Raw genomic sequence first — 144,179 nt, forward strand, 5'->3', positions numbered from 1 at the left:
AAAGCAAGATGGAAATTAAAAAATTCTTTGAGCTGAATGATAATAATGGTACAATCTATCAAAACCTCTGGGATACAGCAAAGGCGGTGCTAAGAGGAAAGTTCATAGCCCTAAACACCTATATCAAAAAGACTAAAAGAGCACAAACTGACATTCTAAGGTCACACCTCAAACAACTAGAGAAACAAGAACAAACCAAACCCAAATTCAGCAGAAGAAAGGAAATAACCAAGGTCAGAGCAGAAGTAAATGAAATTGAAACAAACAAAAAAATGAAACAAAAAGCTGGTTCTTTGAAAAGATAAACAAGATTGATAGAGCACTGGCAAGATTAACCAAGAAAAGAAGAGAGAAAATCCAAATAACCTCGTTAAGAAACAAAACAGGAGATATTACAACTGACACCACTGAAATATAAAAGATCATTCAAGGCTACTATGAACACCTTTATGCACAGAAACTAGAAAACCTAGAAGAGATGGATAAATTCCTGGAACAATACAACCCTTCAAGCTTAAATCAGGAAGAATTAGATACCCTGAACAGACCAATAACAAGCAGCAAGGTTGAAATGGTAATTTTAAAATTACCAACAAAATAAGTCCAGGATCAGATGGATTCACAGCAGAATTCTACCAGACATTCAAAGAATTGGTACCAGTCCTTTTGACACTATTCCACAAGATAAAGAGGGCACCCTCCCTTATTAATTCTATGAAGGCAGCATCACCCTTATACCAAAATCAGGAAAGGGTATAACCAAAAAAGAAAGCTACAGACCAATATCCTTGATGAACATATATGCTAAAATCCTTAACAAAAATGTTAGTTAACAGAATACAACAACATATCAAAAAGATAATCTACCATGATCAAGTGGGTTTCAAACCAAGGATGCAGGGATGATTTAGGATACACAAGTCAATAAATGTGATACAACACATAAACAGAATTAAAAACAAAGATTACATGATCATCTCAATATATGTGGAAAAAGCATTCAACAAAATCAAACATCCTTTTATGATTAACACTCTCAGCAAAATCAGCATACGAGGGACATACCTCAATGTAATAAAAGTCATCTATGACAAACCCACAGCCAACATAATACTGAATGGGGAAAAGTTGAAAGCATTACCTCTGAAAACCGGAAAAAGACAAGGATCCCCACTCTCACCACTCCTCTTCAGCATGGTCCTGGAAGTCCTAGCCAGAGCAATCAGACAAGAGAAAGAAATAAAGGGCATCCAAATCAGTAAAGACAGAGTCAAACTGTCACTGCTGACAATATGATCATTTAACTCAAAAATCCTAAAGACTCCTCCAGAAAGCTCCTAGAACTGATAAAAGAATTTAGCAAAGTTTCCAGACACAAGATTAACGTACACAAATTGGTAGCTCTTCTATACACCAAGAGTGGCCAAGAGGAGAATCAAATCAAGAACTCAAACCCTTTTACAATAGTTGCAAAAATAAATAAATAAATAAAATACTTACGAATATACCTAACCAAGGAGGCAAAAGACCTCCACAAGAAAACTACAAAACACTGCTGAAAGAAATAATCGATGACACAAATGAATGGATACACATCCCATGCTCATGGATGGGTAGAATCAATACTGTGAAAATAACCATACTTCCAAAAGCAACCTACAAGTTCAACAAAATCCCCATCAAAATATCACTATTATTCTTCACAGAATTAGAAAAAAAAATTCTAAAATTCATATGGAACCAAAAAAGAGCCTGTATAGCCAAAGCAAGATTAAGCAAAAAGAACAAATCTGGAGGCATCACAGTACCTCACACTACTGGTACTAGTATAAAAATAGACACATAGATCAATGAAACAGAACAGAGAACCCAGAAAGAAACTCAAATACTTACAGCCAACTAATCTTTGACAAAGCAAACAAAAACATAAAGTGGGGAAATAACACCCTTTTCAACAAATTGCTGGGATAATTGGCTAATCACATGTAGGAGAATGAAACTGAATCCTCATCCTCACCTTATTCAAAAATCAACTCAAGATGGATTAAGGACTTAAACCTAAAACCTGAAACTAAAAATTCCAGAAGATAACATAGGAAGAACCCTTCTAGACATTGGCTTAGTCCAGGATTTCATGACCAAGAACCCAAAAGAAAATGCAATTTAAAAAAAGATAAATAGGTGGGACTAGTTAAACTAAAGAGCTTTTGCATGACCAAAGGAGCAGTCAGCAGAGTAAACAGACAACCAACAGAGTGGGAGAAAATCTTCACAATCTATACAGCTGACAAAGGACTAATATCCAAAATCTACAATGAACTCAAACAAATAAGTAAGAAAAAAACAAACAATCCCATCAAAAACTGGACTAAGAACATGAATAGACAATTCTCAAAAGAAGATATAAAAATGGTCAACAAACTTATGAAAAAATGCTGAACATCACTAATGATCAGGGACATGCAAATCAAAGCCACAATGTGATACCATCTTACTCCTCCAAGAATGGCCATAATCAAAAAATAAAAAAAAAAACAGTAGATGTCTGCATGGATGCAGTGATTAGGGAACACTTCTACACTGCTGGTGGGAATGTGAACTAGTACAGCCATTATAGAAAACAGTGTGGAGATTCTTTTTTTTTTTTTTGAGACGGAGTCTCGCTGTGTCGCCCAGGCTGGAGTGCAGTGGCCGGCTCTCAGCTCACTGCAAGCTCCGCCTCCCGGGTTTATGCCATTCTCCTACCTCAGCTCCCCGAGTAGCTGGGACTACAGGGGCCTGCCACCTCGCCCAGCTAGTTTTTTTTTTTTTTTTTTTTTTTGTATTTTTTAGTAGAGACGGGGTTTCATCATGTTAGCCAGGATGGTCTCGATCTCTTGACTTCATGATCCGCCCGTCTCGGCCTCCCAAAGTGCTGGAATTACAGGCTTGAGCCACTGCGCCCCGCCGGAGATTCTTTAAAGAACTAAAAGTAGAACTACCATTTGATCCCGCAATCCCACTACTCGATATCTACCCAGAGGAAAGGAAGTCATTATATGAAAAGATACTTGCACACAAATTTATAGCAGCACAATGCGCAATTGCAAAATAGTGGAACCAGCCCAAATGCCCATCAATCAATGAGTGGATAAAGAAACTGATATATACTCAGCCATAAAAATAAATGAATTAATGGCATTTGCAGTGACCTGGATGAGATTGGAGACTATTATTCTAAGTGAAGTAACTCAGGAATGGAAAACCAAACATCATATGTTCTCACTGATGTGTGGGAACTAAGCTAGGAGAATGCAAAGGCATAAGAATCTACAATGGACTTTGAGGACTTGGAGAAGGATGGGGGGCGTGGTGAGGAATAAAAGACTACAAATAGGGTACAGTGTATACTGCTCAGCTGTTGGATGCACCAAAATCTCACAAATCACCGCTGAAGAACTTACTCATGTAACCAAATATGACTTGTACCCCAACAACCTATGGGAAAAAATTGAAAATTTTTAAAAAGACACATGCACATGTATGTTCACTGCAGTCCCATTCACAGTAGCAAAGACATGGAATCAACCTAAATGTCTATCAATGATAGACTGGATAAAGAAAATGTGGTACATATACATTATGAAATACTATGCAGCCCTAAAAAAGAATGAGATCATGTCCTTTGCAGGGACGTGAATGGAGCTATGGGTCATTAACCTTAGCAAACTAATGCAGAAACAGAAAACCAAATACAGCATGTTCTCCCTTATCAGTGGAAGCTAAATGATGAGAACACATGGACACATAAAGAGGAACAACACACACTGGGGTCTATTTGAGGGTGGAGGGTGGGAGGAAGGTGGTGGGAGGAGGGATCAGAAAAAATAACTAATAGATACCTAATACCTTGATGATGAAATAATCTGTACAACAAACTCCTATGACACACATTTACCTATGCAACAAACCTGTACATCCTGCACATGTACCTCTGAACTTAAAATAAAAGTTAAAAAAAACAATGTATTTCTGTAATTTCTCCAACTCAAAAGTATCTCAAGAAAACAATGGAATCTGTGAACTGGATCATTCTTTCTTAATCAAAGACTAATTGTTTGACTTAAACGTATTTACTTGGTGTTATTTAAGACCTGCCATAAAATGTTGAAATACTGTAGTTTGCATGGAGGTTCACCTCAAGAGGTTGGTAGAATTTTCTTCTCAGAATTAGCACCTTGTAATTCAAATGGCTTACAAAAATGTCTATAGCTAATTCTTATCTCTGCTGTGCAGTAACCAGAAGGCTAACATATTTGCAGGGAAACTCTCTTTTAATGTGATGAGACTCACAATGAGTTGGTCTTCCTCCATGAGAAAGGCACAGTAGGGGTCAAGCCATACCCAATTACACCATGGTTCTGTCTGGTATCCCTGAACAGTTACCATAGACACTTTGAAGTATTGAAGTAACAGATGGTAAATTTAAAAGAACAGCTTCTTAAAATTTAAAACAAGTCCAAATGTAAACCTCCCTCATCTTCTCAATTCCATTCTTTGCCAAAAAAAGGGAGAACAACATCACAAGTATGATTCTAAGCTGTTTATTTTTAAAGTATCATTTATCTTAGATTTCAAAATCCATTATAGTTCCTATTAAACAGTGGGATTTTTGGTGGGGAGGAGGGTAAGCCAAGGCTTTATTTTTATAGGCTTTTCCTAGCTGATGACCAGTATGTGGAAACAATAGTCATGAGGCTACAACTTTTAGGAGGCAGTAGCAGAGAGGCAAGCTGCAACCTCTGCCCACTTCATTCTTCCAAATTGGTTCAGGACATCAAACCACTATACCTGAATGAATGTGGAAAAATGTAATCTTTCTTTTATGTGAAAAATGTCTTATGTAATTTATCTTTTTCTTGTTGTATAAGAGGGAGAAGTTTTTTTTTTTTTTTTTTTTTTTTTTTTTTNGGCCTCCCAAAGTGCTGGAATTACAGGCTTGAGACACTGCGCCCCGCCGGAGATTCTTTAAAGAACTAAAAGTAGAACTACCATTTGATCCCGCAATCCCACTACTCGATATCTACCCAGAGGAAAGGAAGTCATTATATGAAAAGATACTTGCACACAAATTTATAGCAGCACAATGCGCAATTGCAAAATAGTGGAACCAGCCCAAATGCCCATCAATCAATGAGTGGATAAAGAAACTGATATATACTCAGCCATAAAATAAATGAATTAATGGCATTTGCAGTGACCTGGATGAGATTGGAGACTATTATTCTAAGTGAAGTAACTCAGGAATGGAAAACCAAACATCATATGTTCTCACTGATGTGTGGGAACTAAGCTAGGAGAATGCAAAGGCATAAGAATCTACAATGGACTTTGAGGACTTGGAGAAGGATGGGGGGCGTGGTGAGGAATAAAAGACTACAAATAGGGTACAGTGTATACTGCTCAGCTGTTGGATGCACCAAAATCTCACAAATCACCGCTGAAGAACTTACTCATGTAACCAAATATGACTTGTACCCCAACAACCTATGGGAAAAAATTGAAAATTTTAAAAGACACATGCACATGTATGTTCACTGCAGTCCCATTCACAGTAGCAAAGACATGGAATCAACCTAAATGTCTATCAATGATAGACTGGATAAAGAAAATGTGGTACATATACATTATGAAATACTATGCAGCCCTAAAAAAGAATGAGATCATGTCCTTTGCAGGGACGTGAATGGAGCTATGGGTCATTAACCTTAGCAAACTAATGCAGAAACAGAAAACCAAATACAGCATGTTCTCCCTTATCAGTGGAAGCTAAATGATGAGAACACATGGACACATAAAGAGGAACAACACACACTGGGGTCTATTTGAGGGTGGAGGGTGGGAGGAAGGTGGTGGGAGGAGGGATCAGAAAAAATAACTAATAGATACCTAATACCTTGATGATGAAATAATCTGTACAACAAACTCCTATGACACACATTTACCTATGCAACAAACCTGTACATCCTGCACATGTACCTCTGAACTTAAAATAAAAGTTAAAAAAAACAATGTATTTCTGTAATTTCTCCAACTCAAAAGTATCTCAAGAAAACAATGGAATCTGTGAACTGGATCATTCTTTCTTAATCAAAGACTAATTGTTTGACTTAAACGTATTTACTTGGTGTTATTTAAGACCTGCCATAAAATGTTGAAATACTGTAGTTTGCATGGAGGTTCACCTCAAGAGGTTGGTAGAATTTTCTTCTCAGAATTAGCACCTTGTAATTCAAATGGCTTACAAAATGTCTATAGCTAATTCTTATCTCTGCTGTGCAGTAACCAGAAGGCTAACATATTTGCAGGGAAACTCTCTTTTAATGTGATGAGACTCACAATGAGTTGGTCTTCCTCCATGAGAAAGGCACAGTAGGGGTCAAGCCATACCCAATTACACCATGGTTCTGTCTGGTATCCCTGAACAGTTACCATAGACACTTTGAAGTATTGAAGTAACAGATGGTAAATTTAAAAGAACAGCTTCTTAAAATTTAAAACAAGTCCAAATGTAAACCTCCCTCATCTTCTCAATTCCATTCTTTGCCAAAAAAAGGGAGAACAACATCACAAGTATGATTCTAAGCTGTTTATTTTAAAGTATCATTTATCTTAGATTTCAAAATCCATTATAGTTCCTATTAAACAGTGGGATTTTGGTGGGGAGGAGGGTAAGCCAAGGCTTTATTTTATAGGCTTTTCCTAGCTGATGACCAGTATGTGGAAACAATAGTCATGAGGCTACAACTTTTAGGAGGCAGTAGCAGAGAGGCAAGCTGCAACCTCTGCCCACTTCATTCTTCCAAATTGGTTCAGGACATCAAACCACTATACCTGAATGAATGTGGAAAATGTAATCTTTCTTTTATGTGAAAATGTCTTATGTAATTTATCTTTTTCTCTGTTGTATAAGAGGGAGAAGTTTTTTTTTTTTTTTTTTTTTTTTTTTTTTTTTTTTTGAGACGGAGTCCTCGCTCTGCCGCCCAGGGCCCCTGGAGTGCAGTGGGCCCGATCTCAGCCTCACCTGGCAAGCTACGCTCCCGGGTTCACGCCATTCTCCCTGCCTCAGCGCTCGCAGGTAGCTGGGAACTCACAGGGCGCCCGCCGCACCCTCGCCCCGGCCTAGTTTTTGTATTCTTAGTAGAGGCGGGGGTTTCACCGTATTTGCCAGGGTGGTCTCGAGCCCTCCTGACCTTGTGATCGCGCCCGTCTCCCTGGCTCAGCGCAAAGTGCTGGGATTAGCCAGCCCTTTACGAGCCACCCCAGCGCCTGGCCATTACAAAATACCTTATCTAAAGCTTCGACCAATAGCTAGACCAGCGTAGGAGAAAGAAAAAGACCAAAGCAGACACAGAACTTGAAGACCAGGTCTTTTGAATTAATCCAGCAAAGAAAAAAAAAAAATAAAACAGAGCTTCGAAAGAATTTTTTTAAAAACCTTCAAAAGTATGAAACTTACAATTCTTTGGTATTCCTGAGGGATTTTACAAAAAAAGCAAAAGTTTAGAAAACTACTTCAGGAAACAATTGATGAAAATTTCCCTAGTCTAGCATGAGATTTAAACATTCAGGTACAGGATGCCCAAAGATCACAAGCAAAATACATTGCAAAACAGACTTTGCCGGGACATACAGACATCAGACTGTCTAAATCAATGTGAAGAAAAAAATTCTAAAATTGCAGAAGTGTCTAGTTAGTCTAGTTACCTACAAAGGAAACCCATCAAACTAACAGCAGATTTCTCATTAGAAACCTTCCAAACCAGAAGAGAATCGTATGCTATTTTCAAAGTGCTAAAAGAAAAAAGATAAACAAAACAAAACTATCAGTCACGAATTTTATATACAGCTAAAACAAGCTTCACAAATGAAGGAGAAAGAAGGTCATTCCCAGATAAGCGAACACTGACAGAATTCATAACCATTAGAGTGGACCTACAAGAAATGCTAATGGAGTCCAATATATTGAAACAAAAAGGTGATATTTGCCATTATAAAAATATGCAAAAGTGAAAACTCTCAGGTCTCATACAACAATTACAAAGCACAGGAGGAAGACAGAGGAATCAAATGGCACCATGACAGAACTCCACCAAACCACTAAGCAAACAGAGAAAAAAAAAAAAAATAGAATTTACCAGACAACTAGATAACAATGAACAATATGACAGGAATAAAACTTCACCTATCAATATTAACATTGAATGCAAATGGATTAAATGCTCCACTTAAAAGATATATATTGGCAGAATGAATTTAAAAAACATGATCTAACTATATACTACTTACAAGAAACTCATCTTATTGGTAAAAATATAGAAACATTGAAAGTAGGGGGATGGAAAAATACATTCAATACATATGGAAACCAAAACTGAGCAGGAGTAACTATACTTATACAGATAAAACAGACTTGCAATCCAAAACAGTAACAAACAAACAAACAAACAAACTATACTTATACAGATAAAACAGACTTTCAATCCAAAACAGTAAAATGCAAACAAACAAAAAAGAAAGTCATTAGAAAATTATGAAGGATATATTAAATAAGAGAATAAAATAATCTTAAATATGTATGCTTCAAACACCATAGCACCCAGATTCATAAAACAAATATTACTAGACCCAAAGAATAAGGTACAATAATAGTGGGGGACTTTAATACCTCACTGACAGCACTAGACAGATCATTGAGACAGAAAATCAACAAACACTCTACTTAAATTAGACTTTTGACCAAATTGACCTAATAGATATATACAGAACATTTTTCCCAACAAGTATAGAATATACATTTTTCTCATTGGCACATGGAACATTCCATATGTTAAGACAGACCATATATTAAGCCACAAAAGTCTCCATAAATTGAAAAAAAATTAAAATCATATCAAGTATCTTCCCAAACAACAGCAGAATAAAACTAGAAATCAATACCAAGCGGAACTCTAGAAACTATATGAATACATGAAAGTTAAGCAACATACTCCTGAAGGAACTTTGTGTCAATGATGAAATTAAGACAGAAATTAAAAAGAAATTTTGAAATGAATGAAAATGGAGACACACAACATATCAATATCTCTAGGATACAGCAAAAGCAGTACTAATATGCAAGTTTATAGTGTCAAATGCCTACATAAAAATAGAAAGATTACAAATTAACAACCTAATGTTGAACTTCAAGGAACTGGAAAACTAACACCAAACCAAACCTAAAGCTAGCAGAAGGAGAGAAATCACAAAGAACAGAGCAGAACTAAGTGAAATTGAGACAAAAATTACAAAGGATAAAAAACCAAAACAGAAGTTTGTTCTTTGAAAAGATAAACAAAATTGATATACCACTAGCTAGACTAACCAAGAGAGAAGATCCAGATTAACATAATCAGAAATGAAAAAAAGAAACGTTACAACTAATACCCCAGAAATACAAAATATTATCAGTGACTACTATGCACAACTACATGCTCATAAACCGGAAAATCTAGAGAAAATGGATAAATTCCTGGAAACATGTAACCTCCCAAGATTGAACCAGGAAATAATACAAATTCTATACAGACCAATAATGAGTAGTGAGATTGAATTAGTAATAAAAAAAAAATCTCCCAACAAAAAAGAAGCCCCGAACCAGGCAGATTCACAATCAAATTATATTACGCATATAAGAAGAACTGGTACCAATCCTGCTGAAATTTTCCCCAAAAAATACATAAGAAGGGAATTTTCTCTAACTCATTCTATGAAGCCAGTATCATCCTGACACCAAAGCCAGGCAAGGATACAACAGAAAACGAAAACTATAGACCAATATCTCCAATGAACACAGATGCAAAAATCCTCAACAAAATACTAGCAAACTGAATCCAACAGCACATCAAAAGATAATACACCATGGTCAGGCATGGTTTATTCCAGGGATGCAAGAATGGTTCGACATACACAAATCAATAAATGTGATTCATCTCATAAACAGAATTAAGGACAAAAAGCATATGATCACCTCAATAGATGCAGAAAAAACATTTGATAAAATTTGGTATCATTTTGACACCAAATTTCATGACTAAACTAGGCATAGAAGGAACATTCCTCAAAATAATAAAGGCCATATATGACAAACCCACAGCTAACATCATAATTAACAGGGAAAGGTTGGAAGCATTCCCCCTAAGAACTGTAACAAGACAAGCATGCCCACTTTTACCACTCCTACTTAACATAGTACTAGAAGTCTGAGCCAGAGCACTCAGGCAAGAGAAAAAAAATAAAAGACATTCAAATAAGAAAAGAGGAAGTGAAATTATCTCTTTTTGCTGATGATATAATCTTATATCTAAAAAATCTTAAGACTTTACTAAAACCTCTTAGATTTGATGTGAATTCAGTAAAGTTTCAGGATAAAAGTCAATGTACAAAATCTATACACATTTTCTACACACCAATAATAAGTAGGATTTCTATACACTAATAATGATCAACCTGAGAAACCAAATGGGCAATTCCATTTTCAATAATTATTAAAAAAAAAAAAAAAAAAAACAAGGAATATATTTAACCAGGGAGGCAAATGATCTCTACAAGGAAATCTACTGATTAAAGAAACTGTGGATGACACAAGCAAATGGAGAAACATCCCATGCTCGTAGATTGGAAGAATTAATATTGTTAAAATATCCAAACTGCAGAGAGCAATCTACAGATTCAATGCAATCCGTGTTAAAATACCAACATAATTTTCACAGAATTACTAAAAGATAGTCTCACATTCATATAGAACCAAAAAAGAGCTTGAATAAAATCAAAGCAATCCTGAGCAAAAAGAACAAAGCTGGAGGCATCACATATCTGACTTAAATTATAGTACATTGTTACAGTAATCAAAATGGCACGGTACGGGTATAAAAACAAACACACGGATTAATGGAACAGAATCAAGAACCTAAAAATAAACGCACATATCTAGAGCCAACTAATCTTTGACAAAGTTGACAAGAATGCACACTGGGAAAAGATACCCTTTTTGATAGATAGTCCTGGGAAAATTGGATTGCTATATGCAGAAGAATGAAACCAGACCTCTATCACCGCACACAAAAATCAACTCAAGATGGATCAAAGGTTCCAACGTGAGACCTGAAACCATAAAAACAATAGAAGAAAACCAAGGAAAGAGTCTTCTGGACATTGGTCTCGGCAAAGAATTTATGACTAAGACCTAAGAAGTACAAGTAACTAAAACAGAAATAGGCAAACTGGACTTAATTAAACTAAAAAGCTTCTGCACAGCAGAATAAATATTCAACAAGTGAACAGACGACCTGTAGAATGGCAGGAAATATTTGCAAATTATGTATCTAACAGGGGACTGTTATCCAGAATTTACAAGGAACCCCCAAAACTCAACAACAACAATAAAAATAACCCCATTAAAAGGTGGACAGAGGACGAGAATAGGCATTTTTCAAAAGAAGACAGAAATGACGAATAAGCATATGAAACAAATGCTTAATATAACTAATCATCAAAGAAATGCTAATTAAAATCACAATGAGATACTATCTTACATCAGTCAGAATGGCTATCATTAAAAAGTCAAAAATAAAAGATATCAGCAAAGATGCAGAGAAAAAAATGCTTATACAAAGCTGGTGGAAATGTAAATTAGTAAAATCTCTACAGAAAACATTTTGGACATTTCTCAGAGAATTAAAAATAGAACTACCATTCAGTCCAGTAATCCTACTAGGTATCTACCCAAAGGAAAGAAATCATTATATGAAAAAGATACCAACCCTCACATGTTTATTGCAGTACTATTCGCACTAGTAAAGATACGGAATCAACCTGAGTGTCCATCAACAGATGATTGGATTAAAATGTGGTGTACAGCTTTCCAACTTGGACCCGGCAGAATGGCTCCTGCAAAGAAAGGTGGCGAGAAGAAAAAGGGCCGTTCTGCCATCAACGAGGTGGTGACCCGAGAATACACCATCAACATTCACAAGCGCATCCATGGAGTGGGCTTCAAGAAGCGTGCCCCTCGGGCACTCAAAGAGATTCGGAAATTTGCCATGAAGGAGATGGGAACTCCAGATGTGCGCATTGATACCAGGCTCAACAAAGCTGTCTGGGCCAAAGGAATAAGGAATGTCCCATACCGAATCCGTGTGCGGCTGTCCAGAAAACGGAATGAGGATGAAGATTCACCAAATAAGCTCTGTACTTTGGTTTCCTATGTACCTGTTACCACTTTCAAAAATCTACAGACAGTCAGTGTGGATGAGAACTAATCGCTGATCGTCAAATACATCAAATAAAGTTGTAAAATTGAAAAAAAAAATGTGTACATATTTCCAATGAAATACTATTTAGTCATAAAAAAGAATGAAATCATATCTTCTGTTGCAACATGGATGGAACCAGAGGCCATTATCTTAAGTGAAGCAACTCAGAAACAAGTGGGAGCTAAATAATGTGTACACATGGACATAGAGTGTGGAATGATAGAAAGTAGAGACTCAGAAGAGCAGGAGGCCAAAAGGGGGAAGGATGATTAAAAATTGCTTAATGGGTACAATGTACATTATTGGTGACATCACCACTGAACAAATATACACATGTAACAAAACTGCACGTATGCCCATTAAATTTACACACATAAAAAATGTATTCCAGATAAATAAAAGTAAATGCATAACTAGATACATTATGGGGAAATAGCAAAACACAGAGATGTTGTTAAAATCTACCAGGGAGAAAATAGAGATTACAATTAAACTTATTATTACCAGTAGATGCCAGAAGAAATAAAATTATGTCTTTAAAATTCTTAGGGAAATACCTATCTATCCAGAATTTCATTTCTAGCTAAAGCACATTCAAGGATGAAGGTAGAATAAATACATTTTCCCACAGACCCTTCCTAAAAAAAACAAACAAACATAAAAATAATGTTTATAATAAGGAAACGGAAACACACCCAGAAGCAAGAAAGAGATAAAAGAAAAAGGCATATATAAATTGATTTTTTAAACTAGTAATTTAACTACTTACTGTTAAAATAACTATTTGTGTGTGTTGAGTTTCACCTCAAAAGAGGTGAAAGTAAAAATCTAGGAAATAATAAGTATACAGAAAAAAAGTGCCAATGAATTCTAAAATCCCTGTTCTATTCATACAAGGAAATAAATTGAAAATTTGTTAGAACATTTTAATTCTTGAACATGATTCTTAAAAAATGAAGGGTAACTACAAATAACAGAAAAAAAATTCATAGCATTTGGATGAGTAGAGGGAAAAAATGAAATATATAAATTTAAAATCCAAGGAAAGGTAGAAAGGGGACAAAGTGTAGTGAAGAGAAACAAAATATTCTGATAAAAGAAGTTCAGAAATTGCAATTATTATAATAAATGTAAATACCTAATAAATAACAGAGACATAAGATTGAATGATAAAATCCAATTATATGCACCTTATGCAAATCACTTCTAAAACAAAGCAACTTAGAAAAAATGCGAAGATTAAAATTACTCCCTGAAAGAAAAGCTGAAGTAGCAACATTAATATTCGTAATATTAGATGGAATATATTTTAAGGTAAAAGTAATTGAACAAGAAACATTACATAAAAACAACTGGGATGCTTCAAAGAATATCTAAATCATGAACATCTATGCATAAAATATATAAAACAACAAATACATATTTTCACATATATGTTACCATAATAGCACATTTAAATACTTTTCTTTCAGTAATTGATAGATAATGAGTAGGACTGCAGAAGATTTGAATAAAGTAAGTAGGTAATTTGATTTCAAACAAATATACATAAGCTATGTATCTATATAAATATACATTTAGATACATATATTTATATTTATATGAATTATATATGTGTGTAGATACCCTGCACCCAACAAATAGAATGTAGACATACTGCTGCTCCAGTACAAATGGAACATTTTCATATATTCATAATCTACTAAGCCACAAAGGAAGTCCCATCAATTTGAAGGAATCAAATTTATACAGACTGCAATCTCTAATTACAATGCAATTAAATTAGGAAACAATAGTAAAAGATTGATTTTTAAAATATGTACACATATTATGCTGAGCCAAACACACAATAACAAAGAACTCATAGCCAAACAACCACATAAAAAAAGTACAAAATTTATGAGAATCATCCAAAATATTTTAGGTGAATCTTAGCCTTCAGTTTATTCCGTAACAAGAAATACTTATGTAAAAGACCTATTGTAGTAGGCAGTGCTATACACAAAATATTTCCAGTTCTTCTGGCCATATGGTACCATAGCATATCCCTGTTCCCTTGAGGTTAGTTGTAACCATGTCATTTGTTTTGGTAAATGAAATGTGAGTGGAGGAAACTTTTGCCACTTTTAGGCAGGAGCTTTATGAGCTACAATACAGTTGGCCAGATCACTTTTTTTTCCCTTAGCACTGTCAGAAGCATGGAGATAGAGCCTCTCTTAGCCTATGCACAGGAGCAAAGATGAACCCTGAGTCTGTATCACCCTTCTGCCTGTCCACATGTGCAGTGTAGCAGCATCAAAGGGACTGATGTCACCACCTCATTTTCAAGTTAGGCTTCCACAGTAATTCTCTGGATTTCTATCTTCTAAAAGCTGAATTAGTTTAGATTTTTTTCTTCCAATAGGCATCTGCCATTTGTTGGCCTAATCACCAAACAAACATGTAAAAATAATTTTTATAAGGAAACAGACCCAGAGGTAAGAGAGATATAAGAAAAAATGCAGGTATAAATTGATTTTAAGCTAGTAATTTAACTATTTACTGATTTTGTTTGTTTGTTTGTTATTTTTTCTGTCTCCAGTCTTCTAGTAGTATCAGAGCTTTCAGACACAGTTTCCATGTACTAATACAAATTACTTATAAATACCATCAAGTAAAGCCCAGAGTCTGAAAACAGAGGCTTTCAGCTGGTTATAAATCTGGAAAACTGTACTCTGTCTTAATTCTCCCTTATCCTACCAATTTGACCATCCCTTAGTTACCAGAACCTTTCATCTTTGAACGTTTTGCATTTTGCTTTGAAGACAACAACAGCTTTCATAAAGTATTCTATGACAATTGACACATATCTTTTTTTCTGAAAATAAACAAAAAACATTCCTGAAGATTAAAAAAAAAAAAATCTGTAATCACAATGACCCAATCCTTCTCTGACAGGATTATAATCATTGTTTCTGTGAAGGATCCAGGATGAGATATTGTAGTTGAAACACAGATCACCCCTCTATAATATCATTGTTACTCTTTTCTGAAAATTCATTATGTACACAGACCATGAATATGCACTAATTGAAGGTTTGTTTTGAATAAACTTGCAGCAATTTCTCTGAAACTGACTTATAACTTTCAGAATGTGAGGATTTGGCGAAGAGAATGGTGTACTATTTTCTGTGGGCTGCCTTCCATTGCAATTTACTTAGATTCCAAGAGTCATGTCCTTGCACCTGTGTCAGATTCTGTTATGAGAACAAAAAGATCCACTATCAGGAGGGCTTGTTGCCCTGCCATGTCACACAGACTTCCAAATGATTTCTAGCTTTTGTTTGTAGCACTTAGATGTGATGGCAATTTTTTTTTTTTCAGAGGAGTTTTATAAAAGCTCTGTAAATTATCAAAGAAAACTAACCATTTTCAATTAAAGAAAAAAAATCGACCACATTGACTTTTATGATGAGAGAAACATTTGAGGAAAATGAGAAAATAAATCCCAATAGTTTCAAAAGCTTTAGAATAGATAGCCAACGTGATGGTAGGATAAATTACTATATTTTTCCAGCTAGATTCAAATTATACCGAATTCATTCTTCTCTGTAAAGTTAAATTTTGAAAATAAAGGTGCTTTTATGTAAGATGTTATTTTCAAAGTTTAAGTAATCTTGGGCACTTATTTTAAGAAAAGCAAATCTTGTTCAAAATGTCTATTTGCTTTAGGTAAAAAAGTTTCAGATTTTAATAAAAGTCCCTGATGGTTGTTTTTTTTTTTTTAATTTTTGAACTTCAAAACATTTCCACAACCAGTATTGGATCTGTTTGGGTTTGATATAGTTCGTGGCATTGTTTCTTTTACGTATTCTTAAAAGTGGTATTGACATTTGAAGAATCCAAATGGCTAGAAATGCAAAATAGGACAGTGATAATTTATGCTGTTTTAGTCATCTGCTCAGAAATGCACACTGAATGAATAGCCATTGTACTGTCAAAAATGTTGTACCAGCACTGGGAACTTTGTTGATCTTGGAAGCTTACTGTTTTCTAATCTGTGCTTGGTGACCTTTAAAGTTCCAGTAATATTTGCCTGTTAATGAATCAGACTTTGTTCAAGGCATTCCATTGACTGATTTTGCATTAGTCAATAGTTTTTATTTAAAAGCCACAAGGACCAGAGCAGAGTACTCTGCTTGGTGCTGCTTAAGACCTAAAAAGAGATACTACAGTTTAGGAGCTTGGACTCTGAAATCAGACTACTTAGCTTCAAAACCTGGCTCTGCCACTTATGGCTGGGTAACTGTGGGCAAATTGACCTCTCTGTGCCTCAGTTTTCTCATTTATAAAATAAGTATCTCAAGGAGTTGTTTGATCATTAAATAACTTAATACATGTAAAGGGTTTAGAGCAATTCTTGGCATTTAGTAAGCACTAGATAGCTTCTAAGATAAATTATAGAAAGTTTCTTTCTAATGGCAGTAGTACATATATGAGCTATTCATAAAAACAAAACAAATTGACCACAGAGGAAAGGATATTGATTAAGAATTAGAGCTGGGTACTATATCCTAGTTTTCATCCCATGCGGACTGATAAATGAATTCACACTTGCCCTGATGCCTTACCTAACAGCTTGATGAGGAGAACCAAATGAGATAATGAATTCTCTTAAATGAGGAGATCCAAATGAGAGAATGGATTCCTTCCTTCCTTCCTTCCTTCCTTCCTTCCTTCCTTCCTTCCTTCCTTCCTTCTTTCTTTTCTTTTTTCCCTCTCTTCCTCCCTTCCTGCCTTTGTTCCTCTCTCTCCTTCTTTTAGAGATAAAGTATCACTATGTTCCCCAAGCTGGCCTTGAATTCCTGGGCTCTAGCAATCCTCCTTTCTCAGCCTCCTGAGTAGCTGGGACTACAGACACATGCCTCCATGCCTGGTTGAAATAATGTTTACTTTCTACTCGAAGCCTTCCCAAAATTTTTAGCCAAATTGCTCCTTCTTGATCCCTCCTTATGCTGTTTATTTATATTTTCATTATGATACATAACACTAGTTTTTGTGTTATAGTTAGTTGTTTATATGCTTCTTTCTCCAACTAGATAAGTTCTTGATGGTGGAGACACTGGTTTCTTACTCACTTCTTAAAACTCATCTAGCATCTGAAAATAATAGACATGTAATGAGTGTTTATTTAAAGGAGCTCTTACAGGTATAGCTTGACAAATCAACAGAGTGATTATTGTTACTATTATTATTATTGTAACTACCACCACATGTGACTTTATAGGGTATAATTATGTGCGTTTGGGCATGAATATGAGTAGTAGAGTTGGGTGGGGTTAGAATGGAGCAACTCACATAGGGATTTTTTAAAAATAAATTCTGACTTCTTGTATTTCTGTTTTCTCTTTCCATAATCTCCCTACATTAAAATATAACACATTAGGTGCAGCAAGTATTTTCCTGGCTATTAATGGGGTCAGATATAAAATAATTGATTATTATGGGATCTGCAAAAAGCCTCTAGTCTTCCCATGTTGTTACCTTATGATAAATGAGGTTTATGGAAATAGCTAATTATGTGTTTGTCTAAATTCCAGCTAGAACTTGGGGATTTATTTGTTGATTCCTTTATCCTTTAACATTTTTTGAGTATTTCTTTGCCATGTGCTAGACACTATGCTAGGCACTGCACATGGGCAATGGGACCTGCAGTGTTCAAGTCTATTCTGTATGTATAAACAGGAATCTCCATGAAGATGCATAAGAATCACTCAAACACCGTGGTTCAAATCGACTTGAAAATGCAGTTGGGGATCTTTGATCTTAGTTTAACACATTAGGTTATTTTCTTTTCTTGCAGTAATTGGATCTATAAACTTGAATTAATGTAGTACTCATATTAGGGTATGTCAGCTGTACTGATCGCAAAATTTAAACATATGAATCTTACTCTAGGAGAAATTTTACTCTGGCCCACTAGCAACTGCAAAGAACCATCATTTTCATGACTGAACTTGGGCAGTAACATAACCTTGTAAGCTCATCTGCAAAACTGGGATAATAACAGGCTGTTTCTCAGTTTCCTTGCAGAATTATTTTTATATACTCAAGAAGAACCTATGGTGCTTTTGTGATTCTGTTGCTTGATCTATTTAATGTTCATAGACACTATTAGAAATATATGTGAAAAATATAAATTAAAATAAGTTCATATTCTCTCTTAAAATTCACTAGAGTGATGGTAGTTCTGAAGTGTAATTAATAGAGAGAAATGTGCATATCTTTATCCAGTTTTGAATGTGTGATATGTGGATGTTTCACATTACCTTATGGTGTATCAAATGTATGCTTAAAGCACAAACTTTTAAATGAGACATGCACTTTCATTTCTCATATCTTCTTTGTAAACCTCTGAAATCACCTACATATTTTATTTAAAATGAAAACACTACAATTGAGCAACTACAGCATGCAATCTCTTTCAGAACACAAAGCTTACTAATTTGCATCAAAATAAAAAATCAAGACTGCTTAATTAAAACCTTGACACCATCAACCTCTTTAATTATATGTTAAAGAGACTGGCAGCCTGGGGACACCAAGTTGAAATCAGTGTGCATTTTGAGTGTCTCTGGTGTGTGTACATGTGCAATTCACAAAAGGGAAAAAAAGAGGGGCATTAAGAGAGAGCAAAAACATTATTTAAATTTTCTTTGGACATAAATAATTTCACACTTTTAAAACAGGTAGGAAAAGGGCAAATTTGTCTTTTCAGAAGAATAATGCAGACTAGAATTGTTAAACAATGTTTCATCTCTTTTCTACGTCTAAATTTCAATGCATGCTTTCTTTTTAAAGAACAAAGATTTTTATGATAATTATTACTTAGAAAACAGGATTCAAAAGCTTGACTACTGCTTGTTGGATGTATATAGACCATATTGGGTAAATGAACGAGGAGAGGGCTGTCTGTTTCTCTCCTTCTTTAGAGTGTATATAAATTGTGCAGTAAAATGACTGCTTTTCTTTACATGTTAATTCTTGTTGTCTTCACTATTATGTGCCTATTCCCAATTTCTTTCGCTAGTATGGGACCCAGCAGCTCTTTGTTCTCATTGTGTCTGTCGTCTCCCTTTCTTTGTGTTGCAGGGATACTGCTACCCGCATCTGCCACTGAGCATGCGGGAAAAATCCTTCAATAGATTCTTTACTCAGGACTTTCAGTAGTATAACTCCACTTTTCCAGGTTTTGGTAATAACCAAAAAAATCGTAAAGATAGACCGAAACTTGGAAAGGTGATGGGTGATACAGGTGGTTAGGTGGTGGGCTAGCAAGCTGGAATACCGGGAAGGCTAAGGGAGTCATCACACGCATTTATCTAATTTAGGGAAGGTCTCACCAAGCATGTTAAATGCAAAACATCCACCCTGCACACAGAAGCTGGAGATGTAGATTAACAATTGAGAAGATACAAGTGTTTCTGAGCAGGAAGACACAAAACCATATCTAAAACCAATAGATACAATGTATTAGCAGTTCCAGAGAAACGAGGTACATTGTCACAAAGATTGGTATGTAAAGTCCCTAGCAAGGACTTTCACTAGATAGTATATCATCTGAGGATGAGAAACAGTGGTGTAGATTTTTCTCATAATATAATCTCAGGTTTTCCTCTGATTGTGTTAAACACTCAGAATGCTAAGTCAGTATTCTTTGAACACAACTCGATAAATTCTTCTGCTTAAAACCTCTTTTAAAAAAGCAGATTTGCTCATGGTTTCCAAGTGGTAAGAAATAGCAGGTTTGCAGGTGAGATTAAAGGGTGTTGGGTAGAAATCTGAGGTTTTCTGCTTTGCAAGACTGACTTTAATAACTCATACATTATTTAACAGAAGGCGCACTAAACAATTTTACTCATATTTCTCTCCATAACCATTTTTGCCTATTGTACTCACTGCCCGCATCACGAGCTCTTAGAATGGTTCCTGGCACAGAGTAGGTGCTCAAAGATCTTTTGTTTGGAGAATGCGTGAATATATATAACATGAAAAAAAAAAAGTAGTTCTTCTTTTATTGTGGCAAACAATGGTGGTAACAGTTCAAATTTGACTATTTTAGAATAAATACTTAAGTAAACACTTGTCTCCTTAGCAGCTGGCCACTCTACCTCTTAGAGAGAGGGCTTTCTTCTCTTTCTTCTCGGCCTCCTGTCTCCCACCATTTTGTTTCTCTATTACCCATGAGTACATGAGTGGCATCGTCCCAAAGCCTTTCTGTTCCCCCTATCCACTTGTCGATTTTCAGAATAAGAATCCCCAGCCTTTAAGTTTTCTATAGGATTCGTTAGTCAGTGACTATTAAACGCTGTCATGGAGCCTAACAGAGAGCTGGGAAGGAAGCAAACCAGCGGGCCCTAGGTGCATTCCTCGAGGGCCAGCACCTGCAGCTGCTTTTTTGGGAACCCCCTGGCCCCCCGCACCTGGCTCAGAGACCCGCGCAGTTCGCTTTCCCCGCAGCGGCAGGAGGTGCCTGTGGCGGGAAAGTTCAGGCCAGGTCCAATCAGGCACCTGGGATTAGGTAGCAAGGGTGGGTGCGGCTCCCCGGCCCCAACCAGGGCTGCCGGCCCCGCCCCCTGGGTGGGCTTCCCCACGGTTCTCCGCCCCCCTTCGCCCCGCCCCCCTCGCCGCTCTCGCCCGCCACCCCCCGGGCCGCGGCTAAAACCCGGAGCCTGCACGCGACGCCCAGGGGACTGGAGGGACGCACTGAGCATGTGCAGATCAGCTCGGTGGTGCTGCCGCGGCCCGGAGCGAGGGCCGGTGCTGATTCAACCCGCCGCTCGGCCCTCAGCCCGCGCGTGGTCGGCCCCCCAGGCTGGGGCGGCAGGGAAGGAGCCGTAGCCTCCCGTGGCCCGAGGAGGCCGGCGCGGCGGCGCCGCACGTCCCCGGCGGCCCGCGGCCCTCCGGGGCCCACCGATTGATGGCGGAGCAGGTGAAATGTGCCTCGGCGGGGGTCAGCTCTGGAGCGGGCTCCGGGCCGGTGGTGACCGAGCTGAGCGGTGAAGAAGCTGCAGGAGCTGGTGCGCAAGCTGGAGAAGCAGAACGAGCGCTGCGGAAGTCGAGCGGCAAGCGCGGCGCCGCCCGCACCTGCTGCTGCTGCCGCCGCCGCCACCCGCCCGCGCCGCCCCCCGCCGCGGGGCCTGGCCAGCCCATTGGGTCCTCGAGCCCCCCGGCCGGCCACGGTCACCGCGCGGCCTCAGGGGGCCTGGGGCTCGGGTTGGCGCTGGGCGGGGGCGGTGGCGGCCGGGCAGCGGCAGTGGCACGGCGGTGCTCCAGTCCCGGCGTTCCCCGGGCACCTTCCTGCTCCTAGCCCCGCGCCCTCCCTGCTTTGCAGCCTGGCGCAGCCACCCGAGGCGCCCTTCCGTCTACTTCCAAGCCGGCAGCGGGCTTCTTCGCGCGGGGCGGTGGCGGGCCGAGCCGGGGGCGCGGGGACGCGCCGGGGGACGCTGCAGCGCCCGCCCCTTGCCGGCCCCCAAGTGCTGGAACGAGGTGGAACTGCCGGATCTGGAGAGCATAGCCGCCTGCCGGGACGAGGACGACTACACCTGGTACTGCCCTGGCTTCCGCTCCCTCCCCGAGACTGGCTCGGGGCTGCCGGGCAACCGGGGAGCTGGGGCGGGGACGGACCGGGGGGTCCCCTGGCGGCAGCCCGGCGTGACTCCTCGCCGCTCCTGGAGGGGCCCGATCCAGCAAGGTTCGAGCCAGGCGGTGACTTTCCCACGATGAGCTTCCTCCACGAAGGCACGAAACTGGTTTTCTAATCCTCCCCCACCGCACCTGCGGATGAACCGCCCCCCACCCCGCCCCGCCCCCCGCCCACCGCCCGCAACTCTGCTTTGCCTGATTGTTGGGCTCCCAAAAGCTCCTGGTTAGCATTAAGTCGCAAAAATCCATGTCATCTTGTCCTTTTGCTAGCTGGCTGGTCTTTTTCCCCATTGCTTTTCGGAGGGATAACGGGGGATGTAGGGGTTGGCCTCTGTCTGCGACTGTACTGGTCTTTCGTTTTAAACGAACCCGATGGACCAGGATTGCGTGCACTATCCTCCTCCAGGTGGCATCGGAAGCCGCGCAAGTGATGATCTCTCTTTACAGAGAGTTCGTTCTACTGTTTGAATTTTGCCAGTCCGTGTGCCCTTTTGCCGCCTGCATTTTCATTGCAAATCTACTTCAGCAGACTGACTTGTTTTTTAAAATGGGGTGACCCCCCACTGGCTTCCCATAAATAGTGCCAATAAAGAGGACTTTCTTGGAGTGGAATGAACAGGTGAGGACTTTTTTTTTTTTTTTTTTTTTTTTTTTTTTTTTTTTTTTTTAAACCCTAGGCACCAAGGAACTGTCTTTAAGTTTTAAAATTAAACTGTAGAAGAAAAGTGAGATTAGAGAAGCCTTATTTTCTTATTTCTTGGAAACTTTTTAGCTTGGTTATCAGAAAACTTGAGGCTGACAGCAATTATTCAGTTGACATCTGGTTAGCACTGTCTACTTTCCACGAATGGGTAACTTTAGGGGGAGGCATCCAATTCCTTTATGATGAATTTTTTCTTGCTGCTTGCTCATGGGGTAATAGTCATTTCAAGACTGACTTCTTTTGGTTGGTTCCCATTTTCTTTGGTCACCAGATATATAGGATATGTTTCAGATAAGATGGAACTTGGGTTCCTGCAAGGAAAATGAGCAGCATTCACCTCTACATTGCAGAGGCATGAAGAAAGTTTTAGTCCTTCTTTACCTTAGGTCCTTTTTATGTAGGACCCTTTCTGTTTTTGCAAGCTGGGTTTTCATTACTTGCTTTGTGTCTCTGTTGCGTGATTGCATGGAAGGGCTTGGGAAATGGAGATCCTTACTGGCTTCCTATTGGGAAGCTTGCCTTACATTCTATCATGTGAGAGCTCTAACTGTAAAGTGCATTAGTTAATTGGTTTGATTCAAGAATCAAAATATATGGAGCTATAGTAAGACTTTCAGAGGTGTATTCATCATCCACCTTAACACTTTTTGGCAGCTGTGCAGGTAGCTCAAGGTGTAAAAAAAAAACAAACAACTCATCACTCTCTGGAACTTTAAGCCATTCTTTCAAAGCTGCACCCTTATTTCCATAAAGCCCGGGGTGTATTATAATCTCAGTTTCAGCCTGAATGTGGTACTAGAAAATGCTCTCATGATGGTCCTTAGATTTCACTAATAACTCTCAGCCCTTATGCCACTTTCAAATTATTTTAGGTTGATTTAGTCCTTATTTAGCCTTTTCTTATGGTATGTATGTAAACAGTGGAAGGAAACTTGTTTGTATTTTTGATGGGGAGATATATGGGATCAGTTTTATGCTTAAAATATTTGCATTTTAAAATTTATTATGATATTGCTTGTATATTAGATTAGTAATCTATTAATAACTTTTCTTCTTTTGAATGGATTTCTGTCATATGTAGTTAGCATCCTTCTATTGCTAGTATTTTGGTACCTAGGCTTTTTTTTTTATAGTTTAATTTTGTCCGAATAGCATCGAAATAACCAACTTTAACAGAAATCACCTACTTAGTGGTATTAGTATATTAACTCTTCAGATGGTTTGAAGCAAATCAAAGTTGAAGCAGGCTCTATTTCATTCAACAAGTATACAGGTGAATAAATCAAAGCCTTGATGCTTTACAAATGTTTCTAGAGACAAATGGCAGAAAATCTTCCTGAAAACAAGCCTGGGATTAGAATTCCAGGTGGAAAAACAAGGAGGGTTCATTAATCTTAGTGGGATGGACTTAAAAATGTTAAAGTTACCTGATTTACATAATTTTATTTTATTAGTACATTTTATGCATCAAGATTTTTTTTTTTTTGCATTGCAAATCTTTTTGATGAAGACAATATCAACAGGGTTTAATTTTAAAAGTTTAACCCACTTGTTAATGCTTGCAAAGCACTCTGAAGTTCCTTTATCACTGTAGACTATAGTGTCCCTGTCGTGTGGTCCCACAAATAGAGTGCTGTTCATTTGGATTCCCTGATATGTTTGCAGGATGGCAACTTACTTTTATTTCCTGTGTTTATTAAGCAACAACTGGAGTGGGTATGTAGTACCTTATTTTAAAAATATTTAAAACTACAAGTTTTACATGTTCATTGTAAAAAAACTAAAACATAGACGTAGGTATAAGGTCACAAAAATTCTCTTTCTTGTCCCCAATTTATTGGGGACAAGAAATTCACCCTGTTAATACTCAGAATTCACCCTGTTAATACTCTGTAGATCCTTCAAGATAAAAAATATAATTACACAAATCAATATACAAACATATACACATCATTTTTTTTTAACGCTTGCCTTTCATTGAACATACCTTGGACATTTGTGTATTCATGTGACTTCACATCTCCCAATAACAATGGCATCATTATTAGAGTAACAATATTAAGGAACAAGTTACTGTTAACTGTATCACCTACAGTTTTTCATGCATTTTCATTATGATTTCATCCTAATGGGTTAAACAAAATTTATTTGCTTATTTATTCAGAGTAGTACTTCCTGCTAAAATGTCATGTGTTCAGGAAAGTTTACAAATGTAGATTAATCACTGAATATTTTAGCTATTCTTTAAGTATATCTTTTCTAATAAAACCTTAGAATACATTACTTTCCTTTTATTAACAACTTGGACAAAATTTGGGTTAAGAGTTATGTGTATAAGGAAAATCGTGACTAACAGAACCAATCTTTTTATGATAGTTCATTAGTTAATGATTAACCAGGTCTTTGAGATCTTTTTTCTGAATAATTATTTAACCTATAAGGAGTATCTTTAAAAAAAGAAAAAAAAAGCTTTAAAGACAATGGCATGTTATGCTTTCCCTTTTGACAAAAAACTTTGATGAGGCAATATTCTGATTTCTTTGAATATTTATCTTAATTGAATTTTAAGTCTTGAATGTTGCCTTAATACTACNGGTCTTTGAGATCTTTTTTCTGAATAATTATTTAACCTATAAGGAGTATCTTTAAAAAAAGAAAAAAAAAGCTTTAAAGACAATGGCATGTTATGCTTTCCCTTTTGACAAAAAACTTTGATGAGGCAATATTCTGATTTCTTTGAATATTTATCTTAATTGAATTTTAAGTCTTGAATGTTGCCTTAATACTACCTGATTATCCTAGCACAGTACTGCTGGAATTAAGTGTCTCAGAAAGTTAAAGATGATGGCAATTCCAGAACCTGATTTCTTAAGTCCTCTTATGGCCCTATAGTAAAACTCTCATCCTGCTATACTGATTCCTCAGTTATCTTACTAATTTGATAGGCTTAGCTCTCTGGAAGGCCATTGGCTAGAAAGGAAAAGGGAAAAGTCTCAATATCAGAAGCAAATAAAAAGCTCAAAGGGACTAAAATATCCATGCATACATGGGACACAGTGTAATTGGATGCTTTTTCTATCTATGGAAGAAATGTTTTTAAGATTCATATTTGTCCCAATGTCACCAGACTGTGAAGCACCAGAGGACAAACAGAGTAAGTTAGAGTGGTCTGAAGTGGCAATGGGAGCCATTAGCTAACTGCATACTAGATCTTCCTATAACCTGTTTCAGCTCTCTTATTTCAGTGTTGAGGGACAGGAGCTCTGAGGCGAAATGGCTTATGTAAGCTCTTCTAGTTACTGATGGAGTTCAGACTAAAATTCAGATTATTTGTCCAGATTCAGAAGTGTTTACATCAATTGAAATATTTTTTCCCCCAGAGCAAGCTGTGTAACTCACTAGTAAATTTATAAAGTCAATTTAGTGGATTGACCAGCATTTTCAAAAAGTGAAGTGCAGTAGAATAGAAAATCAGAGTTTATCATATCTTATAATACAATGCTTGCTTTGATTAAATGTGTTTCAGTTTTACGGATGTGGAAATATTAAATGTATTTTTGCATTATGGTCAAAGTTAGCAAAACTCTCTACTGTTTGAAAGCAAAATGGAGAAAGCAGGTGGAAAAGCACTGAAGATAGTATAGTACTCTGAAGGGAAGTTAGGTCTTGCACACCTCAACCAGGAAGATGGTTCTATATGAGAAAGTGCCACGATGAAAATAAGCCAGCCAATATAAAATACAGCCATGTAAGAAGGCTTTATTTTAGTAGAATGACAATTAGCAGCACATTGAGACTATATAAACAGGATGTGGCAAGGATTTTAAACTTTCCCAACTGGGAAAGACAGTAGAAAAGTTGTTAATTATAAAAGGAAAAATGGTGACTTGTACAAATTAAGGGAAATTTAATGAATGAGATATTCATCTTCCACATGTAATACCAAGACCCCAGACAGCTGGCTAACATCATTGCCAATTTTTCATCAAAGCTGTTGAACACCTTGTAGTATACATATGGCACAGCTAAATTAGACCATCTAAACTGTTTTTTGCATAATTGATTTTCAGTGAAAAGACCAGAGGGTGCTTCCCTTTCTGACAGTGCTAATTGAAAATGTACAGTGTTTTCTAGGAGCAAATGGAATTGACTGAAGTGTATGACGTGTGTTTGAAATACGTAACTTTTAAATGTTGAAGTGAGGTGCTGAAGTAGTTTAGCTCTAACTGGGTAAGTCAGGGTTGGGGGTGGAGGGAAAGTTTGTTATAGGACAGCTTAGTAAGTAAAGCTTGAACTTCATGTATCTTTTTAAGAGACTGTTGGAACTAAGTGTTGTAGCGGCTATCTAGATTGATCCTAGCAGGTGCCAGTGACTCAAACACTGTTAGAGAGAACTAAAGGTTTGTTGATTGTGCTTATTAGTGTTGATGTTTCAGCTTTCCTTAAAATAAAACTTGCAGTGATTGAAGGCTCTTAAAATTATTTGTCTGAAAATTACCACATATTACTTTTCAGTGGCAGGTCTAAATATATATATATGTGTATATATATATATATACACAGACAAACACACATAAATAAAATATATACTTGTATATATGTATGGCTGTACCATTTGTTGTTTGTACTATCTGCAGAAGGATGACTTTGGAACCAAATATGTTGAGAATAACTGAGACTTTGTTTTCTAGACAATTGTCATACTTCATTGGAAACATTCAGGGTTATCATGGGCTTTGTGTTAATTTTGGTCTCCCAGTGTAGAATGTGATGTGTATGGAAAAGGAGGGGTTCTGTGAGAAGGATAGTAGTTTCTGGTGCGTGTGGTTTGGAAGCAATTGAAGAAAAGTTAAAGAAAATTAGAATGACATTCCAAATAGTAGTTTGAAATGTATATTTCAAACATAATTTGAAGAATTCTGAAAATTTAGATCAGGACTTTTCAGATAGTCTTGCCAGAATTCAATATACCCTTAATGAAACTACTGAAGTTGAAAAAATCTTTATAAGTCACTAGAATGTATGATGCACTAATGATGGCAAGATAGGATATTGTAAATGTTACTTGCATTCTAATGACAATGAATAAAGTGATTTTTTAAATGACTCTTTAGAAGGTTAGAACTATATAGGAGAAATGCAGATTTTTTTGTTTTTTTAAGCCTTGCCTATCTAATTTTGGAGCTGTGTTGTACTCAAGGAGTTTTTAGCCACATGATCTCTATAACTAGTTTTTTGTATTATCCGCAAAAAGATGACTTTAGAACCAAATATATTGAGAATAACCGAGACTTTTTTTTTTCTAGACAATTGTCATACTTCATTGGAAACATTCAGGGTTATTGTGGACTTTTTCTGTCTTTAAATCCCACTCTAGGCCAAGTCATAGAAACACTAGGCTCAAAGCTATCCTGCCCACTGGCATTAAGACAGAAGTGAAAATGATCACTTCTGTCTTAATGCCATACATTTGTATAGCACCTCAACAGTTTTATCAAAATAATATAATAAATAACATGTAAGTGGTTTTCAAAACTCCTTTCGTTAGGCTTGTTACAGGAAGCAGTCCTCTACTCCCTTCTCCTGCTGAGTCCTTCACATAGGCATCACTTTATACTCTTCTAGCGGTTTCTTTTTCCTAAACAGTCTTTATACTTTTATGATCTTAGACATCTGTGGACTTATTATGAAAGATGAAAACTTAGCTCTCTTCCTCTTACCCTCGACTACCATATCCATATTATTTTTCCTTCTCATGATGGTTTTTATGGTTTTTCTTTTATATTTAATGTCTGCATTATGATTATAATTTACTAGCTGAGTCCTGTTAATTGCATATTAAACATGTATTTTCTCTGACCCCTTTGTTCCTCCAACAGTTAGTAATGGCCCTTCTTCTCCCCTCTTCACTTTCTTTAATTAAGTGTCAGAAATTATTTCCCTAAACACACTAAAGGAGCCATAAAATCCCTCATTAAGGTCATACACATTTGGCAATTTGTTAAATCTACTTTTTAAAAAATTTATATTGTAGTGCTATCCCCTCTGAAACTCTTAATCTCATTGCTCTAGTTTTTACTGTTTGCCCCTAGGCTGGATGCATACTGCTATTGCCATGGGAACTCTTTCCGTTTCTTGGCTAAGGTGGATTCCCTTCTTCTTAAGTCCTTTTCCTTTGTATTTCAGTTATTCTTTTAGGTGGCGCAGCCTTCAGTAGCTTTCTGAGAAAGGAGACCTGCATGAGAGGCACACTTTGAGATCCCGCATATTTGAAAATGTCATTGTTCTGCCCTTACATAAGATTCATAGTTGGACTGGCTATAAAAGTCTAAGTTAACCTTTCCCTCATGTTTGAAGGCATTTTTCCATTTTGTTCTAGCTTCTGTTATGTTCTAGTTATTGAGTGTACTGTGTTTGGGTATCTAATCCTTTTTGACTTTTTCTTTTGCTTCCTTTATCTCTAGTATTCTAAAATGTCATGTTGTACCTTGGTATGGGTTATTTTATTTGGTATACTGGACATTTGTGCACACTTTCACTCTAGAATTGCATGGCCTGACTTCCACTCTGGATATTTTCTTGCTTTTTTTTTCTCTCTCTCTCTTCAGAATAACTTTCCAGTTTCTTTCTTTTCTTTCTTTTTTTTCTTTCTTTTTTTTTTTTTTGTAGAACTTGTAACAGACAGATGTAGGTCATTCTATCTGGCTTAATCACTTGATTTTCTTACCTGTCTTATCCCATTGCTAATCTGTCTTTATTTTCTTTTCAGGAGACTTCTTCAACTTGATATTCCAAACTCATTTATTGACTCTTTTGTTTTTGCTATGATAGTCTCATTTCCCAAGGATGAATAAACTGTTTTTTTTTTTTAAATATCCATGTGTATGTGTGTGCTTGTGTGTGTGTTTGTGTGTGTGAATATAGCATTTTCTCTTAGATGATATAAATTATACTTGTCTTGAAATTTTCATCTGTTCCCTGCGTTGTTTTTCTCTTTGGTTCTCTTTACCCCCTCTACTTTTAGTCTCAGTGTTTCATGTAAAAGGAATATTTCACATAGTTGGTGTCATTGGTTGTCTGTTCATACCCAAAGGAGATATTGAAGCCGATCTAAAGCTCTCCATGGATGGAGCTCCTTGGTGCAGTTTACTAGTGATTGGATGGGTAGCCAGCCCACATTCAAGTATCTGTAGGTCTTCTCTTGGATTCATCCTTTTCTCTAGGCATAAACCTTCTATACTTCTAGGAGATGTAAGCAAGGCAGTCATTTCTAGGAATATAAAGAGAGAAATGGGACCAGAATTCTAATGAGTCAGCATGTGGACTTCCATTTAATGTTTGGTTAAGTAAGGTACCTCATTTCTCCTTCAGCTAAGTTTGGTGTGTCTGAAGTCAGGGCTTCTCTGGATCAGCTTATTCACATAGCAGTCTCTGGTCTCAGGTTAAGATGAAGAGCCGGGGGTAGGACTGGCTGTATGGAAGGGGATTTGGGATTCCAGTTGCCCCTAGGTAGACGTTCAACTGGATTCACTGCTTTTAGTGTGATGATCATCCCTACCTTCTATGAAATGCAGAGTGGAAATGAGATATAGTACCAGACGATAGGAATTGGACTATGGAGTATGAAAGAGAAATCTCCGTAAGTGAACATGGCATAGTGGGTCACTTAGAAACTGAATGTGCCTGTAGAAATGAGCAGCTTTTGAATATGGTGTGAGGCTATGTGGACAAAGGAAATATTTGTATCACATAGACCCTAAGTAATTGAAGACACCTTACTGTGGTGTTCTCCTACAAACACAAAAAGGATTCTATCAAAAAAAAGTGAATGGGAGTATCTGGAGTCCAGGGTCAAGCTGGTTGGAGGAAGCTTCCTAGCAGCAGAAGAGATCAGCAGTTCTCCCATAGGATACTGGAGGAAACAGGCAGAGCAGTGCTTTAGGTAGCAGCTTCAGTTGGTAGCTGAGAGGGATTTAAAAACAACAGGCACAAGCTCAGACGGAAACATGAATTTTCCCAGCAGAAGTTGACAGACACCTCATACAGGAGAGCTCTGGCTTGGCATCTGGCAGATACCCCTCTGGAACAAAGCTTCCAGAGGAAAGAACAGGCAGCAATCTTTGCTGTTCTGCAGCTGCTGCTGTTGATACCCAGGCATACAGAGTCTGGAGTGGACCTCAGGAAAGCCCCAGCAGACCTGTAGCAGAGGGGCCTGACTGTTAGAAGGAAAACTAACAAACAGAAAGAAATGGCGTCAACATCAACAAAAAGGACGTCCACACAGAAACCCCATCCAAAGGTCACCAATATCAAAGACCAAACGTAGATAAATCCATGAAGATGAGGAATAAATAGTGCAAAAGGGCTGAAAATTCCAAAAATCAGAACACCTCTTCTCCTCCAAAGGATCACAACTTCTCGTCAGCAAGGGAACAAAACTGGACAGTGAATGAATTTGATGAATTGTTAGAAATAGACTTCAGAAGGTGGGTAGTAACAAACTCCTCTGAGCTAAAGGAGCATTTCCTAACACAATGCAAGGAAGCTAAATACCTTGATAAAAGATTGGAGGAATTGCTAACTAGAACAACCAGTTCAGGGAAGAACATAAATGACCTGATGGAGCTGATAAACACAACACAGGAACTTCGTGAAGCATACATAAGTATCAGTAGCCAACTCAGTCAAGCGGAAGAAAGTATATCAGAGATTGAAGATCACCTTAATGAAATAAAGCATGAAGATAATATTAGAGAAAAATGAATGAAAAGGAATTAATAAAGCCTCCAAGAAATATGGGACTATGTGAAAAGACCAAACTTACATTTGATTGGTGTACCTAAAAGTGACTGGGAGAATGGAACCAAGTTGGAAAACACTCTTCAGGATATTATCCAGAAGACCTTTACCAACCTAGCAAGACAGGCCAACATTCAAATGTAGGAAATACAGGGAACACCACAAAGATACTCCTCGAGAAGAGCAACCCCAAGACATATAATCATCAGATTCACCAAGGTGGAAATGAGGGAAAGAATGTTAAGGGCAGCTGAAGAGGGGTTACCCGCAAAGGGAAGCCTGTCAGACTAGCACCGGATCTCTCTGCAGAAACCCTAGAAGCCAGAAAAAAGTGAAGGCCAATATTCAGCATTCTTAAAGAAAAGAATTTTCAACCCAGAATTTCATATCCAGTCAAACTAAGCTTCAAAAGTGAAGGAGAAATAAAATCCTTTACAGACAAGCTAATGCTGAGAGATTTTGTCACCAGCAGGCCTGCCTTACAAGAGCTCCTGAAGAAAGCGCTAAAATGTTGTTGTTGTTGTTGCTGTTGTTTTTGAGACAGAGTCTCGCTCTGTCACCCAGGCTGGAGTGCAATGGTACCATCTCAGTTCACTGCAGTCTCTGCTTCCCAGGTTCAAGTGATTCTCCTGTCTTTGCCTCCTGAGTAGTTGGGATTACAGGCGCCCACTACCACGCCTGGGTAATTTTTGTATTTTTAGTAGAGGTGGGGTTTTGCCATGTTGGTCAGGCTGCTCTTGAACTCCTGACCTCAGGTGATCCACCAGCATCGGCCTCCCAAAGTGCTGGGATTACAGGTGTGAGCCACCACACCTGGTCTTGGAAGCAGTAAATATGGAAAGGAAAAACCGGTACCAGCCACTGCAAAAACATACCAAATTGTAAAGACCATCAACACTATGAAGAAACTGCGTCAACTAATAGGCAAAATAACCAGCTGGCATCATAATGACAGGATCAAATTCACACAGAACAATACCTTAAATGTAAATGGGATAAATGCCCCAATTAAAAGACACAGACTGGCAAATTGGATAAAGAGTCAAGACCCATTGGTGTGCTGTATTCAGGAGACCCATCTCACATGCAAAGACACACATAGGCTCAAAATAAAGGGATGGAGGAATATTTACCAAGCAAATGGAANCAACGAGACAGAAAATTATAAGGATATTCAGGACTTGAACTTAGCTCTGGATCAAGTGGGCCTGATAGATATCTACACAGCTTTCCACCCCAAATCAACAGAATATACTTTATTTTCAGTGCCATGTCACACTCATTCTAAAATTGACCACATAATTGGAAGTAAAATTCAGCAAAGGCAAAAGAGTGGAAATCATAACAAACAATCTCTCAGACCACAGTGCATCAAATTAGAACTCAGGGTTAAGAAACTCACTGAAAACCGCGCAATTGCATGGAAACTAAACAACCTGCTCCTGAATGACTGCTGGGTAAACAATGAAATTAAGGCAGAAATAAATAAGTTCTTTAAACCAATGAGAACAAAGACACAATGTACCAGAATCTATTGGACACAGCTAAAGCAGTGTTCAGAGGGAAATTTATAGCACGAAATGCCCACCAGAGAAAGCAGGAAAGATCTAACATCAACACCCTAATATCACAATTAAAAGAACTAGAGAAGCAAGAGCAAACAAATTCAAAAGCCAGCAGAAGACAAGAAATAACTAAGTTAGAACAGAACTGAAGGAAATAGAGACACGAAAAACCCTTCAAAAAATCAATGAATCCAGGATCTGGGTTTTTGAAAAGATTAACAAAATAGACCACTAGCCAGACTGTTAAAGAAGAGAAGAATCAAACAGACACAATAAAAAATGATAAAGGGGATATCACCACTGATCCCACAGAAATACAAACTACCATCAGGGAATACTATAAATACCTCTACGGAAGTAAACTAGAAAATCTAGAAGAAATGAATAAATTCCTGGACACATACACCCTCCCAAGACTAAACCAGGAAGAAGTCGAGTCCCTGAATAGATCAATAACAAGTTCTGAAATTGAGGCAGTAATTAATAGCCTACTAACCAAAAAAAGCCCAGGAACAGATGGATTCAGAGCCAAATTCTACCAGAGGTACAAAGAGGAGCTGGTACCATTTCTTCTGAAACTATTCCAAACAATAGAAAGACTGGGGCTCCTCCCTAACTCATTTTATGAGGCCAGCATCATCCTGATACCAAAACCTGGCAGAGACACAACAAAAAAAAGAAATCTTTAGGCCATTATACCTGATGAACATCGATGTGAAAATCCTCAGTAAAATACTGGCAAATTGAATCCAGCAGCACATCAAAAAGCTTATCCACCGTGATCAAATCGGCTTCATCCCTGGGATGCAAGGCTGGTTCAACATATGCAGATCAATAAATGTAATCCATCACATAAACAGAACCAATGACAAAACCACATAATTACCTTAATAGATACAGAAAAAGCCTTTGATAAAATTCATCACCCCTTCATGCTAAAAACTCTCAATAAATTAGGTACTGATGGAATGTATCTCAAAATAATAAGAGCTATTTATGACAAACCCACAGCCAATATCATACTGAATTGGCAAAAGCTGTAAGCATTCCCTTTGAAAACTAGCACAAGACCAAGATGCCCTCTCTCACCACTCCTATTCAACATAGTATCGGAAGTTCTGGCCAGGGCAATCAGGCAACAGAAAGAAAGAAACGGTATTCAGATAGGAAGAGAGGAAGTCAAATTGTCTCTGTTTGCAGATGACATGATTGTATATTGAGAAAACCCCATCATCTCAGCCCCAAATCTTAAGCTGATGAGCAACTTTAGCAAAGTCTCAGGATATAAAATCAATGTGCAATAATCGCAAGTATTTCTATATGCTAGTAATAGACAGCCAAATCATGAGTGAACTCCCATTCACAATTGCTACAAAGAGAATAAAATACCTAGAAATACAAGAGATGTGAAAGACCTTTTCAAGGAGAACTGCAAACCACTGCTCAAGGAAATCAGAGAGGACACAAACAAATGGAAGAACATTCCATGTTCATGGATAGGAAGAATCAATATCAAAATGGCCATACTGTCCAAAGTAATGTATAGATTAAATGCTATCCCCATCAAGCTACCATTGACTTTCTTCACAGAATTAGAAAAAACTACTTTAAATTTCATATGGAACCGAAAAAGAGCCCATATAGCCCAGACAATCCTAAGCAAAAATAACAAAGCTGGAGGCATCATGCCACCTGACTTCAAACTATACCACAAGGCTACAGTAACTAAAACAGCATGGTACTGGTACCAAAACAGATATATAGACCAATGGAACAGAACAGAGGCCTCAGAAATAATCCACACATTTACAACCATCTGGTCTTTGACAAATCTGACAAATACAAGTAATGGGGAAAGGATTCCCTATTTAATAAATAGTGCTGGGAAAACTGGCTAACCATATACAGAAAACTGAAACGACCCCTTCCTTACACCTTATACAAAAATTAACTCAAGATGGATTACAGATAGATTAAAGATTTAAATGTAAGACCTGAAACCATAAATAGCCTAAAAGAAAACCTGGACAATACCATTCAGGACATAGGCATGGGCAAAGACTTCATAAGTAAAACACCAAAAGCAATGGCAGCAAAACCCAAAACTGACAAATGGGATCTAATTAAAGAGCTTAGGCAGCCTACTGAATGGGAGAAAATTTTTGCAATCTATCCACCTGACAAAGGGCTAATATTCAGAATCTACGAGGAACTTTAACCAATTTACAAGAAAAAAAAACCCCATCAAAAAGTGGGCGAAGGATATGAACAGACACTTCTCAAAAGAAGATATTTATGTGGCCAAGAAACATGAAAAAAAGCTCATCATCACTGGTCATTAGAGAAATGCAAACCAAAACCACAAGGAGATACCATCTCACACCAGTTAGAATGGTGATCATTAAAAAGTCAGGAAACAACAGATGCTGGAGAGGATGTGGAGAAATAGGAAGGCTTTTACACTGTTGGTGGAAGTGTAAATTAGCTCAACCATTGTAGAAGTCAGTGTGGTGATTCCTCAGGGATCTAGAATCAGAAATACCATTTGACCCAGTAATCCCATTACTGGGGATGTACCCAAAGGATTATGAATTATTCTACTATAGATATACATGCACATGTACGTTTATTGTGGCACTGTTCACAACAGTGAAGACTTGGAACCAACCCAAATGCCCATCAATGATAGACTGGATAAAGAAAAAGTGGCACATATACGCCATGGAATACTATGCAGCCGTAAAAAAAGGATGAGTTCATGTCCTTTGCAGGGACATGGATGAAGCTGAAAACCATCATTCTCAGCAAACTAACACAGGAACAGAAAACCAAACACTGCTTGTTCTCACTCATAAGTAGGAGTTGAACAATGAGAAGACATGGACAGGGAGGGGAACATCACACACCGGGGCCTGTCAAGGGGTTGGGGCTAGGGGAGGGATAGCATTAGGAGAAATACCTAATGTAGACAACAGGTGATGGGTGCAGCAAACCACTATGGCACGTGTATACCTATGTAACAAATCCTGCACGTTCTGCACATATATCCCAGAACTTAAAGTATAGTAATAAAAAAAAAAATAAGGAAAATTGGTGAAAAAAGTATTGAGGTAGGGAAACTCCACAGTTGACTAACTAGTGGCTTATTTCTGTCGAGGCTGTGGTGTTAATGGCTTTTACATACATAGTAGATGGCAGTTATGAGTTTCTCATCTTAAGAACATTGAGGGCTGCTCATGGTAGCTCATGCCTGTAATCCCAACACCTTGAGAGGCTGAAGCAGGAAGATCGCTTGAGCCCAGGATTTTGAGACTAGCCTGGACAACATAGGAAGACCCCATCTCTACAAAAAAACTTAAAAAATAAAATAGCTGGGTGTGGTGGTGCATGCCTGTGGTCCTAGCAACCCAGGAGACTGAGGTGGGAGGATTACTTGAGCTCAGAAGGTCAAAGTTGCAGTGAAGTGTGTTTGTCCCACTGCACTCCAGCCTGGGTGACAGAGCAAGACCATGTCTCAAAACAAAACAAACAAAACCACAAAACAATGATTCTTTATCTTGTGACTTTTAAAAAACTGCTTTATTGGAATATAATTGATATGTAAACTGCACTTAAAATGTACAATTTGATAGACTTTAACATGTATATATGCCCAGGAAATCATGACCACAGTTAATGTGTAGTGAACAGATTTTGACACTTGAGGTTTCCTGTGGCCCCTTGTTTTCCTTATTCTTTCCCTACTGATCCTTGCTACTTCCAACCCAGGCAACCCCTGATCTGTTTTCTGTCAGTTTAGATTAGTCACCCTGACTGGAGTTCAGTGGCTCAATCTCGGCTCACTGCAACCTCTGCCTCTTGGGTTCAAATGGTTCTCTTGCCTCAGCCTCCTAAGTAGCTGGGATTACAGGTGCATGCCACCACGTGCAGCTAATTTTCATATTTTAGTAGAGATGGGATTTCACCCTGTTGGCCAGGATGGTCTCGATCTCCTGACCTCGTGATCTGCCCGCCTTGGTCTCTAAAATTGCTGGGATTACAGGCATGGTACATTTTTTATAATTTTATATCAATAAAGTCACAGAATATGTACTCTTCTATTTGTTTGTTTTGGCTTCTTTCAAGCTAGATAGTTATTTTGAAATTTGTGTTATTACATGAATCAGTAGTTCATTTTATTGTGGGAGCTGTTAGATTTCATCATTGTAACCATGGCTTGTTTATCCAGTCATCTTTTGATGAGCACTTGGGTTGCTTTTAGTTATGACAAATAAAACTGCTGTGGGCATTTATGTTTAAGTCTTCATATGAACATGCTTTCATTTCAGAGAGTAGGTGCAGGTTAACTTTTAAGAAGCTGCCAAACTCTTTTCCAAAGTGGTTTCACCATTTTCATTTCCATCACCAGTGTATGAAGTTTTCAGTGGCACCAAATCTTCTTTAACACTTGCTATGGCTAGTATTTTCATTTTAGCCATTCTAATAGGTATGTGGTAGTATCTCATTGTGGTTTTAGCTATTTTCCTAATGACTAATGATGAACATCTTTTCATATAGCTGTTTGCCGTTAATAGGTCTTCTTTGGTGAAATGTGTAATCGAACCTTTTGTCTATTTTAAAATTGAATTGTTTACTATTTGTAGTTTCATGTTTTCTGCATAAAAGTTCTTTGGTAGAGAGATGATTTGCAAATATGTCTTTCCCAATTTGTGGTTTATCACTCATTGTTTTAGCAATGTCTTTCAAAAGAAAAGTTTTAATTTTGATAAAGTCCAATTGATATTTTTTTCTTTTATGGATCATATTTTCAGCCTTATAAATTGTATCTAAGAAGTATTTGCCAACTCAAGGACACAAATACTTTTACTTTTGGTTTCTTATAAAAGTGTTATAGTTTCAAGTTTTACGTTTGTCTGTGCTGTATTTTGAGTTAGTGTTGGATATTGTTTGTACTGTGGATCAAAGGTTTTTTTTTTTTTTTTTTTTCCCACATATAAAACCCCATTTTTTTCCAGCACCATTTATTTAAAAGACTATCCTTTAAATTGTATTTTACTAAAAATCCTCCATATATGTGTGGTTTCATTTCCAGGCTATTTTTTTGCACTGATCCGTTTATTTTTATGCTACACTAAACTGTTTTCATTATTGTCATGAGCTTCAGTCAGTGGTATAGCTCTCCATTTCTTTTTTAACATTTGTTTGGCTATTCTAAGATCTTTGCATTTCCATATGAATTTTAGATCATCTACATTTCTACAAAAAACGCCTGCTGGAATTTCAATTGAGATTTTGCAAATTATGTGGACCAATTTAAGGAGAATTGACATCTTAATATTTAGTTTTCTTAGGAAAATGGCATGTCTCTCCAGTTATGTCCTCTTTAATTCTCAGAATGTTTTGTAGTCTTCAGCGTTCAGGTCCTACACATCTTTTGTCAGGTTTATCCTTAAGCATCTTATGGTTTTTTTTTAAAAAATGCTATCGTAAATGAAAAGTGAAATTTTAAAAATATGAATTTGTTTGTTGTTAATATATATAAATGTACGATTGACTTTCCTGCATCAATCTAGTATCTTATAATCTTGCTACTAAACTCACTTATGCTATTATCATTTTTGTAGATTCTTCAGATTTTTTTTACATAGATGATCGTGTCATCTGTGAATAAAGACAGATTTACTTCTTTCTTTCCAATGTAAATGTTTTTAATATATTGCCTGATTGCACTGGCTAGGATCTTCAGCAGAGTGTTCAATAGAAGTGATGAGAGCCAATGTCTGTGTCTGTTTTCTGGTATCACAGGCAAAGCATTCAGCCTTTTACTTCACTATGCTGTTTTTGTAGATGCCTTCAATCAGGTTGAGGATGTTTCTTTCTGTTTCTGATTTGATGAGAATTTTTATCAGGAGTGGATGTCAAATGCTTTTTTTTTTCTATTGATATTATATACTTTTTCTATTTTAGTTAATCTGGTAAGTTATATTGATGCTTGAATTTGTACTGACTTTTTATTTCTGATATAAACCCCACTTATTAATGGTGAAGTATGCTAATGGTGAAGTTAGACTCAATTTACTGAAATATTTAGACTTTTTACATCTGTGTTCATGTGTGATACTGGCTGTTAGTTTCTTAATTTGTAGTGTCTGATTTTGGTATCAGGGTAAAACTGCCCTAATAGGATGTGTTAGGATGTATTCCCTCTTCTTCTGTTTTTTTGGAAGAGTTTGTGAAGAACTGATGTTTTCTTTAAATATTTGGTAGAGTTTAGCAGGAAAGTCTTCTGGTCCCAGACTTTTCTTTGTGAGTAGTTTTTTATTTTTATTTTTAATTACTTTTCTAGCTATTTACTTTAACTCATTTGTATGCCCATGTTTAAGGTGCATTTCCCGTAGGAAGCATATAATTGAGTCTTTTGTGACACTCCCCCCTCCCTTTAAATATAAGGAAAAACTTGCCCGCAAGTCCATCAGATGATTTTCCCTCAGTTTCTTTTGGCTAGGATTGTATGTGGGGCTTGGGCCTAAACCAGTCATAGGCAAAGGGGAACAATGAAAATACCGTGATTGGCTTAGCCCAGTGCCTTTCAAGATGTAGTCTCCAGACCAGTAATATTAGCTTTACCTGGAAACTTCTTAGAAATCCAGATTCTTTGACCCTATGCATCAAATTTAAGGGATGTGGTTTAGCAATTTGTCTTAACAAGATGTTTAAGTAATTTTGAGACATGAGACATTGAGAATAACTGGCCTAGACTAGCCTATACTTGTGAGCAGGGAGAAGTAGCCTGTACCCGACAGTTTAGGGTATGTTCCTAGGAAGTGGAAGGGATTATTACCTACATAGGTAAGTGATAATCTTGCCATAGTAGGACTGAGGTGGGGCCCAATAATATGAATTTTTAACTGATGTACTCTTGATGGAGTCACGACTGTGCAACACACTCTAAGGAAAAAAAATCATATATTGGACTTACAATTAAATCCATTGAGATCTATATTTTAGAGTCCTCATCTGTAACTGGAGTGAGCAAACTGTCACAAGAGCAAATCAGAGCTGTTGCATGTTTTGTATGGTGGGTAAGATATGTTTTCATATTTTTAAATGATGAAAAAAAATAAAAAGAATGGAAAACTATGGGAAATTCAACTTTCAGTGTCTATAAATCAATTTTAAAGGAACATAGCCATGTTTATTCGCTTACATATTGTCTAGGATGCCTTTGGACTGGAATGGCAGCGCTGAGTAGTTGTGACAAAAATCATGTGGCTTACAAAGCCTGAAATATTTACTTGCTGGCCCTTTACAGAAAACGTTTGGCAATCCCTGGTCTATAAGAATAATTTACCAAAGAATAGTGCATTCCCCAACCAGCTTGGATAACTGATAGATTAATAGGTGAACGTTTTGTCTAGAACAGTAAAAGTATGAATAATGAAGTATGTTATTTCAAGAATATGTGCATATTAGAATTGTGGTAGCTTTGTTGGAAGGAAGATTACTTTAGATTTATAATTAATGTAAGCTTATAATAGTGAGGTGTCATGTATTAGAGCCAGCAGTTTCAGGGAGGTAATTCACCCTTCCCTCTTTTTTAGTTAACTCTTGCTTATTCCTCAAGATAAACCTTTTCGTGTAGCCCTATCACTGAAAATATTCTAAAATCTACATTAATATGACATATTATTGAGAGAAGCTTTTTTATAACCTGCAGTGCTTCTGGGTAGTTATTTTGCATACTACCCATTACTGTGTAATGGTGTAGGTGCTAAAAGTGAACTCTTCCTAAAACATATCTTTTAAAGCTCTTTGTTTGGCTTTAATGAAAAAGAAGCGTATACCAAGGTTAGTATAGATTTGAGACAGGAGAAATATGTGATTATGTAAGGGTTCAAAGAATCAACTGACTGGCTTTTACGGGTATTTAGACTTATTTTTAAAAAATACACAAGATTTGCCTTATCATATCATGTTTCCCTTCATTAGCCCAAGTTTACAAAAGATTCTGTTGCCAAAGAGAAAGATGAAAATGTTTATTTCTTGACATGTCAGTAGAGATAGTAAGATCATGATAGTGCCTTTTTAGGGCTAGTTTAGTCAAAAAAAAAGGAAAAGCCCTTGATCTCTGATGCTGAAACACACAGTTAGGGGGAAAAATTGTTAGACCTTTTTTTGGAAGTTCTTCTCACCAGGCTACAGGAAGTGTCATCTTCTATTTGGGGATATTTGCCTGTTAAAAACTATTTCTGATACTTTGAAGTGATCAAATATGAGTTGTGTTTCTATGGAAATTGTTAAATACATGTTGCTTTCCCCAGAGAGAGGTACTCTCTGTGTACCTAAATCATACCTATAATGTAGATTTCTTTTTTTAAGGTTATACGTTGGCTCTTCAAAGACGTTCACCTCATCAGAGAAATCCCTGACTCCTTTGCAATGGTGTAGACATGTCCTAGATAACCCAACTCCTGAGATGGAAGCAGCAAGACGTTCCCTGTGCTTTAGACTGGAGCAAGGTAATTGTGAATGTGTGTATTTACATTCTCCAACTCTTGTCACTCTCTGTGCTACTTTTGTTGCTGGTTTTGTAATAAACATTTCAATTGAAAATTCTTACCCTGAGGTGCAGCTGTTGCATGCAATTAGCTTCACATGTATTACACATCAAGCTTTCTCAATGTAGGATGTGTTTAGTTTTGTGCTTATTTTTAGCCATATTTTTAGTTTGCTTTGGTTTATATTGCAGTGTAGGAACACACATTTTATTTTATTTTATTTTATTTTTCTGTTTGCAAATACACCAGTCAATAAAATGGTCAGTTTTCAGTGCTCTGGGGTCAGTAACAAGGTTGTATGGCTGGCTTCTAAGGCAGAAAACAGGGTTTCCTGGGGATCTGAGTACTGACCTTATTGAATGCCTTTAACATTTAGTTGGATGTATAACTGGAAGTGCTAACCTTTAAAAACTAAGAAATCTTCATATTACCTGTAACATTAATTAACTTATGGAGCCTAACAGAAGTTTAAATTTTAAAAAAGGGCAGTTGGAAAAGCAACAAAAATAAGTGAGTGGTACCTTGCTGTTTGATGCAGGGAACTACTTGAAGCTGTAATTATGTAGGCTTTTGACTTGTCTGTTAACCTCTGGGCATCTGTTTCATCCTCTGGGAACACTGTTTCTATTCCATAGACCACCTGCATCCAGATCATACATGAGCTTGAAAGTACAGATTCCAGAGCCTCCAGATTGAAGAATCATATTGTCTGAGGGTAGGGTTGGGGAGTCTGCATTGACAGGTTCACCAGTGTGATTCTCATGTACACTGATACTTGAGAACACTGCCCATGAAGCCCTTCGAGGATAACGAATAACATATTTGGACATAAGAAAAAGTATAATAGATAATGATTCTAGATCTCTTAATTCTGTAACATTCATTACCTTTACATTCTTGACATCCTTCATCTTATTCAGTCTAACTGAACTCAGCTTTAGAGGTGAGAAACACTCAGTTTAGAGAAGTTCGCAGTGTTACAAGGCAGAATGATACTCGGGGATGGAGTCAAAGCCAGGGTCTCTCTGACACCAGAGACTCCATACTTAACCAGTATTCTGTACTGCCGTATTGGCATGGTCATAAGTAAATATCAACAGAAATCTGTTTTAAATAGTTGGAAGGTGGGATGAAATAGTGTATTTTATTAACATTTTAAGTAAAATGAAACGGGTGGCTTAATAATGCAAAGTTGAAGAGCAGTGTAGGGACAAAGGCATGTTAGGGTTAAAACTTTGGTGATAGATGCTTATCTAACAGAGCAACCATCTCAGAGTTGGGGGCTCTAGTATTCATTCTGTTCCCATTTACCTCAGTGATCTAAGAAAACTGATACGGTTTGGCTCTGTGTTCCCAGCCAAATCTCATCTCCATTTGTAATCCTTATATATAGAGGGAAGCACCTGGTGGAAGGTGACTGGATCATGGGGGCACTTTCCCCCATGCTGTTCTCAAGATAGGGAGTTCTCGTGAGAGCTGATGGTATTAAGTGTGGCACTTCCTCACTCTTTCACTTTCTCCCTCTCCTGCCACCATGTAAGGACGTGCCTTGCTTCCCCTTTACCTTCTGCCGTAATTGCAACTTTCCTGAGGCCTCCCCAGCCATGTGGAACTGGGAATCAATTAAGCCTCCTTTCTTTATAAATTACCCAGTCTCAGGTAGTATCTTTATAGCAGTGTGAGAACAGACTAATACACAAACCATTAAATCCCTTTGTACTTAACTCTTTGAAGAGTTATATCGACCATTCCTAAGTCTCCTTACTTAATCCTTGACTCAGTGACTTACATCTATATTTTAATATAAGAATTTGGCTCAATAATTTGAAGTAAAATTCAAATTGAATTCAGAATTACAGCCCTTTATGTCAGGGGTCAACAAACTCTTTTTGAAAGAAGACAGTTAATATTTTAGATTTTGTGGGCTACATAATCTCTGTCATGACTGTTCAACTTAGCCATGCCCAGAAAACAATTATCCATGCAGAAATTAATGAATGAAGATGTGTTCCAATATAACTTTATTTACAGGCACTGACATTTGAATTTTGTGTGGTTTTTCACATGTCACAAAATGTATATGTTTTTCCCAAATATTAAAAAAAAAAACAACCTTTCTTAGCTGGTGAATGATTACAAAAGCAGGAGTGGGCTGGATTTGGGGTACCTTTGGCCTTCCCCACCCCAGCCTTACGTCGTTTGCACACTAGATAGATTTACATATAAGGTTAGATTTTTTTTTCTAAAAATAGAAGAGAAACTTAAGTATAAATAATCCTAATTGGTGGTTGCTGTTGAGATATTAGACTAAGTGCTTCGTTATCCGATTTTCCTTTCACTGTTGTGGAGCTCAGGCAGAATCATGAGGTCATGAGGATGTGAACTGCATACTGCAGTTTTGTTCATGATGTAATTTATTTAAACGTCCTGTAAAAGCTTAGAGAACGAGTTTTTCAAAACCAAAATTAGTCTTTTACTTAATTTGTATATAAACTCAAAACTTCTTTTGCTGTGAGACTAAATGTTTTTATTCCAGAGATCCATAATCCATAATCCTGTTGAGATGAGAAGTAACCAATTAGGTTGTGTACTGGAGAAAATTCTCTTTTTTAAAAAATTCAACGTATATTTTATAAAATATGTCTATAGTTTAAAAAATAGTCTTACAACTGTTATAAGACAAATATCAAATCGCTGCCCTAATCTGTTATGCCCCTTTTATTTCCCAGATGTACTTAAGAAAAGCTCTTTGTTTTGGTTTTACTGTTTACTTCTCTTTTTAAATTCCATGTTTATATGGCTATTGCTTTGAATTTTTCATTTTAAACATTATCCATTGGCTTTTGATTTTAGATGGTGAAGATTTAATTCCTTTACACCTCACTCCTATATTATTTCTCTGCATGTCCTTTCTGTGTAACCTTTTACCAACTTTGGGGGACATCAGTATTTGTTATGATAGAAAGTTATATTCAAGCTATGCAATATTTTATCATTCCTTTTCCATCTAACTTTTTTGTTTTGAGACAGATTCTTGCTCTGTGCCCAGGCTGGAGTGCAGTGGCCCAATTTCAGCACACTGCAACATCTGCCTCCTGGGTTCAAGGGGTTCTCTGGCCTCAACCTCCTGAGTAGCTGGGATTACAGGTACACGCAACCGTTCCTGGCTAATTTTTGTATTTTTAATAGAGATGTGGTTTCCCCATGTTGGCCAGGCTGGTCTTGAATGCCTGATCTCAGGTAATCTACCCACCTCGGCCTCCCAAAGTGCTGAGATTACAGGCGTGAGCCACTGTGCCTAGCCCATCTAGCATTTTTTTAAAAGAATTAATTGGAAAAAGACGCTTAGTTTTGTTGTTGTTGTTGTTGCTGTTATAATTTAGAAGACAAGGTCCTTGTCATTAATTTATCCCCAAACTCTCCTCATGAACCATCCACAGTATGAGACACATAAATCCAAGAATTTTGTTTTGTTACTGTTCCTTCGGGCAGCGCCCTGCTCTCTTACTCTAATTGGAACTAGTCATCTTTAGCCTCTGAAGAGCCATCATGATGGGACTTTACTTTCCTTATCCTGGGAATTCCTCTGGCCCCTCTTCAGTACTATATTACCTGCTTCTGAGATACAAATACTTTCCTTTCTATTCCATTAAAAGAAAGGACTATTTCTGCATTTGCTTTTTTGGGAGAGTAGAGGGAAAAAGGATATGTGGGAGGTAAATTTTGAGAACCTCCTGTGTTTGAAAACATTTTTATTCCTACTTTCACCCTTATGCAGGATTGTTCTTTGGGCTAGGTATAGAATTCTAGGTTAAAAACCATTTCCCACAGAGTTTAGAAGGCATTATTCCATTATATTTTAGCTTCGGGGTTGCTTTTGAAGTCCAGTACCATTCTCATTTCTGATTCTTATTTGTGACCTTTCTGCCTAAAATAACATGAATATTTTAGAATATTGTCTTTTATTCTTGGTATTCTGAAATTTCGTTTATTTTGTGTGTGCTAGAAACTTTAGTTCTGCAAAATTTCTTGCATTATTTCTTCGTATTCATACCCCTCTGCCCTTGTTTTCTCTATTCTTTCCAGATACTCCTGTGGATCAGAGTTGCCTGGATTGATGTTCAAATTTTATATTTTTCTCTCTCGCTTTCTATTCTTGATTTTGTTGTTGTTGTTGCTCTACTTTCTTAGAGATTTAAAAAACACACATCTTCTAAACTCTTCTGCTGCATGTTGAGTGACTTCTATGTACCAGGTACCATTGTAGGTGACCGAGATGCATCAGTGAACAGCACAGACATTAAGTCTCTGCCCTCATTAAGCTTACCTTCTAGTATTCAGATTTTCACTTAGTCCTCCAGATCTGTAAGGTACTTTTATTTGTGTTTGTATCCTTAAATCTAGTGGCTTTCTGTTTCAGTTTATTCAGGTAATGAAGCCTGTCTTTGATAAAAGTAGGAGAGGAGCAGTTGCCTGAGCAGGCAGGGTGGGGAGCTGGAGGGTTTCAGTGCTTTCCTGTAGATTTTCAGTTATCAGGTTTTTTTCACTTCACCACAGAACTCCCTACCCGCTGTGGTACTTCGCACCTGTGATTCCAGAACCTTGCCAGGTCCTTATTAGTTTCTTTTTGCTCTAAGGCCATAGAGCAGAGGATGTCAAAACCCAAGTCTGTTTCCGCTGTTCATTTCTAAGATGTTGTGACCATCCCCGGTGTGATAATTGTCTCCTGTCCCGTTCAGTCTTCCTATGGGCTGACACGAGTTTGAGTTTAACTCTTACTGTAGTGTGGTTTTATAAGAGAATAGGGAGGAATTCATAGTTAATCCCCCATATTGAAGAAGATTTATTGGCTTCCAACTAAGGGGGTCCTTTGTCAATGATGGTTAATTGACAGATACCACCAATTATGGTTTTGACCCACACTATATTCATAACATAGTATAAAGATTTAATTGGAATAATACGAGCTTTCTGTATTTTTGAAATTTCAATAATTCTCTAATAAAGCATTTTTCTTTTGTTTAGACTTAATTTCTCCCTTGGGCAGTCAGCACTTTTGAGTAACAGATATTACTGAGTGTTTTCTTTGAGACTAGGTTGTTTCTTTTCATTTGAATATAAATTGCCCAAGGGAATGGACTTTGTGTTGTTGAGCACCAGTTCTCTAACTCCTGGAAGGGTACCTGACACAAAATAGTTGCTGTTGCTAAAATAAATGAATGTTTTAATTTTTTTTTTTAATCCAATGTCACTATTACTTCTGTTTCAGTTTTGGTTTTGAATAATTAAAATGGGTTGGGGTCCTTGCAACATTTCCTTATTATCCACCTCTGACATTCAGGGCATAGACTAGCATCAGTTGAAGTATCAGCTTGCAGTATTGCTTTCCTATTCACAAGCATGTTTACTTTAAAACAATCAGTTTCTGTTTATCTTACACATTTTGTTCCAAGGTGATTAATTGAAGTCCTTAGGAGTTATACATCTCCCTCTATATACACAGAAATTAAAGACACTTCACTAAGAAATTCACAGTCATGAGTAGGAGTGATGAGAGGTAAACAAAGGATAAAGCTACCCTCTCCTTTTTACCCTCTTCTTCTCTGCCTTGTGCTTTTGTCTCATACTCTTAACTCTTTCATTGACAGATAGGTAGAAGTTCCTTAATATGAGCCTGGAGCTTCAGATGAGATGCTGCTTATGTAATATTTGAGCAAATATTTTTGAAACTTGGTTCCTCTTTTTTGACCTTCATGTTTTGAAAAGAAAATTCTTCAGAAAGTAAGATTAATTCCCTTCTAGGAAATGTGGAGAGGGGCATAGTTGTGAGGAGCCAGAATGTTTCTGGTGGATGGAGCTGGTCTTAAACCCTCTTCTACCTTATTTCCTCTTTACCCTAGGCCATTAGCCCAGGCTGTTTTCTTGGCTGCAAGTTAGCCATGGTGGCAAGTTAGCCGTCCCTCCTTGTTTATGGAGTAAGCATACCCAGGAAGCCATCTGAGTAAGGGTTTGTCAAGGTTGGTTTCTGTAGGTCCATCTGGCTGCGTTTCTCCCAAGATTGTCTCTAACTGCACAATTGCTAATGAGCTCATCTGGATTGTAACTTCTTGCAGGTCCCAGGCCTATTTCTCTTCTTGCTGCTTACCTTTGTGATTTCATAGAGTCCTCAAAATGCTTTCATGATGTATCTGACAACTTTTGACCCTGGATCTAGATAACAAAACTTGCTAAGTTATGAGAGAATGTATGGGACATAGTTAAACCTTGTCTTGAGATTGTGAGAACAAGCTTATTAGAATTCTGCCCTTCGGCAGAAAGTTTTTTTCTGAAGAAAATGAAGGAAAGGGATTTTTATAAGATTTAATTTTGTAGGGAGACAGCACCTACATTATCACTGTTTTTAAAATACTGCTAAAAAATATGTTGTCTTCACATCCACAATTTTGCAAATGGTTAAATATTTTTTAAAAGATACAAGATAGTTATTTTTAGTGTGTATAGTATATTCCTACATATGACTAATGTGTATCTAATGCCCCTAATTCTTATAGGGAATATTAATTGACTTGGATCTAAGAAACTTTTTTTTTTTTTTTTTTGAAACAGGGTTTTATTCTGTTGCCTAGGCTGGAGTGCAGTGGTGCAATCACGGCTCGCTGTAGCCTTGACCTCCCTGGGCTCAGGTGACCCTCCCATCTTAACTTCCCAAGTACCTGGGACTGCAGATGTGTGCCACCATACCTGGCAAATGTTTTGTAGGGGTGGGATTTTGCCATGTTGCCCAGGCTGATATTGAATTCCTAGGCTCAAACAATCTGCCCACTTTGGCCTCTCTGTGCTGGGATTATAGGCATGAGCCACAGTGCTTGGCCCTAAGAAACTTTTTATTATAAATTGCAAAACTTATCATCCTCTTTTCCAAGCTGATCTTTTAATACTCAAATTTTACAATTTATAAAGTCTTATGTATCGTGTAGTCAGCACAGTCAAGTTACTTAAGTTTTCTCAGCCTCTTTTACATTTGTATTTATTTTGTAGTGTTGTTATAAGGAAATAGATATTTGTAAATTAGATTAGATAATGGCTCAAATATTAGGTCTCTCCCCCTTGTATTTGAATAGTGTAAATGGCTTTTTTGGATAATCTACAGAAAGTAATGTTAAAAGTGAAATAACATTGCTAGAAGTTAAATCTCCTGGCATCTCTAAATCTGCAGTCTGCTAGTATAAAGTTAACTAATAAAGTCTAAAATGGAATAATCTCTCTTTTTTTCCCCCCAAAACACTGGCCACTTATTTGAGTATGCAGTCTTCAACAAAGCTCAGTATCTTGGCTGGTTTTCCTCTTTTGAAGATGGTCCTAACGATGTTTGCTTTCCATTTCGAGGCACCTTGTTTTGTGAACGTTTTATTTAGTTGTTAATGTATGTGCCTTTTTCGAAATAGATTAAGCACCTGAAGATGGAGGTCTGTACCTAAAATTGATTTTTGAATCACCAGTGCTTAATACATTTTCAGCATGTTTTAAGTACTGAATTTTTTTTTTTTTTGTAATTGACTAATTTGAGTATGTTTAAATTTTTTAAGTTGGCCAAAACAAAACAAAACAAAAATTTTCATTGAACATTTGGTGTTGTAAATGGCATCCTACTAGCCAAGCCAAAAAAAACCTAAACAAACCAAAACAGAGTGGTATTCATTAAAGTGTTAGTTCTGAGCGTGGGGGTTTCAGTCTGTTTTGTTCATTGCTGTGACCCTTTCTGTGCCTGGAATAACTCCCGTTGCACGGTAGGTGTTGCATGGTAATTGTTGAAGGAGTGAATATGGTGGAAGTTTTCACCTTAATAGTTATGCCTCATCCTTGCTCCACTGTGATTGAGAGGGTGGCCCTTATTTCTAGGGCCTTGCCTAGTAAGTGGGGACATTTAGCAGATTTCACAGGGCTATTTTAGAACGATTTCTGGAAATATTGAATGAGAAATTACTTCAGAAATGTGGAGTACTACATAGATATACAGAAACATTCCTAATGTAAAGATTTTCATTTAGAAATTGAACCTAAAATACAGGGAATCCTCTTTGCCTGGCTACTCATACTTCATAGAAAACGAAGTATTTTTTTTGGCAGAGGGTGAGTATCTGTTTTCTATACGTACAAATAAAGGTTATTTGTTGGGGATCTTACGCTGAGAAGTTTTGTAAGTGTAGTTTATTCAACAATCATAGAAAATCCAAGACAATCTCTTTAGTTGGTTGTTTTTATTTTATTTTTTGTTAGACCTGTATGTATTCCATTTTGAACTGGCCCATCTTTCTACCCCTCTCCACCCATTTAGAATAAAAATAACAAAACTGCATAGAACTTTCATGGGTAGGATTAGCTCACTTGATATCCTAAATTGAAATAAGGCTAGTCTAGGGTCTTTGGTAAGTTCATTCATGAGGCTGGGATGTTAAATAACCAAATAATGATCAAAAGCTTGTCTAAGTAATTTGAAATGCCCAATATGTGGCTTAGTTAATTTGGGGCCAGTTAATAAAAGCTTATCTTGGCTTAACGTACTTGAATGTCTGTAACTATTGAATCAGGGCAGGTCACATTTGAGCAGAGTAGGTGTACTTTTCACAGATAGTGGAGGCCTACATAATTACTATCCTTGGCTCATGTTTCGCTATGACCATCTGTCATTTCCTCTGGGATTATATACTAAGGAAATGTGAAAAGAAATTACCCCATTCATTTTTTCTTTTATCTTCATATGGTACTAGTTCCCAATCTTATTTTAGTTGTTATAAAGGAGTGTTAATGTCCAAAATCAGCCGATGAAGAAGGAAGTTGTAGACTAATCCACAGTTCTGCAAGTGACCCTTTCTTTTGTTAAAATTCACACAGATTGAAGTGAGACATTAAGCTTATCAAATGTCTGTCTTCTGGAATCTGTCCAGTCTCTCCTTGCTTGGTCCAAGATGTTATCTCCACCAGCTCATATTTCTAGTCTCGAGATGCTCTGTCAAACTTGGAACACAAAATTAAAACTTAGTCTGTGGGGTTCATTTTGGGTAAGCTTTGTAAAGAATTTCTTTTCTCACTGGAAGAACAATCTGGAATCATGTTGGAATTTTTGTGCAGAGACAGGGTCTCCTGATATATGCTATCATTCCTGTGTGCTGAAAATGGAAAATGCATTGTCATAGCTTTGGGATTTCATTACATCTTTATGTTGCTTTGCTCTTATGTTCAGAATAGCCCCAATGCATTTACTTCGGTATTGGCAATGATTTAGTACAGTGACAGATAATCAGGGATTGTGCTTCTATGAAATTTGCAGGGTCAGTCCATTATACCCTATAACCTGATATGTGTTTGCCAGATTTCCTTAAATAATCCCTTTTTCTTTTGCTAATTTGTACTTGTGTTTCCATGTGGTTTTTTCTTTGGATTCACTTTGTATTTCTACCATGATTTGAAAAGTGTTTATCAGAATAAACAATAGTGGTTGTTCTGGTGAATTTATTATTGACATGCTATTTTGTTACCTATCTTCACCAAGGAAAAAATAAAACAATGGAGATTCTCCCAAGGTAGTTGTCTGCTGCTTTCATACTACTGTGATGGTTGATTAAATTTGACTTTGACTCTATGGTAGTGAAATTCGTTTTTGTTTTTTTTTTTTTTTTTTGGTAGGTGTTGGTACCTGTTTCTTGGGACCTCTACAGAATAGTCAGGTTTAAAGCAAGACTTTCTAGACTCTTTTTTTCTGAAACACTGGGGCTTGATCAGATGATTACAATACATGAAATGTGTTGAGTACTTACTAGGTACAGTCGTAGTGCTAAATACAGGGTGCAGTTTCAAGCAAGATGAGCTTAGTGCCTGGCCTTGGGAACATGCATTCTGGTGTGAAAAACAGATGACACAGATAGCAGCTCTTTGTTCTTCCTGTCCCATAAAAGAAGCATAATGATGAAGCAAATGGCAGCCTAACCCAGGAGTATGGTCAGAAAATGATTTCCCAAAGACATGAGGCATCAACTGGGACCTGAGAGTCAGTGGGAGTTAAGCCAGTAACTCTTGTGTATGTGTCTGTGTGTGTGTGTGTGTCTGGCTGGCTGTCTCCTTGTGTCCCTCTGTTCGTCCATCCAACAGGAGGAGGGGGTGAGGAAGTGTGTCCCAGACCTTTTCTGTCACTGGGATAAGCCATAACTCAGAGAAGAGTCTTTTACTCTCGGAGACACTGGGGAGGAAGGATAGCAATAGCATGTGGAAAGGCGCTGCAGTGGGACATGACGTGAGGAAATGGCAGGCTGTTGTGGTGGGGGTGTAATGGAGGGAGATGACTCTAAATGAAACTAGAAACTAGACATGTGTGCAGCATCTTCAGGGCAGTTAAGGATTCTGTATTTTATCTTAAAATGGTTGAAAACCATTTGAATAATTTTTATTAAAGGAGTGACATAACCAAACAGGTAAGCTACGGGATATTACCTGAATTATCTCAGAAGGGAGAGCCTTTTTTTGAAATCTGGTGAATTGTGGAGAGTGAAATAGTGGTTTTAGAAATTATTTGGAACATGGGTAGGTTTAGGCTTTGGCATTTTTTTTAAAGGAGAGTCTTAGATAAACTTGAGAATGTTTTCTTCTTTTTCATTAATATCCTGAATTTCTTGTGTGACTACATGTGAGAAATGGTAGTTGAAAATGTGGCCAAGTTCTTGTGACACTTAATTTACTTTGGAAACGTAAGGGTTTGATTTGTTGATATTCTCAGTTATTTATAATATTTGGGAGCTTTAAATTTCTGTATAGTAATAACTTTCATATATTTGAGTTTTGGAGCTCTTTTCAATTTTTGAGTTTAATTTTTTTCTGCTGTCATAGTTGTAAGGTTGTATTTCAAGGAACAGTATATTTAAATGTACTAGTCTTTTGAAATGCGGATTTGCTGTCATTGGGTGTGTCCTGTACTTGTATAAATGTGCATGGATATGCATGCTCAGTCTTGTCCTCCATTTTTATTGTATTTTCAGATAAATGAAGTTAGATCAGTAAAAGGATAGCTGCTGGGCAAACAAACAATTAAATCATAATTGTTTTCGCCATTTTTAATTTCTTAGAAATGCTAAAGGAAGAATGGACAGGGCTAAGAACCAAGCTGCTTCTCTGAAAGTTGGCCAAAGGAATCTACCAAAATGAGATGGAAAATATGAGAGAAGTGAGGGGACAGAAGAAGACGGACCCAGAATCTCTCATATCTTAACAGGAGCTCTAGAAGCAGGAACATACTGAACAAAGGAAATAATTAGTAATTAATAGAAGAAAATTTCTTTGACAGATCCTCAGGATGAACTAAGATAGATGAAAAAAAGCCATGCACCTAGATCTCTTGGTTATTGAATTTCAGATTTTCCAGAATTAAAGATAAACTACTCCTTCGTTTGAACATTATTAGGAATTTATCTATAGTATAACAAACTTCAGATATTTTATAAGTAATATTGGATGCTAGATAAAAATTAATATTATCTTTAAAGTTTTAAGGAAGAAAGTTATTTTCAAACTATAATCCTGTACCAAAGCAAGTAAGTGTAGGAGCAAAAGAAACTTTTGGTTATGCAAAGTCTGGATTTTACCTTAAAATGGTTGAAAGTGTTACCCTTTGTGCACACTGTTTTAACAGTGGGAAAAGTACAAGTATAAAAGATCGCATGAGATCTAGAAAACAGTGACCTCGGAGATGACCTAGGAGAAGCTGAGAAAGATGAAGATGAAATAAGAGTGATTGACTCTCAGGCTTGTAATGTTCTTCACCTGTTGGTTGTGTTCTGGAGCAAAATAATTACTTTCTTTACCTTGGTCCTGTCATATCTAGTGATCACCTTATAGCTATCCCAATCACAGCTATAAAACAGAATGAAAATCCAATAAACCTTGACAATGTAAAAATAGAGCTATCAGATCTGGAGATGGATACAGAGAAGGTGCATATATACTAAATAACATTTCATGGTAGGAAATCAGACACCAACAAGGTGATGATTGGTTTGTCTATTGTCTATTTAAAGTTATATACTAATTATGTAATTGTATTTAAAGTATGAAAAACAGTGGAAAGTGGGCCTGGGTGGGGAAGGAAAAGAGACTCATGTTTTAGGCCTTTAATGTATATTTTAGTGTTGTTTTATGTGCAGGTATTTTAATAAAATCAGGAATGGGTTAGTTTTAGGGCCAAAGATAGTTTTCCCTTGGTCAGAACTCTGAATTCATTTATTTACTTTCTGTCGTCTCTAAAGATTAGTGGGTCAGAGGCCTTTGCTGTTACTGGGATAAGCCATAACTCAGTGAAGAGTCTTTTAGTCTCAGAGACACTGGGGAGGAAGGATTATTCAAATTCTCTCCTCATCACTCTTCCATTCAATAACCGACAGTGCTTTCTAAAAGCCTGCTTTTAGATTTGAATGGGTAAAGTGTGGTGGCTTGGATTTGCCACCACACTTTACCCAGTCATAGGCGTGAAGACTCTTAGTAAAAATCTAGTCTGTCCTTTCAGAGGGAGGGCCCTCTATTTTCAGACATGAGATTATTTAGCCTATTACTTCATATAATTAGATTCTGTAACATATTGCTTACCTTACCTCATAATTGCAGTGTAGAATCTGGAAGTTATTCTAGCTGGTTGTCAGCTTGCATTGTGGCTGTAGTCTAAATTAGAAGCAGCTGTCTGTAATCTGCTTGACAACATCTCATCGTTGACAAATTATTAGATCACTCTTCTTCCTTGTTCTTTTCAGATTAAATTATTACTTTTCCACAAGCCCTCTTCTCACAGTCTGTGTCCATTTTTATTGTCCTTAAGTTTGACTTAAACTATAGCAGACACACAGACCTAAAGAGAAAATGGCTTCTATAAAAGGGAATTTTTAAACATGTCTTTGAAGTATAATTACTACCACTTTTTTTTTTTAAAATCTCCCCTATTAATTGCAGATGGGAAGTTAGAGGATGACTTGTGAAGTTGCAGCGGTCACTCTGGTCCTGGATAATACTGGATTTGGTCTGGTGTGCTTAAAGCTGTTGTCTTATCTTCAGTTTTGACCAGTGATTAAGTGGAAACAAGTTGATAGTTGAGATAACTTCCTGAACTTTCTGACCTTTATTTTTCAGCTCTACTTTGAGACTGTTGTCCTGTTTAGAGAAGTCCCGCAGAAGGATCCAATAGTAGTCGTGAGGGAAGAGCATTAAATGTGCGATTGTGCAGTGGGTTAAGATCTGAGAAGTAGATAAGGTCTAATCCTTTAATTATGATTAGATGCCTTATCCATTGAGATTATGTTTCCTGTTAAAACCTAAGAAACATTTGACCTATTAAACTTAGTGTCAAGAATAATTATAAAACTCTGATTTCTGTGGAATAAATGTTATTCAATAGTACTCCTTTTGCAACATGGTGGAATTTGTAATGCTCATTCAAGAAATATTTATGAAACATTTATGTCCCAATCGTCAGGGGTGTACAACTGCTTTGCTACTTTCAAACTAAATATATTTTAAAGCTTAATCCTAATATCAAAAGTGATTTTCTTCATTAACTCTAGATATTAGTTACATATGAAGTAATGAACTCTTGCATTGGGTATTTCTTAAAGATGGCATATAAATCATGTTTTAAAAATGCTACATTTTGAGTACAATTGGAAATTTAAAGATTGAGTATCTGTAGTGTCCTGGGATCATAGGTACTCATACATATATATGATGGTTAATGATTTTTAAATCATTACATTCATTGTCATAGTTTGAATGAATGGGAACTACAGGAAAAGATACAAAGTAACTTTCTGATAAGTTTTGCTTTGCTAAATTTGAAGACTGTGAGACTTGGGTATAATGACTGACTTACTTTGATTGAATAGTCCCTAAGACTACCAATTAGGTGCATTTAGTAGTTCTTCAACCCTTCTTATGTAAATACACTGACAAATACATTATAGTTGAATTCTCTGTATTTCATGCATGTCTGGGAAAGAGTACTGTGAACATCTGCTTCAAAGTAGTAGGACTTCCTAGACCCCATATGCTTGTTTATCAGGTCGTCAAGCACTGTGGAGAAACTAATGCTACTCAAGTTTACCCAATAAAAAATACTGGATCGGATAAGCTGCAAGCCATATGTTACTGCTCCAGAAGGGTTGCTCAGGTTGGAGCCAAGTCAGCAGCACTTACCTACTGTGAACTTACAGCCTTTCCAGAAAGCTTGTATCGCAGTCTGTGCAGACAGAGTTTGTAAGACTGAACCAGTAAATTGCTGTCTTCACCTTGGTTTTTGAATTCTTTTGTTAAAGTTTAGTGCAAACATTTGAGTGCATCTGTGTGCCAAGAATTTCTATAGGCTCAAGGTATGTAAAGATATAATATCACCTAAGAAGTTTATACCTGGGAGAATGGTTTATGGAAATGGAGATTTTCCTGCCCTGGTGCTTTCTGGGTTTGGGTCAGAATGCTGTGTTCTGGGTAAAACTTCCTGCCAGCTTAAGGGAGAATAAAAATTACTTAGAGGAGCTGATGTTTCCTGTGCCTTCACTGATCTTAGGCCATTCAGTAACTGGTATTTATAAAGGACTAGAAGTTAAATTCCTCTGTTTGGCTTGGAACTGAGGCTTGCATGCCTATTGTATAAAGAAAGAAAAAAGCAAAAGGCTTGAAAGTCTGTTAACCTTGCCTCGCTTACTTTTTCCTTATTTTCCAGAACTCTGGTAATGAACATCATTATTTAAGAGTCAAGATAAATAAGTAAGAACTGTTGACCTATCCTGACCAAGCTTTTGAAGGTCAGACAGTTCAGTTTTGCTTCTGAGGTGGTAACAACTGAGGAAAGACTAAGTCTCCATAGTTATCTAGGTAGATACAGCGTAAGAAGCCGGTGCATTGTTTTGAGAGGACTAGGTTAAACTTCTTTAGAATTAGGAAAAGTGAAAAGTAGAAAATTCCTACAGACTCTTTTCTCCTACCTAGCTTCTAGAACATTTTCTTTCAGAATGTAGAATGTTGGCCAGGCAGTGGCTCACACTTATAATCCCAGCACTTCTGGAGGCTGAGGCAGATGGATCCCCTGAGGTCAGAAGTTTGAGACCAACCTGACCAATATGGTGAAACCCCTCTCTGCTAAAATACATAAAACAGCCAGGTGTGGTGGCACATGTCTTTAGTCCCAGCTACTTAGGAGGCTGAGACAGGAGAACCTGGGAGGCGGAGGTTTCAGTGAGCTGAGATCATGCCATTGCACTCCAGCCTGGGTAACAGAATGAGACTCCATCTCAAAATAAAATAAAAATAACTAATAGATAAATAAGAATGTAGTATGTTTTTGCTACAACTTGCTATAACTTTTCATTAAAAAAGGTATTATTGTTTGTGAATGCTTGCTGCAGGCTTTCATCCTGTACCCATGAAAAGCCTGTTTATTTCTTCCTACAAACATAACTTGTTTTCAAACGAGAACACTGCAACATTTAAGATGTTGTGATTTGCTCCAAATTTCAAAACTAGCATGTGGCAGGATAAAGATTGGAACTCAGGCATTTGGATTCTTACTCAAGTGTCCTTTCAGTCTTTTCTTGGTCTTTATTACAATATGTTATGGAAAACTGTAGTGAAGAGGTATCCTGTCAGCCATCCCTGCTGTGTCTCAGCACCGGATGCTATGGTTACAGCCCTGCACGTTTTTCTGAGTGACCATTATAAAACTGGTAATGTATGTTAGCCCAGGGGTTGGCACACTATAGCCATATCTGGTTTTCTGCCTGTTCCTGTGTGGCCTATGAGCTAAAATGTAAAATGTTAAATGACTTTTATGCTTTCTAGTGGTTGAAAAGAAATCAAGACTATTTCATAACGCATGAATATTAAATTCAACTCTCAGTGTATATAAATTAAGTGTAGCTATGCTTCTGTAAAACCTTTTCATTTCAGTGTTTTCAATGGCTGCTTTCATACCATAATGTCACCATTGAGCTGGTGTGACAGAAACCCTATGGCCAGCAAAATCTATAATACTATCAGCCATCCCTTTACAGAAAATATTTGACCACTGTTAGTCTGTGGCCATGCTCTGATTTTGGATACAGCCTTCCAGACCCCATCTAACTCTTCTTCTCAGGACCTTCCTGGTGGTTTCTAAAATTCCCAGTGGAAGATAATCTTCAGTCACTGGAGTGGTTTTTTTCCTCTTAATTATGGTAAATTCGTTTATTTTGACATCACCGTGAACAATATGGCTCTCACACAGCCACTCTAAACCTGAACCTGTAAGACATAAATACCCTTTACAGAATGATAGAGCAGGCATATGCTAACGTTTTCAATCTCAGCTCTTGTGTTGAGATTAGAATTGTTCCAGAGATATGCTTTTCAGACTCACTCAGGCAGTCACTTTCGTGGTTAACCATTTTCCTTGTTTCCAGTGGTGGCCATCCCAGCATTTTACTACATAAGGTTCTTTATTCTAGCCTCTGGAATAAATTTTCTCGGCATATTTATTGCCTGTAACTTACAGATTAAAAAGCCTTAAACTCACCTTCCTCTCCCTCATTCTCTGTATTCTGGCTGTACCTCCCTGTTTCAGAGGAAGTGAGAACCCTCCCTTTCCAAAGCTGTTCCCCTAGCTCATCTCTGTCCCATTCCTCTGATCTCCAGGAACTTTTTTCTGTGTTTTTTTTTTTTTTCCTTAGACTCTTCTCTATTGTTTCTATTCTCCAGGTTTCCTTGATCCTAAAAGCCATCCTCCCTTGAACCTTATACTCCTCAAGCTACAACCCCCCTCTTAAAAAACAAAACAAAACAAAACATTTATAGCCAAATCTGTCTTCAAAGACTTCTTCCTCACTTTATATCTGCCTGACATGCTAACACTGATTTTTCCTTATGTCTTCTGCTGAATCTACTCTCATCAGTGGTCTGGTTGTTCTAGCCAGTAGGCTCTTTTTAGTCCTCATCCTACAGGCCTTCCCTGAGTAGTTGCCACTATTAACTATTAGCTCCCATGTTGAAACTCTTCTGCATTAGTCTTTTTTTTTTTTTTTTTTAGGTTGGAACTCAATGCATCTTTGAGCCTCCTGAATTCTTCTCCCCAAATGACCTTTTTCAGTTTCCTTTACTCATTCTCCATCTGTCTACTCTAAATTGTTTCTTCCAGTCCCTTTTGTATGTTCTCCTTGGGTGATTTCATTCATGCTTCATCTAACACCTATTTGTTGATGTACCCTGAATCTCTTTTTCTCTTCAGCCCTCTTCCCTGAACTCCAACTCCATACTGGACACAAGCACATAGGCATTTCCAGTAACCATCTTGGGTTCAACTCACTTTTTTTTTTCAATCTAAGCATGATTATCTCATGCTCTCCATCTTAGTGATGGCATCAGTGTCTCAAGAACTATAGCATTAGCTTCAGTCTCCTTTTTTCCCACTCCCTATATTCGTTGGGTCACCAAATAGCTGCACTTTAGCTCAGATGTGGCTCATCGAACCTGTTCTCACCAAATGTTCTGCTTGTGCTTTTGTTCAGGACCTTGTCATGTCTCACCAGGTCTATTTTACGAGCCTCTTAACTGGTCTCCCAGACATCAGTCTCCATGCCCATTTAGTTCATCATTTCTATGGCTACTTAGGTCATCATCATAAAACATGATCTGATTATGTCTTTCACCTTCTCACAGTCAAAACACTAACTGTTTATTAAAGTGTAAACTGTTCATTAAAGTGTATAGATATAAGACAGTGCAAAACCCAAACATGCCAACCTCTCCAGCCCTAACTCTTCTCTTATACCCTATGCTTATTCCAAGTGTTTGCCATGTACAGTGCTCTTTCATGTGTTCATGGTTTCATATGCATTACTTCTATTTAGAATGGTATCATATCCTGTGTGATAAGCTCCTCAGCCTTCAAGGGCCACATTAAACATAATAACTCCTGAAGTATTTGGATTCCTCCAGAAAGTTAATCATTGCATTTACTTTGCTCTGAGTGTACTCCTCATGGTGCTTTTACTGCACTTTATGCACTTTACTTTATTTGATGCACAATATGGCCTTACTTACTTACTACAGATGACCACCTTACTTGCCTGTCATCTGTAGTAGCCGGTCTTTAGAAATTGGAGTGGGAAGGAGAGGAGAAGAGTCACTATATCTTATTCATGTCAGCACCTGGGGCATCTGGTATGCTATAGCCACAATAGTTAGTGCCTACTCAAATGAATAGAGAAATGAATTTTAAAAAGCGGGTGGGAGTCTAGGGGCCAGGCAGACTTCTCAGAATAACTGTGGAGCAGGGAAATGCCACATACTGTATGTATCTGTGGAAGATATTTAGGTAACTGGAGACTGACCTTTGAAGTTTTTTAGTATCTGTTGCCAAATGTTGAATAAAGGAATGACTCTAGATGTTGTGAACGTTGAGCGTCTGAATCATTCTGGAGCACTACACACACCCACACGTGCACACACACACACATATATACATATGCATATACATATACATATACATTTTTTTTCTCAGGTACACGACATTACTTATGAAGATTTAAATAAAAAGTTGGCCAGTTCCACAAAGCAGAACCTGGATTAGGGAATGAGGGAGAATATAAATTTGGCTAGCTGGGAAGAGAGCCATGAGCATGGATATAAAACCATGACTTATTTAGAAAATAGGCTGTGAATTTTAGTAAAACAGACCTGAAGTTTGCTGCTAATGAGTTTTTATTAGGTTTGCTAGGTATTAGGCCTAGGTATTAAGCCCAGGATGCATTAACTATTTTTCCTAATGCTGTCCCTCCCCCTACCATGGATGGAGCTGGAAGCCGTTATCCTCAGCAAACTAACAGAACAGAAAACCAAACACTGCATGTTCTCACTTATAAGTGGGAGCTGAACAGTGAGAAGACATGGACACAGGGGAGGGCTTGTTTTCTAGAGTAACTTCTGCCCAATGAGAAATGTGGCCCTCCTGTTAGAACTCACTAGAAAGAGTGAGGGTCCTGACCTCCACGGCTTCCTCACCTGAAACCAACCCAGATGCCGTGCTATTGACAGTAGAATGTATTGAAATTCTACCATACAGCCCAAATAGAATTGCAGCCATTTTGTAACTCTTTCTTTGATTGTAAGAAGTGGTAGCATTTCCAGATTTCAAAGGCAGCTTTGTTGCCTTCTTGCATGGTTTTCCACCAGTTAGCGTGCTTGGCACAATCCTTCCTTTTAACTGTATGATGCAGTGCTATAGGAACTAACTCATCTTAGTGTCACCTGTTTAACCACTTTTCAGTGTTTGTCACCCCAGGCCACAGATCCTAGGCCTTAGTAATATAACATCCTTTAGTTGGAAACCAGAAGATTGATATAAAATTCAGCAACTTAGTAGTTACTAGGACGTATTAATGAAGTGCTCCTCCAGGTATATTTTTCACTGAGATTTTAGCTGATTTGAAACATCTAATTAGACTATTATTTGTCTTCAGAGTTAACAATTATAATTAAGTTTAAAAAATTGGGCAAAGTAATTTATATGTCAGGATAGGAGTGGTAGAATGGTTTCAGATAAAGAAATATTAGCCAACTTGCCAAAATTTTGACCACATTTAGCATTTATTGAGTGCATACTGTGTTCCAAGTCTTGTATTAGGTACTGAAATGACTGTAGTGAGAAGAGTGAAAAGGATTGTTGCCAGAATATATTACTGTGTTGCTTTATTTTTGAACTCTTTAGTTTAATGCAGCACTGGCCTTTTGAGTCTTCTAAGATATTAAATCAGTTTTTTATTGTATGTGAATTAAGTAATTGCTTTCTTAAATTTGATTTTGATTATGTGTAGAGACATACCTTTTAACAACAACTTAAATACGATCAAGCAATGGTAGGAATGTCATTGTTTCTGGGAACTTTTGTTGGTCACAGAATAATTTTCAGTGTGAAAATGGAAGAAACTTAGGTTGTTTCTTAAACCCGTTTTGTCATCTGCCTTTTTATGATTTTCTTGATTTTATCACTGGAGGATTTATCAAATCTAGTTTTTTTTGGTCATACTTTGCTTAATGGTGTACAAAAATAACTCCACAGATGTGTTATAATTTATCTTTTCAGTCAGGCAACTTTGAAAATGTACAAAACATAATAGACTATTAGTCACATTCAACTTACTTTTTTGCAAAACAATGAGGTATCAGTCTACAATGTAGTACTTTTTCACATTCATTCAGTAGAAGATGATTATCAGACAAGGGAGGTGAAGTAGAAAGTTTAACCAATAAGGGTGCATCCTTTAGGCAGCTTCAGAGACACTGTAGAGATGGGCATGAGATAAATGGCAGTCTGTAAGGATGGTAGTGAAATGAGCTGAAGTACCTTTAAGGTCTTGCATTTGATGGAAAGCCACTGCAGTACTTTAATTGATGAAAGTAACACAGTTAAAGTACAAGATGTTCAGAACAGGTTTGCTCAGGGCAGTGTTGGTGGCTGGAAGGTTGTTGAAGAGCGGGTTGCAGTAATCTGATGAGAGGTGGTGAGTGGTTAAGGAAGTGGCAGTAGAACTACAGAGAGCATACAGAAAGAAGTGTCCTGGGAGGCAGTTTAGCTTAAGGCATTTGGGAAAGAAAACTGTGCCAAGTATCGTACATTGATTCAATGTGTAGTCCTGTTTGGGGCCAATTCGATGCTATTCTAGGGACTGGAATTAAATGAAAACATGCATAGTCCATGACACCTCCAAGTTTGCGACCCTCCTTTTTTTTTTTTTTTTTTTTTTTTTTTTTTTTTTTTTATAAATATAACTTTGGAGTTAGGAGTATAGGAAATTTAACTGTTGTTAAAATGTATCACCCATTTTTTCTCTTTTTTGGGGGGCAAATTGCCATCACTCCTTTCTTTAGAGCTATGTTGCTCATTCACTGAGCCTCTCAAATCATTAACATCATTTTATATACCAAAAATCATGAGATAATTGATTGAAAAAGATAAAATTGCTCCTTTTTTACAAGCTCTTTTTGTGTTGTTTAATTCTTTATAAAAATGCTTCCTGTTACAATTCCTTTAGCTATGTACTGAAGACAAGTAGGATGGGTGATAGCTTCCACTCCCTGTCCGTCCTCCTCCTCCACTGTAACGCTTGGGCCTTAGTGGAGCCATTATTGTTTTGTTAGCTTGCCTCTAACAATAAATTTTCCTAAGCTTTCTGAAGCTTCAATGCTATAACAACAATGTAGACATTCTTTCTTGCCATAGACGCTAATTGTGTGTCTTCGTTGGGATCTTGCTGTCATAGCCACAATAACTGTGTCAATTGTGCGGGGAGCTGGGTCACAGTGGGTTATTGGTGCAGAGTGATTGAATCTGCTTACTTGTGATGTGCCTGCCGCCCGCCATCTGATGGGTGAGAACACGCATTTACTGTATTGCCTGGCAAGTGATCAGACTGGTGTAAATAACATCATCTGTTAAGCAAGATAAGCAGTCACAAAGACTATTGACCCTTTTAAAATATAGAATTTTTTAATGAGAAACTTTGAATAATAGAGATTGAACCAGTGAGAACAGCTACCTATTGTTGTTGCCGTTATTAACCCCTAGTTGTAGGTATTCCCGGAATCAAGTTTGACCTGTATAGAAGAGAAGGAACTGGGAGCTGCATGTCTGTGTTCTGGCTCCGACTGGAAGAGATGCTTAACACTGTAAGTACAGGTTGGATAAGTGACATATATGGTGCAATTGGGAACCAGGCTTCACAGTTTTCACGAAATGTGTGGGATTCCTTGAAAGTGTTGTCATTGCGATGTAGTTTCCTTGCCTGGTTCTTCCATATACTTAATGGGAAAAAGATATTTTTAATGTAATGTTAAATAATGTTGGGTACAAAATGATTCTGAAGTAAAAGGAAATATATAAATATATATATATGTATAATATATATATATTATATCATATTTTTTTTTTTTTTTTTTTTTTTTTTTTTTAAGTAAACTTGATGGTGTTTTGCAAGGATCTGAAAAGTCCCAGTATGGAGCTGAGCTGATTATTTTCTTGACTGTCCACATCCCACAGTTTTTTTTTTTTTTTTTTTTCCCTCTCCATCCCACTGCCCATTAAAGCACTTTTCAGCTGTCTGATTGCTCATTAGCATTGCTCATTAAAAGTGGTCTGGGGGCATACATTTCAAAGCAGTCCTTTTAATACTTGGTTTTTCAAGTTTTGTCAAGTTTCCAGTGAATACAAACCAAGTTATTTCTTGACGTTTAGCCTTGTTTATATTTTTTATATCATTTCTTCTGCTTAGTACATGTCTAAATGATTACTTTTCAGAAAAGTGAATTTTGCCTAGCACATTGATTTGTATCTCATGACAGGAGAGTAAACCATGTTTGGTGTGACTTAAGCTTTTATGATTTGGGATTTGTGTGAGTGTGTGTGTGACCCCAAGAACATGGAGATCCAAGGGGTGGTAATTTTGGAGGGGAGAAGTACATTAATTAGACAAGTGAGGCAATGTAAGAATGAGATCATCTGCCCATGGCTGGTGTGATTCCTTTTTGTTCATTATTTTAATTTAAAACATAGTATTAAAGTAATAACATGTGTATTCTACCTTGAAAAGCTAGTTATATAAATAATATGTATGTTTAATGCAGATAATTTGCAAGATTTTTTTAAAAGAAAAAGTCCAAGTGATCGCGAATAGTCTCTGTACTGGCCACCTAAGTTAGTCGTTGTTAAGTTCTGGTATAGATACCCCTCTGTTACTCTGTACACCGTTTTTCCTTTAAACCTTGTTTTGGTCTCGAGGCCATTCGGAAACACAATAGTCATTCTAAGTCCTCCCATAATCCGATAATGAATTTACATAAAATATTTTTTTATCAACATATTCTGATACTGAGTAGAAAAATACAGAATTACATATAGTTAATATTAACATTTCCCTTAATTCCTAAAGATTAGGAAGATTATACATTTGGGCTTTTCTTTTGACACTAATCCTTTTTTATATTGCAAAACACGAAATCCTTATATGGAAATAGAAAATTGAAAACATTTCTAATGTAGAAACTCAAAATAAATTTTCACTATTATACGGGCATGTTGGCTTTAATCAAAGTAAGATTGACTTACTTTTTTAAAATGGATGTATAAATAGGACCCTAATTCACAAATTGTTTATTTTGTATATATTTTGTATTTAGACAAGTGGAGGTCAGTTAAGATAGTCTTATAAAAAGTTGCTTTGTCTCTCTCTTTTTTTTAAATCTCTTCCCTTTCTCCTTCTGACAAGTCAACATCTGCTTGCATATAGCTAACTGCTGCTATTTTCTGCTTCTATGACAGCTAGCCGATGGCGGAGTCTCTTCTCTTCAGCTGCCTCACTGGCTTTTCCTTATAGTCCTGTTGCAAGACTCAGCCCTTATAGCAATGGCATTAATACTCCCAGCTTCTCTAAAACCTCAAATAAAGCAATACTAACACCTGAAAAAACAGGTAATATTTTAACTTCTTGACTAGCTGCTTGCTTTGTAATTCAGTTACTAAACACAGCTTAAATATTCATCTTTCATTGGAAAGCTTCAGAATAATCTTAGAATGGAGAGTTTGTGCTGCACACTTACTTTGGGTACAAAAGGCCTAGCACTAATTTGTACTCTAACACCATTGATCTACTGCTCTCAGTTGTATGTAGCAGACAGTCTTACCTCTTTAGCAAAAGTATATGCCTGCAGTTCTGTATTTCCAAATGCTTATGTGTTTTTAAAATTAAATGTCAAACACAATTTAGGTAGTTTTTATTATTCAAGATTGTAAGTATTTGTTTTTTTAATTTTTTTTCTGGTAGCTTTTAAATTTAGCTAAGGTTATGTAGAAGAAAATAGTCATAGTGACTTTTTATGAATGAGGATCTCACCATTTTCTTATTTTTCTCAGCACTGGTGTGATTCCATTCCTATAGCCTTCTTCTATTTGTTCTTTGGTTCTTTTATCTGAAACCATCAATTTTTTTACTCTCATGGGTGGCTATAAGTCTCCTGTGACTGCTCTCTGTGGGTGTTGTATATGTTTCTGCATGTGTACATGTGCCTTTTAGATGTGATATTCTTACCCATTTGTAACACTGCTGTTTGTACTCATTAACAAATGGACCAGATTAAAATTTAATTTAAAAGTATATAATCAGTTACTGTCAGTGTCTTATTACTAAAGTATACATGAATATATATTCTTATACCATGCCTTTAGATATGTACATATCTCATAGGATGTAGATTTTAGCAGTAGTGAATTTTGCATTGTGATAAAAAATATAATGTGAAATCTACCCTCTTAACAATTTAAGTATATAGTACATAGTGACTTTTTAAATTGTGAAAATTGAATTTGAAAACAATGAACAAGTGGTTTTGTATATATGAATTGTGCACACATCATGTGCACATTGACCATTAAATGGTGACATGTTGGTGATTTTTGTAACATGAAAACATGAGACAAATTGCTGACTGTTCATATATGAATTGTAAAGCATATATAGATATCAGTCCTGCAGATGAAAGAACACACATTTCCTTTGTGTTTCAGGTTACACTTCCAGGGGCTCCCCGCTCAGTCCCCAGTCATCTATCGACAGTGAGCTGAGTACTTCAGAATTGGAGGATGATTCTATCTCCATGGGATATAAATTACAGGACCTCACTGATGTTCAGATCATGGCTCGTCTGCAAGAAGAAAGTATGTGTTCTTTCTAAACTAGAAAAATGAGGCTTCCACTTGGAATATACGGGCAGAGGGGAAGGTTCAGGCATTTCTCTCCAGGTAATGGGCAAACAATTAGATTCTTTCTCTCATACTGTCCTACTTTTTTTTTTTTTTTTTTTTTTTTTTTTTTTTTTTTGAGACGGAGTCTCGCTCTGTCGCCCAGGCTGGAGTGCAGTGGCCGGATCTCAGCTCACTGCAAGCTCCGCCTCCCGGGTTTACGCCATTCTCCTGCCTCAGCCTCCCGAGTAGCTGGGACTACAGGCACCCGCCACCTCGCCAGGCTAGTTTTTTTTTTTTTTGTATTTTTTAGTAGAGACGGGGTTTCACAGTGTTAGCCAGGATGGTCTCGATCTCCTGACCTCGTGATCCGCCCGTCTCGGCCTCCCAAAGTGCTGGGATTACAGGGTTGAGCCACCGTGCCTGGCCCATACTGTCCTACTTTTTAGGTGGAGCCAGTTATATGCGTCTCACACCATCATGAGGTGGTAGGAACTTAGTCTGATCACAACACATTGATACATAGACGTTGCTGGTATTGCCACTGTGGAAACAGACGGACAGTTTCCTAAAAAACTAAAGGTGCAACTTACAAGTGGCCCAGCAAACTGCCCTCTTGGATATTTATCCCAGAATAGTGGAAATTTGTGTTCACACAAAAACTTGAACATGAATGTTCTGAGCACCTTTATAGCCCAAAACTAGAATTAGCTTAGATGACCTTCAGTAGGTAAATGATTAAACCAATCATGCTACATCTATACCATGGAGTACAACTCAGCAATAAAGAGGAACAAACTGCTAATATGCACAACATCTTGCTTGAAGCTCCAGGGAATCACGGTGAATAAAAAAATGGATCATAAGAGAGTGCATACTGTATAATTCCACTCAAACGACATTTCGAGATGACAAAAATGTTAGGAACGGAGGACAGACTGGTGGTTGGTGGAGTTTTAGGGATAGGGCTTAGGGTCTCAAGAGTGTCTCGAAGCTGGATGTAGTTATAAAAGGGCAACACAGGAGTTTTGCAGTGTTGGTACTATTCATTGGTGGATCTTTGAACCTGCAGGTAATAAAATTGCATACAGCTTAATACTCTCTATCTCTCTCTGACACGCACACACGCACACACACACACACACACACACACACACACACACACCCCTACCTCTGCAAAAATCTGAATAAAATGAGTGGATTAGATCACTGCCAATACCCTGGCTGTCATATTATTCTAAAATTTTGCAAAATGTTACCACTGAGGGAAACTGGGCAAAGGGCATAGTTTTGTTTTTTTTTTAAGCACTTCATGTGAGTCTACAGTTATCTTAAAATTTCAATTAAAATGCATTGGCATACTTCTCCGGTTAAATAATTGTGAAAGAGTAGATAAGTAGAAATAGAACAGTTTGTCACTGGTTCTGCGATAAAGTTACAAAAAATAATCTGAGAGTGAATTAGTTGAAGGGCATTAATATCAAAAGGCACAGAACTGGAGTGTTTGTTTTGGAGTTATCTTTTCAGCCAACATAGGTAGAAATAATCAAGTATTTAAGCATAATAATTTCCTGCTTTCAGAAATTAGTCAAGGCTTCTATGAGAAACATGGTAATGCTTATGCAGGATTTAATAAGATACATTTTTAAGGGGAAAAGTAGTTATTTTATATCATTTAGTAAAAGCAAATTTAAATACTCTTTCTAAAAATATATATGGCTAAAATATTGTATGTCAGTTTCAGAAGTTAAGTAGTCAGGGTTAGACCACTTTTTTAAAAAAAAAATTGTAGTACTGGCAATGGGTTAAATATGAGAACCTTGTAGTTTGACTGTTTTTAGATGATTACCATATAGGATGACCTAAAACGATTAGAAGTTTTGAGGTGTCAGTGTGCTTTGAAAGAGGTAACATTGGTAACATAAAAGAACAATAGAGAAATGATCTTGTGGGAAAATATTTGTCCCTCGGCTTTTAAACTTTCCCTTTGACTTTAAAAGTCGGGGATGGGGAGCAGAATGACTTCCTACTTGGGCAGAGATTTGAAGATTTTAGTTGTTTTAACTCATAGCAAACTATTCATAATGAGATGAATATTTCTTCCTAAGTTCCCCTTCTAAAATATCTCTTGATTTGAAAAGGGATCATTTGGGGAAATTGATAGATATTAATGAATGAGCTGTGGCAGGTATATATAATCTTCACTGGAATTGGGGCAATCTTTTTGCAAAATAGAATTGTCCAATATTAGATATCTGTTTCATAGGTAAATGTGATTATCATCTTGGTAAACCTAACTTGTCAATTTAGTAAACTTGAGAACAAGATAATAAGTCTCTGTGAGTAATTTGTTTGGCACAATTTTTCATCTAATACTTGGTTAATTATAACTAAATGTTAGCTAGATCAAAAGACATTAGAATACTATTTGTTATTTTATAGGTCTCAGGCAAGATTATGCTTCTACTTCAGCATCTGTATCAAGACATAGTTCCAGTGTGTCATTGAGTTCAGGAAAAAAAGGGACATGTAGTGATCAAGAATATGACCGATACAGTCTGGAGGATGAAGAGGAATTTGATCATTTGCCACCACCTCAGCCTCGTCTTCCAAGATGTTCCCCTTTCCAAAGAGGAATTCCCCATTCACAGACTTTCTCCAGCATTCGGGATTGTAGGAGGAGTCCCAGTTCCCAGTATTTTCCTTCAAATAATTACCAGCAGCAACAGTATTATTCACCTCAAGCCCAAACTCCAGATCAGCAACCAAATAGGACCAATGGAGGTAGGTTGTATGCTTTTTTGGTATTTGATATGCTTTGATTTTTTTATATATGGTCAAGAAATGTTTTTTGTGTTTTGTTTTGTTTTGAGACAGAGTCTGGCTCTGTCCCCTGGGTTGGAGTGCAGTGGCACGATCTCGGCTCACTGCAACCTCCACCTCCCAGGTTCAAGCGATTCTCCTACCTCAGCCTCCCAAGTAGCCGGGGTACGGGCACATGCCATTATGCCTGGCTATTTTTTTTTTTTTTAATTTTATTTTAGTAGAGACAGGGTTTCACCATGTTGACCAGGCTGGTCTTGAACCGCTAACCTCTGGTAATCTGCCCGCCTTGGTCTCCCAAAGTGCTGGGATGACAGCTACCATGCCCAGCCAAAAAACAGTTTTAAGAGAAATATAGATAATTGGTCAATGTTTCTCAGATTTAAAATCATCCTCCAGACCTTCTCAGTTTGGTCTAAATTTGCATCTCTCATTGACTGGCTTCTGATTATGTGTCCCAGATTTATAAACTCACAGCTTCAAGAAAACCTCCATGACATAGCTGGCTCAGAATGAGTTATAAATGTGCAGTATCTCTGCATTGTTGCTGGTGCCTGTGGCACAGGCAGGGTGGTACGAGCCGAGAAGTTTGTGGTCAAGCCCATGGAGGTAAAGGCTGTGAGTTGTCATTCCTTACCTTGTGCACAACCTTCAGTCTGTTACTGTCTGTTCCTAGCACAGAGTGAGGTTATAAGCATGAATGATGATGCTTGCAGAGGATGCTGCTCTTACATAGCCAGATCTAGGGAAGTTTGGGATGTGTCTTTCCCTCTAATCTCCTGACATCTAGCATTAAGATCTGTGTAGCAGCAGGAACATGGAGGCTGCTGTCCATTAGCATGTGGCATGGTAATGGGAAATTGATCTGTCTTGTCAACATGGTGGGTTGCTGTATGTGTCATTCTTTCATACTTTTTCTATCTCTTCATTTATCTTCCTTCCACACTCCCAGGAGTTAGACTCTGACTTCTAAGAGCTATGGGGGAAGCAATCATGTAATATTCTGAGCCTGGTGTGTTTTCGTACTAGTGATCACCTGGACCCTCACACACAAATTCTATGTATTATGGAGAAAAAAATCAATTAAAAATAATTTATAATTATACAATTATAATTCTTAATTATATAGCACTATTACTCAAAACTGGGCCCAGAAGTGATCAAATGGTCTTTAAAAATATTTATAGGCCAAATATAAATTTTGTATTAGTGATCAGCCATTACCCTGTATTTAGTTTTTACGCTTTCTTCCTTTGTACCTGTATCATTCATGCTGATGCTAATTAAGAGATCATTTGAAAATATTTAAAATTTTATGTTCATAATTTTTCTTACTACCTTGAGATTTCAAGTTTAGAGGAGTGGTGGCTAAAAAAATGTCATCATGACTAACATTAAAGCTCATAGCATCAGAAAGACGATGTATTCCATGTGCTTAGTAGAAGTCATAGCATCTTATTAAAATTGAGAGGGCACCTAGAGTCATTTCTCTAAAGCTTTTTTTTTTCCTTAAGTGTTTTAGAACATCATAGTCAAGTTGCCAAGCAGATGCTAGCTCTGCATCTTGATTGATATTGTCAATAGGATCATTCTCCTCCACTTAGCTGTTTGTTGCACCTCAGAAAAGTGGTATTCACTTCCATCAAACACCATTTGAAAAGCATTAGGTTTCTATGAATCCTATGCTGGGATATTCTTCACAGTAAAGTGGAGACATACCATAGTTTAGGTCCCTTTGTGGTAGTTTTATTTCGCCTAAAATGTCTAGTTTTCACAATACAAGGAAAATGGAATCCAAAGGCAATTTTCTGGATATGACTTCTGACTAGTTAGCTTAATGGTTGCGAGCAGAGGCTCTGAAGTCCAGTAGATCCTGAGTTTCTCAACTCTCTGAGGTTTGGTTTCCTTAACTAAAATGTGGGCGAGATAATATCTATCTCTTAGGAAACTTAGCTATAATTTCACACCAAACCATCTGGTACACATTTTCTCCACCCAAATATATTATAAGGAGTAAATGAAAATAATGAATGTTACATTGCCTGGAGCCTGGAGTGGATGTGCTAAATAAAGGTTGTCTTCTCCCCTTTTGTTTTTAAACTTTTATTAGCATATGATTCAGATGTCCTAGCCTGCATTTGTTACTATAGAATATTGAGCAAAACTGAAATAAGAATGGTAACTTTGAAACTAATCTATTAAATTTTTTTCTAAATTATCAAAATAATATAGATAGGAGAAAATAATTGTTAAACTGTTGATTCATTTTAAAATAATTGAGAATAAACTAGAAATGTATATTAATATTTACTGCTTTCATAGTTCCTACACTGCTTAGATTTAAAGAGATGGCTCATAAAACTTTCTGGGATATTTCTGGGATTCATAGAATTAAAAGAAGTATATCTGGAATAACTTGCTAAATTTCAAAATGACTAAATTTGTAGAATCTTTACCAACTTTCTTATAATTTCTACGGTATGGCAGGAGTTACTGGTGGCATGATGTAGTCCTTATTATCAAGAGGACCTCCCCTGGAGCCTGTGTTGCCTAGATGCCTACATCTAGCTGTTTGGTAGATAATGAGCGTCTCCTTTAGTTGTAAAGATTCCTGAGTCTTTGTTCATAGAGTGGCGAGTCTTGCTGCCTCTTTAATGTGAGCAAACTCATTTGAATTCTTTACTTGTTCTGTTCTTCCAGTTTCCTGCTACATCTCAGTCCTTGAAGATTAAACTGCTGATTTCTTATTAAGATAGAAATAGAACATTATTTTTGGTTCCCTGAACTTTAAAGTATATGTGGTTATTAAAACATTCCACATTGTGGCCGGGCACGGTGGCTCACGCCTGTAATCCCAGCACTTTGGGAGGCCGAGGCGGGTGGATCACGAGATCAGGAGATGGAGACCATCCTGGCTAACAAGGTGAAACCCCGTCTCTACTAAAAATACAAAAAATTAGCCGGGCGTGGTGGTGGGCGCCTGTGGTCCCAGCTACTTGGGAGGCTGAGGCAGGAGAATGGCGTGAACCCGGGAGGTGGAGGTTGCGGTGAGCCAAGATCGCACCACTGCACTCCAGCCTGGGTGACAGAGCCAGACTCCACCTCAAAATAAATAAATAAATAAATAAATAAATAAATAAATTTCACATTGTTTGACAGGAAACGTACCTCATTTCCAGATGGTCTGACACAAGGTGGAGATCACAGCTTCATTCCAAGGGGAATACTGTCCTAAATATTTACACTTGGAAGACCTTATTTTTAAGAGCATATTTCAAGATTAAAGCTTTGTGAAACTGACTTGTTGCTTAAATATGAGTAAAGATTGGTTTTAAAGACTAACACAGATTAGAGACATAACCAAGTGTAATGTATGGACCTTGATTGGATCGTGGTTTAGAGGAAAAAACTTATGAAAGATATTCTTGGGATGTCTGAAAAATTTTGTATGCAGATTATCATATGATATTGTTAATTTGTTTACATGTGATTACAGTATTGTGATTCTGTAGAATTACAATGTACATTTAAAGTGTCAAGATGTCTGAAGTTTTATCTTGTTTAGCAAAGCAAACAAATGTGTATGTGGAGATGAATTAAATATGGCAAAATGGAAACAACTAGTATAGCCAGATGGAAAAGCAGGTGTTTATGATACTATTTTTAAACATTTCTATATGTATGAAAACTATTATAGCAAATAGTTGGAGAGAGATTTTAAAAAGAAATATAGAAGCTCATTTTCTCAATAGCATATAATTATGTTCCTGTGTCTCCCTGCTGCTTAAAATATATATATATATATATTATATATATATATATTACTGTATATGGTAGTATATAGGAGAGATGAGAGAGAAGAGAGAGAGAGAGAGAAGAGAGGAAATATATATAGTGAAAATAGTCTAGTACTGATAGAGGCTGACTTTTTTACACTAGATTTTGTGATATTCAAAAGATCTAGATGTGGCCACTAAGAGTATGTAGAGATGAATCCTTCTAATTCCTCCCTTCTTACTACACACTGTCTGCAAAATCATACACATAATATTTGCTGATATATGATGTACCTGCTGTTTGTGGCTGGGAACTTTAATAGGAATTTGGGAATATGAGACATACGATTGTTAAAAATAGGCCTCAAGAAGATAATGAGGAAAAGTGCCCAGGAATCTAACAGTCAGTGGCAATATTTGAGCATCCTTACTCTAGAACTACACACAGAAAGTAAAGAAATGTGTAAGAGGTAGATAGCTCAGCTGGGAAGTCCATAGAAAAGCTTCTCTATGCTGGGGAGAATTGTGCCAATTCTTAAAGTATTAGTAAGAGCCACATTACTTAGTAAGAGCCACAAGTATTAGTAAGTGCTTTCTACTGTAGCACTCTCTGCAATTTCTTATGCTTTCTTATTATACATATTATCTAAGTATACTTATTGTGCTTGTTTAATCTTCTGTCTTTTCCACTCCAAGGGGGCAAAAATTGCTGGCCATGGTAACATTTAATAGGTATTAGTAATGTCAAAGGAGCAGTGTATGAAGGGGGAATACGAAGAGCTGAGTTTGATTTTGACTTGAATGCCTTTTGGATTAGTATTCAAGTATATCATTATTTTCTGGTTTTGCTTGAAAGAAAATGACCACAAGATTGAATGCTCTGATATGTGCACTTCAGTGTTTGGGCGTATATATCAATAAAGGCAAAAATATCTTGTAAGTTGGAGGGGTGAAAAAAATTTTAGATATTACAATGATTTATGATCTTCCATCGTTTACCCCTATCAAAATGTTAATCTTTAGTATTTTGTTTGGAAGAAAATTTAATTTTAAGTTTAATTAAATTTATTTTACGTTTTCTCTTTAGGATCAACAATGGGTAGGGAAGGATTGAGAAGCACTGGTATAGACTATAAACCTAGACCATCAATGTTGACTATAAACTCAATGAGACTCGGGACTGTATCTGCCTAATACACTGTGATATCCCCAACAGCTCACAGAGTGCCTGGTATTTAGTGTAAACACAGTAAATGTTTGTTGCCTTGTTCATTTGTTCCTTCTCCAAAGTGAGGATGGGTGTCCACCTGGAGGGACCAGCCTGCTCACAGGTATGAGAGTTCTCCCCTGTGGTTGGGGAGCAGGCTGAGAGGTCAGGCCGGAGAAGTATAAAGAGCCTGTGCCTTGAAGGCCTCATCTAGGGTGTGCTCAGGAGCTTGACCTTTCAGTAGAAGGAGCAGGGAGGAATTGGAATTGGAGGGGTTTCAGCAAGTGGATGACTAGCTGTGTGCTGTGCTATAGGAAGAGTGGAATTGGCTGTATGGGAGATGGATGGGAGAAACAAGACACAAGGGTACTTGGAGACCAATTAAGAGAATTTTGTGAAAATGTAGGTGATAAACAGTGAGGTAAGAACTAGGTGGTAGTGGAAGATTCACTAAATGTTTATGAGGCAGAATTTATAGAACTTGGAAAGTATGGTGCAAAGAGAAGGTGAATCTTGAGAGACTCCCAGACTTTTGGATTAGGTGATGTGCTGGACGGGGCTACAGTTTGTGGATCTAAGTAATGCAGAAGGAGTAGTGTGAAGGGGAGAAAGAAATTAATTCAGTACTTGTCCTTGAATTAGTTATGGCTTAGTACTCATATATATGCTTTTTTTTTTCAGCTTAAATGACCTGACATAGGTACTTTAGTTTTTTGGGGAATGTGTATTGATCAAGGAAAAAGTGTCTCATAGAGTTGTGGTCTTGTGGCTGGCTTATTTCACATGCGTTATTTCACACATCTCAACGTTGAGATCTGTATGTGACTCTCTGCTGCCTCTTGGTGGCAGAAGACGAACTTAGCAAGGCAAAAAAAATTGAAGCTATTCTCTTGGTCTTTTTGTTTTCCAAACGTTTGGTGGCGTACTCATGAAAGTTAAAACTTCCCAGAGATTAATGTGGTCATGTTAATGTCATGAGTGGATGTTTCAAGACATCTGAAGTTTGAATTTTATTAATTTGTTCCATTTCGATATGGTAGCAAAAGATTCAGTAAATGTTGGTTTTCATTCTTCTAGGTTTCTTTCTTTTTTTTTTTGAAAGAAGCATGTAACAATTTCTAGGGTTGTTTTGGTAAATTAAATGGCTGTAAGATTATTTTCTAACTTTTAAATATAATTTTAGCCATTTATTGAATAGGAACAGATAGCTAACTGCTTAGCTAGTCCCTGTGTCTTTTTATAGAAGTCTTGTTCTTCTTTAACACATTGTATTAGTCAGGGTTCTCTAGAGGGACAGAACTAATAGAATAAATTTATATATGAAGGGGCATTTATTAAGGAGCATTGACTCACACGATCACAAGGTGAGGTCCCGTGATAGGCTGTCTGCAATCTGAGGAGCAAGGAAGACAGTCGGAGTCCCAAATCCTCAAAAGTAGGGAAGCCGACAGTGCAGTTTTCAGTCTGTGGCCAAAGGCCTGTGAGCCCCTGGCAAACCACTGATGTAAGCCTGAGAGTCCACAAGCTGAAGAACTTGGAGTGTGATGCTCGAGGACAGGAAGCCTCCAGCACTGGAGAAGAGTGATGTCTGCTCCTTCCACGTTCTTCTGCGCTTTTATCCTAGCCATGCTAGCAGCTGATTAGATGGTGCCTACCCAGATGGAGGGTGGGTCTGCCCCTCCCAGTCCACTGACTCAAATGTTAATCTCCTTTGGCAACACTCCTTACAGAAACACCCAGGAACAATGCTTTACATCCTTCAATCCAATCAAGTTGGCGCTCGATATTAACCATCACACATGTTTATTTGGTGGAACCCTTCTGGTTGGGGAGTGCGTTTTCCTGTACAGTAGGTTAGAAAGCTTGATCATCAGCATATAATAATTTTTATTTATTATTGACCACAATGTGACTTTTGTTATTTGCTTTTGAAAGCTAGTATTTTGGCTGCATAACATCTGTCATTTTTAACTTAGTAAAATTCTTTTCCAGATAAACTCCGAAGAAGTATGCCTAACCTAGCCCGGATGCCAAGTACAACTGCCATTAGTAGCAATGTTAGTTCTCCAGTCACCGTGCGAAATAGTCAGAGTTTTGACTCAAGCTTGCATGGAGCTGGAAATGGAATTTCAAGAATACAGTCTTGTAGTGAGTATAATTGTTTGATATAATTATATGTTATATAATTGTATAATTATTTTTTATAATTTTTAACTGTAAGGAAAATAACTTACAGTTCCATTTCTTTATATTTACTTGCAAGAACACTAAACTTTTCTCCTTGCCCTGTAACTTATTTTCTTATTTACCAGTGCCTGTGGTATCAATTAATAGTAGTAAATTGTTAATTGTATGATAATAGTAAATTATTTGTAGTCCTTTATGTAAGATATATAGTAGAAGTACTACATGGTGATTGATTTATCCACTCATCATACAAAAATTTTTTTCCTTGCAGATCCTCCCCTTTCTAGCTGTCTACCTGAATAAGCACACTTAATTCTGTCTAGCCATTCCTTTTGTCTTGGTTTTCACCTGTGCATACTTTTGTCCTTTTTCCCCCTAAATGAAGTTATATTTTAGTGTGTCTAAAGTAGTTTTTATCCACTCTGTTTTAGCTTACCCCACATTCTGTTACTTACTTTCTATGTTTCACCCAGCAGTGAGCGACACAGTGAGCATTAGGCCTAGTGCTGTGTGTCTTCACTTTATGTGGGGATGTGTTGTTTTGGCATCCCCCCCGATTCCTACTCATGCTGTCTATATGGGTTATTGCAGTTAAGTCTTACACTGACCTCTAGGAGGAAGGCACAAGGTCATATTACCAGCATTCATAAAAATGCCCAAACTTGGGAGGCTGACTGTGTTCTGAGTGTACTGGCCAAGAGTCATCAAACAGATGTCTTAAGTCTGCATCTAAAATGATTTGTAGCTCTTCTTCCTCAAACTTAGTTTTGGGTGTCAAATTGTATCTCCCTAACATGCAGTGGTCTTTCATTTCTTTGTTTTAGTTCCTAATAACCAAGTGACATCATTTACTCTATACAAGAAACAGTGCTAACTAGTTTATATTCATTATCTTATTTAGTTCTACCAACAACTCTATGAATTAGTTTCTACTGCCATTCTTATTTTGTGGAAGAGGGAACAGTTCTGACAGGTTAAGGAACAGTTTGTCCAAGGCCATGCAGGTGGAAGAGCAGAGAGGCAGACCTAGGTCTGGTTACTCCCAGAGCTTATGCTTTTAACTATTAGGATATTCTAGCTCCACGTGTTGTTCTTCTCTGCTTAGTATTCTTCCTTTTCCTTCTTCGTTCAGTTTACTCCTATTTACTTTTATAATACAGTCCAAATACCATGCCCTTGGAAGTTTTCATTGCTTACTTGATCACCCTAACACACTTTCTCAAATACCCCCCAAACAATGCTAGAATGGATTAGATTTTTGGTACTTACCTCTGTTATTCAATGTACCATGTTTTACCATTAATGTATTTGTCTTCCTTACTAGATTGTAAGCTCCCTCTGGGCTTGGACCATCATTTATTTGATTTTCTGTTCCCAGTGCCTGACATGTTACCTGAACATAAGGAACTCAGTGAATGCTTGAGTGAAAGCCACAGGATTCTATGTTAACGCTTGACCTGTTAAATATTTGAACCAATGACTTGTATAAGGACACGGAAACAACCTATGAAATTTGCTGATGGTGGAAACTGAGAGAACTAATAACTGATTTTATGTCAGGAGGTTACAACAATGGGCCAAATGTATCATGAAGAAACTTAGCTGATAGAAATATACAATTCTATATCTGAATTACAAAAATCAGTAACGTACCAGCCTAGACCACATGATGAAATCCCGTCTCTACAAAAAATACAAAAATTAGCCAGGCGTGGTGGCCAGTGTCTGTAGTGCTAGCTACTTGGAAGGCCAAGGTAGGAGGATCACCTGAACCCAGGAGGTTGAGGCTGCAGTGAGCTGAGATTTCACCACTGCACTCCAGCCTGGGCAACAGATAGAATGAGACCCTGTCTTGGAAAAAGAAAAAAAAGAATCAATAGTGTAAGTGTAGGATGAGAGAAATACAGTTTTGAGAATAGCAAATATGGTAACAATTAGGAATTTTTGTTGACTCCAACTCAGTGTGTATTAATAGCAGATTTGAGTGCCAGAGAAGTGTATGTAACCCAAAATAGAATGTACACTGCAAAGAATGTTCAGTTTTGATTGAAGTTTCCCCAAAATGATGGGAAATGTCAAAAGGATACAGGAACCAAGTTGAAGGAATCTCCTAATGGCCAAATATGGGACAGTTTGAGCCACAGAGTAAATAATTATAGTAATGGATTATAACTGATGGAATAAAATAAATATGCATGGATTCATACTTAATTGGATAAATAGAAAGAGGGGAACATCTTCTTTGTAGTAGATTCCAATTCATGCATGTAAAAGAAATGAAGAAATTATAAAAATCATCATTTCTAAGTCAAGCATAATACTGAGAGAAAGCCCCCAAGAAGAATAATAATGTGTAGGAGAAAGAGGACTCTCGTAACTTTTGTTTCAAATCTTAAGATTATGCTCTCATTTACTTTCATTTCTGAGCATTCTAAGCCACTGTTATTTATGCATTCTAAATTCTTATCATGACAATTTCTAGTTCTGGGCCATTTTGCCTTCAGGAAAGAACAGAGGTAGGATAGAGAGTTGGAAAGGCTGCAAGTATAGAAGGAGGAACACAGTTGTAGTCAAAGACCTGGTTTTGGGTCTTTTCTTAATAATAAACTTTCTGGAAAGTTAAGTATTCTTTATCAGTCTCGTTTTCTCATTTGTAAAATTAGGATTATGCCTATTAATTTTAACTAGTTTCTCTTATGTGTGTTTTTTTAAAATCAAGGGTAGTTATATATGTTATATGTAGGAGAGATAGTAGGATTGTATTCCTGAATAAACTGTTCTGGAATTTCATTGACTCTGTAGATCAATTTTTGGAAGATCTTAACAATATTAAGTCTTTGCATCCATTAATGTGGAATAGTCCTTCGTTGACTTAGGTCTTTAATATCAGTGAAGTTTTGTAGCTTTCTATATAGAGGTTTTGTGTTTCTATAGTTAAATTAATTTCTAGGTATTGTGATTTTATTAAGTAGTGTTTTGTAAATAGTATTTCCTCAGGTTTCTTTCGGTTTCTACTAGTTTGCTAGTATTTTGAATAGAATTGATTTTTGTGTTTTGATATTGAATCCAGCAACTTTGCTAAATTAATATCTCCTAATAGTTACCCAATACAATGAGTGCATATGATCACCAAAACATGTTCAAGAAGGTTCATGAAACCCCAAATTAGAAATAACCTAGCCTTCTGTCATCAAGGGAATAATCACATTTATACAATGGAATACTGCTTAGTAACACAGCAGCACAGGTGAATCTCACAGAAGTATCTAGTGAAAGAAGCCAGATTAAAAGGTTAACGTAGTAAGTCTGTTCCTAGGAATGTCCTCAAAATAGGAAAAAACAGTCTGTTGTGATAAAAGTGGGAATAACACTTACCTTTGGAGGAGGTTTGACTAGGAAGAGGCATGAGAGAGCCTTATAAGGTGCTGGTGATGCTTTTTATCTTGATAGGAGGAGTGGTTACATGAACATGTTTACTTTGAACATTCACTGAGCTTAGACTTAAGATGTATGTATTTTATATATATTATGCTTCAGAAGAAATTGAGCCAAATTCATGTATTGAAGGTTTTTAAAAAATTAACACTTTTTTAAAAAAGTTTTCAGCTTGTAGAAAAATTGAACAGGAAGTACAGAGAATTCCCATATAATCCCTCACCCTCTGTATCCTCTTAGTTTCCCCTATTATTAACATCTTGTGTTAGTGCAGTAGACTTGTTACAGTTGCTGAATGAGTATATTAAAAAATTGCATGGTTAAAAACTAGCAAATTAAGGCATTACAGAATTGGTTAGAAAGAATCTTAGAGATGATTTGTCAACCAAGAGAACTTTGCTGTGTCACGAAGCTAAATGGGAATACACCTAAGGGAGGATCTTATATAGCCTTATTTTTTATAAAGTTTTTTTACTACTATACACATATATCGGCATTTCTTTTTTTTTTTTTTTTTTCTTATATCAATAGTTTTGGGGTAGGTATAGCTGGTTTTGGTTACATGGATGAGTTCTTTAGTGGTGATTTCTGAGATTTTGATGCACCTGTTACTGAAGCAGTGTACACTGTACCCAGTGTGTAGTTTTTAATCCCTCAGCACCCTCCCAAACTTCCCCACAAGTCCCCAGAGTCCATTATCTCCTTCTTATGCCTTTGCATCCTCATAGCTAAGCTCTCACTGACACGTGAGAACATACAATATTTACTTTTCCATTCCTGAGTTATTTGACTTAGAATAATGGCCTCTAACTCCATCCAAGTTGCTGCAGAATATTACTTTGTTTCTTTTTATGGGTGAGTAGTATTCCTTGATGTATATATATCACATTTTCTTTATCCACCCATTGGTTGATGGGCACTTAGGTTGGTTCCATATCTAAGCCATTGCAAATGGTGCTGCTATAAATATGTCTTTTTTTTCAAATAATGACATCTTTTCCTTTGGGTAGATACCCAGGAGTGGGATTGCTGGATCAAATGGTAATTCTACTTTTAGTTCTTTAAGGAATCTTCATACTGTTTTCCATAGTGGTTCTACTAATTTACACTCCCATCAGCAGTGTAAAAGTGTTCCCTTTTGCCATGTCCACACCAACATCTATTGTTTTTGACTTTTTAATTATGGCCATTCTTGCAGGGTAAGGTGGTATCTCATTGTGGTTTTAATTTGCATTTCCCTAATGATTAGTGATGTTGAGCATTTTTTTCATTTGTCTGTTGGCTGTGTATCTTTTTTTGAGAAATATCGATTCATGCCCTTTGCCCACTTTTTGATGGGATTACTTTTTTTTTTTCTTGCTGATTTATTTGAGTTCCTTGTAGATTCTGGCTATTAGTCCTTTGTCAGATGCATAGTTTGCAGATATTTTTTTCTACTCTGTGAGTTGTCTGTTTACTCACTGATTATTTATTTTGGTGTGCAGAAGCTTTTTAGTTTAATTAGGTACCGTTTATTTATGTTTGAGTTGCCTTTGCTTTTGGGATTTTAGTCATGATTTCTTTGTCTAAGCCAATGTCCAAAAGAATTTTTCCAATATTATCTTCTAGAATTTTTATGGTTTCAGGTCTTAGATTTAAGTCTTTGATCCATTTTGAGTGGATTTTTGTATAAGGTGAGAGATGAGGATTCAGTTTCATTCTTCTACATGTGACTTGCCAGTTTTCCCAGCACTGTTTACTGAATAGGGTGTCCTTTCCCCAATTTATGTTTTTTTATGTTTTGTTGAAGATCAGTTGGCTGTAAGTATTAGGGTATATTTCTGGATTCTCTATTGTTTGGTCTATGTGCCTATTTTTATAGCAGTACCATGCTGTTTTGGTAACTGTAGCCTTGTAGTATAATTTGAAGTTGGTTAATGTGGTGCCTCCAGATGTGTTCTTTTTGCTTAGTCTTGCTTTGGCTGTGTGGGCTGTTTTTTGGTTCCATATTAATTTTAGGATTGTTTTTTCTAGTTCTGCGAAGAATGATGGTGGTATTTTGATAGAATTGCATTGAATTTGTAGATTGCTTTGGGCAGTGTGGTCATTTTACAATATTGATTCTTCCAATTCATGAGCATGGGATGTGTTTCTGTTTGTGTCATTTGTGATTTCTTTCAACAGTGTTTTGTAGTTTTCCTTGTAGAGATTTTTCACCTCCTTGGTTAAGTATATTTCTAAGTATTTTATTTTGTATTTTACAGATATTGTAAAAGGGATTGAAATCCTGATTTAATTTTCAGCTTGGTTGTTGTTGGTATACAGCAGTGTTACTGATGTGTGTACATTGATTTTGTATCCTGAGACTTTACCGAATCCATTTATCAGATCTAGGAGCTTTCTGGATGAGTCTTCAGGGTTTTCTAGATATACAGCCATATCATTGGCAAACAGTGACAGTTTGACATCCTCTTTTCCAATTTCGATGCCCTTTATTTCCTTCTGTCCTATAAGTACTCTGGCTAGGACTTCCTGTGTTATGTTGACTAGAAATGGTGAAAGTGGACATCCTTGTGAAGGATGTTTTGTTCCAGTTCTCAGGGGGAATGCTTTCAGCTTTTCCCCATTCAATATGATGTTGACTATGGGTTTGTCATATATCGCTTTTATTACTTTGAAGTAAGTCCCTTCTATGCCTATTTTGTTTTTATGATAAAGGGATGCTGGATTTTATCAGATGCTTTTTTTGTATCTATTGAGATGATCATATAGTTTTTGTTTTTAATTCTGTTTATGTGATGTATCACATTTACTGATTTGCCTATGTTAAACCATTTCTGTATCCCTGGGATGAAACCTGCTTGATCATGATGTGTTATCTTTTTGATAACACATGTATCAGTATTTCTGTGTATAGATTTTGCCTTGTATACTTGCGCAAATTTTTTTAAGGAAAAACTACATTTAAGGAAATATTTTCAAGAGATGATAAATAAAACCATAGATACTTTTTTGGGGTTTTTTCCCCCTTATATTTATTTCAAAAAAGTATATATCATATGTTTTATGATTAAGTAAATTCAACTGTTTTAGAAAACAGGGTATGTCCATGTTTAACCATGTTGCAAGTACTAGGCAGCAAAGGCTTGGGTAGTTAGTAAGTAGGCAGAATCTGTGCATAAGTTTCTATTAAATTTGATTGTTTTCCTTGGAGAAAGGGATTAAAAAATTTAAAAACTTCTGCCTACCAGTTTGTTACCTTTTAATGTGAAATGGCACACAAAGTTGGGTCAGTATATAGATGAAATCTTTAAGGGTTCTTACCCAGAGAGTTCCCGGTTCCCTTCATTTTATAGGTTTTGCTACTATTATATATGTAATAATGCCCAGCAACTCAAAGAGAGATAAATGACATATGAATATTATTTAAGAAATATATCTGTAATCAACTGTTTGTACCTACAGATACCACCTCTGTCTTCTTTTCTATAATTACAACTATTAAAGTATCTCCTCATTTTATTTTCATGGAACCACCACCAAAGCAAGCATCAAGAAATCCTAATTTCTAGCAAGCAAGCAGGGAAGACTTTGTCTTGTAAGAACTCAGAGATCATCACATTTGTAAAGGAAAGGAGGCTGTGCTTAGAACTGGCTTCTGCATATAGCCAGGCACTCCAAAATGTGGCTGATGGACAGACCAGGAGATCCGCGTCAAGGATTAGAATTTTCCATGACTCAGTGCCATCTGGAGCCTATGTTCCATTTATCTCCTCCTGTGTATATTGTACTCTCAGGCATAATTGGCTCTTCTGAAAATAACACACATTTCCTGAGTTGGATAGTGGTAGAAGCTTGCTCACATGAATATCATTTTCTCTTCTAGTTCCATCACCAGGACAGCTTCAACACAGAGTCCACAGCGTGGGGCATTTCCCAGTGTCTATCCGACAACCTCTTAAAGCCACAGCCTATGTGAGTCCAACCGTTCAAGGCAGCAGTAACATGCCTTTATCAAACGGCTTACAGCTATATTCCAACACAGGAATCCCCACACCGAACAAAGCTGCAGCTTCTGGGATAATGGGTCGCAGTGCGCTCCCAAGACCTTCGTTGGCAATAAATGGGAGTAACCTGCCTCGAAGCAAAATTGCACAACCTGTTAGAAGGTAAGAATCTTTATTTGCATAATTTCATTTGCAGTGTGGAACTAGAAACTGCTCCATACACATGCTGACCTTTCCTTTGGCTCACTTTAACCTTAGTAAGTTATGGCCTGACTTGTGCTCTCCTCCCTTTGAAAAGTGATGGATATCCCTGTGTCGGTCAGGTCCCCTTCTCTCTGATGTCATTGTCTTCCCTTACTCCCTCATCACTATCACTCCTAACACTTTTGCTTTTACCAGATAAGCTTGTCTCCAGAGCTTTTGTAGCTTTCTTCTCCCAAGTTATTTGCACGGCTTGCTCCGTGCCTCCTTCAGGTCTTTGCTCAGATGGCAGCTCTATCCAAAAATTGTAGGGCGGGGAAGTTGACTCTTTGGTTCATTGCTGTGTGTCCCCAATGCCAAGAACTATGTCCAATATGGATAGGATCTCAAATATTTGTTGAATCAGTCATTTTTAATGAAAATATGGAAAAATGTGTCAGGCATATGTGCACATGCACACCCTCCTCCCACACATTTATGGTTTGAAAACGGTCTTAATGACATTCACCTGGGGCTTTATCAGCTTATGTTGGTAAGTTCGGTATGGTTCAGGTAGAAATTTTTTTTTTCCCCTTCAAAGTTTCAGAGTACTTCAAAGGACATTTTAGTCCAGCTCCTGGTCATGATGTACCCTCTTGAACTGAATATCATGGAGTGTCTTATATTAAAAATCCATAAAAGTGGTTTGAGGAAAGATTGGTAGATGAGGAAATAAAGACAGTAAATACAGACAGCTCTTTCAAGAAATTAGGATGTGAAGGAGGAGAAGGAGGAAACATAGTAAAAGTTGGAAAGAGGTGGAACAAGCAATTTTCTCTGTCTTTATGCATTTATGGATATATAAATAGTTCTGTTTTTTGTTTAGAAGTAATGGATGCTCAGATCAACAACAAATTTCGAAAAACAGAAACTGTTGAAAAATAGAAAAGTAAAGACTGACCCATAATCCTACTACCAGATAAAAACAATTTTGGTACATGTTTATTTATTCAGTAAATTTTGGCTTATTCTGCTTTGTAAATGCCGAGCTGCGTCATCATGCTGATGGCTGACTAGAATCACATTATTTGATATATATGGTTATTATAGACCATACATTTATCCTTGAATTTGTGTCTCCAGACTAAACTCTTGGAAAGGTCACTGCTAGACAATATGAGATGGTCTATTTCCCCAAACTTAAGCAAATACTAGGTATTATTTCTTTTAATTTTTTTAATTTAAATTTTTTATTTTATGTATTTTTTTAGAGACAGGGTCTTGCTCTTTTGCCCAGGCTGGAGTGCAGTGGTGTGGTCGTAGCTTGTTGTAACCTCAAACTCCTGGGTTCAAGTGATCCTGCCTTGCAAGGACTACAGTGCATGCCACCACTCCCAGATAATTTGAAAAAAAAAAAAAAATTGTAGAGATAAAGGTCTTGCTGTGTTGCCCAAGCTGGTCTTGAATGCCTGGCCTCAAGTGTTCCTATTGCCTCGGCCTCCCAAAGTGTTGGGATTATAGGTGTGAGCCACTGCACTCAGCCGAAGGTTCTTTTTAAATGTTTTGCCAACATGATAGGCAAATCTTCAATTACTAATAAGGTTTTGAAAATTTCTTCATATTCATTTGCTGTTTGTATTCAACAGAGTAACCATTTATGTTTTTAGGCCATTTTTTCTAGCCAGGAGTCTATATTTTCTTATTTTAAAATATGTTTTATACATTAAGGATATTGGCCCCTTTATTTATGTTGGAAATTTACTTGTACAAATACAACATGCATGACACTGTGCCATGAACTGGGGCTCTGGGAGATAAGCATGCAGTGAAGACCCGTAAGTGTGAACCACAAGGTACACTTGAGATACTGTTAGTGGCTTCTCATTACTGCAGTGGAGAAGCATAGATGGGAGAGTAGGTCAAAGTAAGTGATGCGACTCACAGGATTATTAACAATCTCTCTGTGTTTTTCTTGTCTCTTTTTAGTTTTCTTCAGCCTCCAAAGCCTCTGTCTTCACTCAGCACTCTGAGGGATGGAAATTGGAGAGATGGTTGCTACTGATGCAGTTTTATGTACCCTTGAAAAATGGGAAAGAAGTAAAAATGAGGGTTGTGTTACCTAGCTGGCTGGGTAGCAGTGGATGTTGGGATATTCTTTCCCTTTTGTGTTTTAATATATTTACTGCATTGTTTCTCAATGGACCAGTCACCAGAGACTAATTATTGCACTTAAATATTTGCCTGAGATACTGCAACATTCTCAAACCCATGGTTGCAGTATTGTGACACTTAGATCTAGGAAGTTTTTGTAGAACTGCTCTGTACCTGAATACATTTTGAGAGAATTGAGATGTATCAATAATGCTTTGCCATATGAGTTTTTTAAAGTAACTTGTTCAATTTACTTACGTGTTCTAAACATCTTTCCATTACATGTTCTGTATTTTAATACATTGCATATTGACAACTAGGTTCTATAATGTATGCTTTGAAATTTACTTTTTTATAGTTTACAGGAATTTTATTTTTTGTGCCTATTTCTTTTTACACCTGTGTGAACCACTATGGAACAACTTAAATTTTGTGCCATAAAAATATTTTTGTGGTAAGGTACTATTTTTTTAGCTCTAGGGATATATCAGCAAAAACACATCATGCAATTTGAGAGGCATAATTTTGTGTTGAATGAGCACAACATAATTTGAAGCATTGCAAGGAGATAGCCAGACAGCAGAATTAAATGGTCCTGTCTTTTTCATTGTTAATTTATTGTCATACATGGGTTTCATATTTATAACGGCATCATGAGCTCATTGCACTTAATACCTGCAATGTTTGCTACTGTACCACAATTAATTTTCAATACTTTATTACAAAGGATGAAACTGTAATGTTTTATTAACAATGCTTCTGGAAATGAATGCATTTTAAAGCAAATAAATCTTTTTGATAGACCTTTTACAAAATCCATTTGCACTAATGAATGCTTTCTTATGGCATATAACTTAATATTTGTTACTGTGTACACTGCTGTTTTGGAATGTTCAGAAATAAAGACTCTATTTCAGCAATATCAGGTCATGCATGAATGTGCAGCATAAACAGTATAACTACACACGTGTTTCACTACAATTGTGAAAATGGTTATTGTTACCCTGTTCTCGTGCAGGGCATTTATATCTCAAGCAAGTAGACTTAGAATATTCACATTCATAAAATTATTTTTCTTTTCCCAAATATTCCTGATAAGAAATGTGTGATTTTCTTACATCAGTTAGGTAGATTTACGGTGAGGTTTAGGTTCATTTAAAGAGGCCACTAAAACTCATGCAGCATGTTGCTGAGAAACACATTTACAGATGAACATTGTCAGTGGAGATTTTATTTTATTTTATAGGAGTTGAATTTGAAATACTTTCTCAGTGTCAGTAAAATAGCAAAGTGCTAGCCTTATTCTACACTATATGTGATAAATGTTGGAAAACTTTACTTGAAGGTACTGTGGGAAGTTTAGGCAAAGTTTTTATGTTAGGTTTTAAAATGGAGTTCTACCTATAGTCATTAGAGGTTTTTAGTTTTTTTAAAGTGTACCTTTGTATGTAATTCTGTCTAGAACTAAAAGGAATGTTTGTTTAAATAACTTGCACTTTAAGTGGAATGTGACCTAGAGGAGGTGAGATATGAAAAGGGAAGTAATATTTATTAAGCACCCCTTCAGTCAAAAGAACTGTGCAAGATGTTTTATATACATTTATCTAGGTCTAACTTTCACCTACTATTATCACCATTTTAAAGATGAAGACACAAGTCCCACAGAGGTGACTATTTGTCAGTTTTTGCATCACTATAAAGGAATACCTGAGATTGGGTAATTTATAAAGAAAAGAGGTTTAATTGGCTCATGGTTCTGCAGGGTGTACAGGAAGCATGGTGCCAGCAGCTGCTTGGCTTCTGGTGAGGCCTCAGAAAGCTCATAGTCATGGCGGAAGGCAAAGGGGGAGCTGGTGCATCACATGGCGAGAATGACAGCAAGGGGTGGGGCGGGGTCTCCACACTTTTTAAAAAACAACCAGATTTGTGCGAACTCAGCGAGAGCTCACTTATCACCCAGGAGATGGCACTAAGCCATTTATGAGGGATCTGGCCCCGTGATCCAATCACCTTCCACCAGGCCCCACTTCCAACATTGGGGGTCACATTTCAACATGAGATTTGGAGGGGACAGATATCTAAACCATATCGATGTGCCCCGGCCCCCAAGTCTCATGCCCTCCTTGGATTACAAAATGTAATCTTCTCTTCCCAACAGTTGCCCCAAATTTTAATTCATTCCAATAAGTCCAAAGTCCTGAGTCTCATCTGAGACTTACCTTCTTCCACCTATGAACCTGTATTATCAAAACAAGCTATTTACTTCCAAGATACAATGGTGGTACAGGCATTAGGCAAACATTTCCATTCCAAAAGGGAGATATTGGCCAAAAGAAAGGGGCAACAGGCCACACATAAGTCTGAAACCCAGCATGGTAGTCATTAAATCTTAAAGCTCCAAAATAATTTCCTTTGACCCCATGTCCTCCATTCAGGACACACTGGTGCAAGGGGTGGCCTCCCAAGTCTTTGGGCAGCTCTGCCTCTGTGATTTTGCTGGGTGCAGCTCATGTGGCTGCCCTCACAGGCTGAAGTTGAGTGCTTGCAGTTTTTGCAGGCTCAGGATGTAAACTGCCAGTGGCTTTACCATTCTGGGGTCTGAAGGGCAGCAACCCCCTTCCCGCAGCTCCACTAGGCCATCCCCAGTGGCAGCTCTGCAGGGGGCCTCCAAATCCACATTTCCCCTTAGCACTACCCTGGTAGAGGCTGCTGTGAGGGCTCTGCCTCTGTGGCAGGCTTCTGCGTGGACACCCAGGCTTTCTGATACATCTGCTGAAGCTAGATAAAAGCTGCCAAGCCTCCTTCACTCTTGCATTCTGTGTATTTTCAGACTTAACACCATGTAGGAGCCACCAAGGCTTATGAATTGCCCTCTGAAGAGGCAGCCCAAGAAGTGTTTGTGGCCCTTTGAGCCGAGGCAGGGGCCAGATTAGCTGGGATGCAGGGAACAATATCCTGAGGCTGCACCGTGCGGTGGGCCTGGCCTCTTAAACCATTCTTCCCCCATAGAGCTCCTAAGCCTGTGATACAATGGACTGCCTCAGAGATTTCTGAAATACCTTTGAGGCCTTTTCCTATTCTCTTGGATATTCGCATTTGGCTTTTTTTCCCGTCATGCTGATCTCTCACGTGGTTGCTCCACAGGCCACTTGGATTCCTTCTCTACCACAAGGCCAGGTTGTGACTTTTCCAGTTTTTTTTTTTTTCCCTAGACAGATCTTGCTCTGTTGCCCAGGCTAGAGTGCAGTGCCATGATCTCAGCTCACTGTAACCTCCACCTACTGGGTTCAAGTTATTCTCCTGCCTTAGCTTCCAGAGTAGAGTAGCTGGGACTACAGACATGCACCACCACACCGGCTAATTTTTGTATTTTTAGTAGAGACTGGGTTTTGCCATGTTGGCCAGGCTATTCTCGAACTTCTGACCTCAGGTCGATCTGCCTACCTCAGCCTCCCAAAGTGCTGGGATTACAAGGTGTGAGCCACTGCTCCCAGCTGACTTTTCCAAATTTTATGATCTGCTTCCCTTTTATATATTCTGACTTTTAAGTCATCTCTTTGCTTCTGTATCTGATTATAGGCTGTTAGAAGCAGCCACAGCACTTCTTGAACGCTTTGCTGCTTAGAAACTTCTGCCAGATACTCTAAGTCATCTTAAGTTCAACCTTCCACAGATTCCTAGGACATGGGTACAATGCAGCAAGCTCTTTGCTAAGGAGCAACAAGCGGAACCTTTACTCCAATTCCCAATAAGTTCCTCATTTGCATTTGAGGCCTCTGCAGCCTGACCTTCACTGTCCATATCTCTATCAGCATTTTGGTCACAACCATTCAAACAGTTTCTAAGAAGTTCCAAACTTTCCCTCATCTTCCTGTCTTTAGCCCTCCAAACTAACCTCTGTCTTTACCTGTTCTAAAGCCAATTCTACATCTTCAGGTATCTTTATAGCAATGCCCTACTCCTCAGTACTAATTGTCTGTGTTTATTTTTTGCATTGCTATAAAGAAATACCTGAGTCTGGGTGATTTATAAAGAAAAGAGGTTTAATTGACCCACAGTTTTGCAGAGTGTACAGGAAGCATGGTGCCAACATTTGCTCAGCTTCCTGTGAGGAGTCAGGAAGTTTACAGTAATGGCAGAAGGCAAATGGGGGAGTCAGTGTATCACATGGTGGGAGGGAACAAGAGAGAGGGAGGAGGTGCCAGGCTCTTTAGTGCTCTCCTGTGAACATACTAGCCTGGGGAGGACACCAAGCCATTCAAGAGGGAATCTGCCCCATGAACCAGAAACCTCCCACAAACCCGCTTTCAACACTGGGGATTACATTTCAACATGAGATTTGGAGGGGACAAAATATCCAGACCATATTAGTGACATTCACCTTGGATAAACATTTAGCTAGTGAACAGTGAAGCTAATCTTTGAATCCAGGTTTATCTGACTCAAAAGTCTTATTTTTCCCCACAACTGTGCTCTCTTCCAATGAACACATGTAGCTGGTATATTTTTTTAAAAAACCACTTTTTATTCTGCAGAGAAAATTAAAGGATTCAATTCATTCTTCATTCAAATGTTTGATTTATATTCAAAAAAGTCTGCTTAGCCCTTGCAATAAAATGCATTCTTGTTGGGGAGAGAACATAAACCATAAACAGGTAAGAAAATCACTGCAGGTTAGGTCATAAGTTCTGTGGGAGAAAAAAGGAGATCAAGGCAAGAGGAGTTAAGAGAAAAGAGGGGTGGGGAGAGATCACACTATTAAAAGGGTCACCTTAGTAGATATTAATATAGGAGTTAAAAAGAAACTAGGCAGTTAGGGTACAGGAGTCTTTGGTAAGGTTTTCTTTTAATGAAAGGCAGCCCCAAATCATTTCTTTTCTAACAAAAGCAGCCTGAAAAATCAAGCTGCAGGCATAGATAAGCAAGCTGGAAGCTTGCATACGTGAATGCTGGCAGCTGTGCCAGAAGCATTCAACATGAAGGTTTTCTCTTCCCTTTTCCTTTTCACCACATGTGCAGGTGTCATGGCGTTGGCCAGGTAGAAACCCCATCTGTATAACAAAAGATTGAGGTGGGATGGCCAGTGTCTTTGAGGACCATGTAAATGTTACACCTCGTCCAATCATTCCCTTGGGCCTTGTGTAAATCAGACACCGCTTCCTCAAGCCCCTCTATAAAACCAACCGCATCCCGCTGCTAACAGGGAGATCCATTTGGAATCCCCCTCCCTCTGCATGGGGGAGCTTTTCTTTTGTTTATTTCACCTATTAAACTTTCCACTCTTAAACCCACATCTTGTGGTCTTCATTTTTCTTAGTGTGAGACAACGAACCTCGGGTGTTGCCCCAGACAAATGATGCCACTTCAATATCATTAAGGAGCTAGTATGAGCAGAGGCTTGACGATGGAGAGTTAATCCTGAAGTTGTTTCACAACCTTTTTCACCTGGAGTTCTACAGAACATGAAATAGTTGAAGTGACTATTTTCACAGTTCTTCCCAGGAGGGTTATTAACTATTATTATTCTAAATGCATAGGAAAGAATTTAATACATTATAGAGAGTGGATGTCCCAGGGCAGTGGTTTCAAAGTGTAGTTCTCACACCAGCAGCATCTTTTGAGAACTTGTTAGAAACTCATATTCTCAAGCATCATCCCAGATCTATTGAATGAGCCCTCTGGCTGATTTGCAGAATTCCCTTTGAGAAAAGCTGCTAAAAAAGAGGGAATAGCCTGTGTGAAGGCTGTAAGGTGAAGCATGCCTGTGTGTTTGAGGGAGAGCAAGGAGGTCAATGTGTCTACAAACAGGGGACAAAGAGTAAAGCCATAGAGATGAGTTCAGAAAGGGGATGGGGCAAGACCAGGTAGGACATGGTGGGCTACAAATGGACTTTGACTTTACTCTGAAACAGGAAGCAGTTGCATGGGTTTGGGCAGCAGAGTATGGGATTTGACTTATTTTAAAAAGCATTAACCTGGCACTTGGTGAGGATGGATTGTAGGAGGCCAAATGTAGATGCCAGCAAAACAACTTCAAGTATTTCAGTCTTTCAAATGAGATGATGAAGAATTGAACCAGTGTGGTAACCAGTGTGGTAGCATTTGAGATGGTAAAGTGGTCAGATTTTTAGATATATTCTAGAAATAAAACCATAACATTTCTTTGGTTTGGATGAACCATTGGATTGGATGAGCTGTGTTAACAATTGAGGAAAAACTCCCAGGGTTTTGGGCTGATCAACTAGGAGGGTAACAGATATGGGGAAGGCTATGGCTGGGAGAAGGTTCAACAAGTCATGGTTCTGGCAGAGATCACTAAAGTGAGTTCAGGTGGATAGGAGAGGACACAAGAATGAGATCTAGAGCACTTAGGCCCTTTATCTCATGTGAGTTGCTCACAGGAGATACAATGGATAGCAACCTGGAACTCATGCAGGAGAGAGGATGCTTTGTTCTCTTATGTGGAGGGTAGTTGTTGTGTTGGGTTAATGCAGACAATCTAGCATGGTTTACACTTGTACTAGTCAGCTAATGCTGTGTAACAAGTTAGCACAAAGTCATTTAAAACAATATTATCTCAGTTTCTGTGGGTCTGGCACCTGGCTATGGCTTAGCTGGGTTCTCTGGCTTAGGGTTTCTTACAAGGATGCAGTCATCTCAAGCCTGCTTGTGGAAGAATCTGCTTCCAAGTTCACTTTTGTGGTTGTTGGCAGAACTCATTTCCTTGTGTGCTGTCAACAGAAGCTGCTCTCACAGTCTCTTGTCATGTGGACCTCTCCTTGGGCAGGTCAAAAACTAGCACCTGGCTTCATCAGAATGATCCAGCAAGATGGAAATTAAGGCCTTTTAAACATAATCTTGAAAGTGAAGTCTCATCACTTTTGCCATAATCTGTTCATTAGAAGCCAGCCACTATGTCCAGCCCTTATTCATAGGGAGAGAATGACACAAAAATGTGATTGCTGGAGGTGAGGATTATTGGGACCATCTTAATTATAAAAGCTTCCTGTAAAACATTTCCATTAACTTTACCAGATAATCCCAGCCAATTTCCAAAATAACTGTATGATATTACGTTTTTGCCAGCAGTGTATGAGAATTCCAGTATATCCTTGCTGTACATCCTTGATATTGTTAGTCTTTAACTGTTTAAACTGTAGGTGTGTAGCAATGTCTCATTGAGGTTTTAATTTGCATTTCCCTGGTTGCCAGTAAGACCAGTACCTTTTCCTTTTCATTCATTTATTGGATGGATTCCTGTTCAGATCTTTTGCTTATTTTTCTATTGGGGTTTTCTTGCTAATTGCAGTAGTTCTTCATATATTCTGCTATAGTCCTTTTTTCAGTTATATGTGTTATAAAAATATCTTCCCACTATGTAGCGTGACTTTTATTTCCCTTAATAGAGTGTTTTGATAAATAGAATTATTTTAGTATAGTACAATTTGCCATTTTTTAAGGTTACTCTTTTGTGTCTTGTTTAAGGAGTATTTCCTTACCCTAGGACCATGAATACATTCTCCTCTATTCTAGAAGCTTTGTTATTTTACTTTTCTCCTATAAATTTGTAATCTGCCTGGATTTGATCTTTGTATATTGTATAAAGTATGGTTACAATTGTATTTTATATTTTCCATGTGCATGTTTAGTTGTCCTAGTAACACTGAAAACTCCATCCTTACCCCCACTGCTCTTTGTCATAGCTTTATATTTGTCTGTTTGGGACTTGTCTATTTTTGCACCAGAGCCATATTGTTTTAATCACCATAGCCTTATATAACATTTTCTAAATAGCAGAGCAATCCTGCTCCCTTGTTTTTGCTTAAGAGTGTTTTGACTATTCTTGTCTCTTTGCATTTCCGTATACATTTTTGAGCAAGCAGGTCAATCAAGTTCAAGAAAAATATCCTATTGGAATTTTGATTGGGTTTGCATTCAATTTGGGGGAAATTGAATCTTTACAATTTCAAGTCTTATAATTTGTGAATATGGTCTACCTCTTACTGATTCAAGTATTCTTAAATCTAGTAGTAAAATTGTATAGGTTTTCTATGGAGAAATCTTGCCGGATTAATTTCTAAGTATTTGATTTTTTTATGCTATTGTAAATGATATTTTAAAAAATTTTATCTCTAGTGGTTTCTTTTTAATGTTTTATTCAACAACCTTAAATTTGTGTTGGTTTATATTAACTTGTCTTTAGAATACATAGAAACTGTATCTGTACATACAGTCAAACATATGGATGTTAGATTATTTCTTCCTTTCCTATTTGTATATTTTTTTCTTTCTTGCCTATGGTCTTTGATGCAATATTAAATATATAATAAAAGGTATCTTTCTCTCTTTGCTATTTTCAGAAAAAAAGCTCTCTATTTTGCCCTTAGTTTTAAATTTGCTAATAGTATTATTTTATTGTGAAAGAATGTGAATTTTAACAGATTTTTTCTGCATCTATAAAATATGATTCTATTAATAATCTATTATTAGTAGTAGATTAAAATGATTATCTCATTTAATCTGGTAATATGCTGACTTTAACACAGATTTTTCAAATGTTGAATCCACTTTGAATTATTGAGATATACCCCATTTAGTTATGATTGTGTTTTTTTTAAAGAGAGATGTATTTGATTTTCTAATGCTTAGGATTTTTGTCCAATTTTATGAATAAAATTGGTCTATAATTTTTAAAAAACTGTCTCTATTAAGCTTTGGAATGACGATAGCATTAATCTCACAGAGTGAGTTGGGGATAGTTTGTCTTTTTCTATCTGGAAGAATTTGTGTAATATTGGAATTATTTTTCCCTTAAATATGTGATAAATCTCTGGTGAAGCCTTCAGGAATTAGAGGTCAGCTCATGTCATGTTTTACAATCCAATGTTGTATATACTTATTCTCTTTCCAAGAGTTGTGATAAAACTTCCCTCTATAATGGCGAATGTAACTATTTCCCCTTACAGTTCTGTCAAATTTGCTTATGTTTTTTGGCATACACCGTATGACTTTGGTGTATACATATTTAACATGTTTTATCTTCCTGGCAAAGTAGACCTATTATCAATGGAACTATTCTTTATCATTTTTTAATGTTTTGAAATCTACTTTTCTGATATCAAGACTATGTTAAGGACTTTAAATTTTAAACACATCAGATTTCTTTTGTGCTTATATAATATATATTTTAAAACGTTTACTTTCAAACTATTAGAATTCTTATGTTAAGCATCATATAGTTTGTTGATTTTTTAAAAAAATCTAGTATGAAAATTGTTGACTCAACTTCAGCATTTAAACCATTAGTATTTAAAGTAATAATATATTTAGATTTCAATCTGTCACCTTTTTATGAGCTTTCTGTTTGTTGTATCTGTTCCTTTGGTTTCCATTTTGGTCTTACTTTAGATGGCTTTATCATTCTGTTTTAATTTCCTACTAATTTGAAAATTATACTCTTAATTGTTTTGCTATTCTTTTAGTGGTTACCCAAGAAATTACAATTTGCATCTGCATTAATCTTTACCTTTACCATTCTTCTAGGCAGTATAAGGACCCCTAGTGTTATACCTTACCTATGTATGTGCAATTCAAGTGTCAGCCTGGGACTGGGGAGAAGAGATCATATACAGACTTTTAGGCTCTCTGAAATTCAGAGAAAACAGTCATATAAACAATGCAGCATTGTGTCGACAAAAGATAGAAAAAGATACACAGAGTGGTTTTGGGACAGAGGAAATGATCAACTTTGATGGGACAAGAAGGTTTTCCAGGTAACTTAAGTGTTATTATTTTACGCTAGGCCCTGAGTTTATCTATTCAACAAATATTTATTGAGGGTCTACTATTTGTTAGGTTTTGTGCTAGATGCAGAGGGTGTAATAGCCAATTAGTCAGGCATGATTCCTATCCTCATGGAAATTACATTCCTGATTCTAGTGAGAAAAGTTCAAATCAAATAAGCAAAATACTATTTCCTTTCTACAAAGGAAAAAGTAGGGGCTGAGATATAGAATGGTAGGGAATGAGAGGAAGAGAAAAAGGATTATTTCAATGGGGGTTCTCTGAAGGTATCCCATTTAAATAATCATCCTTGTGACCTCTTCTTCTGAGAAAAGGATATTTAAGCTGAAAATGTACAGGAGTTAATCAAGTGAAGAGTAGGAGAAAGGCACAGATAGGGAAGATTTGGGGGTATTTGAGGGATCAACAGAAGGCTGGGATGGCGGGACCTCAGTGTGCTGGTGTCAGCATTGGTGACATCATTTGTAGGACCTAGCACAAAATGAAAAGGCAGGGCCCCTTGTTGAAAACATATTAAGAATTTCAGGATGGTGACAGTGGAGTATTAAACCAAGCCTGGGACTCTCTTAAGCATGGGCCCCTGCATACCGTGTAGGTGGCACACCAGTGAAGCCAGCCCTGGCTAAGGGGAAAGAGGTAAGAGCTGAGTTGGAGGAAGAAGCAGAGGGAAAATCCTGTGGAACCTCAAGGCTACATGAAGCACTTTGAACTTTATTTCAAATTCAGTGGAAATGATTTCTTAATAATACCGGCACATAATGCTTTTCCTATGTGCCAGATACTCTGTGTAGCTCTTTAGAACGTTTTACTTATGTGATCCTCACACAGCCTGCTGGAAGTAAATACTATTATTATCTCCATTTTAAAGATGGGGAGACCCAGGTGCAGAAAGGTTAACTTACGCCAGGACGCAGAGCTCTTAAGTGGCAGAAGTTGGATTTGAACCCAGTTCAAAAGGAGTGAGTTGAGCAAATTAAAAAACTTACTCTATCTTTATATGAGAATAAATTAAAGAGAACCAGGAGTGGAAGCAGGCACAAGGCTGGTGGGCATTCCTCGCAGAGAGAGCAGTATGTACAAAGGAATGGTGTGTGCGAGGAACTGAAGTTACATTGCTAGGTCAATCAGGGATTGGTTTAATTTGCACTGTAATTGGTTTAATTTGCATCCTGCACTGCAGGATGTAAGGAAGTGGTGTAAGAGACAAAGCTGAAGGCTGGGCAGGAGCCAATTTGGGGAGGGCCTCGTAGCTCATGCAAAGTAGGAGTGGGGAGCTAGGTCTCTCTGAGGGAAGATGTGAAGGCAAGAATGATATCTAATTCTATGTTAGCCAGGCTCACTGCTAGTTAACCCTAGCACTAATTAGGATTTTTAAGGCAGAATTTTTAAATTTTTTTTCATTTATATTATTATTTTTTAGAGAGAGGATCTTGCTCTGTCACTCCAGGCTGGAGTGCAGTAATACAATCGTGGCACACTGCAGCCTCAACCTCCTGGGCTTAAGTGATCCTCCCTCCTCAGCCTTTTGAGTGGCTGGAACTAAAGGCACACTCCACCATATCCATTTAAGTTTAACATTTTTTAACAATGTGTGGCTATGTTATCCAGGTTGGTCTTGAACTCCTGACCTCAGGTGATCCTACCACCTTCACCTCCCAAAGTGCTGGGATTACAGGCATGAGCCACCCTGCCTGCCCTATTTTTATTTTTATGAGTGATAAATAAATGTACATATTCAGGGGGTATATGGTGGTGTTTCAGTACCTATCAGATCAGGGTAATTAGCATATCCATCATCTCAAACATTTATCATTTCTTTGTGTTACAAAACATTCACTATCCTCCTTCTATTTGAAACTATATAAAAATATATTATTGTTAACTGTAGTTATCCTACAGTGTTACAGAACACCAGAACTGATTCCTTCTATCTAGCTATAATTTTGCATCCTTTACATAAGCAGAATTTGGTAGAGGAATTTAGTGCCTACAAGATCACTGGGAGGACTGGCAGGCCCAATTAGGGTGGGCCTCTGAGAACAGCCCCTAGCATAGCAGCACAGACCTGGCCTGCCAGGGGATCTGCTAACGTGACCAGAGACAGGGATGTGGGGAATCTGAAGCTGCCACTGGAACTGTTGGCCCCACTAACACACTGCACTAACTGTGGTCCAGGGATCAGGAAGCAGCATCATGGCTGTGTCGTCATGTCTGCCACATTTGCACCAACAGAAAGTGGATAGTCATAGACCATGTGTGGGGACCTCTGCCAAGGCTGCCACACAGTAAAGGCAATGTCTTCATGGCTGTGCTTGCCAACAGAAACACCATAAACTGTGGAACTGTCACCTTTCCTGCAATAGTGATGGGTGCGCCCTAAGTCACATCTGGAATCCTTGCAGCAAGGAAGTTTGATAGATGTGATTTTTAGCTTTGCCCCTGTGCTATGCAGAGAGACATGCTCAGAGAAGTACCATATCCACCATGGAGATGATTGTATTCACCTCATAAGCAGTAGATAGACTGGAAGGAAAATATAGGTGGGGCACGAAGATGGGAATATAGATGAAAGACTTGGTTCTAACAGAGCTAAGCCAATTTGGTGGTTTGTGCTTGGCAGATTCTTTTTAGTGCACATCACATCCAAGGGTTAGAGTGAGTGAGGGCTGTGGTCCGCTCTCCCACAGTCTCGCAGACTAAGATGTTACAGGCTTTACCAGATGCTTACCATGGCAGAACATGAATCACCGCTTTCTGCTTCTGATACCATTTTCCTAATGCCCCCCTGCTTGACTGCCGAGTAGCACACATTTTACATTTTTGTCGTAGAAACACTCAATTTCCTGCACTAATGGTATATTCCTAAGTATAGGTATGTTAGTTTGGTTTGCCCCAAAGCAGATCCTGAGACAAGGTAAGTAGCTTAATTGGAAGGTGCAGGAAATATCATAGGTAGGTGGGGATTTGAGGAAGAACTGGGAAAACTGGCAATAAAGAAGACTTATTAAGTAAGTTAGCACTGTGGGCAACTGGAAAATTCTACAAGAAAATTCTGAGACATAAATGCACACCTCAGGGCTAGCCTGCTCAGGAGCTGAAGTATGTATACACCTCCTCCCATCAGTCAAGACTGAGGATGTTCCGGAGGGGTGTGAATTCCCAGCCCTCCTATGTTGAAGCTGCCATCTTAGCTTTTGAGAAAGCTGTCAGCCCCCGATAGTCCCCTCCACCGTTGTCTAGAACTTGGCCACAAACTATGGTCCATGGGCCAGATTCCACCCACAGCCTACTCTTCTGTTACAAGCTAAGGGTGATTTTCATATTTTTATAGAGTTATTGAAAAAAATCATACGTAACAGAGACTGTGGCCTGCAAAGCCTAAAATATTCACTTATGGTTTTCAGAAAGAGTTTGCCAATTCCTGGTGTACATAGTCTTGCAGTAAGAAATAATCCCCAAATCTCAGGTTAAAAACAACTATTTCTCGGTTGTGGTCTACGTTCGATAGAGGGCAGAAGCAGGCTTGCTTTATGTAGTCACTCTACCTTATAATGCTTCCCTATAGTAAATTCTGGGAGCAACACAAGGTGCCAGGGTTTATAACAGCAGGGAGAGAGAATATGTAAAATAGAGCACCAACTAGGTCCCTCGTGCTTCAGACTAAAAGGGACACGTGTCATCTCCTATAACTGTCTATTACCACCACTAGTCACATGACCGCAAAGGAAGCAGGGAAACATATTATCCTGTGTCCAGGAAGGAGGAGAGACCTGGAAATACTGGTGACCAGTACTTATGTCCACTACAGCTCTTTTGTATGAAGTTCCCTTTACTTTCCCAATATAAACAAGAGTTTGGTCAAAACATCATTCATTGATTTCATATATTTCCATGGAGTTAATAACTGCTTCATTTAACAAAAAAGTCTTAGATTTCTTTGAGCTTGCAGGTATGGTTTTTACGTTCTGCATGACTGTAAAACACTTCTCTTCCATGTAGTCAAGCTTATCAGATAATCCGTCAGTCCTATTTTAATATGAGACTTGCTAATAGTTGTAGAAAAGCTACAAAATAATGCTAAGCTTCACTATTTTTCTTTTTCAATTATATTCAAGGGACTTATTAATAAATTCAACATTTTGTATTTTCAGGTATCTCAATTTTGAAATGTGTAAGCTTTAATTTGAAGACTAGTTCAAAAAGTATATGTGCCTAGGTCTGACATTACATTGTATAATCAATAAAACAAATATAATATAACATTATAAAATCTTGCCCTTTTTAAAGGACAGTGCTCAGATGAATGCTCAGAAGTTTGATGAGTGGAGTCAACACTTTTCTTAATATACTATTTGCACTTTTGGATCCAGTAGTTAAATTTGAACTTGATCATGCCTTTGCATTTTGTATGTCATTTTTCTTTTTCCTTCTAATAACAAAGTCATTTTGAAAGATGATTTAACTATTATAAAGAAAAAGTAACAATTGTCAAGAACTTAGGAAATACTGGGAGAGGCATCCTGCAGTAATACTGAAAGTTCATCACTCAAACTAGTGGAAAGTCTCAACGTTTTTGCAAAAGATAAAGTTATGCTGCATTTTGTTTCACAGTTAATTGTAAAATACAAAATTACATTGTGGAACATTAATTGCATTAGTTTCCTATGGCTGCATAACAAATTACCACAAATTTAGGGGCTTAGAACAACAAATTTATGATCTCACAGTGTCTATGGGCCAAAAGTCCAGTTTTGGCTGGACAGGGTTTTCTACTTTGGGTCACAAGGCTGAAATCAAAATGTCAGATGAGCTGCCTTTCTTTTTGAAGCTGGGGATCATCTTCCAAGTTCATTCCTATTGTTGGCAGAATTCAGTTCCTTGAGCTGAGGCCCTTGTTCTGTGAGGAGTCAGCCCGGGGTCCAGCTCAGTTCCTAACGATCACCAACAGTACCTTTTCCTGTGGCCTCTCCTAATGCCCTCTATGCTTCACAACTGTCTTTCTGGAGAGACCCAGGCCTTTTTAAAATCTGACTTGTCGCCGGGCGTGGTGGCTTATACCTGTAATTTCAGCGCTTTGGGAGGTTAAGGCCGGTGGATAACGAGGTCAAGAGATTGAGACCATCCTGGCCAACTTGGTGAAATCCCGTCTCTACTAAAAAATACAAAAATTAGCTGGGCGTAGGGCATGCCGCTGTAGTCCCATCTACTTGGGAGGCTGAGGCAGGAGAATCTCTTGAACCAAGGATGTGGAGGTTGCAGTGAGCAGAGATCGTCCCACTGCGCTCTAGCCTGGCGACAGAGCGAGACTCTGTCTCAAAAATAAAATAAAATAAAATAAAATAAAATAAAATAAAATAAAATAAAATAAAATAAAATAAAATAAATCTGACTTTAGATTTGGCCCACCAGGATACTCTCCATTTTGGTTGACCAAAAAGTCAGCACATTAGTAACTCAATCATGGGAGTCAAATTCTATCCTATGCACCCATTCAGCCTGTACTTAGGAGGGAGTTACACAAAATGTGCACACTAAGGGGCAGTGATCTTGGGAGCCACCTTAGAATCCTGCCTACCACACTGTTCCATTATGTTCATGGTTGAATTAACTATCACAGGCCAGCAAATCAAATGAGATACTAGTGAGGAAAGGATCACATGCCACTTCCTAGCTAAGGCATGCATTCACGTGATCCCATCAGTCAAGTCTTACATTCCTTACACTTCATGATGACCATATCCTGGTGCACACAGGTCATGTTAAGGGTCTGTGGAATCCCTTCTAATGTTTTCTACTTATTCTTTTCTGTTTTATTTGACATCTTTTTTTTTTTTTTTTAAAAAATCTGATTGTGACTCACGGAATAGATTTCACAAAATGGATTTTATGATTCATGACAGGAAAACAGTCTTAATGGACGCATGTTTTAATTAGTAATCTGGAAACATTTTTCTTTACAGAAAAAAACACTAAAATGTATTTATGCAAAAAAAGTTTTTTTTTCTGAATAAATCAATATGGACTAACTTATAGATGCAAATGGGTACACACCTGGGTAGCCTTCAGAAGTTTATTTAAAATTATTACAAGACAATCAGCAATATCACTACCGTCCTCAGGAGGGCAGTATCTGCTCTAGGTATATTCAAAACTCGAATGTGCTCAGAAGTTTTCCAGTGACTAGCAATTCTGGTAAGTAAATTACTTATAGTGTATGAATCTAAGCAAACATTGGTTTATGCTTGGCAATTGAGAATCAGTCCTGTCAAAACCATAAGTGCTATGATTATTTTTTTTTTTTTGTCTGAACCAAGAGGATTAGTTGAATTCTTTTATTCGTTGCTTCTTCCTGCTTGCATTTTTCCTCTTTGTCCTGTCTGTCGCTCTCTGGTTTATAGTCTCGCATACGTGGTCCAAGTAAGGCCCAATAACCATGGCGGCTGAGGACATGGCAATCAGGAATATTTTCTGCTGATTCAGAGTTGTCGTAAAGCCCCGCTCTTAATTTCCACACTGATGTTGACTTCCTGACCTTCTGCTGTATATGCCAACTGGTGGCTCCCTCCGTGCCTCTTTTGTGAACAGACAGGACTTTCTTTTTTTTTTTTTTTTTTTTTTTTTGAGACGGAGTCTCGCTGTGTCGCCCAGGCTGGAGTGCAGTGGCGCGATCTCGGCTCACTGCAAGCTCCGCCTCCTGGGTTCCCGCCATTCTCCCACCTCAGCCTCCGAGTAGCTGGGACTACAGGCGCCCGCCACCGCGCCCGCCACCGCGCCCGGCTAGTTTTTTTTTTTTTTTTTTTGTATTTTAGTAGAGACGGGGTTTCACCGTGTTAGCCAGGAGGGTCTCCATCTCCTGACCTCGTGATCCACCCGCCTCGGCCTCCCAAAGTGCTGGGATTACAGGCTTGAGCCACCGCGCCCAGCCGACAGGACTTTCTTAACCAGTGTGCAAGGGGAAGTGCTACCCTGCAGATGAGACAGCATGCTGTCTTATCTTCAAACTCTCAGGTGCTTGAGAGAGGCTTTTTCTGATCCGCAAACACAACAAAATCAAGCTGTCTAATCTGATGTTCTTAGACTATTAAGACTTTCTAGGCTTAAATCTAAGTGTGACTCTAGAAGGAAATATAGTATATTGAATCTGTTCTTCCCACCTCTGTTCTGGACCCACCACAGTCTCACCCTACAGTCATGGTCTGGATTGACACCACTCTGTGACTCATCAACAGAAAATAGTCAGGAGGGTCCACATACTCTAGTTAGACAGGGAGCAAATGTCCTTCCCTTTGTTTTACTTACTACATCCCTATTGTCACAGTTTATAATACTGGCCCTAAGTGTGTATTTGCTTCAAATAATTATATTTTGGGAGACATTGGGTTGACTGTATCATGTTTCTAACTTTTTTTTTTTTTTTTTGAGACGGAGTTTCACTCTTGCACAGGCTGGAGTACAGTGGCACGATCTCAGCTCACTGCAACCTCTGCCCCCCGGGTTCAGGTGATTCTCATGCCTCAGCCTCCCGAGTAGCTGGGATTATAGGCGCCCGCCACCACACCTGGCCAATTTTTATATTTTCAGTAGAGACGGGGTTTCATCATGTTGGCCAGGCTGGTCTCAAACTCCTGATCTCAGGCGATCCACCTGCCTTGGCCTCCCAAAGTGCTAGGATTACAGGCATGAGCCACTGCGCCCAGCCATGTTTCTCCATTTTTAAAGGGCCTGAAGTCTGTTGAGTAGAGCTGCCTATGTGAATTTCATATTTTTTCTTTTTACCCATGTTCTACTTATAGAGTGGTGACACTTGATCTGCCTTCTCTTGCCTTTGGTCCTCTGCATTTGTTGCTTGCTCTGCTCAAAATGCACTTCCCACAACCCTTTTCTTGTCTCCATTCCCTACTTCCAGAGTCGCCTGATACCTTTTCTGGGATGTCTTGGCTGTGACTGCTATGTCTTATAGCACCTCGACATGGTAAATGCCTATAGATTTGTCTGTCTCCCTCAGCAGACTGTGCCCCTTCAAGACCAGGGCTATGTCTTCTTCCTAGAATCTGTCATGGTAATTGACACCTAGTAGACATGCAACAAAACTTTGTGTATGAATTAAATCATAAGTAACCTTTGATGCTGTTTTTGACCTTGAGTTGATCGACAAGGTACTTGATATAATAGACAAGCTGTCGGTCGACAATATAGGTCTAATATAGGACCAATATAGTTGGAAAGAGGCCAGTATGATGGTGATGATAGACACATGTAGAATCTGAAGAGGTTTAGAGGGGTGTGGGTTGCAAATACAGCCCAATGCTTTGGTTCTGGGAGGGACAGGTGACAGGTCTTCAGCTTGGCATGATTTTTTTCTGGTTTCTGGGACTACCAGGAAGGGACAATAGCCCTGTTGGCTACTTGAGTATGGGAGGAAGCGCGGACTCAGTAGAATGGCACTGGAAAATAAGAGAGAACATGCACTCTGTAGCATGGGCTTGACTTGAACTCTGAGTGAAATTTGAAGAGAAGGAGCCTCATATTCGGAAGGAGAGGAGGATTAACACACTGCCTGGTGGACAAAGCCCCAAATACAAATTTGCTAGAGCTCTTTACTCCTGGTTTGGGCTTTACTCCAAAATGCATGCTCCTTTTTTTCTTCTTCCTTTTTTAAAAAAAATCTCATTATAAAAACCCCAAATCCTCTTAGAAAGTTATTATAACTATTCAGCACCACATCCTTCCCTTCTCACACATGCTCTCAGGTCCCTTAACATTAGGAGGCAACCCCAAACACTCATCTCCCCCACTGCTCAGGGACTGGCTTCCAGCAGCCCAGCTGGACCAAGCTCATTATCACTTCTTTCCCAGAAGTGACCCCTGCCAACAGGGTTGCTGTGCTTGAGTGCCTGAGCAACTCCAGAAGCAAGACTGTCATTTCAGTGCTTGAAAAGGAAATAGGCCTATGTGTAGAGAAAAGAAGTTTAGGATTTCACAGATCAGAAACATAGAACGGCAAGTTTCTGTATTTTCAAATCCCAGAATCAACCATTTTAAATCACAGTTTGGAGATAACTTCAAAACCTCTCTTATTTCTAAATACCAGAAATGAGCCACATTTTAGAACTTGCATAGCTTCTCTCCTGTGAATGCAGATCTTCTCCCTTTGGTTATGGAATAGCAAACCCTTAGAGAATAAGAAACCTCAGACAGCTAACAGATGAAAGCTGAGTTGCTTTCCTGATACTATAGAGGATACTGCAGTTGATGAAAATACAAACTTTTTGTAATTCATAACCAGTGTTTGAGGAATGTTGTTCATTTTGGGTGTATATGTACACATGAGCACAAGGGGCTAGTTGAACATTTCTCCTTTAAAAAAATTTTTTTTAAGTTGATAAGTGGATCCTAATTAAGCTAAAGAGCTTCTACAGAGAAAGAGAAGCTATCAAAGATGTAAATAGACAACCTAAAGATTGGGAGAAAATATTCACAAACTATGCATCCAGCTAAGGTCTAATATCCAGAATCTATAAGGAACTTAAATCAGGAAGCAAAACCAAATAATCCCATTAAAAAGTGGGCAAAGAACATGAACAGACACTTCTCAAAAAAAGATGTGTAAGTGGTCAACAAACATGAAAAAGTGCTCATCATCACTAGTCGTCAGAGAAATGCAAATCAAAACCACAAGAAACATCTCATACCAATAAGAATAGCTGTTATTTAAAAGTCACAAAATAATAGATGCTGGCCAATGAGGCTGCAGAGAAAAGGGAATGCTTATAGCACTGTTGGTGGGAATGTAAATTAGTTTAGCTGCTGTGGACAGTGATCTAGGGATTTCTCAAATAACTAAGAGTTGAACTACCATTTGACCCAGCAATCTCATTACTGGGTATATATCCAAAGGAAAACAAATTGCTCTACCAAAAGGACACATACACCCATATGTTCATCACAGTGCTATTCACAATAGTGAAAACATGGAATCAACCCAAATGCCCATCAATGGTGGACTAAGAAAACATATACACCATGGAATACTATGCAGCCATAAAAAAACTATAAAATCATGTCTTTTGTACAACATGTTGCAGCTAGAAGCCATTATTCTAAGTGAACTAATGCAGAAACAGAAAATAAAATATTGCATGGTGTTGCTTAAAAGTGAGAGCTTAACATTGAGTACTCGTGGACATACAGATGACATCTATGGACACTGAGGAGTATTAGAGGGGAAGGAGAGGGAGGAGAGCAAGGGCTGAAAAATCTACTTCTTGCGTATTGTGCTCGTTACCAGGGTGATGGGTCCATTCATACCCCAAACTTTACCTTCAGTCAATATACCCATGTTACAAACCTGCACGTAAACTTCCTGATCCTAGAACAAAAGTTGGAAAAAATTTTTTAAAATTTGTTTTTCATTAATATTCCCCAAAAGAAGAGAGCATCAAAATAAGTACCTAAAATGCAAAACATATGTATGATGTATGAAAAGATAAAAGAGGTATTTTTTTATAATAGCAAAAAATAGGAAATAAACCAGATAAGAATCAAAATTATTCTCAAAATTATCAAAATAAATCAAATGAAAATCAGAAGGAATACAGGTAAAGAAACCATGGTACCTAGTGGAAGACCATGTGGTAATTAAACTGAAGGAGCTAAATTATGTGGAACAGCATAGAAAAATCTTGAAAACATAATTCTAAATGAAGAAAACAAGTGACAAAGGATATGTTCAAAATGATAGCACTTATGCAAATGTTAATATCGAAACAAAATTAAAAAATCACATAAACTGTATGCAATTATAATACAACTGAAAAATCCAAGAAAACTAAACCTCAAATTTAGAACAATGATTTTTCAGGGTGTGGGCAGTGGGGAGATGAGGGATTGGGCTTGTAGTTGCAACTATAATATCTTTTTTAAAAAAAGTTCTGAAGTCAATAGGGAAAGATATTATTAAAGTGTATTGAATTTTTGTAATAGTACACAGATGTCTGTTTTATTATATTTTGCATTTTTTGGTGGTTTTGAAACGTAAAAATAAAATAAAGGAGACATAAATGTAAGTATCTAAAAATATGTCTCACATAGAGTGGTTGTCAAAAGACTCAGCTCATCCGTTCTTAGCCTTTTCAAACAGAAACCCTATTTTATTAAATTGTGCCAACCAAAGCCGTGCCTCTGTGAAATCATTAGAGGAAAAGGAGAGGCTGCAGGAAGGAGAAGAAATGCAAACAAATACAAGTCTTTGGCTACCAGGAGGTTTTTATTTTCTCCCAAATGGGAGCTCTTTGAAGGAAAAATTGTCTTTGATCTTCTTGTACCAATCTAGTGCATCCAGCCAAGTCCTAGGAACACAAAGATAGCTAAAAATATCAATAACAAAACGTTGAGTTGTTCTTATGAACAGCTCAAAGCAGGTTCACATGAATTCCCTCGTGTTGCCTCACTGGGGTCCTGGGAATCCCATTCAGATCATGTTACCAGCGACACTCTGACTAATTGCAATGTTCTCATCCTTTTCAGTGTGGAAGCAGAAGTGCTTTGTTCTAAGAAAGATGACCTGGGAAATCCTGCTGAGATAGATGAGTCTGGATTGCATCAGGCTCGTTACTGGATTGATAAACGTCGAGAACAATGACAATGTGTTATCTGCTGGGTTTTATTCGATACTTTAATTCAAGGAACTTGCATTCAATACTCCTGACTGTGCCAGAGCCTGAGCACGTTTTCTCTCAGTGCCTGCCATAACGTTTCTGAGGGTTTGCACACTGTCTGTCTATAAACTAGTGTTTTGAGGGTTCTCTGTGGGAAAGATGTAGTGAGAGTTGTGCCAAGGTGATTCGGGAACACTGGAAGTTTTCCTTTCATTCTTCTGTATCTGTGCTCATGGGTCCAAGTTAGTCATCGTCTCTAGGTGAGAGAAAACAAGTACACATGCTAAGCTCTGTTCCAAAAGTGTTGATTATTCACACCACAGGTTAGCTACTAAAGTAGAGAGCCGGAGAGCACCTGCACGTGCTGATTGTTTTTTCACTCTGCAGAGAGCTTTCTGCCATTCACCTCCTATTTAGTAAATTAGAATAAGATAGTAAATAACTATAATCTTTTGATTCACAGCAAATAGTTTGATTGTTTCCAAAACATAAAGAAAAAGCCCCGGATATAACACATTTTATAGTTTTCTCAGGTTGCTGAGTGGTGGTCAAGCAGATGTTTCATGCTAGGCCTAGGTATCTCAACAAAAAAACTATTCTAAAGAATGCAGAGAAGAGAGGTTGATTAATGGATACAAATATACTGTTAGAAAAAGTAAAAACTAGTGTTGGATAGATCAGTAGAGTGGCTATAGTTAACAATAATCTTTTGTACATTTCGAAAGAGCTAGAAGAGAATAATTCAAATGTTCTTAGCATAAATAAAAGATAAATATTTAAGGGGACATTATCCTAATTACCTCGATTTGATCTTTCCACATTATATGAATGTATCGAATTATCACATGTTCCCCCAAATATGTATATCTATTATATATTAATTAAAACATTTAGATAACAGAAAATGGATCTTATAATTAGGAAAAAATACAAAATAACATTGTAAGTAGAAAAAAAAAAAGAACACAGAGAAATTATAGATATCCATCAACCTCTTTGTGGATTGTAGGTAGCTAATTATGATGTGAGGAATTATCAGCAAATTACAGCCCATGGACCAAATCCAGCCCATTACCTGACTTTGTAAATAAAGTTTTAAGGCAACATAGCCATACTCATCCATTCACTTGTTGTCTACAGCTGAGAAGAGTAGTTGCAACAGAGACCATATGAACCACAAAGCCTAAAATATTTTCCATGTGGCTTTTATAGAAAAGTTTGCCAACCCCTGAAGTACATAATATAAGTTTTGAAACAAATTCTTTGACTATAAACATAAATTGATATTTAATCACTATTCTGTCTGGAAGCTAAGTGGAGCCTAATAGAAAAGGATAGAACCCAAAGTCTCATCTCAATGATCATGTCAACTTTTTAGTCAGTGCTTGATATCTTGTTACCTAAAGTCCTGCATCTTATCAGCCTATTCTGTCAAACAGGTCATGATGAGCAGAGAAGAGTTCTCATAGAAAAGTTAAAGAGAAATATGTGATAATGAATAAAGAGGTACTTTCTATAAAAAACCAGTGTCAATCTACCTGCTGGAGATGTTGCTCTTGGGCGTATGTTATTCAACTTCAGGGATTTCAGAATTTCAGCTGTCAGCTGAGTCTTACTTGGCTCCCTAGTCAATCCTGACCAACTCGGCATCATTCCCATCAACAGGTGGTTCCTGAAGTGATGCTAGGATTTGGTTGGCCAAAGTCCAGATTGTTCTCTACTCCCCCTATGGGGATAAAGCCTCAAGAATGATCTACATGCCTAGGACTGCGACCACTTTTTAACCCCTACCTGCTCTTATACCCGCTAATACCCTGCCCCAATTTTATACTTTTCCTCCCTTCCTTAGTCAAAGCTCTCCAGGACCATGATTCTAACATGTAAGGATTTGAGACAAGCCAGACCTCTTAGCAGTTAAAGCAGCCTGGATCATAGCTGGATTTACATTTGCCCTCCGACAAACTCATCAGCTGTTGAACCATCCTGGATCTGCTGTCAGACACTGTGCTTCAAGCTGCTGGCCATTCCAGCAAAACCCTGCCTTGCAGCTGAGTTAGCCTCTCTGGCTCATTTCGTAAAATTCCATGCTCACTTCTCTTTCTCTGACAGCTTATTGTTGAAGGCTGCAGAAGCCTTTCAAATAAAAACATAAGGATTTTGTCCACAGTCTTCCTAAGCTACGAAATATGAGCTTCAAATATTTGAAATAAACAGTGTAACTGAACAAGTCTGTTGAGAGATAAACCAGTCAAACTAAGATATTTATCTAACGATTAAGCATCTTGCCTGTGAGCTCAGTTCCTCATGTGAGTTTCAGACAGCTTTCTCAACTCCCTTCAGGGGAGAGAAATTGGTAAGAAGTCTGAATCCTACTATCATTGAGTAATGGGGGGACTCATATTTCCCTCCAACAGTGACTCCTGTACTCACTGGAGCCTGTGGCCTTGCAATACCATTCCAGACCTCACAGGTGCTCACCAGATTCCCCATATGAGGGAATGCCCACTTACACTGCCCAATTCATTTATCAAAACCCAGCATTGATGCCCCATTATTACCCAGCAATATATGAGGGTAGAGTCAACCCAGCAGCCAGTACTTAGTCAGATGTCTGCATATAGTCAGATGTCTGCATATACCTTACTTTTTGTTTAGACAACCCCAAGAGAAAGGTAACCATTCCCCAACGTCCTCCAAGACCTACTCATTTATAATGCCTGTAAAGATTCATCCTTCAAGGAAGATGCCTTTAAGAAGGCTAATTTTGTGGCTGGTCTTACTCTTCCCACTCTTGACCCTCTAAGCCAGACAGATCCTTCAACATGTAAGTCAGATTATATTTTTTCCCTGATTAATTAATTTTTAAATTTTCCTTTTTTTTTTTGAAGACACAGGATCTTGCTTTGTCACCCAGGCTGGAGTACAGTGACACTACTATAGCTCACTGCGGCCTCCAACTCCTGGGCTCAAGTAATCCTCATGCCTCAACCTCCCTAATAGCTGGACTATAGGCATATACCACCATGCCTGGCTAATTTTATTTCTTTCTGTTTTTGGGGACTGGGGGTGTACAGATGGGGTCTTACTATGCTACCCAAGCTGGTCTCCAACTCCTGGCCTCAGGCAATCTCCTGTCTTGACCTCCCAACGTGCTGGATCACAGGCTGGAGCCACTGTGCCTGGCCTCTTTCCTGAGTAAAATGTCTTGTAACCATAGCAATTATTAGGGCTCATGAGGCCCCATACAATCTGGCCTGTGCCTGCCTCTCCATACTCTTCACTCTCCCTGTGTTTTTGTCACATTGATGTGCATTTAGCATTTGCTTGTCCCTCTGCCTGGAATTCTCTTCCCCAAGATCTTTGTATAACCAAGCTTAATCTTATCATCCACGTCTTAACACAAATGTTACCTTCTCAGAGAAGTCTTCCTGACCATTCTAGCTAAACTAGGCACCCCAAGACTCACTCACTCTCTACTCCATTACTCTGTTTATTGTCTTCATTAGTACTTATGACTCTATAGATTTATGTGTATTTATATTATTTATTTTATCTGTTCATCCATTTATTCATTTATTTATGTCTACATCCCAATGAGAATACTTCCAATGAAGGCAGAATTTCATTTGTCTTCTTCACTACTTTATTTTCAGGGAATAGTAGTAGGCTCTCAATAAATATTTTTAGACAAAAGATTGAATGAATTAATGAAGTGGTGCCTAGTTTTCTCTACTTCTCCTTTCATCACTTATTCATCTTTCAGAAAGTGTCTCATCTCTATTAGATCTTTAGGCACACACTGTCCATCAGGACTCATATTTTATATGTACTTTCCAGAAAACCCCTAAATTGATATTGAAAAGGGCCTGCCATATCTTGTTGGACAAATAGGAAACTCAATTGAACATCTCTACTATTATAGAATGCTAAAAAAATTTGTTTCTCTAACTTTTATACCATTAAGCTTGCTCACAACATTCTCTGCTAAATGCTTATATATTTCTACAAGTTTATCATATTAAATAATGGAGATGAGCAGGCTATGAAAAACTTAAAATGTACAAATTGAGGTTACATGTGCATTTCAGTGACATCACTTACAGATTTTCAGAAATGCATGCTCTTAACAGAAACTATTTAGATAGAAAATGGTAGCCAATAGTTTGAAATGTTTCTAAGCCACACGTTTGTAACTGATTTCAGTACAATTTGTCATGCAGGTTTATCAGCAAGGATTCAATTATAGAAGCAGAACCACATTGAGTAATAAAGGGGATTTATTACAGGGACTTACTTTCTGCAATTCTGGGAGCTGGGTAGGTTGTTATGTAAGTTTGTTACTCCTAGTGCTGGTCTAAGTCAGCTGGGTGAGAAGTTGTAAAGGGAAGAAGTGCATGAAGCAGAGGAGATCAAGAACAAACTGCAACCCACGAGAATAAACTAGAACCTGTGTTTATCTCTCACTGGGACTCATGGTAATCTCTGACTGCTTCTAAGTTTCCTGCTTGGATGATGTGAATGACTGCAAAAGAGCTGGTACCTGTGCCACTGAGAAGCTAAAGAAGATCTAGAAGGAGCTGTATACTGAGGCCTGGATACTGCCCCATGCCAACAAGGTGACTCAGCTGATCTGAGACAATCTGCATGATGTGAACTACAATAGTACCTGACTCTCAACTGATCTTCCCAGTGTGAGCATGACTGCTGGTTTTCTTCTACCATATAAATCTCATACAAGTTTCTCTTGTAGTTAATTCTAACTTAAACCATGCAGGGAAGGATATTTTGGGAAGCATAGTTCCAGTTTAGCTGACTTTACACAATACTAAGTCATCAAAGTAGATGGCGTATACTACTACAGTTTACAGTTTATGCAGCCATAAGTATATAAATTTCTTTGAAACTAATTCATTCTAGGCGTCAGTAGACCTGTGTACTAGTCTAAACTACCTCCCACCAGAACTCTACCTTTAGAAAGTCTCTTAAATACCCTGACTTTAAGACATTGCACTGATTAACTAAAGGCATTTAGATGATATCTTTAAGTGGCTTTTCAATCCCATCAGGTCCTGGCTGCAATATTTATCCTCTCATTTTAAAAAATATTTAAACAAAAAGCATAAAGAAAACTCAAACTCAACCTATTAGCATGATCTTTGATAAATACATAAATCTGCATGTGGGTTCTAAATCTCAGTTTGGAAATACTTATTTTAGAGATATACACTGAATTCTGTAGATAAAATGATGCAATGTGTGGAGGTTTGCTTCAAAATGAAATTTCTCCCCCCAAGACAGTGGATTCAAGGCTTTTAACATGACTCAGCCACTTGGAAACAACAAGATAGTGCATAAACATCAATTCTGTGAGCTTTCATTCAAGAAGGAAAATGAGAATCTACTGAAATTGTGAATGACACCCCAGATCTCAGGGAGGAGAATGCAGGAAAACAGCCTCTGTGACAGTGCCTGGCTGATAACAGTGAGTGAAGCCTCAGTACACGAGAGAGGCAGAGAGCCTCCCTCTGTTACTCACCTTTCCACTGGGGATTTAAGGAACTCAGGTTGAGGGAGAGCACTTTGTTTCTCCCAATCACTGGAACTAGCTTGGGGAGAGGCTTGGAGCTGCTGTGGGCGAAAGACACAGGAAGAAGCTGCAGGCGTTTTCCCAGCCCTGGGACCAAGAGTAGGATGACACTTTTAATCCGGGTGCATACAAAGTCAGCCATTCTTTGGCAACCCAGCAGGGTAGCCATGTGTGCATTTTAGTCTCAGTTCAGGGATTAGAGCACTTTCTCTGGAGTGTAGTAGGGCCTGCACAGCCGGAACTGTGGAAAGCTCCTTAGCAGTAGGTGCTAGAATCGTGCTTTCCCCTGTTGAAAGCTTGGAGTGGGAGGAGAGCTGCCGAAGCTGCAGTTTCTCCTGGGTGATGGGACTTATAGCTGGGGCCAGCTTGATGACCTGGAACTGGTCTATGTGTATCATTTCTGGGTGCCCCAACCTGCTAACCTGAGATTATGGTGCAGTAGGGCCCTCTCTGCACCATCCCCAAGCAGAAATCCAGGTATTTGGAGCAACCACTTGCCTGAATCAGCAGCCTGAGCCACCTCACCCTTCATGGATGTAGATCATGGTGCTGTAGGGCCCTCTCCGCTCCATGTCCAGGCAGCTCTCCGGGTATTCAGAGCACTCCCTCACCTGGATCAGCAGCCTGAGACACCCTGTCCTTCCCGTACAGAGATCCTGGTGCAGGTGTGACCTCTCTGTTGCATGCTCTGGCAGATCTCCAGACATCTGAAGCACTCACTCTCCTGTGGTACTCTGAGCCATCACACCTCCCCTGTGCAGAGACTGTGGTGCAAGGAAGACTTCTCTGCTACATACCCAGGCATATCTCCAGTCATTCTGAGTTCCAGAATGACTGAAAAATTAACTATTGGGTACTATGAAAAATTAACTATTGGGTACTATGCCCCATACCTGGGTGATGGGATCAGTCATACCCCCAAATCTCAGCATCATGCAATACCCAGTAAACAAACCTGCATCTTTCCCCTCTGAATTTAAAATGAAAGTTTAAGTTATAAAAAAAATCCATATATACTTCAGCAAGACTAATTATTAACATTTTGCTGTGCTTGCTTTACCTTCTTCTCTATATCTATACATCTCTAATCTTTCATTTTCTCTTTAGCTGGATCTGCCTCTCTGCCTCTCTGACTTTATATAGAGCAATTTGATTGTTTGCTGAGCAATTTGAAAGTAATGTACAGATATCATGACACTTGCTGTATGCATATTTCTACCATCAGAGATTTGACTACATAAGCACAATACTATCATCACACCTACAATAATTTCTGTTTACTTAATAATATTGAAAGTTCTCTCGTGCCCCCTTTGAGGAATAATGTTGGTACTGCTGTTTTGATTTCCATTACTCTAGATTAGTTTTTGTCTATTCATATAAATGAAATTGTGTGTATATATATTATTTTTTCCTTGTCTTCTTTCATTTAATCTAATGTTTTTGAAATTTATCCGTATTGCTCTATATATGTATAATTTTATTAGAAACTACTGGACAGTTTTACACAGCAGTTGTTCCATCAGCAATGAGCTTCATTCAGTTCACATCTTTACCAATATTAAGAGGGGACATTCACGTTTGTAGCCCAGAGAGACCACGGAAAAGTTTATCTACCTTGAAGACTCAATACTACGAGAAATCTCAGGGTACATGGAGAAGCCATGTGTAGATGTTCTGTTCAATGATCCTGATGAGCTGAGCCTGTGGTCCTCTAAGCCCAGGTGCCAAACATATCAGTGAAGATGCCACTCAACAATTTCAGCCATAGTCATTGGGTTGCCTCAGCTGTTGCAGCCTTCCCAGCTGAAGACCAGATATTGTGGAGGGGAGACATGTCATCCCCATGTGCTCTGTCTGAATTCCTGAGCCATAGAGTCCATAAGTTTAATAAAATGAAAACATTAAAACATTCAATGTGCAAAATACAATTCAATCCCCCTGTTTCCAGAGAAATTCACTGTTGCCCCCAGCAGATACTTTCTGGTCCACCTTCACCAGGAGAATAGACCTCCTGTTTTGTGCCTGTGTTGGAGGGGATAGTCACCCAGCTGTAAGGGTAGATGAGTGGCTTTGGAAGTCTGCTTCTTTTAAAGAATTGAATGAGTTCTGTTGTATCAGCGCCAGTCCACATCTGAGCTGAGGTGGGAACTGATGTCAGGCAGGTAGGACTCTGTTTTATGGACTCCATTAAATCAGTTGTAACTCCTCTTCGATTGGAATTTCCATCTTCCAAAATGCTACTGACATATATTATTTCCTTTAGTCTCATCTATAATTCTTTTTGTTCTTATTAATTGGTATCATTTTTATCCTTCATTCTAAATTTTAGAGCTTGAGGAGTGCTAGAGATAAATGCATTTGTTTAATCTAGCCCCTTTAGCTTGAAATCCCTGCTTGAGTGTGTCAGCCTAGTTTATTTATCCCCTTGTTTTCATAGAACTCATTTCAGATGTCACACATGGATCTATGATGTTTCCTTTCTTCCTCATATATTAACTGGCAATATATCTCAATCCATGCCCCACTGGACTTGCAAGATCTGTTAGGCTCTTCTGCTGAAACAGATTTCTACTTTTAGAATCTTGTGATCAGCCCTGTGTCTCCTGACATGGGTAATACTTTATTGAATATAATTATTATTCTAGCTTAACCAAATCACTCAGAATAATTATTACCATCAAAAGCACCCAAACACACTGGGTAAGAGTGCACTTATCTGTGTTTAAAAACAGAACCCAAACCGTGCCTACTTTCTGGAAGGTTACAATGCCAAATCTTTAAACAACAGATCAGCAATGGTGATTTCAGTTGTGTTCATTCGTGGATCCAGAGAAAGAGGATTTTCTGCTTCTTGCAGAGGTTAAAAGTTCCTGTGGATCATTTTGTAAGTAGTGAGTAAAGCATATTTGGAAGAGTGAAAGGCTTCCAGAGCTGATGATAACAGCCCTTCTGTTCACTTTACAGAAATTCGGTGGACAGAGAAGGCCAGGAAACATGGGAGTCAGGGCATTAGTGGGGGACTTTGGGAAGTTAAGCAGGGTCCAGGGCAATAGGGCTTCCACCTCCTACCTTTACTTAGGTCTGCAAGCTCTGAACACGATCCAAGTTATCTTGAGTAGGAACTGTGACTCTGTGCCAATGTGCAAAGCTGCACTCGAAATGTATACTTTAAAACCTCGACTCTGATTTAGACAGCTGTCTTCATGACAGAGAGAGTGGTTTTGACTTAGGATTAAGGTCAAATACTTAAACAAAGGGAGTCCCCAAGTTCTGCAGACCCTCATTTTTGCCCATTTACTCCTTTTGCAAGATCAGAAATAAGGCCTCTTATAAAACCTTGCTCTTTTCTTCCCTTTCTTTTGTTTCTGCCCCTTCTAAACTTCTCCTCTGTATTATGTAATATTCATTGAATTTCTGGTATTAGAACTTTTTTAAAAGGTGATAAGACACAGTTCTTGTCTTCAAGACTCTTATAGTCAATGCAATAACTTTTAATGTCGAGATTGTTGTTCAGTTAAGAAGAGGAGGGATAGTTCAAAAAGAACACAATTTTCATTTTCCTCTTCATTTAAAATTGCATTCTCTATTCTCTAGTGTGCTTTGTCTTTGAGCAGAAACATTATCATCATCCAAATTCATCATTTTTTATAACTCTCATACCACCCACACTGCTCAACTCCCTTTTGTTTTACTCACAGAGGGCTGTGTCATCTTTAGTTTGGGTTTGTTAGCCCTTAATTAGGAAGTCTGCTTAAACCCACACAACCTTTCTCTTGAAATACAACTGACTGCAAATGAACTCATCTGTTTCATGTTTCTATATACATGATTCATGGAATTAGAGTTGGTTTCTTCTATTATCTTAATTGAATCCATCTTCTACATGTGACTGTTGTTAAAGGAAATGTGAATTGTGCAAGCGTAGGCAAAGACCTTGCATTTGAGACCTCTTTTTGTTATTAATTGACTGGATAGCCCATGATACTCAGGCATGTTTTTGCCTCAGTTTCCCAATCCTGGTAATTCCTCTAGAACATTGGCTCTGTTTATTTATAAAATAAAAGAATGTTGTAAATAAGAAAAGAGCAACATAAAAAGGGCATGTAATGTTACCATTATTGCTTAAAAGACTTTAAGATTGTGGAATATCATAAAATATGACTTCCCATTGCCATGATACTGACAAAAACAAGCAATGTTTTATATTTCTTTAGCGAACTTCATTTTCTGTTTTGGATTTATTAGTCAGTTACATGATTTCACTTTTACTCTGGAAAGGGGAAGGTTATATTGTTCTGATGAGATAACAAGACTTAAATGAATTCAACTTGTGAAGGTAACTTCCTTTGGCTTATAACTCCCTTTTGTGGCCTTTCCACACTATGCCTTGCTACTATATTCATATGTTATTTTCTATCTGCTTAAGGGGAAAGTAACTTTTAAAAGTCTGACAGTAAGGTTAAGTTTTCTGCTTGTTCAAACCAGCAATAAAAGGATCAAGGTCGATAAATTTACAGGAGATGAAAATAAGGGGCAACATTTATTCTTTCACATTAAGATTTTTTTTCTTTTAAATCTACTTAGTGATGTTTCTCGTCTTTTTTCACAAAACCTTATTATAACAGGTTTACATATACATGTTTGAGAGCTAAATCTAAATATACTTCTTTAGAGATGCATTATGCGCTATTTTCTTTCAGTGAATGGAACTGTTTAACAAAGAACTCTAAACAACTGTTAGGAATATGCTATTAAAGGATATTTCTTAAAAATAAAATAAAATAAATCTATTTAGTTCATAGCTATCAGCTATTATTCCACCTTAAGAGGAAAATCTGTCTTCATAAAATAGAAAGCAGTTCCACTGCCTATGGTTTTTGAATTTTATAAAATTAAAGGTCACTATAATGCCTTAAGAACATTATTTGATTTACCAAAAATCTGATTTGCACATTGGCTTTCAAGCAATTACCTGAAATCATACATATCATTCTCCATAAAGCAGATAGTCATCTTTTCTTAAGATTCTGTGTAGCTGTCTTATATTTGGAGTAGAATCCAAACCACTTTTCATAGCATATAAGGGCCAATGTCATTTGGTCTGGGACACTTCTGTGATGTTCTCTCTCACCAGTTTCCTCTTGCTATCTATATCCTCCTACACTAACTCATTGATTCATCTATTCCCTTGACAAATACTTTTTGGGGACTTAAAATGTATCGGGCACTGTTCCATACACTGTAAATACCACTGGAAGCAAAGGCAGCAAAGTCCTTGCCCGTGTGGAGCTTACATCCTACTGGAACACAGGTAATAAACTAAACAATAGGTAATACATTAGTGATAGATGCAGTGAACCCTCATATAGCATGCAGTGCAGGGGAAAGATGAAGGGAAATATTGAAAGGTATGGATGAAATGAGAGGATTGGCCAGGCATGGTGGCTCACACCTGTAATCCCAGCACTTTGGGAGGCAGAGGCGGGTGGATCACTTGAGGTCAGGAGTTTGAGACCAGTCTGGCCAACATGGTGAAACCCTGTCTCTACTTAAAATATATAAAAATTAGCCAAGAGGTGACTTACGCCTGTAATCCCAGCTACTTGGGAGGCTGAGGCAGGAGAATCACTTGAACCTGGGAGGTGGAGGTTGTGGTGAGCCGAGATTGTACCACTGCACTCCAGCCTGGGCAACAGAGTGAGACTCTATCTCACATACAAAAAAAGAGAGGATAAATTATGAAATTTGGTGGAGGAGAAGTCAAGGCAGAGAGAATAGCAAGTGCAAAGGCCCTGAGGTAGAAATGAGTTTGTGAGCTTGATAGAAAACGGGAAGATATTGTTACTGGAAGGATTTGAGGGAGGGAAGAATGGGAGGAGGTTCACGAGATTACAGAGATGGGCTGGGCAAGATCATGTAGGAGCTTGTAGGCCATGGCAAGGGGTTGGATTTTATTAATAGTGTGCTTGGAATAGACTCTAAAACTGTAATAGAGGAAGCTGGAGGTGAGCATGGGCATTGTTGAAGTTGAATATGTGAGAGATGATGGAATATGTGAGATCAATGGCAGTAGAGACTGGAGACATATTTGGATGCTAGAAATATTTTTTAAGGTTGAGATGAAGTAATATAATTGAATTCAATATAGTGTGTCAGAAAAGAAAAGAACTTAAAGATGACTCCTAAAATTTTAACTGATGCACCTGAATAAATTGTGGTCCCACTGACAAAAATTGTAAAGATTGAAGGAGGACTAGAAATTCAGGGGAGATCAAAGGTTTTGTCTTGGATATGTGGACTTCGAGCTGATGATTAGACATCTATTGAAAGATGTCTAGAAAGTTCAAAATATAAGTCTGGAGCTCATGGGAGAGCTAGCAACTGGTGCATATGGATGATATTTGATGCTGAGGCAGCGGATAAAATGAATTAGGGAGTTGATGTGGATAAAGAAGCAGACAGGAAGCTGAGCCCTGGAGTGCTACAATGTTTAGAGGTCAGGAAGAGAAATTGCCCACACAGGAGACTGTAGAGGAACATTTACTAAGGCAGAAGGAAAACCATGCCATATAGTGTTCTGAAAACAAACTGAATAAAGATTTTCAAAATGGTGAATATAACCAACAGTTTATCAAATGTTATCAAGCATGTTAAATGAGATAAGGACTCCCTTAATAACTGGATTTGGCAAGATGGAACCACTGACCACTTGTGCAAGGGTGACTGAAGTACAGTGGTGGAGATGAATTGAGCAAACATATTATTTAGCAACTTAGCAGCTGGCTAACAAATACGTTGATGCCAAACCCCCATGACACAAGTTTACCTATGCAACAAACCTGCACTTGTACTGCTGAACTTAAAATAAATGTTAAAAAAATGCATTGATTCAAAAAATCACAAAAACAAAAACCCAACAATATTCTTGTTAAGCTTAACAACATACTAATGTTAACATTAAAATAGCTGAGTTGCCAGACTTTAAGGTCTCATTTAGGTTTCATGAAGCTTGAGTTCCTAAAATAAATGAATCCTGGAGATGGTTCTTGAATAAGATGGTCAGACTCACAGGTAGCAAGGGGATAAAGAGATTACCCAGTTTCCAAGTCTATATGGTCTGAGTCCAAATCCTTGCTTTTCCAGCTGTGCTACCTTCACCAAATCAACCTCTTGAATTTTGGTTTATTTGTATATGAAGTAGAAATATTAATGACTGTGTGAAGAAATTGCTGCTAGAATTTACTGAAATTGCATATGCAAAGGGACTGGTAAATAGTATTGTCACTTGGCTTCCTTCTCCAAAATGTTATCAGAAAGTTGTGTGGACACATATGTCATTGAACACTGAAGCTCATGCCAAAGGGATGGACTTCTATCTCCTTGGATTTCTTTTATCCTGGAGAAATAAAAAGTAGCTCAATTTTAAAATGTTGACTTCTGCTTCATCAAAGTTTAGTGAGGTTAACAGTCACTGTGCTCAGAACTCTTTTCCTGGAAGGAACTGTTTGATTGTTTTCTTTTTAAAGAGATGCAATCTCTCTCTCTCTCTCTCTCTCTCTCTCTTCTCTCTCTTCTCTTTCTTCTTCTTCTCTCCCTCTCTACTCTGTTTCATCTTTTCTTTTAAATTTTATTTCAATAGTCTTTGAGGAACAGGTGGTTTTGGTTACATGGATAAGTTCCTTAGTGGTGATTTCCGAGATTTTGGTGTACCCATCAACTGAAGACTGTACACAGTACCGAATGTGCAGTCTTTTATCCCTCATCCCCCTCCCATCCTACTCTTGGGTCCCCAAAGTCCATTATCTCATTCTTATGCCTTTCCATCCTCATTGCTTAGCTCCCACTTACAAGTGAGACATGATATTTGGTTTTCCATGCCTGAGTTACTTCACTTATAATAATGGTATCCAACTCCATCTAGGTTGCTGCAAATGCCATTATTTCATTCCTTTTCCAGGCTGAGTATTATTCCACAGTGTATATATACCACATTTTCTTTATCCACTCATTGGTTGGTGGGCATTTAGACTGGTTCCATATTTTTGCAATTACGAATTGTGCTGCTACAAACATATGTGTGCAAGTGTCTTTTTCATATAAAGACTTCTTTTCCTTTGGGTAGATAGCCAGTAGTGGGATTGCTGGATCAAACTGTAGTTGTGCTTTTAGTTCTGTAAGGAATCTCCATACTGTTTTCCATAGTGGTTATGCTAGTTTACATTCCCACTAGCAGTATCAAAGAGTTCCCTTTTCACCACATCCATGCCAACATTTATTTATTTATTTATTTTTTAAAATAATGGCCATTCTTGCAGGAGAAAGGTGGTATCTCATTGTGGTTTTAATTTGCATTTTCCCAATGATTAGTGATGTTGACCATTTTTTTCATATGTCTGTTGGTCTTCTTTTGAGAATTGTCTATTCATGTCCTTTGCCTACTTTTTGATGGGATTCTTTGATTTTTTCTTGCTGATTTGTTTGAGTTCCCTGCAGATTCTGGATATTAGTCCTATGTCAGATGCATAGTTTGTGAATATTTTCTCCCACACAGTGGGTTGTCTGTTTCCCCTGCTGATTATTTCTTTTGCTGTGCAGAACATTTTTCGTTTAAGTGCCATCTATTTATCTTCGTTTTTGTTGCATTTGCCTTTGGGTTCTTGGTCAAGAACTTCTTGCCTAAGCCAATGTCTAGAAAAGTTTTTTCAATGTTATCTTCTAGAGTTTTTATGGTTTCAGATCTTAGATTTAAGTCTTTGATGTATCTTGAGCTATTTTTGTATAAGGTGAAAGATCAGGATCTAGCTGCATTCTCCTACATGTGGCTTGCCAATTATTCCAGCACCATTTGTTGAATAGGGTGTCCTTTCTTCACTTTATGTTTTTGTTTGCTTTGTCAATGATCAGTTGACCATAAGTACTTGGCTTTATTTCTGGGTTTTTAATTCTATGACATCGGTCTACATGCCTATTTTTATACCAGTACTATGTTGTTTTGGTAACTATAACCCTGCAGTACAGTTTGAAGTCGAATAATGAGGTGCCTCCAGAGATGTTCTTTTTGCTTAGTCTTGCTTTGGCTATGTGGGCTCTTTTTTGATTCCATATAAATTTTAGGACTGTTTTTTCTAGTTCTGTGAAGAATGATATTCATCTTTCTCTTAATCCTTCTGTATATTTCTCCTTTCTTCTTTCTATTTCCTTTTATTTTCTGATTTTACAAATAATACTTCTTTATTTTAGAGGGAAAGGAGAAGGATACTTTTAATTCTCAAAGAGAATTTCCTACTAGGTAACTTCTTGACTCACTTCTGGATGCCGTAGCTTCTGTCTGGTTGAGGGAAGGGAGAACTCATTCCTATTCTCATTTACCAGTGTGTAAACAAAGTGAAAGACCTCTGTGGAGACTATGGATCTTAACTTTGAGATCTCTTTCGAGCTTCTCCGTTTTCCCCATTGCTCTTTTCTTTCTGCACAGTATCTTTTTAGCTGGGGAATTCAAGTCCTTACCAACTTTTGGAGTGACTGAGCTCCAACCCTTTTGCCTGATTGACCAGGATGAGATTGAGCCTTCACTGTTCTCCATAACCAGCTCTGAGACTCTTTCCAGCAGCCGGCCCTGTTGTGGAGCACTGTTCCTCCAGGGCCATTACTCAGGAGGACTTCTGTGCCCAGTGACAAACAATGAGCTTTTAGGAAGCTACTTCCATGAGCTCTTGTGGAAGCAATTTCTCTCCTGAGATAGTTGTTGATTGGGCTGCTTGTTTTGCTTATTATTTCGTGGAGGTACATGAATCTGTAGACACAAGATGTGCTCCAAGGCATCCCTTGAACAAGGTTACTACCTATTTTTGCCTAAATTGTGTTTGTTACATTCAGCTAACTCTCTGTGAAGAGGAAGAAGGCAGGCTTTGCTTAGAATTGTCTGAGTTGTGCAGAAGGGAACCAGACCTATACACTGACTGGAGCTGGGCTCTTTTTCTGGTCCTGGAATTAGGCAGGTTTTCTCTGCATGAGCTCCTGGGGAGCCTTCAACTGCTTACATGAACTTGACAGGTACCTGTGATTTATATTTTGAATCTTGCCCAAGTTTGTGAAGCAAAGTTTTGGTTTAGTCTGTGGGGAAGATTTTGAGCTTACAATGAGAAGACTACTTGAAAACCAAGTGATGTAAATTCATATGCAATTGCTCTAAGTTGTTTTTACATGACGAAAATATGAAGTTCTAGAAACACATGTTCAGAGCCAGTATTGACGTTCTCGGCTAAGGAGCAGAGAGGGATGGAAAAAACTTGTGAACTCTTAAAAAGCCTGTCTACCTACTTTTCATTTCTTTTCTGTGCTTTGAAAAGAAGTTATCCATCATACAAACTATGCAAGTTCATCATGTTCCTAAATCCTGGAGCTCAGATCACATTGAGGTGCAGGGGCAAATTCAGTGGCAAATGCTAAGTCTTAACATCAATCAAGTCCTATTCAAAGCATTAATCTTTACAAAGCATATTGTGTGTTTGGAAGAAAATCACATATTGCGCATTTGGAAGAAAAAAACTCTTTTTTTATTCCCATGGCAAATTATAACTAAAGGAAATATTTGGAATTTCTAAACATTTGCAGGCTTTTACAAATACTAATTTGCTGGTGTTAGCTTCTCAACATTTTATTATAAGAGTCAACTAAATGTATTTGTTGTTCTAGGTGAATCAATGAATCACATGAAATTTTTAAAGTCTAGTTTTGGTCTTCATTTCATTTGCTCTTCAGCTTTAAATGACCAAAGCAATTTCACCAAGCTCTCTACAGAATGCTAATCAACAAAAGTTTGTTTTCAGAACCTCATGATAAATCAGTTTTATGTCCTCCATGTGAAAGTTCTAAGGTTTTAGAGGAGAATATTGAAAGCAAGATATCAAGGGCCATTCTAACTGCTTTTATTCTACATAAAACGAACAACAATAACAACAGAGAAACAAGATCCAAATGCCAAGCCCAACTGTCCGACAAATGCCAGATGGTTCTTATCACCTAAAAAGTCACGTAGATATCAGGAAGTCACATAAGCAGAGAGGCCTGTTGGTTTTGTTTTTTGTCCTGTCTCTGCTACTTATCTTTTCTCTAAATTTTCCTTAGAGTGGAAAATAAATAAAATTCTTTTTTCCACATTTGTATCTACTCTAGGAATTGAGGGGAATCCTGCTGTCTTTTCTGATGAGCTTGTGAAGCATGATGGCTGGTAAAAAGAACTCAGCTGCAGAGCATCAGATTCCACTAAACATCGGCAAGACATGCTTTTGGGGCTCTTGAAACACTGTTGAGGGAAGAGTGTTGGGACTGCACTCTGCTCTGAAGTTCCTGGGGCTATCAGAGAGCTACAAGCTTCTGTAGCCTGAAGTGTAACCATACGTGAGCAGTGACAGTTTAATTGTTGCTTTGCTTTTCTGGGTTGAGATCAGAAGTCTTCCAGCACAGAGTATACTGATCCTTGGGAAACCCCCCCTCTAGACATCAGAAAGAAAGAATCTGACCTAATTCTAGTTGTTGCTCACAGGTCAGCCACATGGATTTGGTCACTGTACTTTTCTCATTGAGCAAATGCTGCTTGAGAATTTGAGGCTATTTAGGATGATGGCTATAGTTGAAATGGTTAGAAATGATCAGAAGACTATGTATTCTCTAAAAGTTCCATTATGATTATGGTAATTAGTGTAATAAATAACTATTGTCTTTCTAAAGGATGATTATATACAGAGTTAGTGAGGGGGTAGTACACCATGGCATGATGCAACATGTAATAATATGTTCAGCCTTTGCAGAGGGTAGTGAGTTTTCCCATTGCACAGTAGTAATTTTTCATTTTTTCTCGTGCCTATGTTCTTGTCTCCTTAGTATTATCAAATACCTGAAAAGGAGAGGCTGTATTATAGTTCCTTTCTATTGCTTTTTCCAGAAGGAGAAATTGAATTCAGTTGACTCCATGTTAATGAAGCAGCTTCTACTGAACGAGTGGACTGAAGATGAACCCGCTTCAGTCCTAGTTTTGTATCCCGATTAAGAGTCTGGCTCTTTGGAATGTCAGGGCTTTGGAGTGGGCTCTGGAGGGGTGTTGATGACACCTTTAGGTACTTTGATCACAGCCTCTGCTTTACGCTCATGCTCAGAGAACAAATCCCGGCTGCCTCTTTAGGGAGTTAACATTGCCCCACTTTCTTGCTTTCTGCTTTATATGCTGGCTCATGGAAGAACTTAGGAATTTTAAGGTTTTTTTTTTTTTCCTGCTAAGAGTGGTAAGCATAACTTTATGCAATCTTTTTTCCAGTCTTTACTTAAAAATAGTACAACACAGTGATTGATATCTACCACTTATGACAACTGACTATATGCTGAACACAGAGCAAGTGCCATATATATCTTCTCTTTCTCAAGCCTTCTGTCCCCACTCAACATAATCAGCCTCAGTGGCCTTCTTTCTGTTGTTTGATGGTAACAAGTGTGTTTCCATCTCATAACCATTGTATTTGCTAATGCCTTTACCTAAATCACTCTTCCCTCTCCTTCATATAACTGATGCTACTCAGCACTTAGGTCTTAGCTCAATGTTACCTTCTCAACAAGACTCATGCAACCAATTTATCTATCACAGCATTCATAGCATTTACTACTATTTGAAATTATCTTGTTTGTTTATTGGTTACTTGTTTATTTTTTGTCTACCCCCATAAGAAAGTACATTCAGAAGAGTAGAGACGTTTCCTGTTTTGTCTTTTGCCCTATGCTCAGCGTGTAGAATAGTTTGTTATACATAGTATAGTAGCTACTCTACTAGTAGGATAAATGAATGAATTATCTCCTCTAATATTTACAAAAAATATTTTTTTCTCACTTAAAAATGTGGAAATAGGGACTCAGGAAAGTTAAGTAATTTCCTTGTCATTGCAGAGCCAGTCAATGAAGGAATTTTGTGTCATTGGCTTTATCAGGTCTTCATAAGGCTCAGAATCTGTTTCTTCATTTTCATCCTCATCCTTGTCATACCTTCATGAGAATCACCTTGGAGTGTGACTGACAGATAGGCTTAACCCTAGGACATTTAACCATTCATTTGTTTATACCCTGACATGTTCTATAGAAATTTCATGGATACTATCGTTGGTTGAATCAGTGGAAGAGTAGAAACATCCCAAGAGTAGATCAGGTTAAAAATGTTGTATGAAGCCAGGCACAAGATCAGATTACACAAAATGCCCATCAGAATCTTTGTTGCATTTTCTAGGGGTGAGCTGCAATTTTGGCTTTCCACTGTCTAGAAGAGGAAAAATAATTATACCATTCACAGTATTCACAAGACAAGAACTCATCAGAGATTCAAAAGCAGAATAATGTTGGGACCCCAGAGAAGTATTCTTGGCTTTTCTCAGAAGGAAGATACTGCGTAATGTGAGGAACAAATATCCTCTACAGCATCTATATGGTAAATATCATCAAAATTTTCATGTTTTTCCTTATAATATTATAGCACATGTAAGCCTGAGTGAGTAAAACACAAACTTATGGGGACCCTGAAAATAATGTTATGGGAACCACCAAGAACAATTCTACAAGGACCCCAAAATGACGCTGTTTGGTTGTCTAGCTTGGTGCTGGAATGCCTTAGTCCAAAGGCTACACTGCAAATCATTTTTTGAAGGATCACATTTATATCAGGTCAAAAATATTTTCTTTAACCAGGCTGATCAGTACTGATCAATATTTGATGTAAAAATTACACACACACACACACACACACACACACACACACACACACACACATACACACAGAAAGAGAGAGAGAGAGAGCCTTGAACAACTGCTGGAATGCAAAGACTCCAATAGTGGTTAGATATGTCACCATAAGCTTTGACAGTGAAGCTCAGAATAAGCTAGTATACCTGGCATAGACCGTATTTTGGATAGGACACATATTTTAAAAATCATACTCTCTTCTACCACCTCATGGCAGACTTGAGGCACTGAGCTGTCCCCTTGGCTTTCCATTTATGAATGGTGGCTTATTCCTGCCATAGTTTACAGAAAGTGAGACATTTAATTGTAACACTTCATTCAATCTCATGTAAGTAATGACTTAATTTTGTCTCAATTTATTGAATCACCTGGATGGCTTAAAGTATTAAATGGCCCTAATAATATTTCCACACACACAAGCAAGTCATTTTCAACAGTGGATTCATTGTACAAGATGAAAACCTTTGGCTTGTCAAGCATATGTACAGTTGCCAGAAAACAAGTCAACGAAACACTAATCACTTCATTTAGGAACTAATAACATCAGCCCCAAGGCTACAAGAGCCATTCCAATGGGGCTTCCTCTGTGAGGGGCACATGGTCTCTCTGAACTGGTAGTAGAGTAGATTTCATCAGATAAGCTGTCAAATGCTTCATGGAACATGCCTTGGAGAATTAAGCTTCTACTGTTCATACAATTTTATCAGACACTAGCAAAGTAGATTTTCCAGTAAAACAGGAAATTGCCCTAAGGCTACGCTTTTGAACATTTATTCAAGATGTACTTTAAATGCTGTTTCAGCTGTCACTTCTTGCTATCGGCAGAAATGCTTTTGCTTTTGTTGCAGATGAACAGTTCTCTTTAATCACCAAAATCAACTAAAGTGTGGGGAAAACAAGAGCTGTAAAATTAGAGCATTTGCAAGACAGGGTGAGGATAGGTAGATTTTGATACAAAAGCAATTCAAGCTCATTTGGAACTATGTTTGGGACTCTGAATTGGCAACAAAGAAACTTATGTTTCTTTTAATAACTTAATAAATATACTATATTATCACATTTAAGAGATAGTGTATAACACAGCGATTAAAAGCATATACTCTGAAGCCAGGCTACTTACTTTCAGATGCCAGTTTCAACAATTCAACTTTAGGGCTTTGGACAAATTACTTCACTGCTTTGTGCCTGCATGTCCTCATCTGTAAAACAGGAAAAAATACATAACCCATAGGGCTGTTGAGAAGAGTAGCTATAACACTTAGCAAGCATTATATAATTATATATATATTACATATTATTGTTATTATAGTACTCTATAAAATCAGTAAGGGATCACATGAAAAATAGAATATAAGCATATTGATTCTATATAGTAAAGTATCAGAATTAATAACTTTTGAAAGGAATATCAATATAACACTTTAAGAACTAATATAAAATTTTCAATTTTGTTTAGGAAGCACAGAATGTGTATCTCAGAAATATGGAATGAATGAACACACGGCCAATGAAACAGTCAATTTTCAATGAGTAGAATGCAGGACAATGATAACCTTCACATCTTTCACTAAGAAATAACCTCCTAGTAGATGGTACATACATATAAAATATCTTATTATGCAAATATCTTTATCATAACTAATAAATGAAAAAATACAGTTATTTCCCATTTTATTATTTGTGAATCCAAACCAGAGTCTCAGGAAATGACTAGTTGATCTCATGTGGTACTCACGTGGTCCTCTACTTTCTTCTAATCTGAGAATAGAAGAACCATTAATGTCTTTTGCCTCAAGTCATTTTTGAGGAGCATAATTTCATTTCCTCAGTATAGGAAAAGAAAGTGAAGTTGGCTCCTTGACACTTGTCTTAAAAGGCAAACCTAATATTAAATTGTAGTCCAAATCTTTAAGTTTTTTCTTGCTGAAGAAGCAAACTGCTTTAGAGCACTTCATTGACCCGTATGAATAACACTAGCAACACTGACTTCTAAATGGTTGGCTATTGGCATGAAGTAACTGATGTTGCAAAGTTATAATAAAAGGAAATGTATAACAGAGACACTAAAGAGATACATTGTGTAAAGTGTCATTATCTCAAAAAAATGCTTTCCATTTTGTTAATTACACATAACTTTAAACTAGCCATTAATACAATTAATTGAAGGAGACTATTAATACAATTATAATTAAAAATTTGAATACTTTCTTATTTTACTAAGCTGTTATAGTTATTTTGATACTTGTTACCAAGTACTACAAATTATACATGGAATAAAGAGTGAACCAATGAATAATTGATGTTTATCAAGCTTGAGCTTTGGGTCATTTTAGTCTCAGTGGCCCCATGAACTTCACACAATGCTCCTTATAAAATGAGAAATCAGGAATTGATTTTGATAATGCTACAATGTATGGGGGAAATTAAATGGACTAAAAATATATATAACAGATGGTTAGATGGTTCCCAATCTCATTCCCTCTTCTTGGGCCGGTAGGAAGACTACATTTCTCAGCCCCTGTGGTAGCTAGGCTGGACCATGTGACTATATTATGGTCACTTGGTGATCACATGTGACACGTCTTCGCGCTGGGCCTTTTCATAAACCTCCCTCCATATCCCCCATGTTCTCATTTCCTCTTCTTGTGCTGACTATGGAGACCATGTGTTGGGAGGCCGAGGTGGTGGATTACGAGGTCAGGAGTTCGAGACCAGCCTGGCCAACGTGGTGAAACCCTATCTCTACCATAAAAAATACAAAAAATTATCTGGGTGTGGTGCTGCATGCCTGTAGTCCCAGCTACACGGGAGGCTGAGGCAGAAGAATTGCTTGAACCCGGGAGGTGAGGTTGCAGTGAGCTGAGATTGTGTCACTGCACTCCAGCCTGGGTACCAGCCTGGGTGACAGAATGAGAATCCATCAAAAAAAAAAAAAAAAAGAACGTAAGAGTCCTGGAGTCCTGGAGTCCTGGAGTCATGGAGTCATGGCTTTGAGGAAGGCTGCCCAAGAAAGCCTCTGGACTTGCATTGGGTTGTATATTAACTCACCAAGATTTCAAGGTCTGCTTGTGTATACTTCAGCATATCTTAGCTTATCCTGAGCAATGTCACAGAATAGCCTGATAGATTTTGAAAGCAAATATCCTCATAGATACAACATACAGGATTGGGATTTTCCAATTGCTGTGAGAAAATTCCACAAGGAGGTGAAACAATGGTTCTGGTGCTTGCCAAGACCTTTGGTTTTAAGGAAATAGTTTACAAAAAGCACTGAATTATAAACCATCAAGTAGACTAAAATGTAGTATTTATTTTAGAATTATAGAATATTTTATGGGCAGAACCTCAGAAGTTGTCTGGTGAGTGCATACTTCAACCCAGTACATGAATGTCACCAACATTCACCCTCTGCTTACTCCTTCCATAATTTGGATTACTACAATAATTTCTACTTACGAAAATTTGGGAGAGTTTTTAAAAATTTATTCTCTTTCTCTTTGTATTTGTTTGGACAGAAACATGTATCAAGAAATTTTTTAAAGCTAAAAAAGGCAATGAATGTAACAAGAAGCAAGATAAACACATGCCTCATGTAGCTTAGCCTGAGATCTAGAAATGGATGTATGTGTGCAGGGGCATTCTGGGGGTGGGGTGGGGTTTCTGGAGAAATTAAGCACTATATGGAAACTTGACAGATGAGAAGGAGTTTCAGTGGCCTGGATAGAAGATGAAACAAGCCACACCATTTCCAGGGGTTAATGCACCTGGTGACTTTTAAGTTGAAGCCAGTTAATACTCATTTACCATTTAAAAAATCATAGGGCCCTTAGGAATTATGCTTAATCTACTCTGCCTGTACTTTTATAAATGGAGCAACAAAGCCTGGATGACAACACATCTGTTTATAGCATGGATTACTGAATATCGTAAACCCACTGTTGAGATTTACTGCTCAAAAGAAAAGATTCCTTTTAAAATATTACTGCTCATTGACAATGCTCACTGATTAGGCTCTTGGTCACCCAATAGCTCTGATGGAGATTTACAAGGATATTAATATTGTTTTCATGCCTGCTAACACAACATTCATATTACAGTCCATGGATCAAGGAATTATGACATGGTAAGAAATACTATAGCCTTATGAAATATAAGAAATACATTTCTTATATGTATGTATAACATACACACACACACACACACACACACATGTATATATACCTATATATATGAAATATATTTCTTATATGCCATAGACAGTGATTCCCTTGATGGGTCTGGGAAAGGAAAATTGAAAACCTCCTGGAAAGGATTCACCATTCTAGATGTCACTAAGAACATTCATGATTCATTGGAGGAGGTCAAAATATCAATATTAAAAGGAATTTGAAAGAGGTTTATTTCAACCCTCCTGGGTGATTTTGAGGGGTTTGAGACTTTAGTGGAGGAAGTAACTGCAGATATGGTAGAAATAGCAAGAGAACTAGAATTAGAAGTGGAGCCTGAAGATGTGACAGAATTCCTGCAATCTCATGATAAAACTAATGGATGAGGAGTTGCTTCTTATGGGTGAAGAAAGAACGTAGTTTCTTGAGAAGAAATATACTCCTGGTGAAGATGCTGTGAACATTGTTGAAATGACAACAAAGGATTAGAAGATTGCATAAGCTTAGTAGACAAAGCAGCAGCAGGGTTTGAGATAACTGACTCCGATTTTGAAGGAAGTCCTACTGTGGGTAAATGCTATCCACCAACATCTCATGCTACAGAGAAATCTTTCATGAAAGGAAGAGGCATTGTGTGTTATTCATTGTTGTGTTACCACCACAGCCACCCCAACCTTCAGCAACCACCACCCTGATCAATCAGCAGCCATCAGCATTGAGACAAGACCCTCCAGCAGTGGAAAGATTATCAGTCACTGAAGGCCCGGATTACCATTGGCAATTTTCAGCAATAAAGTATTTTTAAATGAAGGTATGCACATTGTGTTTCAGATATAATGCTATTGCACAATTAATAGACTACAGTATAGTGTAAACATAACTTTCATATATACCAGGAAACCGAAATATTCATGTGGCTCACTTTATTGCAATACTTGCCTTATTGCGGTGATCTAGAGCAAAACCCGGCATATCTCTGAGGTAAGCCTGTGTGTGGATATGTACACGCACATATACATCTACATAGGCCACAGGATGCTGAAAAAAGCAAGTGAAACTGATTTTGACTTCTAGCCTCCAGAACTTCAAGAAAAAAAAGGTTTTGCTGTTTTAAGCCACCAAGTTCTTGTGTATTAATTCGTTACCATGGGAAACTACTGCTGAAGAGTTGAATCTTGTGGAAGTGGTGTGGTTCTGGGTTAGGATATGCCATTTGGGTTTGGAATTGAGTATGGAAGTTCAGCTGAATTTCGTTGAAATCAGAGGTTAGGGCTCTGAGGCAAAGGTATAAACGGATTGTCCACTTGCTTGTTCAGGTTCCCTGGGACAACACAAAAGCGGGAGTACAGAGATATATTTTGGGCCTGGGCACCAAAGTCTTGAATTTAATGTGGAATTAGTGTCAGAAGGTTCAGTGGAGGACAAGGGATGTGGAGTAAAAGTGGCTGGAACCAAGTTTCATTAATGTCAAAGAAGAGGGATAGTTACGTGAGGTAGAAGGTATTCCTTCTACCTCGTGGGAAGTGGAGATGCCTTTTGGACATCCAGGTAGTGCAGAATGGGGCACCAGGAGAAAAATCAGAAAATCAGTGTCATGGTCAGGGACTGCAGGAAAAGTGAAGTTGCAGACAGTAAGCCAGATTTCAGTTCAGAGAAGAAGGTAGAGAGTGGATGTCTTACCTGATGTAAATTTCCGTTTATTTGCTTATTAGTTTTCTCAAAGATAGATGTTTTCAGAGTTAGATTTTATATTTCCCCTCAAATCACCTACTTGATATCTCCACTTTAAAACACCTTTATTATGTCTTTTTCTGTCAAGCATGATCATTAATATCCTTTAAAAATAGTGTTAAATAGAGTAGAAACTTAAGGCAGAAGAAGCTGTTGCATAACCATATTGCCAGCAACATATAATGCCATTTTCTTTTTTTTCCCATCTTCTTCTTTGTATAAATGTATAAGTTTAGCTTTGTTACATGGATACACTGCATAGCAGTGAAGTCTGGGCTTTTAGTGCAACTATCACCCAAATAGTATACATTGTACTCCTTAAGTACTTTCTAATTTCTTACTCCCCTCCCATCCTCCCACTCTCCCAAGTATCCAATGTCTATTATTCCACACTCTATGTCCATGTTTACACAGCATTTAGCTCTCACTTGCAAATGAGAACCTGCAGTATGATGTCACTTTCTCACTCTTTTGTTTTATTAGGGCCATAGGAACAAGTTGGGGATGATTTTTCATGAACAGCTGGCCATTGCTAGACATGAACAAATTAATTGGAAGTGATTTCTCTTTAAGCAATGCACCACTGGACCTGTATGCTTTATATTAAAATGTTGACTTTCATTCAACTACTAAACTTTTTATAGACGTTACAAACATATCTGTTGACAAAGCTCAGTCTTTGATATGCAAAGAATATGACTTTGTTATGAAGTTTATAAAAGCTTATTCCTCAGAGTTTATCAGAATGACTTTCATCTTCAGTGGTCTGTGGAATATTACCCAGTCTTCATATTGCACCTGTCTGCTAAGAAGACAACACATTATCTTCATTTTAGAGAATGAAAAAGAAGAATGGGATGAGTCTAAGTGATTTAGCCACTTTAATTACATCCTGAAAAGAGACCATAGCCCTCATTTTTTATTTGTAACCTAGAGAATGTGTTTTGATGTAAAGCTTTCTGACTACTTTCAATTCAAAATCTATAACATTTCATACTGTATATAAAATATGGTAAGTTGATTCTGCTACACTTTGAAAATGTGAATTGGCTCTAACACAATTAATATATAAAGGAAGAGTTTGAACACGATATGAAGTTCATGTTCATAAATGTGCAATTTCATCCTCAGAAGCACTAGGTAAACACAGAAAAATGCAGCCCTTGCAACTGGCCCTTACAGCAAAGGAATACACAAAGCCCACCCCATGCACCTCAAATGTCTACTGGTCGTCTACAGTCTTTGGGGGTATTATGATCCACTGTCCTCACTCCCCTTCACATCTACTGTTACAACATTTTTGTTTTTCTGATTTCGGAAAATCCTCTTTCAATACTTTACAATGACTTACAAGCTACAACCCTTCCAGACACCCACTTCTGCAAGCAAACTTCGGATTTTGTTCAAGTAAAGTACAATATTTATTGCAGTATTTGTGTATTTCTTAACCACTTAATGTGCGATACTCTTTTTTCTAGGTTCTTATCTTGTTTTTATGTGTCACTGACATGTGTTACACCTAATCCCATATTTTCCCAGATGTCCTGTGGTTTATACTGCAAGATATTGCATACGGCAGTGATTTTTAGGAGTGTATATATCACATTATAGAAAACTGCATGTGTGATACAGATCCTCACACTCTTAAACTCCACAAACAATTATCTATAACTTGTTATGTTTCAGTCACTGTTCTGTACATGGTGGGGGATATAAAGATGAAAAGTTCTGGTCCCTGCCTTCTAGTATCATAGTTTGTCAGAGTTTGTCATACACATAAATGTCTCTAATGATAAGTTATAATGTGTTCATAAATGAAGAGTTACAACGGTAAGGTGGAGGGAGAGAATAATTCTACCCCAGAGGATCTAGGAGAGTTTCCTGGAAGACATCGGGTTTGACCAGCCCACTGAGGAGTGAGAGGTGCCTTTAGTAGGTATGAGGGAATGAGACAGAAAGAAGGGTTTTCTGATGCATCTTAAATGGCACTTTATTTTAATTATTTTTTTTTCTATTTCTCTCCCTCTTCCCACCCTCTGACAGGCCCCAGTGTGTGTTGTTCCCCTCTATATGTCCATGTGTTCTCATCATTAAGTGGCACTTTAAAGATGCTTCCATTAATTGACAATTCTGAGTCCATGATGGTAAAACTTTTGAGAAACAAACTGACTGCCAAGGAAAAATCTCCATGCACTACAAACAGTTTTGGCTTCTTTTGAAGAGATTGACAATCAGGAGTCTGAATCAGGTAAACCTAATTTTTGGTACTCATCCATTTTTCCTGGGAAGAACACTTTTATCATTCTTGCTGTCACTCTTCTCTAATCTCTAAAGAATCTTCCTTTCCAATGGTTCGTTTCTGCCTGAACATTATTTGGTAACATAGCTGTTACCTAGAAAGAACGTGGCCTCTTCCAGAGAGGCTTAAAACTGCAGAGGCATTTTTAGGGAGGATTCTGGAAGGATGCAGGAGAATAGGAAAACACATTCATTGAGCACCTACCATTTGCCAGACACTGTGCAAGTCAGTTTTATATATGTGATTTATTTGATATCATAATAACCCCATGCATTTATGTAATGAATCATACCCATTACAGAAAGGATGGAGACACTTGCTGAGCCTGTAGTAGTAGTTCTTAACCTTGACTGTCCATTAGAATCATGAGGTGGAAAGAGCTTTTAAAATCCCTTTACCTAGACCATACTCAGCACAGTGGAGTTAGAAACTAGGGTGGTGGGACCCAAGCATTGATGTTTTTTTCCCGTACTCCTCAGGTAGTGCCAAAGTTCAGCTCAAGTTGAGAGTTACTGACCATGGAAGAGTCTCTTACCCCTGCTATAGTGGCCTCACACAGGGAAGTTTGAGAGCAAACTTGTTAGTTTGTTTTAAATGGCAACTTTGTGTAGATGCCACCATTCACATGATAATAGAAGAGAAAAAGAACTCATCGCATTTTGTAAAAAATTATTTTAAATTAGCAATTTGCTTACGTAGAATCTATGGGATTCGGGAGCTGGCTGATTTTGGGAGGTAATTGTTCAGTTCTGTTTATCTAGGCTGGAGCAAACTTGGGAGGAAAAATCAGACATATGAGGAAAGTTTCTGTGTCAGTCCAGACAGGGTATTTATTAACACGGAGATGCCAAAAACAAAGAGTAGTCCAGATGGCAGGTGTAAATGATGCCCTCAGTTGAATCAAGGTGTCTTGAAGCAGGGTCTTGAATTAGCAGATACAGCACAGGCCTTGGGATCCAGAGGTGACAAAGGAAATTTTAAAATGAGAAGGACTAAAATGCTTCAAGACAATGGGGTGAGCTAAGCACAGTGACTGGTGGTCACTCTTGGCAGGTGCCATGTAGGGGGACGTTGGCTCTTACAGGCATCAGACTCCAGATGTCAGTAGACAGGGAGGAATAAAAAATAATGACATGGCAATAAATTCCTTCGGTGATAGTATTATAATGTCCATTATTAGAAATAAGGAAGACAGAAAGAAGAATAGACTCTTGGTTGTTGGGGAGTGTGTATGCGTCAGTTTAGGGGAAGGCTTGGGTTGAGGATGATATGGGAGAGTCTAGGCAGAAAGAGAAATGGTAAGTTTGCTTTTGGTACATCTTCAGTTTGAAATGCAGGCAGTTTATTCCATGGAGGTGTCCAGAAGCCAGGGAAAGATATAAAGTTGTTCTGAGTTTCAATAGATCACTGAAATAGGCTGTCAGATACAGCTTCATCCAGGTCCTTGGCTGATCAGTGTTCCCCAAAACTCTGGGCTCCCCATTCAACCTCCAATGGACTGTATTTGTCGGCGATTTCTGTAAGTCCCGATTAAGATCTCCAAGCACTCCCTGCATATGTAGGCCAGAGTCATTTGGAATGGCTTCATCAGTTTTCTTGTACAGAAAACTGTACGAGTATATAGTTCCTTCAAGAATTTACTCAGAAGTGTCTAGGAGTTTGGAGAAAGCAGCCTGGAAAGCCATGCAGTTTTTGCCGTCTCTTGGTTTTGCTGCTCTTCAGTGGTCATGCTGGTTCTTCTGTGTTTGTTTTTCTCCCAATCTATTCTTTTACTGCTTTGTACCCAGGAGGCTGATCCCTGAAAACTGCTCCCTTTCTAGATTCTGATTGGGTTCAGCCAATGAGAAACGCTGGCAGGAGATCAAAGGACAGGAGGAGAGATAATCAGGATGTTTCATCTCCACCTCCTCCCCTTTTTGGTACCACATCTTTGGCAGTTGCTGAAATACAGCCCTTGCCTGTCAGACCCTTCTTTGTGGCTCCAGTTTTCATTGTATCTTGATAACGCTATTTTCTCCCTTTTCTTCTTTAACCAAATACATAGTAATGACTTCCTTCTGTTGCTTATCAGTGCCTCAACATACCTTGTTGGTTCCTTTAACATTTCCCTGAGCTCTATAATTATTTCCTTTGTTAAAGTCTCTTCATTTGAATAATCTTGGAGGAGGTGTGGTGACTTCTATTTCTTCTTGGGACCCTGACTTATGAGTCCTGAAGAGGGACACTGGTCCCAGTACATCCTTAGCTCCAAGTGAGATCTTACAGCCTAGAGGAGCCCAGGATTTCAAAGCAAGGCCACCCCCTGTCACTAGGGGTCCCACAATTTGAGAATTTAAGTCACTTAGCATACTAGGATCTCCTATTATATTTCCTGCTTGTAGACTAAGAGGATCCCTAAATATTCATTGTGTTCCAAGATAAATGTTAATTATACCACCCATGATTATAACAAGATGAGGTTTAATAGATAAAACAGCCACTCTACAGACATCAGAAAGGATAGTTAAGGATCTGAAAGATCTTTTCAGTGACATACTGTTTAGTGACTTGAACAGGAAAAGATTATTAATATATTTTAAATTTAATGATGTGCTAACACTTTGTCTGAACTAATGTTTCGGGTTTACAACTAAGCATAGGCATACCAACATTTTTTTCCATAACAGTTATTGGAAACAGGGTTTTCATCTTTGATGTGACAAAATGATGCTCTTCCATCCCCACATAATTATAGGCAGGAGCCTCATTGATGAATGTGCTATTTCCTTCTTTTGCAGGTAGGCACTTACATTGGGCTTATATAACTTAATGAGTAATCGTAATTACATAATTACAATGAGAATCATAATTATGGCACACGCAAGAACTGGGACCTTATTTCCCTGCTATTAAAATGTATTGTTTCATATTTAGAGTTGTGAGGAGGACTTTTAAAAGTATTAAAGAAATATATAAAAATGGCTAAAATAAGTAGGAGAACTTTCTGGGGTCCTTAAAAGTAGGATAGTGCTAAATAAAAATAAAAGATTGAAGGGTCAATTAATAAGTACTTTATGGTGTGATGGGTACTGCTTATTCATCCCCACTGGGGAAATAACATAAGGTTAAAAACCCCTGTTCTTTCAGCTCCTCTCTGATCCCTTCGCTGGAATTTCTCATATCTGAGGTGTCTTTTTTACCTTTGTCTCAACAATTCTTTTGGGCCAGGCTTGACTGCAGGGTGTGACAGAACTTATCTTGAAGGATAAATGTGACAGATTATTCAATTAAGACATCAATCAATAGTGGCTGAGCAAAGAAGCTCCATCCAACAACCTGGCCACTGGATAGGCGCTGGGGTACCTCATAAGAGACAGAGAGTTCAGTGCTGAGGGCGGCAAGTTCTTTTTACAACTAGTTATGCTTAATTTCCTATGTTTGCTCTGTCTCTGTCATTCTGTAGTAAATTTCTGGAGGCCAGGAATTATGTCTTCATTTTAATTCCCCATAGCACTCACAGGTAGCTTGGTGCCTATATTATTCATCATTGACTTATAGTCAAGTCAAGGTTGACCTATAAGCACTAATGCTGACAGAAATGAATGAAATCCTTTTTTTTGAGCATAATTCATCTTCCATTTCATGTGATTGAGGAAGAGAGTATTTGCCTTGAGATGAGGTTTAAATTAGATTATTCAATAAGATTCCTTCTGGTTCTAGGATTCCAGAATTAAGTGCCAATTAATGAAGCCTCATAATGCTGATTGCCAAAAGAATTGATTACTTTGACTTAAGGTGTATGCTAAGGAGTAGACTTTATGTTGGATAGCGCCTCATGGTATGAACAGGCATTCTTTTCTCAGATGTCTCCTGTGTCGTTTACATGTGTTTTGGGTGAGATTGGTCTTTCTAATGGGCACAAGAGGCAAAAAGTAAAGTCTTCCTTCCCAGTATTCATGTAATGTTACCGATCTTCAGGGCTCACTGCAATAAGCAGGCTCTTGAGTTGATGAGGAGGCTGGTTGAAAAGCCCTATTAGAGGTGAACAGGGTCCTCTCCCTCGTACTCATTTTCACCGCTGGTAGAGTTAATGTTTTGAGTCTGAAGGACACTATGACTGTTATCAGTTTTATTAGACAAGTGAATATAAAGGTAATTAAAGAGACCATGCCTAATAACCCAACTCTTACAATTTAAAAGTAAGAAAGAGGCCTGATAGGGTACCAGGGATATACCTATCATCCTAATTAAGTGCTAACAAGACAGTTGTCCTCACTTTGGTAACTTCAGTGTATTCCCTGTGTTAACTATCTCCAACCAGTGGACTCATCTACAATTCTTAATTCTGCTCCATGGTTACCCTTCTTCATTCTCCACATGAGCAATGTTTCTATAGGCTTCAGTGTTTAGCAGGTGGTGTCCCTAGTGCACTCATCCCAAATTGCCATCCAGTTTATTCATTCATCCACCTTTTCACACCTTCCCCCTGCAGTTCAGATTTGGCCAGATTGCCACACAGTTTGCACTTGCCATCTTCTCCAGCATTTCTACTTTATTAAGCAAGCACATCTCATAAATGAAAACAAGAGGAGATGTGTGGCAAGCCCATTATCTTATTTTACTAAAAATTTTAAAAATCACCTAGCCAATGTGTAGTGCTTCAGGAATGTGAGTAGAGATAAATCCAATATTTAAATGAATCAGGTGAGTGTAGACAAATGAACTTGCCTAATTGAGTGGCAATTTTCTAAATTAGAGAAATCTCTGACTCTAGCTGTATTTAAAGACACTTCAATATTTTGATTAAATATGCCAAAAGGCAGAAAACGTTTTTAGAAATGTATAACAATGGTTTATGACGTATAAGGCAAGAAAAACTCTTGTATAGTTACCTAAAACCTCCCGATTTTATTTGAGAATTTGTTTAGCATCTCTTTTTAGCCTTGTTAACTATAAGTTTGAGTTCTGAGAATGAATGGCATTGACATTTTCTGTGAGGTAGATTAAGAAAGTAAAATCCAGAGAGCTTGATTGATCTATCAATATTTGCTGAATGTTAATGCTAAGAAAAAATGGACTACCCATATCTGGATATAGCCAACAGTCCCAGGTATAGTTACATTAACATGACACTAACCTAAATAGAGAATTTGGTGGTGACATTATGACACTTTACTCCTGATCATAATTTACAAATAATAATTTTCTTTAGGTATAATAAGCTTTTACTGCACACAGCAATGTAAAAGGAGACTATTTGAAGCACAGGAAATGATTATTCTCTATTCAAATATATCTCACTGAAACTACTGTATCTTTTCTTTGTTCACACATTTTTTTCCCTTGACATTATTTCTTAATTTCTTCTTTATAAGATCTTCTTCCAAAGTAGCTTCTGTAATTTTCTAGCTTTCAGTATGTATATAAAGGAATACATTTTTAAATCCTTTCGAATATTTTACTTGGAATTTTAAAAGATAACTTATGGTCAAGTCCAATTTATTCCTTCAAAATTCAGTTTTTATTAAAGAAGAGAGGTATTTGATTCTGTGTGATAATTTCTTATGGATACAAAATAATCACTCAAGATCAGCTTGGCTGGGCACAGTGGCTCATGCTTGTAATCCCAGCACTTTGGGAGGCTGAGGCAAGTGGATCACCTGAGGTCAGGAGTTTGAGACCAGCCTGGCCAACATGGTGAAACCCCGTCTCCACTAAAATACAAAAATTAGCCAAGTGTGATGGTGCATGCCTGTAATCCCAGCTACTCGGGAGGCTGAGGCAGGAGAATCTCTTGAACCCGGGAGGCAGAGGTTGCAGTGAGCCGAGATTGCACCATTGTACTCCAGCCTGGGCAACAAGAGCGAGACTCTGTATTTAAAAAAAAAAAAAAAGACTAGATACTTGATGAATGGCAGGGTTAGAATCATAGAATCATAGAAGCTAGCTGGCCCTGAATTGTTGATCAGTTAAAAAAGATCATGGAGTTTTTAGAATAAAGAAATGACATCACAGAATTCGTCTTTTTATACAATGTGTTAGGTAGTGTAGAGAAAAGACTTTTAAAAAATACACAGAATTAATTCAGCAGGCAGAAAAGGCAAATCAATGACATTTCTCTAATAAAATTGGAATAGACAATTCAGGATTCTCATCAGAGCTATCAGTGACTGAAAATAAGCAGCAAAATTGGCAAAATCCATTTGTGTGTGTGTGTGTGTGTGTGTGTGTGTGTTGAAACACTCAGTAAAATAGGAATGGATCTCTATTTCTTTAAAATGATAAAACATACACTTTAGACCAAAAGCCAGCATCTTAGTAATGGGGAAACATTAGAGGATTTCCCATTAAAGTTGGGAATAGAACAAGATTGTCCATTATTTTCACTATTATTTCACATTGTATTGGTAATATCAGCCAAGAAAATTAGAAAACGAAAAGTAATTAGAAGAGACAAAACCACTTATATTTGTTGGTGACATGGCATGGAGGAAAAACTACTACAGAAGGTATTACCAATCATAAATAAAAACAAAATCCATGTTCAACATTCTCAAGAGCCAATTGAATAGACTCTCATTGGCCCAAAACGGGACAGTTTAAATATCAGTAAGAATAATGAGCATATTTGACTGAAGCACATGAAATGTGTTTAAATTCATGAGTTCACAATAATTCTAAAATTTAAAATTCCTTGGTAATTGGTCACCATTTACACTTAAAATTTAAATTCCTAATTGGTCATCATCTAGTATTAAAGGATACTAGAGAACCAATTAATTACTGGTAAACTGGCAAACAAAGGGAAATAATCAGACATTTATTCTGCCTTTCTCATATGATTTGTAACCACGGAGTATGTAAGAGGAAGTTTCTCTTTACGGAAGAATTCCGACTAATACATAAAAAAGGAATGATAATGAGAAGATCCTTATTTTGTAAGCACTAAGGAACTAACAGATCTAGGCATTGGTCATCAATAACTGCTAACAAAACAAAAATAAGACAATCAGAAATTATGAACCTCCTGGTGGAAGAATACAATAACATCCATGAAGCAGTTTTGCCATTAAAAATTGTTGGCATGAAACTACTTAATCTTAAAAGCATCTACTTATTTGTATTTATTGAAGAAGATAAAGAGACATTTAAACTACACCATGGGGATGCAAACTCCAAACTCTGAGAAACTCTATGCGGTAAACATTGTTTTTCAACTTAAGTTGCAAAGAAATAAAAACGGACAAAGAATGACCCTGTGGATTAAATGAGATACGTAATACATATGAACCAATCACAATGGATGAACTACATTTGGATCCTGTATAAAAAAGAAAATACCTTTGTGGTGATCCCTGCAAGACCTCACTGTTCCCACCACTGAGTAAAGGTGACAATGGTACCTTGTCCTAGTATTAGGGTTCAGAGCTCACCTTCCTCGCTCCCGCCTGTCCAGAAAAAGCGTCTGTACATTGGGGTGTCTGCACCCTCATGGTGCTCTTTCCTGAGTCTCCATCTTGAGAGGGTTGGCAAAGCCCAAGTTAAATGCCTCGACCTCAGCTATAGGAAGGCCAGGAAAGTGAATCTCTGGCTGTTCCCATGGGGAGAGAGTCCTCCTATTTTGGGAAGTTCCCCAACATAGGAAGGTATTCAAAACACTGGATAACCACAAAGTGTCACAAATGTCTATTCCAGAAAATTTTATTTTAAGAGAAGTTAATTAGAAATGTATGATCACTAACAACACCATGGCTTCTACACTGATGTTAGTTTGATGAAAGCTGGATTTCTGTCAGTCACACAGAACTGCGGTTAAATTCAGCCATAATTGAAATAGATTGGGATTAGTGAATGAAATACAAAACCTATCTTATGTGCTATTTCTTTACATCTTTATCCATATTGAAATATTTTAAAACATGGTAAGTAGATGTTATGACTTTCTACTTAAATGTTTCAATAAAGTAATTTTAAATCTTTTGAAGTCTATATTAAATTAATTTTTATATTTGTCAAAAAAATTTATACTAATTGTGTTAGTACTAAAAGTGCAAAAGAGCTTTATGCTCCCCACCTACTGCTGTGCTCACCTTTTAGCAATTTATTCTGTTATTTGTATCCATTTTCAAAATAATGTGCATGTACTGATTTGATTCTTCTGTTTTGTTTTATTTTTTACTTACTTTTTATTGTTTTAGAGACAAGGTCTCATTCTATCACCCAGACAGGAGTGCAGTGGTGCGATCACAGTTCACTGTAACGTCAACCTCCTGGCCTCAAATAAGCCACCCAAGTAGATAAGACTATAGGTTTGTACCACAATATTCAGCTAATCTGTTTCAGTGTTGTTGTTGTTTGCAGAGACAGAGTCTCCCTATGTTGTCCAGGCTAGTTTCGAACTCCTGACCTCAAGTGATCCTCCTGTCTTGACCTCCCAAAGTGTTGGGATATAGGAATGAGCCACCACACCCAGCCCATTATTTAATTTTAGACTTAATTGATCAACTGACTTCAATTATGATGAATTAGGATTTTAATCTCCCAGTTTCTTTTTCCTAATCCTCATTTAATTCTCAAAATATAGTTATATTACAATCTTAGGTTAACTTTTTACCTAGTAGTTTTTTTAAAAAAGTGATCATGTTCATTTTTAAGCCATATAATATACATAAATTATATTTCCTTCATTTTATGTATTTCCAACTATTACTGTAGGCTAAGTTTGCTTTTTAAATTTGTTTTCTTAATTTTTGAATCTAAGCCTAAGTCTTCTCTACTCCAATAACTCTGTGCAATGCCTGTCAATTCAATTTTGCACATAGTCAAAACTATCAAAGAGTCGCTTTGCTTCTTTTCTGAATAAATTCTTCCTGAAGGTTCTGAAGCAATCTGGACTGGTTGCTTTCCAGGCCTGCTGCCAAGTGCTCATAATTGTTAATACTGAATATGTCAAAAGGGTACTGAGAGACTTTCATATGCCAAGTTTTATATGAAGTACTTGACATATGTA

At 37.7% G+C, this 144,179-nt stretch overlaps 1 protein-coding gene and 1 pseudogene across 3 annotated transcripts; both read left to right on the forward strand.

Moving 5' to 3' along the window:
- The first annotated feature begins 11,928 nt into the window (after positions 1–11,928).
- Positions 11,929–12,345, forward strand: LOC108529111 (60S ribosomal protein L31 pseudogene; annotated as a pseudogene). The gene has a single exon (XR_001885404.1). The product of XR_001885404.1 is annotated as a 60S ribosomal protein L31 pseudogene (transcript).
- An 8,878-nt stretch (positions 12,346–21,223) lies between these two features.
- On the forward strand, positions 21,224–87,089 carry LOC108529117 (SLAIN family member 1). Of its 2 annotated transcripts, XM_017871218.1 has the most exons (8): positions 21,665–21,919; positions 41,463–41,602; positions 65,007–65,156; positions 66,249–66,398; positions 68,865–69,206; positions 76,221–76,376; positions 83,716–83,998; positions 86,003–87,089. In XM_017871218.1, exons 2-8 carry the CDS (start codon positions 41,560–41,562, stop codon positions 86,076–86,078), a joined length of 1,200 nt encoding a protein of 399 aa, XP_017726707.1. In that variant the 5' UTR covers positions 21,665–21,919; positions 41,463–41,559; the 3' UTR covers positions 86,079–87,089. The 2 variants fall into 2 exon arrangements, with proteins under 2 accessions (XP_017726708.1, XP_017726707.1); XM_017871219.1 differs by lacking the exon at positions 65,007–65,156 and having other exon boundaries at positions 21,224–21,919.
- The last annotated feature ends 57,090 nt before the right edge of the window (positions 87,090–144,179 follow it).

This window comes from Rhinopithecus bieti, unplaced genomic scaffold, assembly GCF_001698545.2.
Source record: "Rhinopithecus bieti isolate Rb0 unplaced genomic scaffold, ASM169854v2 scaffold_4981, whole genome shotgun sequence".
In the NCBI taxonomy this organism is placed as follows: Eukaryota; Metazoa; Chordata; class Mammalia; order Primates; family Cercopithecidae; genus Rhinopithecus; species Rhinopithecus bieti.

Excerpts from the sequence above, each read along its gene's own strand:
- LOC108529117 (XM_017871218.1), top strand. The coding sequence starts at position 41,560 with ATGGAAGCAGCAAGACGTTCCCTGTGCTTTAGACTGGAGCAAG. Across the intron at positions 76,377-83,715 it reads TTCAAGAATACAGTCTTGTA|TTCCATCACCAGGACAGCTT; the intron begins GTGAGTATAATT and ends TTTCTCTTCTAG. Across the intron at positions 83,999-86,002 it reads ATTGCACAACCTGTTAGAAG|TTTTCTTCAGCCTCCAAAGC; the intron begins GTAAGAATCTTT and ends GTCTCTTTTTAG.